At 47.4% G+C, this 144,179-nt stretch overlaps 1 protein-coding gene and 11 non-coding genes across 13 annotated transcripts; 10 read left to right on the plus strand and 2 right to left on the minus strand.

Moving 5' to 3' along the window:
• Nucleotides 1-13,673: 13,673 nt before the first annotated feature.
• LOC144128045 (phagosome assembly factor 1) lies at nucleotides 13,674-55,034 on the minus strand. Of its 2 annotated transcripts, none has more exons than XM_077661090.1 (13): nucleotides 54,707-55,034; nucleotides 51,898-51,980; nucleotides 50,590-50,673; nucleotides 50,440-50,483; nucleotides 47,931-48,010; nucleotides 45,168-45,241; nucleotides 43,630-43,742; nucleotides 40,239-40,351; nucleotides 35,697-35,773; nucleotides 34,824-34,964; nucleotides 31,786-31,989; nucleotides 27,582-27,713; nucleotides 13,674-20,388 (listed from the first exon to the last, which is right to left on the minus strand). In XM_077661090.1, exons 1-13 carry the CDS (start codon nucleotides 54,768-54,770, stop codon nucleotides 20,305-20,307), a joined length of 1,293 nt encoding a protein of 430 aa, XP_077517216.1. In that variant the 5' UTR covers nucleotides 54,771-55,034; the 3' UTR covers nucleotides 13,674-20,304. The 2 variants fall into 2 exon arrangements, with proteins under 2 accessions (XP_077517216.1, XP_077517215.1); XM_077661089.1 differs by lacking the exon at nucleotides 54,707-55,034 and adding an exon at nucleotides 53,535-54,081.
• Nucleotides 55,035-64,108: 9,074 nt separating this feature from the next.
• Nucleotides 64,109-64,179, plus strand: TRNAG-GCC (transfer RNA glycine (anticodon GCC)). The gene has a single exon. It is a non-coding gene; the product is annotated as a tRNA-Gly (tRNA).
• Nucleotides 64,180-76,154: 11,975 nt separating this feature from the next.
• Nucleotides 76,155-76,227, plus strand: TRNAK-CUU (transfer RNA lysine (anticodon CUU)). Its single transcript has one exon. It is a non-coding gene; the product is annotated as a tRNA-Lys (tRNA).
• Nucleotides 76,228-79,452: 3,225 nt separating this feature from the next.
• Nucleotides 79,453-79,523, plus strand: TRNAG-GCC (transfer RNA glycine (anticodon GCC)). Its single transcript has one exon. It is a non-coding gene; the product is annotated as a tRNA-Gly (tRNA).
• A 10,340-nt stretch (nucleotides 79,524-89,863) lies between these two features.
• Nucleotides 89,864-89,936, plus strand: TRNAK-CUU (transfer RNA lysine (anticodon CUU)). The gene has a single exon. It is a non-coding gene; the product is annotated as a tRNA-Lys (tRNA).
• Nucleotides 89,937-93,169: 3,233 nt separating this feature from the next.
• TRNAG-GCC (transfer RNA glycine (anticodon GCC)) lies at nucleotides 93,170-93,240 on the plus strand. Its single transcript has one exon. It is a non-coding gene; the product is annotated as a tRNA-Gly (tRNA).
• A 10,349-nt stretch (nucleotides 93,241-103,589) lies between these two features.
• Nucleotides 103,590-103,662, plus strand: TRNAK-CUU (transfer RNA lysine (anticodon CUU)). Its single transcript has one exon. It is a non-coding gene; the product is annotated as a tRNA-Lys (tRNA).
• A 3,227-nt stretch (nucleotides 103,663-106,889) lies between these two features.
• TRNAG-GCC (transfer RNA glycine (anticodon GCC)) lies at nucleotides 106,890-106,960 on the plus strand. Its single transcript has one exon. It is a non-coding gene; the product is annotated as a tRNA-Gly (tRNA).
• A 10,326-nt stretch (nucleotides 106,961-117,286) lies between these two features.
• Nucleotides 117,287-117,359, plus strand: TRNAK-CUU (transfer RNA lysine (anticodon CUU)). Its single transcript has one exon. It is a non-coding gene; the product is annotated as a tRNA-Lys (tRNA).
• Nucleotides 117,360-120,582: 3,223 nt separating this feature from the next.
• Nucleotides 120,583-120,653, plus strand: TRNAG-GCC (transfer RNA glycine (anticodon GCC)). Its single transcript has one exon. It is a non-coding gene; the product is annotated as a tRNA-Gly (tRNA).
• A 10,351-nt stretch (nucleotides 120,654-131,004) lies between these two features.
• TRNAK-CUU (transfer RNA lysine (anticodon CUU)) lies at nucleotides 131,005-131,077 on the plus strand. Its single transcript has one exon. It is a non-coding gene; the product is annotated as a tRNA-Lys (tRNA).
• An 11,058-nt stretch (nucleotides 131,078-142,135) lies between these two features.
• On the minus strand, nucleotides 142,136-142,206 carry TRNAG-GCC (transfer RNA glycine (anticodon GCC)). Its single transcript has one exon. It is a non-coding gene; the product is annotated as a tRNA-Gly (tRNA).
• Nucleotides 142,207-144,179: the final 1,973 nt, after the last annotated feature.

Here is a 144,179-nt window from a genome sequence, read left to right on the forward strand (position 1 = left end):
TTCTCGGCACACGTGTGTATACCTTCTTCGTGCTTGTCTCTTGTGTCACACTCACCGTCGAGATGTTGGAGAATTTCTTTATCCCGCCAAGACAACACGTAACGAATGGCATCAGGTTTTTTTTTCTTAATTATGACGTCATTGTTTAGTTCCGAACTCACCTGAAATTATATTTAGAACAGGTTTTATTTCAGTACTACGAATACCGCCACCTTCGAAGGTGGCGCTGGCTCGGCACCACAAGCCGCCGTGTTTTGAACGTACGGAAAGGGGGGCTAGCCTGCCTATTGTATGGTCTTCTATGGAAGCTGCGCTGCCGCACTACACCTACCATGGCAGTTCTGTCAAGGCCCTGTTGGTAGCGACGTCACCAGGAACGGAAGCATAGGATGAGCCGGTAGTCCGTGCAGTGCTGTATACCGTAGCCTATGGTTTTCTTATCGATATTACTGGCGTCCACTGCCATGTTCCCTGCAGGCCCGCTCAGGCGCCAAGGCATGTAAACTGCAACAGTTCGAAGGAGCGGTTGCTACAAATTTCCCCAAACAGCCCCAAACAGTCGTCTGGAGCGAGACAAAGGAAAGAGCTTTTAGCGCCCTAAAGAGCGCCCTAACAAGCCAGCCTGTGCTACGATCGCCAGACTACACAAAAGGGTTCGTTGTTCAGTGCGATGCTAGTGAGCGAGGCATGGGCGTTGTACTGTGCCAAAGGGACAATGGAGAAGTGGAACACCCCGTCCTGTATGCTAGTCGTAAGCTGACCTGTCGTGAGCAGGCGTACAGCGCCACCGAGAAAGAGTGTGCGTGTCTCGTGTGGGCCGTTCAGAAATTGTCATGCTACCTAGCCGGCTCGAGGTTTATCATTGAGACGGATCACTGCCCTCTCCAATGGCTGCAGACCATATCTCCCAAAAATGGCCGCCTCCTGCGCTGGAGCCTCGCTTTGCAACAATATTCCTTTGAGGTGCGTTACAAAAAGGGGAGTCTCAACGGTAACGCCGATGGCTTAAGTCGAAGCCCCTAACGTAGGAATCCGCCTCAATGTTGTTGGTTACTGATGTTTTCCTCCTGAGGCAGGATTTTTAACATATTGCTTTTGTTTAGTGTTTCTAAGTGATTATGTGCTTTCTAGTGCAATTTTCCAATTTGTGGACGCGTTCTGAGTGCTGCTTGACTACTGTAAGGAACTAGGCAGTAGTATAAAAGGGGAAAGAGCCTGGCAGAGCTTAGTGAGGGTTGTCTCGTGCTTGCTGACTGAGCGGTTGCGTTTCGGCGTAGTTCTAACGCTTGCTGGGAACGAGCACAAAAATGGCAACTCTCCCGAAGTGACTTTGCAGTGTCCTATGTGATCCTGAACCCGAGAACGAGGCCTTCTCTGTGCGCTGCGCTCAAGCAACGTCGAGGGACGATCGGTTTCGATTACGAGCATCATCGAGCGACATCCCTCTGGACAGCGGATGCAGTCCCCTGACCATCGGGATCTCCTTCTCCCGGCGGGGCGGTCTGTTACGTCTCGCCTACAACGCGCGGTATAGCCGGCGCGGATGCAACGGACGCCGCGGCTTCGTTCATCGCGGCCGCAACGCCTCCCGCCAAGCGCGTCCAGGCAGGTTTCAGTGCCACGTGTCGTCGTGCGTGCGTGTGTGTGTGTGTGCATGTTTTGCCCACGCTTGTCAAAGCGCGGCAGCCGGGGAGAGGAGCTCCCCAACTGGGAGGCGAGGAGGTCTGACCGGCGCCGGCCTGGCGGACGCGCCCGTCACGTCTGGACATGTCGAAGCGACGCCGTATCGGATGACTCTTCCCAAGCCGTTCCCTCTTGCCCTCGACTCCGTGGGTATAAAGGGGGCTGCCCCGGACGCCAACGGGAGACTTCGATTCCTTCCTTCGAGTAGCGTGGTCGCCCTGACCGGCTGCTCTTTTGCGATGCCAGAATAAAGAAGTTGTTCTGTTGCCAGTCGACTCATCCTTTGCCGGGACCTTCGGATGTTTCCAGCTTTGCCCCAGGCCGCCAGGCCAACGCTACCCTTGGGGCTTGCAACCCAAATGCAACACTGGATAATTTTACACCACCGCGAACGTCTCACCTTGTGCTGGCAAAAATGTTCGGCACGCCCATGAAGCTTCCAAACTGCTTGAAGCACGCATCCGGCGCGGCTATGTGCAAGCCGGAAGTAGACGAAAATTCGAATGCAGCAAGGACATTTGCATATGCTGCTGCCTGAACTTCCTCTCAGAAAACAGTTGCTAACTATACGAGGTAAGCTTGTATGGAACGTTGAGCGGCAGTTTTCGTGAGGGCATTTCCAGCACTGCCAATGAGCTCTATCGATAAGCCGTGCACCCTACTATTATTGTTATTTTGGTGGTGTTCTCTCGGGCGTTCTTTCTGTCCTCAATTACTATAAGAACATGCATATCGAGCGATTCCCGATGGCAGCGTAGCTGCTGACGAACTCGCCACCAGTGTTGGCGGTAACGCGTTACAGTAACGGCGTTACCTGTAACGCGTTACTTTTTTCGGTAACTTAGTAACGTACTCGTTACCATTTCGGAACAGTAACACTTAACGTACTTACGTTAACATTCTTCGGTAACGTACTTACGTTAACATTCTTCGGTAACGTGAGGTATCATGTCACTAGTTACTTTTTATTCGAATTGCCCCCCCCCCGCCCTTTTGTTTAGAAAAAAAAAAAGCGCAGAGCACCTGAAGTGAGGTTGCAGGTAAACAAAATGTACAGGTGCTCTCGATGACTCTTGTTGAGGCTCGCGTGCATGCCAGAGAACATCTGCCCTTGACGATGCATCCAACCAAAAGAAACAGACAGAATACCCATAAAACACGTGCACGAACACGCATTCACACACTTGCCTTCACCTATACCTCCCCTTCCAAAACCACTCACACACATAACTCTCCGAAGAGTGGTAGGATGCAGAGCATTTTGGAACATCACATTTTTGAGTAATACCTTAAATTTGTTGACATTTCAGCGATGTTTTCTTTGTGAAGTTAGAATTGATGACGAAATGTCATTTTGTGCTTAATGTCATATTCAGAAAATGGCTTCACCATGTGCCACAGAGTTAGGAGCCATCACATATAACTGTACAGGCAATTTTAGGCCACTATAACATTGCTAAGCTCCTGCACAGTTGTGCAAAGTATTTTCGTTAAATCACGATTTCGTGTAAAATCAGGTTCTGGGCTAGAAGATATATGTGATATATGAGCATTATAAAATTGTTATCATGAGTTCTTGCAGAGAAGACGCACTGATTAAAATTTATGGCCATGGAGTAACGGCAAAGTACCATGCGGCAGTTTTTTTCGGTAACGCGTTACCTTTTTTGTAGCTAACGTAGGGCGGTAACGCGTTCCTTTTTTTTAGCGTAACAAGTAACGTATTTAGTTACTTTTTTTTCGGTAACGCCTATACAGCACTTCTCGCCACACGTCCCCGCGCGCACACACACACGGAAACAAACTCGCGTGGGCAATCTTATCACCTTCCATGAGCATATCTGCTTTCTGGTGTGCCATGACATTCAACTTGGTTGCAGGAAGCCAATCTTCTTGTTCTTGTTCCGTGACCTTTTTCGCTTTGGAGCGAATTAGTTCCGTGTTACATGAGCATCGGCGCAAAGCTTCTTTGCTCTACCGAGGATAATAAAGCATCCACTGTTCCCTCGTCCAGCATTTTGATTGACTTGATCGTTATCAACATTTTTATGGTTGGCACAAGTCTAAAAATCCGGAAAAGGCTGAGAAAAGATCTTCCAAGATTAATACACTTCCATGAGGGAGAGGCGACACAACCATGCTCCAGTGTCTGCCCTTGATTGCTGGATTAAACTTGAACTTGAAAACGAAAGCTGAAAGGTATATTCTGAAAGTCCCGCACGGCAGTTCCAGTAACGGGCAGTCATAATTAGCCTAGTTGTGAAATACATACTCAAGATTTATTTGTATACTTTCAAGCAGAAAATCCTCCAACTTGGGCGCTTAATGAAGAAACACCCAGGAAGAACACAGTATAAATGTAGACTAACCAGGAGAAAAAGTTTCATGATGGCACGTTATGGAATATAGAAACCAACTCGCCCAACAACTTTCCTTGTCGAACTTCATTTCTTGTACAAGGGGCTCTTTTGCATGTGAGTTTGATCCACTTCAGTTTGTGCCAGTCAGTGCTGCGTTGTGTCCCTGCCTGTGTCCTCCTTCTACGTCCCGTTCGTTGCGCTGTAGTTATGGAATATAGAAACCAACTCGCCCAACAACTTTCCTTGTCGAACTTTATTCTTGCAATGTACAGAAGCCGAAGACAATATTTAAACATATTCGTGCCTTAAGATACCAGAACTCTCAGTTAAAATTAGGCATCGCGTGAAAAATGTTAGACGAAACCGCGCACTCCGTTTGCTTTGTCCGCACGTGCAGCTGTTCTATTACAGCCTAATTTCGTGCAGTTAACTCTATGCGCAATACTTCTGCCATGAACCACTTGAACTTACCTCGCACAAGCGTGTGATTGTTGTCGTCACGAACTTCTCCCGGTTGATCCTATTAAGGCAGGCAAGGCGCCTTTTCTGGATGTTTTTCCCCAGTGGGATGGAGAAAAAATTGGCAGTTGCTTAGCTCAGCAATGCCATGGGATGTACGTAGCGAGAGCTGTAGTTCTCCTCTGGTTACGCATGTTGTCGAGTTTGTTGTCACTAAAATGTTAAGCATTGGAGGAGTATTCGGTGAGACACATTGGTTATTTATTCAATTGTTTTGACAGACATAAACACTTTCCGATGATAGGTAAAAACTAACACGCAGTTGTCTCAATGCTGCCTACACAGTATTTAGACTGGTTTATTTCTCTCATATTTCCAAGGTCAATCATTCCGGTCCTGGATCCGGATTACCCAGGTTCGAACCCGACCGGGGCGGATGCGTTTCGGTGGGGGCGAAACGCTAAGGCGCCCGTGCGCTGCGCGATGTCAGTGCAGGTCGAATTCATTCCGGAGCCCTCCCCTACGGCACCTCTTTCTCCCTTTCTTCTTTCACTCCCTTCTTTATCCCTTTCCTTACGGCGCGGTTCAGGTGCCCGCCGATGCCGTGAATCAGATACTGTGCCATTTTCTTTCCCCCAAAACCAAATTTTCATAAAACGCCGGTGCACTTCGAAGCGTTCAGCGGAACAGTACGTGTGATCCATGCGACGCCTGCCGTGGAGACCGACACCGCGGACCGCGGCCGTAAGGTTAAATTGGTTTTGGGGGAAAGGAAATGGCGCAGTATCTGTCTCACATATCGGCGGACACCTGAATCGCGCCGTAAGGGAACGGATAAAGGAGGGACTCCGGAAGAAAGAGCGGCGACGAAGCGCGCGGCGCACCCACTCCTCCTTCCTGGTTGCCATGCGCACAACTTGCCTCTCGCGTGTACCGCGAAATGCTCGACTGGTAGCCTAGTGTAGCTCCCGCTACAATTCTTCCCCGACTCTGTACGGCTGCTCTACCCGAAAGCACAGCAGACTGGCATGTTTCCTCGAAACGCTTTTTTTCTTTCAAACCCGAGAGACAAGCTAGAAACGCAGCAATCCCCCCACTGGCATTACCGCAAGAGGCGTCCACGCTGCGTCTGCTTGGAAGCTTGTGACTTACCGCGGGCGGCGGAAAACCACGTGACCTAAGTTGGCCAATCGCTGACGCAGCGGCGCGGGGTAGTGCGGGGAAAAGGTTAGCGGTACTCTAAAATTATCCAGTGATTTACTCACCGGCAAAGCTTTTCCGCACCTCACGCTGGACGTCACACGGTGCCGCCATGTGCCTTTCTACGTCTGTGTCTGCCTTCAGCAAGAAGGATCTACCTCCGCATCTCCGCTGCAGCAAAGCTTTTCAAGGGCTTCGTCTTTGCCAGACGTATACTTACAAGAATGATCTGCCCGGGTGTTAGCACTACAACAGTGCCTGACTAGCGTTTTCTGTCCAATTGAGGAAGCTAGAAAACTTCGGTACCCGGGCTTCGTCGTGACGATGGAAGCAATACGGACAGTGCTGATGCAGTTCCGTCTCCGGGTGGTTAGTGGAAGCATTGTGCACCTCGCGGCAGGTCCCTCCGACAGTCGTGAACTACGGCGCCTCCTTCCGTACTGATTTTATTGTATTCGTTATTACTGTGTGCGTTTTCAGTAAACTTGAAACTTCCTTTAATTTGCCGAAACTGCGCCAGGTTTAGACTTGGCGCCTCCCCTGTGCACTGTTGACGGAACCTAATTCCGGTGAACCCCACTGCCACTCCCGAGGACATATGCTGCGCAAAATGCGCAATTAATATACTATATATGGTGAAGTCGTAAGTCCGTGCGAGCATAGTAATCTCCCAGGCAGTGTGCGATCTGCAAATTTCGAACAGCAAGCTGAATTAATAATAATAATAATAATAATTGGTTTTTGGAGAAAGAAAATGGCGCAGTATCTGTCTCATATATCGTTGGACACCCGAACCGCGCCGTAAGGGAAGGGATAAAGGAGGGAGTGAAAGAAGAAAGGAAGAATAGGTGCCGTAGTGGAGGGCACCGGAATAATTTCGACCACCTGGGGATCTTTAACGTGCACTGACATCGCACAGCACACGGGCGCCTTAGCGTTTTTCCTCCATAAAAACACAGCCGCCGAGGTCGGGTTCGAACCCGGGAACTCCGGATCAGTAGTCGAGCGCCCTAACCACTGAGCCACCGCGGCGGGGCACAAGCAAGCTGAATTCACGAATGCACTTTCACTACGATTGCCGGGCGCCGCTAATTCAGGATGCTATGAGTTATCTTCAGTTTCAATGCTGCATGTGTCTGCGCATTTGCATTGATACAGTTTGAAGATACAACAGGTTCGCTTGCGTTTTCAAAGCGATAACTTTAAGCGTCCCGGCGGCGTTCGTTGTGAGCGAAAAATCCGAATCTGTCGAAAAGGGAAAGCACGAAAAGGGGAAGCCCGGAGCCGTGGCTGATCACGTGGTTTGTCACGTGACCAGCAACGTGGTGCGGAGCATCTCCTGCAGCCGGCAGCGAGGCGCGTCAGCGAAACCGAGGGTTCGAACCCGACCGCGGCGGCTGCGTTTTTATGGAGGAAAAACGCTAAGGCGCCCGTGTGCTGTGCGATGTCAGTGCACGTTAAAGATCCCCAGGTGGTCGAAATTATCCCGGAGCCCTCCACTACGGCACCTCTCTCTTCCTTTCTTCTTTCACTCCCTCCTTTACCCTTCCCTTACGGCGCGGTTCAGGTGTCCAACGATATATGTGACAGATACTGCGCCATTTCCTTCCCCCCCCCCCCCCCCCAAAAAAAAACAATTATTATTATTATTAAACCGAGCTGCCACAGCTGTGCGCATGCGCCGTGTCAGTTGGGACGAAGATGAAGAAGGAACGAAACGGAGCGGCCTGAGGACATCATCATCATCATCAACAACGGAGCGGCGAAAGACTAACCTTGCAATTCAACTGAGCGAGTTTCACTCGGCTATAGCCGTAGCTATTGCGTCACTCCAGGTTTAACCAGAGCTAAACCACCGCCAATTTTTTTTCTTCGTTAACTTAGTTGTCTAATGCTCGAAACGCTGTGCAAATGAAAATATCATGTAGCCCATAGTAGTGTTTCTTAAAAGAATATAAAACCATTCCTAGCACCAGAAATTCTCTTTCAGTCTTCATGGTTGCTTTAAGACATGTGTATGTCGTCGGAGCCTTTCCTGCCGACTGCGGAAATGGCAGCCATCAGCCTTATTGGGGGCTACATAGCTCGTGTGGTTTCCGAGAAGGTCGAATGTGACAGCAGTGTGGCTTTGGCGCAAAAACCCAAAGGAAATGCTGCTGTAGCAAGTTTAACTGCCCAGCAAGACAGAGGTGGACTCTTACCCGACGTCAGCGCTCCGAAGAGTGTTACAGGGCCTCAAGAAGTTCGTCGATATCATGCTCAAAGACCGAACGCGTCTTCAAAGGCCACTGGACACATGCTTGCTCTACAGTATGAATAAAATCACGGGTTTGCCTGTCCTGACCTGCGACAACAAGGAAAGCGGCCACACAGGGAAGCACTACTGCATATTATATGCAAGAAGTTCATCAAACCATTGCTAACAAACCATGCACTTGACAAAACAGACAAGACCGCAGTTGCAGAGATGTACAACAAGAAACCTTTCCCGAAAATTCTTGAAACTGCAGTAAGAAACGATTTCCGCCGCCTTAATCTCACTGGCGCATGCCATCTTGCCTTGTAAGTGCGCATGTGTCTGTGCCTTCAAGCGCAGTTTTTTTTTTAACATTCACAAGTCGCTCGCCATGTCTGATACTCCCCTAGTTCCAGTTGTCATTTAATCAACGCAACCGTGCTTGTCATTTGGAGAAATCCGGTCAGTCAGGCGTGCTGTGTTACTCCCAAAATCACTGTGCGCGTGTGCGTCACGCAGGAACCTAGTGGGCTGTGTTTCTTGCGGAAATAAGACAAGAGGGACATCGGTTTGTTTGAAATTTGTCAACGTACGTTATTCAAGGAGGTACCGTTCGGCGAAAGCTCGTCAGAAATATTAGAAACAGCGCAGGTTGGGTCTTCGAAGACCTGCTTCACCCGATCGAAACATCTCCCGCAATGCTCCGCAGCAAGATTGTAACAGATGCGCGCTTCGCAAAGTTCTTACAACATTAGATATGAGGGATGTGCGCCCTGCGGTCCAACAACTCCCCAGGCAGGTTACCGCGACGTCTCCGGCTTCCTTCCATTGAGCGCCATGCAGTCCTCCTTTCCAACGGGTCACCAGGTTACAGTTGAGAGCTCAGGTAATTCCGGACTTCATCCTGTCCTTATTCTATTTCATGGATTATTTTCCCTTTTGCTTGTCCGAAGTAGTTATTGATTTTTTGCCATTGGCAACAGTACAATATATACAACCATTCATCATGCAGTGTAAACACTTATTTTGCGACATTCATAGCCACTTCAAGCACTTGTTGCTATATGGATGTTTCGAACATGTTCCTTTTGTTGAAAACTGTCCAAAAGTTACTGGTTATGCAGCAGACAAAAGGTCCTAACGGCATGATAGAACAGGGTGCACAGCACGCTTTTAGATTTCGAAATCGAAACTGATGATCCTCTTTCAGGAAGTCAGCTTTTTTAAGCATTTGCTGCACTCTGAGATATCCAAACACATGTGTTTTGTCGTTAAGGAACTATAAGTTGCTGCTCAAAGTCCGAAAAAAGAATGAAACAGCATGATCGGGAGCCACGCATCACAGTCTTCCAGCCATTGAAAACGAAATTGGATGGATGGATGGATGGATGGATGGATGGATGGATGGATGGATGGATGGATGGATGGATGGATGGATGGATGGATGGATGGATGGATGGACGGACGGACGGACGGACGGACGGACGGATGGACGGGTGGATGGATGGATGGATGGATGGATGGATGGATGGATGGATGGATGGATGGACGGACGGACGGACGGACGGACGGACGGAGATGGATGGATGGATGGATGGGTGGGTGGGTGGGTGGGTGGGTGGATGGATGAATGGATGGATGGGTGGGTGGGTGGGTGGATGGATGGATGGATGGGTGGGTGGGTGGGTGGGTGGGTGGATGAATGGATGGACGGACGGACGGACGGACGGTCGGATGGATGGATACGGCTGAACCCTTTAAATCGGGCGGTGGCTCAAGCCACCTAGCCATGACTTGTGAAATTTTACTCTTGTCTTGCTTTTAGCCACCAATCATATAACCTTCGCTTGGTTACTTCTACCCGCTTAAAATCTACTTTCCCTTCACTGTCCTTAATCCCCAAGCCTTGGGTAAATCAGCCCCGCTGCTTTCCACTGTAGTGCGGAGAGGAGGAGGAAACGGCTGAACGCTTGATACTTTTCGGGGCTGCTTTCCACTGTAGGGTGAAGCCCTTTACCGAAAGGTATCAAGCGTTCAGCCGTTTCCTCCTCCTCTCCGCACGCAACGCACAACGTGTCTATCTCGTGATACCTATATGTATATGTCTTAGTCCGCAAAACTCCCGTCCTGGCCTCAAACAACAAAGAGCTTCCCCTACAATTATCATAGATATTTTCTGTGGCAATTTCCTGCTTAAAGATCCTGTATGTTCCCAGTGCCGATTTCGTCAGCATCCCTGTTTTCCACAGAGCTGTTTTTTAACCCTTTTCTTAACCGATAATTGCTGATTTGCCCCCTTACTGCTGTCCAGGTATTTGCTTGCCAATTTTCTAATTCACTTTCTCCATTTCGTGTCAACATTCTTTATATAAGGTATCTGAAAACTTTCCTAGCCCACTGCTTTTCCCCCATTGAGGGTCATCTCTCAGCGCCGCCTCGCGGCCAGTCTGCGCAACATCATGGCGATCTCGGCGCCCATTGAAATCGAGCAGACGCTTCAGGCATCTTCTTCAGGGGGCATTGGTTTTGGGCTCCACAGAGTCGGACTCTGGCAAGCCCTGGGCTCCGCCCACTTGTATGTTCGGTGACATTGCACTGCAATTGGTTCAAATTTGGCGAGAGCTGGTTTAGTAACGCTCCGCCCAATAATCGAAGGGTCTAAAACCCGCTGCAAAGAGTTGGAGGTGCGCGCAGAGTCCTCGGCCGCTTTTAAACAGCCTGTTTTTAAACTGCCTTGTTCTCACCTGCTTTGTACTTCGATCCTGTTTTTAATAAATAAGTTTTGTTTTTAAGAAGTTGGAGTTGCTGGCAGCTTGCTGCCCCAGCCGGCAACGTGTCGCCAGACGGGCGGACGAAAACCCGAAGGCTCTTCCAGCTCTTCGTACTGCTAACCGCCGTGTAATCGATCACCGGCCAGCGCGCCATTGTCATTCATCGCTCGGGACGAGCAACCGACCAGCCAAATCCGGCCATCAGAGAAGGATTGTGAAGCGTTAACTGGTGCCGTGACCAGGATTGTGGGAAGCTTAACTATCACGTTACAGCTACAGGCTCTCCATCTTTGGCACAATGTGCACGGAAAGGCACATCGGGAAGAGCACTTCAGAAAAAAAGATTTTGTTCTCTAAGACGTGTCTTGGGCCGTCAAAGTAGCATCGCGTTCATGTGCAAGTGAGTTACGGTTTAAGGTCGGTAAAAAATCAACTTTACGTAAACGGTACTCTGGTGCAAACGTTTAAGGCAGCTGTTTTTCAAAGCGATCTAGTTTTTCACTTTGTTAAATTGGATAATTAAAATGTTAGCTAATTAGACTTAACTAATTAACTTTGAAGAACCAAACAATACTGCAGACTTGGTCACGCGACTCTAAACAACCCTCAGTTGGTTTCACGCGGCTAGGACATTGTGTTTAAAAGCTTCGTTACATTAGCTGAGACACCTTTTACCCCTTAAAGGAAAGAATTGTTTATCCCGTACGACGACGAAGCTGTGGGCCAGGCACCTTCCTCTTCCCAAAACAACGTTACCTTCTGCCCACAAGTGGATCGTCCACTCTTCAGGCTATCGGTTGTTCCTCCCTGTGTGTTGCAATGGATCACGTCTTTGTCTCGCAGACCGTAGAGCCAGCGAAGGCCTCAAATAAATTCGACAAGCAATTGCATGGCCGTGAGGCAGAACGAACCTAAAAATATTTCGGTATCCAATTTGCTCTATTTGCCAAAAAATAAGAGGTAGCATAATGTTTCTTATGTACTACTGACAGGTGCTCTGCAGGATGAAACGCTATTTGTGACCGGTGCGGGCACTGGCCCCCAGCGCTTCAGAGGCCGGTGAAGGATCGCAAGCGGCGCAAATGCTGGTGATCGAGGTGACACATTACAAGACCGTTTACTAAGTGCTAAGCGAAGGCATTGAGCAAATGCGTATATCTGCTGGCATACTGCATCGCATCGCCTGCCATTTCCGTTTGCATGCAACCTGCAGGGGGCTAGTGCCAGCGGTGCTTGCCACGCGCAAAGTGGGAAGACACCGGTCTGTCTCATTTGTTGGAGTGCAGAAATGTAAGAGAGGGCAAGCATCTCTTTGCAGCTCCTCGAAAGTTTTTATATGTAGCGTATATATATGTGATATTTGGCTGGAAGGAGCGCAGGGCATGCAGCATAACATGCATACTTCGGACGTTACTTTAGCTGTGGCATGTCGGACATAGCATCGAGAAAGTACGAGGACAAAAAGACAAGACATGCCTTTCCGTCCCAGAATTTTCGCTGTTTTTGAAAATGAGCGACTCGCACCCACTGGACAAGCAGAAATTCTGCTTGAGACGTTTGTTTCTATCACAGTTTTCAGTGCAGAAACTTCGATGTGCTGTCCTCACAGAAGAGAAAAAGCTATGCCCTCAGAAAAAACGACAGCCTGAGCTTGCACGAATGTTCGTAAGTTGCCCCATTTTCCGCCAACCCCACAACAAGGACATATTGTTCTGTGTTCTCAAAGCGATGCACTGTGAAATAGAGTTGGCATGTGTACACAAGTAACTGTCAGAAATTCTCAGGCGATGATCACTTCATGCAGCAGATTTCCGCGGTAGAAGCTAGTTTCTATGCTAATGACTGCGATATGTGCACTACCTTAATTATAATCGAAGAAAAATCAGTCTTTCATGAATCAATGTCGGTCACAAATGGTATATGCAATACCAAATGGTTTGCTGTTGAGTCAACACTAAAACGCAAGCGTATAGGGCACCATTATGAGCTCCTTACCTTAAATTGAAACCATGTGCTTCTTGAGCAAGAAACTCTGGGTCATGCCACTGTTTTCAATTTGCCTCGGTTTCCCTGGCAGGATCAGGGCCTTGTCTTTACTGTGTTTTGTTGAGATTCGATGGTGCACACTAGTGCACTTCGACGAACCCGGCGTGGTGCTTCAGTTTTTGATCATGCTCACGACGATTTTTGAGCACCGCTTGAACTCTATCGCTGGTGGTATACAAGGCCAGATTACATTTCTCTAAGTTTGCTTCACGACAGTAGTGTGGTTTTCTTCAATAAGCGGTAAGAACACGAGCTCCTTCCAAGTGCCGAGCGAGGCATTATTGTTTGCGTAGTCTTTTTTTTTATTATGTTACGCACCAGCAAACGAACGGCGAGGCACTTAGTTGAATAGCACGACTACAAGCCTCTTCCACATGCAAGACCAGAGAGTAATTTTTTTCTTAGTTATTTTCATTCGTCATCCCTGCGCTGCACACAGAGTGGACAACGCACGATGAGATGACTGGACACCTTGCATTAACAGCTACCTGCATAAAATGCGCTCGACATGTGATACAAGCTGGGGACCATCAGTTTGCAGTTCAGGAAGCAAGAGATGGTAGCAGTCCTAGTGGCCCCACCTGTGTTGCATAAAGTTAGCGGCTCCCTATAGGCCTTTTCAAAAAGAGGTTTTGGGCACCGCCATATTGGGGACTGGGCTGTGCTCGTAGAACAGGAAAGAGTTGAGGATTAAGCTTACACACATTCTCTGAACAGCTCAGAAAACTGGTTTTTCCGAGGATCGTGAAAAGGTCTATAGATTATATACAGTTTTGCTGAAGTTCGAATAGATTGCTGCATTGTTCGTTATGCCTATTTTATTTCATTTCCACAGACAAGTGCACATCATCAGAGCTTACCAGAGAGCTCATCGAGTGGGCAAGGAAAGCCGAGTGTGAGAGAGTACACCACACCAAAGTAATTGTCCTATTTGCATTTATTACAGACACCTTTTTTTTGTGTTTTCAGAGAAAGTGGCCACAGGCTATGCAGAGTACTAGTCACGTACAAAGACAGCGCACGACCACACAATACATCAAAATGCCCGGAGGTGCGGTTTCCGGGAACATGCCTGCTCCAAACACATTGTGGCACGCACATTAAATTTGTTCCTGACGTGCAGGCAAGAGGCATCGGCCAACAGGGGACCTCAGTGCGAACACCTCAGCCGCTTCAGCGCAATAATGTCTGCGCGAAAACGCTAACGTCATGTGTAACGTCGAAACACAGGAAAAACCCACATGTTTTCTGCTGGGGGGGCCCACCAAAGCCGCAGTTAAAATATATAATGCAACACATACACACACCCGCAAAGACAACTCACTTCACTTTCATATGTGGCAAAATGTCCTACGTGCACAGAAGTGCATACAACACTAAGCAGCTGTCACCACCATTAAAGCAATGTACATAGGAATTCAAAGAGCTATACATTACCGCACCCAACTAAACCGAAAATAAGAAAACAATAGCACAAGTCAGTCACACTCTAAAAGATGTTGGCATATAAGTTGTGAAATTGCGCATAAACCAACATAGGCGCAAGAAGCGATGTGGTGAAAAGCATGAGAAACCTTGTTTGATTTGGGGTTGTGGCATTAACCATTACCATCAGAGCTTGCAGTATGTAACACCAGTCATCCATATTTTCACTCATACTAAATGGGTTCTAGAAAAACACTCCCATGAGAGGGAAGTAACGGAGACAAAAGAGAGAAAAAATGTTACAGCACAACATTCAGACTAACTTAGCTAAACCAAGTTACAGCATCCAGACCATAAGGCATTGGTCAAAACATTTGAATGGCCTGCTGAGTAGTGCAATTTCGTTTTGACACCGAGAACAAGCACACTTAAATACTCATACGGATCTACAGTGACCCTACACACAAAAACATGTTAGCAAATATACTTTCGCACAAAAAAAAAAGGGGAAATTAACCAGCTGTTTTCAAAGAGAGCGCAGTATTTACTGTTTTTATCACACAACGCAACATTGGCACGTGTCATTTTTAAGCATTGAATGCCGTTAGCAGTATGAAACAAGCATCTCGGACTGACATGTGATCTGATGCAGGTCACTAGTACATAGTACTTCCAAGTCTATTTAGCGAGACCATTTGGAGTGCGTCACAAAGCAGGTATTGTAAACAATGATAGGCCGAACAAGGCCTCGAAATGTGACATCTGCTACAAGAATCACCGCCAAGAACATGCGGTGTTAAAATGTGAAGTATGACGGGTAAGGAACCAGCTATTCCTGCTGTTTAAACCAGTCCCAATGAGAGCATCATAAAAATACATTGATCATTTCTCCACGGCGACGTTCCTCAGTACAATAAGAGAAAAAAAAAAGGGGCACGTCACATAACAGTAAGGCTCTGCATTGGACCAAAGAGAAGTTAAAAAATGTCCACTTTGACCTTCGAAGCGCAGATTTTGGTGCGTCGCGCAGGTAAGGCATGAAGCAAAACGTTTTCACTGCTCCTGTTTCTCACGAACATTGCACATTTCTTCGGAATAAAAACACCACGCGTGAGATCTTCAGTCTTGGAAGGCATGCGCATGAAAGGTCCCATACAGCAAATTAAACTAAAAGCAATCCACACAAAGCAATCAACCTGCGCAAGCAAGATGGCTCTTTGCTTCCAAGTGTCACAGTCTATCACAAAAATATGTCCCAGCACAGATGTTGCAGTTGACTACAAAGAACTTGAAACAGCCCATCTTAGAAGCACATTGTGGACACTACATGAGTCTTCCCCAGTGAAAGGACAGAGAAAAGTATGATGCCAAATGCTACAAGCACACTGTAGATACAAGAGGTTTAACCGCACCATCCTCTTCACAATTTGGGCCCACTTCCTAAGCTCCACTGCTGCCTTAGGTTGTTTCGGCTGAGCACAAAATCCTGCACATGGCTCTTCTGTTCTAGCAGTCAAGCATAGTGATCCTAATAAAGTTGCCTTTCTAGCACCATCGCAAGGACTTATTGGATGCGCCTCCTGTAGATGAAAAAGTAGGTGTGGCATCCACCAGCAACCAGCATGGCTTTTGAAAGCAATTTGTTAGCAGGACCACAACAGGCGAGTGAAGAGTATTCAACGAAAAAAATGAAGCTAGGTTAGTTTACAGGAATAATGTCCGGCAAGTGCACAATGAAACCCCGGTGCAACTAAGTCATGCAACTCCATGCACAGTCGCACTTGGTATGACCCGTGCTGCATCAGCAATGACCACAGTGCGGTTTGCGCTTTGTAGCAAATGAATGCGCCATAGGATGCACTGCAGACAGCCTTAGATGCATAAGTACACCACTACTGGGCTCCCACTGCCTAATGATGGAAGCTCCGACTACTTCTTGCGTGTCACGGGTCATACCAAGCGTGACTACACATGTATCAGAACTCAAGATCCCTATATGAAATCTTTTCTGAAGTGAATGCTTTCCAGATTCAGCACACATCCTTATAAGAGAGGATTCAGCAGGGTCCCATCATATGTTTCTACTGGTCATGAAACTCTACCTAAAGTTTCATACAAGAAAAGAACTGGCCATTACAAGCGTAGGTGCCATTATCTTGAAGTGAGCAGCAGACCGCCGAAGTCAGCTGTCTCTGTAGCACCTTACACAAGAGGTAAGCTCGATCAGAATCTGCACACCAAATCCAAACAAAAAAAAAAAAAAATCCCAAACGCACCCTTAGCCTCCAACCCAGGCAAGCTGCTGGGTATAAGACATGGTATGTGCCATGTTCCAAACAATGTTTGAAAACACTACCCACATTCGTCTTCAGCTTGAATAGCGAACTGTTGCCTGGGTTATTAGGCCATGTCCAATGATGTGTGCTGGTATCCCTACCAGTCTCACCAAACTGTGCACAAATGGAAGGCTCTGCCCCCAAATCAATGTAGTGCATTAATGCACACACCAGGAGTGACATATCAAGCTCTCCTGCATAGTCATGCACATGTTTCATGACCAGTACAGAAATATCATGAGACGCTGGTGTTAGGATTCTGGGAAGAGTGCTTGAAGCCTCCTTCAGATACCACCACAGGTATTCTGTACATCAAGTTTAAAAAAACCCTTAGTTAACTGCGCATTATGCCCAACGGCAGATACCACAAACTCGCATGCTATATCTTTCCCCTTAACTCCTCATGCTAAAGAAACAAAATTGTGCACTTATGTACCCTTCACATTAAACACCAAAATATGGTCCGGATTTCATCCACACCAGTGACAAGTGGCACCTGCCACTTATTGAACTAAAAGCACAAGTCCTTTTCAACAAATTCCTTCAAAATCCATGAAATGAATTCAGCTGGAAAAGCTTTCAGGTAATACAGCTTTCTTTCAAAATTCACTCATCTGAAAACATATAAACCTCATGAACAGCATTCCGTCACATCGAAAGATTTCTGGTCACTGGTCTTTTCAACAGCTGTAGCTGAACTTGGCAATTATCGACCTGTAGCCCTTTTCATTTTTACCAATGCCTTCAGTAATGTAACTCAGACATTGTTTACTGGAAGCAGTATCTCAATGTCTCAATCAAAAGTCACTTGATAACCCATTATCATTCCATTAGTGACTCAATTTTTCCCCAAAAACCTCTATTTCTGCAATGGAGCCAATGAGGCAGCCTGCTACCTTATGAAAAACATTTTGCCTGTCTGTGAGTCTGGCACATCAGTATAATTGACAAGCCTGGTCCTGGCAAACTTTACTACATTTATTGATGATCAATTACTGCTGCCTCTTTTCAGGTGCTAAAACCAAATACATTTAATGACAATTCATTATTTTCCGCATACCTAACGAGAGGGCAGAGATCCCAGCCAGCCATTGCCAAAGTGCCAAGCAGAAATGTTTTAGGGTCGATTTATTTGTTTATGACGCAGTAGTTAAAAAGGGAACCAGGCTGGTATGATTCACTAATTCTACAACTGGTCCCATCCCGTTTTTGAATTTCCTGCCCTTGCCCACTGGCTTAATTAAGTGACGCCACGCCCCACATTCCCTCTACATAACTGGCTCAAGCCTAGCATATACCGGGGGCATGGCACCACTTCAGCCAATCACCTAGGGGGGGAAGAAAGGAAGAAATGCAAAAATGGGGTGGAATCTTTACATTACACTGGTCCTCATGTGGTGCAAGAAAAAAAGGAGGCCAACTTTGATCCAGAGCAGGCAGTGTGACAAAGAAATGCTGGGAATGTGAACCGCTCCCATGCAATGCCAATCTTTATGTTACTTTACTGATACCATAGGTAGTGTGAATCTTGCCACAGCACTTGCCCGGCTCTGGAACATTTCGTCAACTGGTTTTGCAGCCATGAACATGGTCATTAAAGGCTTGGTGAGGTGCACTATACACCCCTGCAAATCATTTAAGACCTCCAGAATAAACAATATAAAAGAAGCTCATTGCTTCCCTAACAACTCAAACTTACTTGCAACTGCTGCTCACAAAATTAAAAACTATTGCAGAGCCTTTACAAAACACACAAATTCTGTGCAGTGCAAGCATTGTGATGTGAAGAAAAGTCGTCGCTGGAGTCATGAAATCCCACCATAGCATTTGTACATTCTATTATCTCCAGCAGTATAGGACATTTCTCATGGCAAAACAATTGCACTAGCCTGTCTGAAGTTTTGAGGAAGAGCATCAGATGGACTGAATGATGAAAAGTTGCAGCCAGGCTTGTTGGTGCATGATGAAAAAAGAAATGAAAATATGGCGCAAAAGGCAAGGATGATTGAACCCCTCTGGGGTAAATGGTAGCCAATTTAGTCTCTTATTTGTTTGTTTTTTATTGTCTTTCTTGTGCCCCATTCTGGCATTCTTTTCAACTCAGCAACATTACTTCCAACCTCACATCAGTGGCCCCCATTAGCCGGTATATGCCTGTTCATGAAATGTTCTGCAATCTTTACAGTTGCTCGAATGAAGGCAACCTACTATGAGCCTTGAAGGCAGGTGCCACCATTGATAGTATATATGCATGTTTGCAGCGAAACGATAAGGGCCTTAGGAACTTTCCAAAGAACACTTATACGCTCGTGAGTGGACTCGTTTAAGGTGTACGACATTTTGTTGGAAGGCCTGTGAGTGATTAAATGAATTGTTTTAAGAAAAATCTCATCAAATGCACTTGCTGATGCGTGACACTGTCCTAGCTGGATGTTCAGTTGTGAATGACTAAAGTTGGTGGCTGCGCACCTCTTTGAACTGTGCTTGCACCTATTCGTACAAATATGTGGGAAGAAGTAATGCAAGCTGTGTCCGTATTTTTTTTTTTTTCCATTCCCAATTTCGCACCAAAAGCTGGCCATGCCCAATCATTTGCGAGACTGCTCGGGGAAGCAAAGGTATCCATTTGACATTCACCACTTTCCTTGGGTACAGCACTATCACGGAAAATGCTTGTCAGGCCCTCAGTGTACTGGTTTCTCCACAACAACTTGTTTCTGGGAGAAGCCTCGTGCATGTAGCCTGTGTTGCTTGTGTTGCACCTTCTAATGCAAGGGCAGGCAATTTCACCAGCTGTCAACTCCACTAGGTTCGAACCCTCAGTGGTCGCACACATTGCAAATAAAGCGAAGATGTGAGCAAACCTCAGCTCCGGAAATTGCAGGGACAACGCAAAAGCTTTCCTACACCCAGTTTGAAGTGTTCTGAACCATACTGCCTTTTCATGAAAGGCTCAATTCCAAACAAAACATCACTGACCTTGGGTGTGACAACACGGTTCGCCTTTTGTGGCTGCTACTGCAGCTGCTTCCAACAATAAAAATAGCCCTCCCAGCAAAACTTCTGAGAAGAGGCAGAGTAAAATACACTTCTTATGGGCCAAGGAAAATGGCTAAATTAGGAGACACGACAGTTGCGAAACTGTTGCAGTGGGCTCGGCATGCTTATACAATGTGAATGCCCTTAACGACAAACAAACGTGCTTACGCACCCTCACCACCAGCAGCATAGAATAAGGTGCTTGTCATTCATAAAAAAGGGAATTGCCACCCATGGCACCCTCGCTTAATGAAACCAAACCGCTCGTGCCACGCAAGCACACTGCCAGTCCCCCAAGAAGCACGGCCTCAGTGCTCGTTCTTGGGGCACCCTTCGCCAAAGTTTTGGGCAACAAAACCAACTCCAGACCGGGGCACTAAAACCCACAAATATGGACTGCTACCAAGATTAAGCGAAGCCCGGCAACAATTCACTTTTTGCTCTTCTCGCGAATCGTGAAGGAAAGCTCATGGGAGGCTTCATGCCTGCCTTGACCCGTGCCCTCTAAAACTGAACGGCACTCCGTTCCACATAACAACAATGTCGTGCGACAAAAACTTCGCAAGAGCTCAAAGTCCGGGAGGTGACCGACGCAGTGGAGGCTCACGTGACGACGATGTTGGCGGCGACGATGCCGGCCGTGGGGGCAGCAGGCAGAAGAAAAAGGGTCCGGCGGGCAGGGGCGCAGGAGGAGAAGCGGCGTTGTGGTGACTAGTGGGTATGTGCGTTGCCATGTCAGGGAGGAGGTGTCATGAAGCTGTGCCCTTGGTGCGGTGGAGTCGGCCATTGCGCTGGTACAGGGTCACTGATGCTATGTGCTTGTTGCGCATCACCTGCAGCAAAGACACAGGCAGAATGGCATTTCAGCAAGGCAAGATGCTGCAGTTCCAGGCTCGCGAAGTGCACAGAGCTGTCACCAGGGAAAAAGAGTGAGAGCTGATGTCTCATGAAGATTGTCCCTCTTCATAACCCTGTCAATATATTGTCAGCTACCGCAGAAATAAAGCCAACGTGCACTGCTCTTAACACGCAGGTCTGCCTTAACTGGTTTGCTAACAGCAAATCATTGCCCTAAGGCTGATTTCAATAAAATGGTCAAATAAAGGAATAGTTGAAAAAACAGCAGATTCAATTCCTGTTATTCAAATTCAACCACAGTGCTGAGTTCAACAGCTGGAGTATATGCACATATAATAATGCAAGCATGCATATAACACAAGAGCCTCCATGATAAATTAAAATGTTATTACAGTAAAAGCTCGTTCATTCGAACCTCGTTAATTCGGAAATCTGGATAACTTGAACAGGTGGCTCAGTCCTGGCCAATGCACATGTCATACCCCTGTCACAGGGGCAAGTTTAGTGACACTTTCACGAAGTGCACTACCCTTGAACGAATGACACTTTCGGTGCACGCTGTCACATGGCAAAAAGAAGTGCCATTTGAAAATAATGGCAGTCACGATGGATGTTGGAGCACCTTTGAGAAATTAGTTTGTTTTCGCATAAATACTCAGAAAATGCAATTTATTTGCAAATCTAATTACTCTGAGTTAATTTTCAGGTTTATTTCCACATCTTAATAAATGTTAACTTCAAAAAGCATCACAATCCGATACAAGTAATACAGTTGATGACTGAAAATTCGGGCATGCTTGATTATTCGGACTTTTTTCGCAGCACCGCGACATTGCCCATAAAGCCGATGTAAAAGAGCACCTGAAATTTCGGACGCACCGCAACTGACTGCTTGATTTTTCGAACCTCGTTCGCACTCGCTGCCAATACCCAAGCCGGCATATAATACGCACAGTGGAACCTCATTACTTCAAACTGCAGGATAGATCGAAAACTTGATTAAATAAAACGAAATTCAAGCTTAAACGGGGCCTCTCGCGATACTGAAATTCTGCGCGGGTCGGCACATTGCGCCCGCGTGGTTTCGAATTTGCAAGGTTTTTGAACGTCTTCCGCCGCACGAACCTTTTTAAAAGCAGTCAGAGTTCGCGGAACTCAACTATGCCTAGTCTTTCGCTTCGAATACAGAAAGAGGTAGCAGCAAAGCGCATGGGACGGCGAGCGCGGAGACGCTGAGCGCGGGAGGAAATGGTGGTGCATTTTAAAGAAAGGTCAGCGTATCCGTGGCGAAACACACCGCAACCCTGACTTTTCTATCGTAAAACCGTAAATAACTGGCATTTCGATGGCAGGCAAGATGCCCCTAATTATACGCAAGCCACCGCAGAGTGCATATCGCTGAATACGATGCCGATTTTGGCTCTAGTCGCTAGGCCTAATGACAGAGGCCAACGCCGACGGAGCACTTGTTTCGGCTGTTTCTCGGTTCTTATTGTTTCACCATCTTCGCGTTCTCGTTCTGGGCCCATCGTACTGCGGGCGCAATGCAGTTCCTGCAGTGGCGTGTTCGCTTTCCCGTTTAGACTTTGTCCCAATCCGTGCATTCATCGGGGACATGCTGAGGGCAGCACAGCCAGGCCGAGCTCGTGAAAGCAGTCGCTGCCCGTCGTCAGTGCACATGTCGCTTGGCGAAATTTAGTCATTAGAAGCTTTAGAATGTGTGCAACACAACTGACCTCTTCCTCCAGCATAAAAGCAATAAGTTCGTGATTTTTTTCGGTGAAATCCGGACTGCCTGATTTTTCAGTCATTTTTGCGGTCACTAGAGGGTCCGAAAAATCGGTCGTCGACTGTACCCCTGCTACATAGACGTTTCAAATGCCTTCCAACCGAATGTCATTCGACTCGACTTCTGCCTTGCGCTGCTAGAATTTATTACAGCCTTCAGCTCAGGAACATTCTAGTCAACGAAGCTCTGCAAAGACATTCAGGATTTTGGGATGCCTCCAAAACAGCCCGCACTACCCGCACCGCATCCTATCCCGCACTGACCAAAAGCCGTCGCCATCGCTTCGCCCCACCCACAGCAACACCAGACTGCTTCGGTTCCGTGGGTGTTGATTTTCATGTGTGTTGCTCAATTTTTCTGCTTCTTTTTTAGCAAATAATTTGTGTACGCACTAAATGAGTGCTTGAAGATCATAGTATACCACTGAACACTTACTGCATAAGTGCAAAATTTCCAGACTGCACTCCAGCAGTACCCTTCTTTACATTGCTGTGCACGAACTGCTAGTGCTCGCTTGCATGACATAAAATGCAAGCTGCGCAATAGCTGCCTTAAATAATGTCATTTTTGTACCAGTTGTACTACTATTGCTTGTTTACAAACTGCAACAACTCTGTAGGAAGCGCCGATGCAACCATGCGCCTAGGAAACACTTGATAGCCGGGTTACTGACATCCCTGCTAATCATCCCTGCTTTCTTCAATGAGACGGCTATGTACTTCATTTTGAATCAGCTTATCCAGAAGGAAGTTCGGTAACCATTCACATTCATTTAAACAGCCTTATTTCTTATCCACAAGGTTACAGCAACAACTGCTGCTGGCTGCCTAATGCACTGAGCAGCAGTCTGAGTCCCACCGGCACTTCCCGTTCAGTGCATGCACGTCGAGTAGTGTAAGCAACAGTCAATTTCAGGTCACTTTTGTCAGAGCTATACTCATCGGACGTTTGCCTTCGCTAAACGTTGTGAACTTGCTCTCCACAATAGTTGAAATTGCACACACAAACACTGCGGACTCATTAGGCCTATGGCTGAAGGGGGCCGTCGTCACTTGCAGAGCGAGAGCAGCTGTTCAAGTGTGCGCACTATTTTTAGTTGCTGATGATTTAAAACAAGTTCTCATTAAAAGGCGCAATCAAGAAAATAAAATGGAGACTTTAAGACCTTTTAATTCTCAAAACAAATTTTTTAATGTCGGAGCACTGCTGTTCAGAATACACACTTGCCTTGCCGGACCAAGTGAAGCGAGTTTGCCAAACTCACAATGAGGAAAGTGTATTCTGCAGCGAGTGTCATTAAAGCTCTTCGTGTGACACTGCACGAATGACACCTCAGGCGAATGTCGTCTATGATGTCGGACGCTCACTAATTCGGACGCTATCGGTCTAGCACCGGTTAACTCAAACGGGCTCCTGCAGGGAAGTAGAGTCCACGTGAGACTCGCACGGCAACAGATCTTCGAAAAAGCCTTACTCAAAACCTGACCTCCATGCTAGTCGCTCACGCGCCTCTGACGTGCGCAACAGGCGTGACGACAAACAAACAGCCCCCCCCCCCCCCCCCCGTCTCTGAGAACAGCAGACCACTTGGCTTCGGCTTCGCTTTTCTGAGATTCAAGCCAACCCACAGTGACAGTAATTCGACCGGCCAGCATCAGCCAGCTAACCTAACCCTGCTTAACACAGTTTCGGACGCTGACTGGCACGCCGCTGGTGTTTTCTTTCACCCAGTTTCTTTTTTTTCCCCAGCTTCGGCGCCATTTCCTTTGCTTGCATCTGCATGGCTGTGTTCTTCGACCAGTGCGTCGAAACTGTGCGCACGTCACATGCAGTTTGCTGTTTGTGCGGTGAAGCCTCCTCTCATGCTGCTTATGGGTATGACACAGCAGCAATGGAGCTCCACCACGTCGCACCATGAAGGATGTGGGAGGCTCTTACTATTCTGGAGAAGTTCTGCTTCGATGCTCCCAACAGTGCGCTCTAAATAAGGCATTAATGGAAATGTGAAAAGCAGTCGATGCTGCACTGTTCTTACCCCAATCAGGTAGCCATTGCCCAGTTTTTCCCCAAATAAATTTACCATGATGCAAGTAGTTCTTGTTTTTCCGGCATCATTCGATAAGTTGAACTTTTGGACAATTCAAACATTTTCCCTGGTCCCTTGGAGTGCAAATTCACGAGCTTTTACTGCACGATTATATCATGAGGTCAACATGTTCAGGCAAACCACAGCCGAGCCGAGGGCTATATGAGCACACTGTCATCTTAGATGCTGTCAACGTTATTTGAGCGGCAAAAGCATGCATGAAAAAGCTAAACACCACAAAACCTTCCAAACAATGCATGTTGCCTTTCCCAAAGCAGCAGCAATTGTGCAGCTGTTCCTCCACTTCTTGCTGGTGCTGTTTTGCATTTTGTGCTGCACAGTGCACAGTGATAGTTCGGCCCTTTACTGCACTAGCAGTATGGCCCTCGTTTCCTCAAAATCTGTTCCTGTGGGTGTCATAACCAGAGGGTTGGGTCAGTGGAACGCGGAGCGTGGAAATGTGAAAGGGAGAGGAGGTTGTGCTGCAATAGCACCCCTAACAGGAGCAAGTGGACCTACAGTTGGATACAATTCAAGAACAAAGCGGCTTTTCCCCGACAAAGGACCCCTTCCATACGATGGTGTTGGCCGATCCTTATGACCTTGCTAGAGTGATAATGCAGGGAGTGAAAGGGGATAGTCCCACCCCTGCATTGTCATGCTAGTAGGTTCATGAGAACCGGCAGACGCCATTGGCTAGAAGGGGGTCCTTTGGTAGGGAAAAGCCGCTTCGTTCCCGAGTTGTACCAGACTACAGCATTCACGTTGGAGCCGCCATCTCAGCGAGTGGAGGAGTGCGAGAGGGAGAAAGAAGAGGTGCACAGTAAAAGCACTCCCAGTGGGGCATCGAATCGGAAAGACGCAATTAAGAGACGGATACTAAAACAGATCTCAAAAAGGCAAAAATTAAAGCCTTGCTGCTGATGCAGAAATGTATGATATGATTACCTGAGATTTTTTTTTTTTTCTCCTACCCCACCCAGCTCTTTCACTGGATTTTTCTCTCTAAATGGCTCACACCACCTTCCATCCACATTTGTAGCCACTCTCTCTTTCTTGCCTGCGCATGCTGCGAAATTCTCGATGACCTAAGGTTGTCAAGAAGTTGACTTCTCGTAGCTCACAAGTCTGGTGTTTGGGCTCGCTGCAGCTATCTCAACCAGGAGCAAAACAAATTCGCACTAACGCCGAACCTTGTTATAATGGAACAGTTTATGACAAAATAATGAGTAATACATATGGCAAAGGAATACTAACCTCCTTTGAAGCTTCCTTAAAAGACTATGCATGTTGATTTTAGACAATAAAATCTGCCCCGTAGTGGCGGCCTTCTCATTTGAGCATCCGCCTCACATGTGGGAGACGCGTGGCTCGATCCCCAGCGCTGCTGGAGACACCTCCCTCGGTCTGCATGCCGCTGTTGCACCAGGAAACTGATTCTTTGCCTTGCATTGCTGACGTGCTCCTCCGTCCCCGCCCCTGACTATAGTGAGAGTTACCAGTGCCAGAATCCACGTGAGCAACCGCAAGGCGGCGATGGACGTCCGTTGCTCATGCAGTGTCTTTTCTCTATGTTCTATTGCTTTCCGCTGCTTTTGAACGTGAACTGTTGTAGTACCACATGGTATGACATTCCAAAGCGAAAGCAGAGGCGATACGCTAACGGCACTGGAGCACGGCGCGTTGTCAACTGTGGTCACGTCACTTTTCTGTCAAATTTTGTAACTCAGCACATGCTAATAGACATATATTAGTGTGGGCAGAGAAAAAGAAAGAAAAATGATAGGCAGTTGGCACAGCGAGTTCATTATATCAGTCAATCGTCGCAGTGCCTAGGTTACGTGGAAGTCTCAAACACACGCACCTCACTGGAGGCAGCGTTGGGGAATCGAGAAACTTCGTAATATCGAGAAATTTGTTACATGGAGGTTCGTTACATGCAGTTTTAACTGTATGTTTGGTTTGTGTACCCAAGTTCCGCTGACTGGAGGCACTCAGTCCAAATGTCTAGCGCTTCGTAGGAGAACTAATGTTGTAGAACACAGGAAAAGGCATCCTCCGAATTTTAACGCATCAGCATTAGAAAGCCCATGATCGCAAAGCGTCCGGTGTTGGCGTGTGGAGCCTCGGTTGGCAGGACACTAAGTGGAGAGAGGAAAATCCCCTTCTAAAGCTAACTAAAGCTAACGCATTATATCTGCTGCATTGATCGTCTGTGGATTTTTTTGCCCTGTATTGTAGGTGCCGAAGCCAATATGTGTCGTGGTAAAAGTGGACCGGCGGCAGTGATTCCATCGCAAACACCCATTTCGGAAGCACAGGCACACTGGCCACAGCGCTACCAGCCCAAATCGACGGCAGACTAGACGCCAGCTATGTTGTCCTCTGTCTGGACAATAGTGGGTAAGCCCACTGGCATGTGACAGTTGCAGGCTAGGCCTCCTATGGCTGTAGCGAAGCAATACTTCAAGTTCGTTACAACAAGGCTCAAGAGTACACTTGTACCTCCGTTTTTGAGTACTATAATATATGGGAAGCATTCAGAAGCCGGTGATTTCAGGGAGAAATTTCTAGCTATATATACGTGCAGATACGGCAATCATGCAAGCGAGGGCTTCAGAGATTCTTGACTGCTTAACCAATGAAAGACAAGCACATACATAGATGCAGTCAAACCTTGATATAACGAACCTCAGTTTAATGATATTTGTGCAGCAATTAATTTTTTTTCCTTTCCCAATCTCTGCCCTATTGAAGATCGTGTATTGTTTTCGTGGTTTAACGAAGTAATTTTATACTGAATTTCGATTTAATGAAGTGCTTGCGCATCACATGCAGGAATCAGGAGCCTCCTTGACAAGCATATGAAAATGAAAACTTCAGCTGAAAGACCACGATTTGCACGCACCCTTTTATGCACAAATGTAGCCAGCTGGATTCAGTCTCTGGAGCAGAACAGGAGCACAGCGCACCGCTGCAACATCTGTCAGGTGCACATGAAATCTGCGGTAGGCACGCTCCATCACCGGTCATCTGTGTAGTGCTGCGAAGCCTGCCACCTGGCTTTGGCAATCAGGAGAGCCTCTATGATCACCTTTTCGATTTCAATCCGAGCATGTGCTTTGATCCGCGTAAAGTGTACAGTGGCTCACACTTTTTTGCATGTCTCACAGTGGTCATCAAAATGGCCGCCGGCATTGTTTCATTAACTTAACGAAGTTTACGGCTGCACGTATGACATTGTTATATTGAGGTTTGACTGTAACTGCGAACTGCACTCATGGTTTCCTCACCTCAAAGATGATGTCCTGATATCCATAGCAGTAGGTAGATCCGAACGGGTTGGTGGTGTTGGTAGATGAGGTCCGGTTCAGAACCACTGGGCGCTCAGATGCTTTCACCAAACGCTCCTGAAGCTCATCCCACTGCCAAAGAAATGAAAACGCAATTAGGGCCAGTGCCGCACACACCACGGCAGCTACAGTCAAGACAGATTGCCCATTGTCACCTTCAGCAATGTCTGTGTCACAAAAATAGGCATGCATTTAAGAAGCCGATGCGGCGTAAAAAGAAATGCACTGATGTACGCCGTGGAAGGATCGAGAATGATCGGGAGAAATCTATTTGTGAAGCACAAGGAGTACGTAACCTTGTGCATGCTGAGTGATGCCTGCTCCAATTCACTCGGAAGTGGCATCGGGCTGGAAAGTAGCGACTAGAACCTTTTGGAGCCAGTCTCCACACCTGGCCAACGACGACATATGCATAGGTGGGACGGTGAGAGGCGTTTCATCAAATCAATCGACCTTCGAGGAGTGTGGATGTCTCCTGCCTCTCCTCTCGAGACGTGTTTGTTCCCTTCGACGACGACGTCTCGCCTCCGCCGCGCCCGGCGCACCCTCCTGCCCGCCCTTTGGACGATCGCAAGGAGCACCGAGCGCGCCCAGCGCCGTCCGGCGCACCTCCCAAGGAGCTACTAGGCCGCCCCGCCGACCCGTCGCCCGCGTAGGGGCCCGTCGCTCTACTCCTCGTAGGCCTACTTGCCCGGCGGCCGTTTCGGCGGCCGGGTAACCCTCGCCCGCCGGGAGAGCCTCTTCGGGCCGTCGTCGTCAGCTGCAGCGGCGACTGCCCATATTTCCTGTAAACCCCCCAGCAGCCGGCGCACCTGATGACCTTGGCAGCGGCTTGTTCGCCACCTTGACGCCTGCTGTGCTGCCCTGGATGTGAGCGCGGCTTCCCTGCTGCCCTCCGCCCTCCCCAGTGCGTGCGGAGCCCCGATGCGCCGTCTTCCATGGCGGTATCCAGCGTTTTCCCCCTGTTGCTGTCCTGCCGCAGCCCCCGGCGGTACGGCCAGGCGCGCACCCCGTGATCCTGGACACGGCCGCCGGTCCTTGTGCGCCAGCCCGCTGACGCCCCAGCTGTAACCACAGCTCCTGCGCGCCGCCGGAAACGGCGGTTTTCAGCGCACCCCGCCGCGCTGCTACCCTGTAGCAGTTTACCCCGCGATCCTCACCGGCCGCCACGTGGTGGCCTCCTGCAGCCAACCCCGGCTGAGCTGCAGTCCTCGTCCACCTCCGCCCAGCCTTTCGGCCGGTCCGGGGTCATGGGCTGCTTGCCTCCTGCAAGACCCCGACGTGCGCGCGCCACTCCCAGCGCGTGCCGTTCACCCTCCCCTCCCCAGTTGTGGCTGCTGCTGCTGCTGCGGGGGACCTGCCTTCCTAGACACCACGGACCACCAGCGCGCGATGCAAGCGGACATCCCCCTCCCCACATCCCCTTTCCCCATCCCCGCTCCAAGCTGTGCCCCGCAATATGGGTGGCAGAAATCGAGCACATTCCCCCCACGTAGCCACAAGAAGAAGAGGCGTTTGTACTATGAACGCTATGTGTGTGCACATGGTTGCCTTGGCACAAAGTGACTAACACACGCAGCTTCCCTATAAATGAAGGACGTTCAGCGTCGTTGGTTAGCCCAAACTCTAGTTTCAACTTTGAAGAAGCACGCATGACTCCCAGGTCAACATCACTTGCCCAGCCACGGACCTGTGAGAGAGCGGTCACCAGTCTTTGGGGCGGCATCATCATGATCCTCTGGTCATCGAACTGTCTCAGTGCCCAGTGGACAAACTGTGTTTCTATTGTTTGCCACTCTCATGTATTAGAGTACCAGTGTTATAAGGTCTCTTGTATTGTAAACTGTGTTACATATTGTGTGGCACTGTTTTGTCAATCACTTTGTATGTGTTCGTTTGAGTGATTAGAAATTCATATGTTGTCTCTTTGCTACATATATAAAACTTGTTTTTGTTTGTGAACCTTTGACTCCAACCCATTCTCTGGCTTGTGACTGGCGAAAGCTGGGCACCAAATGACCGCCCCCCTTTGTTACTTGGTGGCCTGTTTCCGGCTGAGCTGGTCAAGCTTGGTCAAGGACATCTCACCCCCACAAGTTCTAAGGGTGTCTGGGAGAGCACGCCACCAGTGCATACGCAACAGCAGGGCTGCCATTAAAGGGAGGCTAAAGACAATATCACTTCAGCATCCATGGGCTGTTTTCAGTGCATTCTGAGCAAGTTCTGGCACACTTTTTCTCCAAGAAAAAAATTGACCATTCACAGCATATTTCCTGTCCTCCTGGAAAAGTTGAAGTCCTCTGTGACTACCATATAATCACTTCACACCAAAAAGCAGAGCAAAAATTACTTTAGAAAAGTAATGTTCCAATTTGTTTTTGCACGATGGTCATGTCTAGAGTACCTTCTAACAGCACTTCTCGTGAGCATTAAAAGCACCAATCTGCAGTACAATTCATACTTAATGAGTATGAATTGAATGGCTTTGACCTATTTTCGTGCTCTCCATGAACATAGCCATGAGTGCAGTAGAAGTGTATTTTTATTTCATTTTGAATGTTTTCCTGTGAGCATCAAAGTTTCTTTCCTTTTTTTGCTTTGTTTACAATATTGTTTAAGTATGATTGTTCCCGTTTTAAATTTTCAATTGCGACTGACCTTATTGTATTGTAATGCTGTATTTTGAGTTATCTTTCCCATATGTGCACATGCGCTTGCAACAAACGCTGCCGCTGTGACAAACTGGGTGCTGAGGGACACAGGTCACATTAATTTTGATGGACGTCACTATGCACACACACACACACAAAGCCGGTGTGATACCTTCGAATTACGTGAGAAATGGCCAAAATTTGTTGAGCCAGAACACCAAGGGTAATCGCGTTTTCGAAATTCTAAAAGCAGATATGGCTGTTACTAATGGTTCGCTACACATCTCTAATAGAAAGTTAACTGTTCGAATTTAGTGAACAAGCTTATCAGTGAACATACTTAACCTGTTTTCTGATGTCCGCCTAACACTGGCATTAATTTACCTGAAAAGCTTACTTTTTACCTCAAAAACGTATTTTAAGAAAGCCTATTTTAAAAAATCAGTGGCGGGTAGCCTGAAACACGTGGTGTATTCCAGATTACGGCCTTTGTACTCTTTTAATTAGAGCCTTAAGGGACTGGAAAAAATGTCAGAATTATCCGAAGGTCGAATGGCTAAAAAAAACTTTCATAACACCGTTTTGCACTGCAGCAAATTTAATAGAAGAAAAAAAAGGCAATGGTCATCTGTTTTTAAGAAAAATGCACGGAAATGACAATTTTTCACAATTGCATCTTGCTGTACTGCATGTCCACTGCTGTCGGAAATATCAAAGCAAAGTTAATTGCTCCAAAATAGTGAAGGGCCTCCGAACTTCACAGGTGTGATGCGGTAGCGGTGGAACCTTCTCACAAGCAGTGGCTTCCATGTAAAAAGCCTTCACTACATATATAATGAGCAGCTCGTGATAAGTGCATGTGTTTTCGGCACACAGGACCACATGGATGGAAGTGAGGGGAATGCACATAAGCGCTGGAACGGCAAGACTCCTAATAAAAAGAAAAGACCAGCGATGTACCAACCAGTGTCTGAAAGGGAATGCAGCTGGGCTTGGCTCGCTGATGTGTGGCTCATAGCCACTATCGCCGCCAGCTGGTAGTGAAGCTTTAAAAACAAAACTATGCTGCGACGGGGTGCCTCTGATGACTTTCAATCGGACCTCGAAACGGCCTCATTTCAGACTGCATCCCAGTTAACTGATTGAAGAGGATGAATTTTAAACTCGCGTGGCTCCGGAAATCTTACATCCAACCTCTGCCGCCACTCTTACGCAAGCCGGGTGTGTTGGAGCAAGACAAGTCTGAAGTAAAAGAAACCACGCAACGAATTAAGCGGCTTTATAATGCACTGAAAATATGCACGGCCGACCAAAATTTTCAAGCTTCTTTCAATTAACCGAAAGTACAAATTTTCAGTATGAACCGGAGTGAGTCTACTGTAAATCAACATCAACAGCCTCTCGTATGCTCAAGCTCTGTGGCTCTTCAACACTGAGGTGTTCCAGTCTGCGGTGCAGTCACTGTGAGTGAGTGAGACGCAGGGGAGGCCCACCTTGGTGAAGGCGGTGACGACGTGCCCATCCTGGTCGTCGGCCACATCGACCAGGGTGGCCCGACGCTGCTCGGGTGTGGGGGGCAGGCGCAGGCGCAGTCGGAAAGGGCACCGGTAGTACTGCTGGAAGTTGAAGTGCCCCGGGTAGTTGCTCTGCAGCACCAACTTCTTCACCACATGCCGCTGGGCATCAAACAGCACGTCCTGCATGCACACACGACGAAAAACCACCTGTTGAGTAGCAGTGTCAATGCAGAGCCCATTTTGCACACCTGTATTACGCATTTATAGCTGGACACAACTAAAGAACGAAGCGGAAAATGCCCCTCAAAAGAGACCCTCTAGCCGATGGCGCCGACCGGTTTTCATGAAATTGCGGTTAATCCGATGAAGTCGTGGCTCATCTGCCACCTCCTGCGATTTCACACTAGCAGGTTCAAGGAGGTCAGTGAAGGCGGAATCAGTGAACGCCATTGGCTGGAGGTGCTCCTTTGAGGGGAATTTGCTACTTCATTCTTGAGTTGTACCCGACTATAGTAACAGGAAGTCACATCTGGCACATTCTGAGAAAAAAAAAAAAACAGCGCTCACAGACAATGGACGAGAACAAGGACAGCGCAGTTGTGTGTCTTTCTTGTTGTCGTTCATTGTCTGCAAGCACTGTTTTTTTTTTTTTCTCAGAATGCACCTCAACCAACTCGCCCAGCAACACACCTTGCACATCTGGCAGTTTAGCTTTGAAACCCCCTTCTGTACTGATTAATGCAACACTCATTCTGTGTTAGGAATTTCTCTGAATAAAAACCTGAAATTACCCCTTGGACAAGTAGGGCCACCAGCAACAGCTGCTTTCCACCGGACACTAGGTGGCAGCTGTGGTTGGACTCGGTTGGTTTCCAAACTCACACACTCCTCACAGTCTCCTTCTTTTCTCCTCATTTTCTTTCACATTTAGCCACACACAGGAACCAGAAATAAATCTATCCAGCCAGGCATACAGCCTACATGTCAAGACTTATAAACAAGGCTGCATTGCTAGCAAGCATCACAGCCTCCACGACAACTTTGTCAGTAAACAGTCACTGTTGCAGAATCAAGTCTGCTATCGTCTGAAAAGTCTCTGCACTGAACGTCAGACTAAGCTCCCAACTTTGATTTGTTTGCAAAACAAAGGAGTCGTGAGGTAACTAAACTGCTAGACGGGCAAGTTGGTAAAGATGCATGATGAAATACTGCACACCACAAAGAGGGGGACACACATGAGAATGATGCAGCAACACAAAAGTGCAACGCCAACAAGCGCCAACTTTTTGCAGCTTGTATCACAACAAGTGATAAGCAGAGGACACAAGAGCCATAAGCAGACCTTGTAACACACACTGTTGGTCCTTGTGCTCTGTGCTAGAACAATGTTTACTGCTTTTCCATACAGCACTGCTCAAATGGAATAGAGGAAGACAATATCTTACGACGACATCACTGGCACATTTTGACCCAACGCAAAGTGCACATAAATGAATGCAGGGGCAAACAACCACAGTGTCCTATCTTTTTTCATTAACGTATTTTTTTTCTGTCCATGCTACGCACTGTCTCATAACAGACCGACGCACCTGCCTGTACCTACACACGATGCAGCATGGCACCAAGGGATATAGCCTCGCTCAGTTTTTTATTTTTAACCTAGCATGCCAATGCCAACATCTTGCCCCAAGTGCATCTTTCCAAATGGTGGCGTGGCGCAAAGAGTTCCACAGCATGACAAGAGATGGCAGCACACTTAACAAGTGGCTTTCAGTAGTGACGGCACAGAGTAGCACCAAACTGAACACTGATAGCCAAGGTACATGCTTTTGTAACTGTATTCATGTGCAAATTAGTGATTCCAGCATCACCTGCCGAGTAAAGCAAAGAGTCGTCACCAGATTCTCTATAAAAGTGAACAAATTGAGAAGGACCTTCAAATTCATTATGCAGGCCCATGCTGAAGACACACTTGGTCACAACAGGAGCTCTTCATGTATTTTTTTAAAAACAATGAACTGTCTGTTTTACGGGGTTTAACGTCCCAAAGCAACTCAGGCTATGAGGGACGCCATAGTGAAGGGCTTTGGAAAATTTCGACCACCTGGGGTTCTTTTAACATGCCCTGACCTTTAGCACTTCGCCTCCATTGAAATGCGACCGCCACAGCCAGGATCAAATCCGCATCTTTCGGGTCGGCAGCCAAGCACTATAACCACTGTGCCACCATGGTGGCTCCTTTAACACTGAACTAGAAACAAACTCAGCCCACAATTTCCTAATGTTCTTATCATTGCAAAAACTTGCTTAGTACCGAGTCATTCTGAATATGAGAATTTTGTGTTTTTAGATTTTTAACAGAAGCAGATTTTCTTCAAAATATGTAAATCATGACCCAGTGCTTTGCCTGATGCACCTCAGCCACTTTCCCATTCCTGAGAAAAAGGCTGAGGTTTTTGTTTGAATTGGTTGAGAGCCTCCAGTTCCTTGCCCAGCCAAGGACGGCTGATGAGGTTATCCGACCTCCTTTGAAACTCTTAATGTTAGCCATTTATAAATCTTGTTTCTGCTCTCAATATCTCAATACTAGTTAGAAGGAAATAACTTTTTAAGCTTCCTACACCTTCATATTTTTTCACATATTTGTAAAAATCTGCAGTAAACAATTTCTTATACCTTGAGCTTGGCGCATGATAGCCTTATACTGCTTTGTCACAGAATGATATCGAGTGCTGTCCACATAGATGGGTATCCAGGGTGGACACTGAGCCACTTCAAGGGACCACCTGCCAAAGCACGTGCTATCCTTAGCTCATGCACTGCAGGCGAAATTCAGCATGATTGCACATGGCCATGCACCTCTCAACCACACAGCTTCACCCTCGAGTGAACACTGCCCCTCCCTTAGATACGGCTCAATTTGAAACACTCCAAGCCCCATTTCAATTGAGGCTCCTTTCCACACAAATCCTAACGCACTCTGTGGAGAGGAAAAGTGAGACTGGCTGACGCACCAGGCCCAGGGTGAAGTAGTTGTAGAAGTAGTCGGAGGCCCTGGCAGCCAGCAGGCGGTGGGAGTCCTGGGCATGGATCTTCATCTTGTCCTCCTCCTTGTAGAACACCTTGTTTGGGGAGCCCAGGGCCCACACCACGTCCTGGTCATTTTGGGAAAACAGCATGCACAGACGAGTCAGCAACCTCGAAGGCTTCCCCGCACCCAATCTGTGGTGCATGGCAAGGAGACAGAAACAATGCTGGAAGGTGACGTTAAGAAGTGGATGCGATATTTCTCAAGCTCACTCGACTCTCTCGAGCGCTCAGCCTAAGCAAGCACTTTCGCGCTCAATGTGAGTTGCAACGCACCTGAACCGAACCGACTGAGGTTTTCGTTTTGTATTAAATCAATTTGCTTTCCCAAAGAGCGCACAACTTGCATGGACAAATACCCAACGAATAACTGCGTCAAATTCCAGCACTACTGGGCTCTCATTGCTCCCACATTGCAGCTCCCATTGAGTACAACAGTTTGTCTCTGTCACCTTCCATGCTGTTCAATTCTTGCACCAAAGTGACACGCCTAGTGTACTGTGGTGTGTTCAAATGTCGCGCTTGCATGTGAACCCCGTTCAATGCAGCAGACCATTTGATAAGTCAAGCCAGTCATTAAACGGACACTCAGAACCAGTTTGTCCAATTCTAGGGCCAAAGTTCTTTATGGGAGCTTTCCACCCACTGAGCAACTGCACTGAAAGACTAAAACATCTGCGTTGAGACTTACACATGCACTCACTGCCTTTATGACAAAGTAGAGAACTGAAGTAAGCAGTCATGACCGCACTGAAAAGTTATCAAGCTCTCCTTCAACTGAGATGCGCTGGCCCTCTCACCTGAACGGAGTCGCCAAAGTACACGCATCGCGTCAGCTTCTTCTGGATGGGCCCAGACAGCCGAGACGCCTCATAAGCTGCACAAAAAACGGGCATGACAAAACTGAGGCCAACTGCTCGGTGCTTGGGTGTAAAATTATCACAGGCACCAATCAATGCTGTGGCCTTCAGTTCGTACACTATACGCAGTCTTCCAGCTTAGCTCTCAAATTCAGTACGCCATCATTAGCTCTTTTGCTACCGTGCCATAGGCGAATGGGCGCATATGATCGACGTTTCAAAAAAGGTGCTGAAAATTCATTTCACGCTAGCGGACACGCTGCGCCATCTAGGTTGTTTCTGTGGAACCAAGTTCATAATTGCAGCTTTTGTTTTCAGTTTAGAATGCGAGAGGGCGCTGTGAAAAATAAAAATTTGAACCGCCGCAGCAGCATCAGCCGGCGAACATGGCGTCCGCATCACCGCGCGCTCCTCGAAATCGAAATCCGACATTGAGCGCTTCGGCCAATATCAGTTCCGGTTTTTGCGATGAAAGCAGCGGTGATAAATCAGACAACACTGCACAAACGTCGGATTTCGGTTCCGACAGCGAGACTTCGTCTCAGGGGCCTAGAACATAAGCGTGTATTCGCACGCTAATTTTGTTTTCGTTCGCTCTGTGTTTTCTGCGGTGCATGCAGTTTGCAATTGATGAGAGTGGTTTATTTTTGGTCTCCAGGGCCTTCACAACATATGGCCAAGATAGTTTGGCAAATGCTCAAGGTCGCTTCGCGTTTTTCAATCGAGACGACAGCCAGGCGTCCATGTCGGCGCATCGCTACGGAGCGGCGCTCGGAGATTCGTTCGACCTCTCGACTTCTTGATGTTCTCCCCGGCGGAGGTGATGAAGATTCTGTACGAAAATACTAATAAGTATGCTTGGATGAAGATTTTGGACAGGCAAACATACGCTTGGCGTGATGGATCATGGGAAGAGGTGAATCCGTTGGAGATGCTGAAGTTCACTGGAATCATCATACACACGGGAATTGTTGACCTGCCGCGACTATATCTCTATTGGAAGACAGGAATCATCCATTCTGGCCTTCAGCCATCAAATAACATTTGCCGAAATCGGTTTTTCACTTTGCTTGTTTTTCTGCATGCAGCGGGCCCGGAGGATTCAGTGGCGGCTGCATCTATTGGCAAGACTTGGCCTGGCTTTTGAACCGCATCAATGAATGTTCATCAATCCTGATGTTCCAGAGCTTGCCCAAAATGCCATATTTGATCAGCTGGCTTTCAGGAAGCAGCTCATGCAACAAATTTTAGAGTATGGATGAGGTAGAAGTCCACGCCCCAATCCTCCCATAGAGCCCATTCATCAACAAAAAAAAAAAAAGGAATTGCAAGCTCTGCTATTAGCGAACAAAACATGAACAAAGATCAAACGTTATGTGCAGCACCTGTCAAGTCTACCTCTGAGTCACACCTTCACGTGATTGATTTTTACAGTGGCACCAAAGTCATGACCGCTGACTTGACCGGCCGTGGAAAGTGCAATAATTTTCCCTCAGAGCTGACACTTGGAGGAATGACAGCTATAAACATGTGAAACAGTTTGTATATTCCACTTTTTCTCTAATCAAGTTCTCGCATAGTGCAGCCGGTAATTTTTCTTTTTTCGGTATACTTTTTCTGTGTTTTTGCCACGTTTGACTAATGTTCAGGTACTTTTGCACACACGACTCTGCTGTTTGTTTCATTCAAAAGTGTAACTAATAAGCTACAATTTCATGTATTGCAATATACGCCGGGTTTGTTACTTCTTGTGAAAAAAAATTTTTTTCAGTACACTCCAAATCGTCCATATTTCTGCGGTAACGAAAGAGTTAAGAGCCTTAACTGTGGCACAAAATTTTAGGCACAAAATTTTAAATTCCGCAAATTTAGAACAAAGAATCATCGAAATTCCATGAGAGACATCGAATATGTTTCAAGATGCACCTCACTTTATATTCTGAACCAAGGTATGAATACTATAGTGTCAATTATTTCTTCTTTTTCCCAGCTTTTCACAGTAGCTAACACGACCTTTGCTACTGGGCTCTGAAAGCCATCTGGTGAAGCCAGCTTTTGTGCACACGTGCAAAGTAGAAGACGGTGTGGGTCGCTGAGAAATAGAAGGCACTGAAAAAGTTCAATGGACTAGGGAAAGCAATAAAGGGCAAACGGATGAAGGACTGGGCAGCTCGAAACACCAAGTAGCGGGCGCACGGCAGCTGCTACTCAGCAGGAGGCTCTGTGCATCGCAGTATTGAAGACTCTGGTTCTCACTATTGGGGTGCACGCATCTCAAGAATTCCCTTGTAAATAGCATCGACATATCTGCTGCCTCTGTATCTTGGCGTGTCATCTGCATTTCTTTGCAGGACCAACGGCCCATGGTTGGCATGAATATAGTTTCAGATTGCATTGTATCTGTAATAATATTTCTTTTAAAATTCACCCGAGTTCTTAAACTTCCGTCTTGCATTATATTCATATTGTGACGAAGAAGACAAGGCTGGAAGTGGCATGGGCCCGCTAGGCCAGCGGCCATTAAAATTATCTCATTGCTAATCAGTCTTCTCTTCTCATTCTTTGGCTGGCTGCCACGTAACATTCGGTGTGAGGTGCTGGGGAATCATTGGCAACCTGGTCCCGGAGCTTCAGAGTCCTGCGTCAGCCATGAACGCTGGCCATGAGTTCTTGGCCTGCGTCACCCGGCCGTGCCCCAGCCTTTCAGACCTGAACCGACCTCGCCGCTCACCCCAGCCTAGTGCCTCGCCCCGACCAGAAGACACAATGAAATGACGATGCTGCCGCAGCCAGTACCTATGATCCGACTGACCCGAGATGCTGCCCACACATGATGACACCGTTCCCCTGCCCAGGCCGTTCGGCTCCTGGCAACCTGCGGCCCGGAAGCTCCGTGGACCGGGACTCATGCTCTTATCATAGTATCTCTCTTCAGATATAAACAAGGTAAAATTTTCGTTTTTTATCATAATGCCGTTCTTACCAATGTCCCTAACAGCAGAGGCATAAAAAATGAGGATGTGACTGCTAACACACAATTCCACAAAAAATGCTTACATCCGCGATTTTTCGAGGAATCGTGGAAAACTGGGAGCTTTAATTAAGGCATCATCAATGGATGCAGCTCACAGGCATAACCTGGAATCTTGCCTTGAGGGTTAATTTTCAAGAGCAACAGTTGTCGGGCTTTCCAGCTTGACAGAAAAATTCAGTTTACAGCCTAGTGCTAGGGCAAAGCAAGCAATGCTGCAGCTGGTGGTGCAACAGCAGCAACACATTATCCTTGCATGTCAACTTTGCATCCATCAGTAACCATTCAAGCACTCATGCCAGCAGCATGCCATGCATGTGGCGCTTATGGGGTTGTTGGTTTTTTGGTTCAAAACAAATCGCAATTTTCTTCGAATAATCTTGAACTTGAGACTTGAAATAATTCTGGCACGCAAAAGAAGCTGAATTGCATAATATGCAATTTCAAAACAACGTGTATTTCTTACACACAAGAATATTACACAAGAAAAAAGTGCACTAAAGCTTTAAAACTCAACTTTCAAATTATAAAACAGACCACCCCAAATGAATAAAAATAATGTTTACCTGCCAGGCAGACAAATAATCTGAAATAAATAAATTACAAAAATACCAGCACAACAAAACAATATTGTTAAACAGAGTTCCCTGTTCTCGGGTCTCAACCCCCAAAACATGATATCGCAACAAAGGCACCAAGAGCAATTGTGAACAAAATGCTCCACCTCCAGGGAATTAAACAACGGAACTGCGGCCCAGCATGCTGAAGTCTAAATGTTTCAACTTTTCTTTTTTCCTTTTTGGCTGCAGTTAAGAGGGTCACCTTGAATGGGCAATATAAGGTATTCAAAACCACACGAAAGAAGTGTTCCGGAAATGTTACACGTTTCAGATGAAGTGAGATTTGTAACACCAAACATTAGGATCAAATTTCGATCGAACAGAATACAGTGTGCTGCAGTGCTTGACCTAATGTTCAAAGTTATATCACAAGCCTACAAGCATGGTGTTTCCATTTGCTCTTATGACCACACGAGGCTGTGATCAGATGAGACAAGGTTGCAAAAGCAGGATTAATGAGGCTTGCAACTATTGCACATATAGTAAAGAAAAAAGTTTTCCAAAGCAATAAATACAAGGTATAGCATGTGCTAAAGAAACTTCTCAATTCCTGTGTGTGGAGACAGGAGAAAAAAAAAAATGTTTTTTTGGGGAAAGGAAATAGCATCTCTCTCACATATCAGCAGACACCTGAACTGCCCCTAAGGAAAGGAATAAAAGAGGGAGTGAAAGAAGAAAGAGGTGTTGAAGTGGAGGGCTTGGGAAATTTACATCGCAGGAGATAATTGCTACACCATTACAACAGCTGTCGTTGAACTTGGGCAGTAAAGACACTGCAACTGATAGAAAAATATTTCAGGCATGCACAAAAGCATAAGCAAAGCGAGTCACCTTCAGTGAGCAGAGTCAGCCGGACACCCAGGGTGGTGTCCCCTTCCCTGAGCACTTCCAGGTTCTCAAGGAAGCTCTGGTTTCCAAAGCAGCACAGGGGCAGGGGCGGGGGCCTATGGGAGGCATATGTAACAGTCAACCACCGTGCATCGGCAGGTCATTCAGGACGAAAATTTAAAGAAAAGAACTGCCTTAAACGTCTAGAAATACAGCCAGCATTAAGGAGACACTGAAAAAAGTTGGCCGGTATACACTGATAGGTTATCGTGGTCATGTCACAATACGGAAACACAACAGAACACGCTGAGAAGCCACCCTGCCTAACCAACTTGTTCCCTAACAGCCTGTCCCATTGCACGAAAGGCAGGGAAACATGACCGGCAGTGTCGGTGAGACAGCTTTCAGCAATAAGAACAAGTGACACAGAGTGTTCGTCAATATGAGTCAATCTGTCCAGCACCCAGGCGAATTTCCTAGTGACAACAAACCGACCAAAGTGCACAATTTGCAGTGACTGATTGCTTTTGCGCCTTTCATGCTTGCAAAGTGTTTGCAAAACAGTTCCTTTCGTTGCATTGTTGTCTGACCAGGTGTGGCATCTTGCAGGCGGGTGGGCTGCCATCGACACAGGCGGATGGCAGTTGCAGCTACTGTGGAGAAGCACTTCCCCTTCGATTCCCACCACAACCGATTCTCAAAAGGAGCCGATCGAAACCTCGTCTCCAGAACATGGCTGCGGCCCTGCTATGTTCCTTCAGTCCCCGTGTGTTGCTTTTAACGGGGTGGGGTGCGCTGAGGACTGGAAACCTGGAGGAAGGTCGGATCTGGCATGGGCCAAGAATATATTTCTGCACTGAAAGTGGAAAGTGTTCACGTGGGCAGTCAGCCTGGCCGTTCACTTCGGGAGAAGAGATCTCGCATCAGTAACATGGACAAACAATGTCAGGCAGAAGCTCAAGCCAGGGACGCAGCGTGTAAGAGAGCCACCTGAGGCTGCAAGCATGCAGAGCCCACTGCGGCATTGGCGTCATCCATGTGTTCAGGGAAAGAGTGGCAGTGCTCCGAAGTCGCTCGTCTGAGGCAACAAGATCCAAGGGTGCATCAGTGAGAAGTACAAAAACAGCCAGCAAAGAATGCAAGACAGTGTACAGCAGCTACGCGTTGCTACCACCAGGATCCAGAGGGTCCGTGAGCATGAGGTGTATGCTGCTTCGCCATGACGCTCACCACTGCTCAAGAACAACTTGGACCTTGCAGAGAGACTTCACCAAACCCCCTCCACTGGCTTTGCGTGTGCAGTTTGTGATCGGTTGTAGTCTGAACAAGACCTTGTACATTAAAGGCAAGCAAGTGTGATCTGCCTATACCTGTGTTACCCAGCAGCGGCTTTAACATTGATCTGCATTGTCTCCATACATACCACTCAATCCTGTGCACTACCACTCATGTAATCACCGTTAATTTTGTTTATTTCTCAGAGTATCATCACAAATCTAGTAAAATATCTACAGCAAAAGCTCGCTGATTCAACCCCATTAATTCGGGAATCTGGAAATTGAACTGCCTGCTCGGTCCTGGCTAGCACCCATGTGAACTGTACGGCATTGCACGCTTGTTAATTTGTATGCTATGGGTCTTGCACTAGTTAATTCGAATGCATTCAGGTATGACACACGTCACAAGAGACCGTCGAAATAGCCCCACTCAAAACATGAATTCGAAGCTGCAGAGCAGTTTGCGCACCTCTGACATGCACACAACAGCAGGCACGATGAAGATGAAGAACGAGTGGCCCCGTCAGTTTCAGTTTCGCTTTACTGAGCTTTGCGCCCGCCCGCAGTGACGGCAGCTCAACCGGCCAGCATCTAAAGTTACTTGTGGCATTACTACATGGCATCTGAAGCTGGATCTCCAGTTGCCTGTGGGTACCAAATTCTTTTCTGTGTTGCAAACAATGATGTTGGGGCCAGTGTATGGAGTTTAAGAGCACAAAGGGGTAGTGTGAGAGCTACAGCTGGCGTTCATGAAAACTAAGTGTGTGTGAATATAAAATTTTCCAATGCGAACAAAATCTAACATTATGAAAGACAAATGGCTTTGAATATCAAATCAAATATCTCTCTAGTATGGAAAAAAATTTCATAGAAAAAAAGACAATGCTGTCCTTTTTTTTTTTTTCAATACAGTTTCCGGCCCTTGCAACCAAAATTAGACAAAGCTAGATTGACTTTGCACCACGTCAAAAAAAAATCAGAGCACAGCTGTACGCAACCTGAAATGTGATTGTGCAAAATGAGTGAGAACGTAAAATCCATGAACTGACATGGCAGTGGATATAAAATGTGATGGCTAGATAAGTCTAATCAATTCAGACTTCAAAGGGCCAAGAGAAATGCCCCCAATCCCCTCCCCAGAAAGAAAAAAAGAAAAATCAGTGAAAATGTGGAGAAGCCTTCCGAGTAGGCTTCATCGCCAAAACAGCAAAAAACCCGTGACAAGCACTCAGTTCTAGTGTGGTGGGAGAACAAAGCAGAAGCACAGGGGATGCACTTGAGCATCGGAACGGTGAGACTGCCGGCAAAGGATCAGTGATGCACCAATCGGAGTCCAAAAGTGGCACACAGTTGGGTTTGGTCACCTGGTGTATCTGCAGCAGAGAAGATGCCATCGCTGGTGCAGGCTGGGGATGAAGCTCAGAAAGTGAAACTACGCAGCTGGGCTATTTTTCTGGCATAGCGTCAGGGGCCCTCTTATCGTTGTAAGACCCGTTATTATGCACCGTACGTTAAGTGGGATATTTACAGGACTGAGCTGTCGGCCAGTGACAGGAGGCCCCGTGCAAGAGTCCACAAGTGGGCTTTCCTGTACAGCACATTTGACTGAAACGAGCTGACTGAGTCGAGATGAGACTGTGACAGGACGAGGGCCATGGGTGTGGACGTTAAGTGTCAAGCGTATTATGGATGACCGAACAAAGGCCATCTTGTTCTCATCAAGTGTGGTTTGTGCATAAGCCCACTTGTGAAAATTCGCACGAGAATCAATGGCATAATCTACAGAATTTGACTGGGGCATGCAATAAGCAACACAAAAGAAGGTGAAGAGGATTCTCTTGACCATTTCCCTGATACTTTGAGCTCGATATTTGGATAGCTTGCCCAGATGGTTACGCCATGGTAGGAATTACGAAAGTCGACAGTACTCGATCGCTGCCGAAAGTTTGGAAATTTTCAAAAATCCATTTCCCAAATCGAATATCAAGCGAGTAAGAAACATATTCGATTAATAACCAAAACTTTGAATATTTGCACACCCCTGGAAAACTAAAAACCCATTTTGCAGATTGCCCGAAGCAAGGAGTTAATTGACGGATGATGCACCCTGAACTGACCTGGTATCAACGAGGCTGTTGCCGTAGTAGATGGCCATGCGAGAAACCAGCGGCGAGCTCCCATTGGGTAGCTGACCCGTAGGGGAGGAGCCAAGGGCTGTGTCCAACTTGCACTGCCCAAGAAAAAGAAAACTGTGTGAGAAACTACACATGCTCATGCACCCAAAGGGGGCTGCAGGATACAGATCCAGTGCCGTCGAATGCAGTGGAAGCACCAGAGAGGACTGTCGAAATTGGTTCACTACAGTTATAATCGGAAGAAGAAAAAAACAGCACAAAGGATCTGGTTAGACATACCATTGCACTAACTGGCAACTTCAAATTAACACACTTTTTCAAGGCAACTGGGGAAGTGCATTGCGAAAGCAATAAGTCTAAGAAGAGAAATGAGCTGGTTTGAATGTTGCCTCGCTGATTCGAAACCACTAAAAGAACACTAGCAGCAAAAGGGGACTCAAGAAGGGAAGGAGGGACACAAGCATTTCCCCTGTCCGTCAAAACTCGCATCTGATTTGCGTCTCATTAGTCTGTTTTTTTGATGTCCACCTGTAACACTGATATATTACTATGTCGCAGAAAGCTTCTCGTTACCTTTAAAACCCTACTTTTAAAAATTAGTGACCAGCTTCCCCGAAACGCCTATACATTATGTTACCATGAAAACGGTGAATAAAATAGCTTTTCAGAGAGACGATAATTGCAAATGGAGCATTTCCTGCAATATATATAAGCTGCAGAATAAGAGCATGAAGCAAGTTCATGTTATCCTAATTGAAAATGCCACTGCTCTAGTTTTCTTTTTTCAATGTATCCAACAGCGACTGCTATTTGTGTCTGCATTTACTTTCCGATTTCTGCTTTCCATCCCGCCCCTAGTGCTTCTCATGCAGCAGAGCTGCTACTAACCGCATTATCAGGCACACCATGTGCCTTTCCATACGCCACAGGCAATTCGCATGGCGCCGATACTTGAGCATCTCTGTGCAGTGTGCTGCGAGGCCACATAAACTGAAAATGCGGTACAAAGTCAGCGACTGGGAGCACATTGTGGAAGGCAATGCACAGCATGTGAGACGCGCGTGATGGCGAAATGCGACCATGTCAGATCTCTCTGCACCAGTGCAGGCAGCGCAGTGTAGGGGTGGTGCCCTGCATTTTCTGCTCCAGTAAGAATGCTTTCCCACAAGAAAGCATGCTCCCGCGAGACGGTTTCCCCGCAGGTTTGCGCGAAGGCACATGTAAGCCATCTTGTGCAGGTGCGCTTTCTTGCCTGATGCATTTCATATATTTTTTATCCTCGACTGTGGTGCCAGTGAGGCGCTTCCTGAGCGCCATTGTGCACCGTGGTTGCTATGAAAGTTTGTCTTAACTGAAGGGCACACAAAGCAGTTCATCTTAAGCAGATTTTTTTACCTGCCTTGTTCATCATACCTCAGAATTTGTCTTAACAGGGCTAGTCTTAATAGGAGTCTACAGCGTTTCTCATTGTGGAGGCTTACTCTTGGGCTTCCCTAAACAAACGCAGCAGCCATGCGCACCTTGGGATCAGCCAGGAAGGAGAAGGACAGGCCCCGGAAGTGCAGCACAAACATCTGCTGGTTGGCATCATACTCTGCGAAATAGAACACGCATTGCCACATGAGAGAACAGGGTGAAAACAGGTCTACTTTAGCCTACAGCCTTGACACCAAGCCATTCGTAAGAGGTCCGGCTTCAGCCAAGCTCTTCTTGTAACTTGGGAACTACAGTCCTGGTTTTCTAACAAGCGTGAAACTGTCACAATTAGTGTCACAATAGGCAGCCCATTAAGAGCCATTCAAGTCAAAGTGAAATTCCGTTTCAGTTGGCCCATAAATAATAAGCCAATGCATGATGTTAGTCCACACCAGATTCTGGCTCTTGCATAACAATTTGCACAGAGTCAGACCCTCAGCAGCAGATTCTGAAAACACTGCCACAATGCCCCAAGCAAACTCCAAGAAACATGCGTGTTTGAAGAAGGCAACCCTCATTCCATCAAAGCATTTTGCAATATCTATACCGCTGCACTGAGAAGTCTACCAACAGCAAGAATAATTTACATATCCGCTTTTGCGCTTGTTATGCTGCAACCTGGACTGCTCCTAGCAGGGGACTAAAGAGGTATCTGTTAGGTTACCTTCACATACAAAGGATTGCACTTAGTCCTTTTGATGCACTCACTGGTAGCATGTTAATGATATACACACACACCTTGAAAGTGCTGGACAACACATACCCTTCAACCGATTACAATTAAGAACACGAGGGCAATTATTAAAGCTCATCATTTCTAAGAATACCTTTTCTGGCATACGTGATGCCCGTGTTTCCTGTGCTCCTGCAGCTTATGGTGGAGCAAACTCGCGAAAATATCAAATCTAAACACAGGCTCACTAAGCCCGTGCTTAATATTGAGCTTTCCGCAAGTTTGCTTCGTTGCAAAGTGCAGGAGAGCAGAAAAAGTGGCTGTCACACAAGCTAGCTAAAGATTTGGCCGGCTGTACAATCCAGCTTGCCTCAGCAAACAATCGTTTCCCCAATTCTATGCCCGATTTGACCCTTGCACCGAGCGCATTAGTGTCAGGTTACACTCGCGCTGCAAGAACTCGTGCTGCACTAGCACAGAACTTTTGAGAACTAGTGCAGGATGTGTAGCCAAATCGAGGAGACCTACTAATAAGAGTAACATCATCATCGGCACACCACCTATTCAGAAAACGAAAGAATCATGACATTAAAGGGACACTGAGGAGAAATTGAAGTTGGCTTGTATCCATAGAATACCAGCTCCTGATCACAAAAACGCCACTCTTCCTGAAAACAAAGCTCTTGTAATGTAGAAAATAGCAAGAACCAAAATACAGGTATCGCCGCCACAGGCCAATCTCGCAAGTACAAGCGTGATGACTTCCTAGGACAAGAGACGCCACCATGGGGGAATTTTCCTTACTTCATGGATGTCACGAATCTCTGAGGCTTGCAAAGGAAGGTTGCGCACCGCACCGCTAGCCTCCGGAAATCACGGAGTCTCCGTTCACGTCACGTTTCATGTCACTCCGTTCTGTGTCGTCATAAGAGTTCTCCATGTCGTCATAAGAGTTCTCGAGTTTGAATCAGAACGGCGGGAAAAATTTTCAACTTCGAAACCAAATTTCTTTTAAATAAATGCATCTTTCACTCCCGGACAAGCATCAACAAAGCCATGAAATGCCGAACTATCAGATATTCCTAACAAAAAAATTTTGATAAGGTTCTCCTCAGTGTCCCTTTAAATCGGTCGACATGGCCCGACATAAGCGAACCTCTTCAAAACTGTTGCAGTATCATGCCAAATTTTGAATCGTAGCAAAACAGAGGTGTCCAAGAAGACAGCCAGCTCAAGGCACGGCCTCCAGGCATAATAAAGGAATGAGACAGCCAACAGGGTAAGTTCTGGCTTCAACTGTGTTTGGTTCACAGAATCCAATAATCGATGTTGAAAGCCCTTCACAACAGAACTGAACATATACAAAAGTTAATGTGATCCTGCAAAAGTGGGTGCTACAGCAAATCGCCCATTTAGGGCAGGACCTGCAGTCTAAAAATGCTAGGAGCTGGAATTACATTTTTTTTAACCTCCACAGTTGAAATATCATTGCAATTTCAAGAAAGTAATAATGAGTTGCTTTGTACAGGATAATCAACTCTTCTCACTGCTTGTGTCAAAAATGCAAAAACAAAAATCGGACAGAAGTCGTAAAGGATAGTGTCAGGCAAAATCATAAGACAAATCACCAGCTGCCTCTGTGTTTTACTCGCTCAGAGTATAATTAATTACAACAGCAAGGCCCCTGACAAGTTACAAATGCACTACTCTGGTTCAAAGACAGTGAGAAAAAACCAGTGCCTCCCCAGTTTCAGTATCAGCCAAATGAGCTGGCATCAGCAAATCATGCCCTCTACCATTCCCTTTTCATACTCTCGCACATTAGTTGCCCTTCTTCCTGCCTGCTCCTCAAGAGAGGGAAAGAGAAGGGGTGCCTCATGAGTAGTGCCATACCATGCGAGACACACACACTCTTACTCTCAATTTTTCTTTGGAAGGCGGCCCTTCATAGGAGCATTTTCCAGGTATGCCATCCGCTGGCAGCATGACGCATGCCACAGCACCCCATAAGTCAGTTCACATCATGGCAATTAAATGAACTGAGCTGTTCAAAACAGCCCCAATGCAGAGCGAGTGATGAGATTGGCACTGAAAATAGGGGAGGCATTGCAAAAAACAATATGGCTGCCATTACCTCCTGGGTGGGTGGCGCCAAAGCAGTCATCGATCTGCTGCCTGGTGGGTAGCACCTCGGGTGAGCAGAAGGTGCTTCCGCTGCACGATAGACATATCAATGGCACATCACCACCACCTCCACACTTCAGCGACCAACTGCCGTTGTTTGCGCACACATTTCTCCCAAAGAAACCGCTGCGGTGGCTCAGTGGCTATGGTGCTTGGCTGCTGACCCGAAAGACGTCGGTTCGATCCCGGCCGCGGCGGTATCACTTCGATAGAGGCGAAATGCTAGAGACCTGTGTGCTGTGCAATGTCAGTGCACTTTAAAGAACCCCACGTGGTCGAAATTATCCGGAGTCCTCTACTACGGCATCCCTCATAGCCTGAGTCACTTTGGACATTAAACACCATACACCACCATGCCCCTTCTCCCAAAGCAAGAGCTCATGACTTGCATATTTGGGTCGGCATATACACCAAACTCTTCATAATTTTAGCTCGTAGGGGACTAAAACAATGTGTGAATTTTGGAGCGCTGGAATTAAGGGGACCTTTTTTCGATACACCTGATGTTGGTGGGGATAAACTAGTCACTTGAATTAAGAGAGTTCAAATTAAAGAAGTTCATTGCATATCTTGAACGCCCATACAGTTCACTGACCTCAGTGAGCACAGCTAACTTCAAGCTGTGTACAAGTGAGCACCTAAACATCACCAGTGGTTGCTAGCGTTCACAGATGCCGTGCCCATTTCTGCACTTACAGCTGTCTTAACCAAAGGCTAACAACTGTGGCAAACTAATGAATCCAATAAAGTAAATTTTTGGTTGAAGCACATGAAGACATGAAACCCTGGGCAATTGCAAAATTAAATTCTTTGCTCAGCATGGCCTATTTTCATGCATGCATCCAATTTTCAATTTTTGAAAACTACAAGTGATGCCTTCAGAAAAATTTGCAATTAATTCTAGCGCAGCCTCAATGACATAAATTCAAGCATTTTGTCTGCACAATTTCAAGTTGGACAATAACACCCTTTTTATGCTGCCATAATAAAGTCGGATAAAAAAGAAAAAGAACACACTGATCATCTCAGAGCACACCACAGGCATGAGAAGTGCCAAGGTAAACACACTCAATAATAACACCTCATGTTACAGTAGCACAGCCCTGTCTTGGAGCGAACGCAGCCAGGATGACGATGTGGATGACTATGATAACACTGGTGATGATAATTTAGGACTGTAACATGGTGCTGATGCCACAGAGTAGCTGTAACCAGCACACCACCCTCTGAACAGTGCGATACAGCAGCACTATCAGGCCCATTGTCATACAGCAATTCCACTCCATTTTGGTGTTTGTCACAATTCGTCAATGGCCGAAGCGACGACACATCCCTACTGCTGAGCTCGAGCCAAGAACGAAGAGCGACTGCGGGCTATGGTGCCGCCTGAGCCAATCACAACAGTCACAAAATAGAAAATGGAATAAAATTAGTCTCTGGATCATGTTATCCAGGCATGGTTCATAAACCTATAACATATGCTCATGTTTTTTGAGTCCAACCAGCAGTTGGTAAACTAAACGCAATCCCCACGACTAGATGCTGATGTACTCAAAATAAAAGCTAGCTGGTGCAAAGGTTGCTTCAATGCGATGCCTGACATAGCCAAGCATGTAGCCATGGTGATCTGTGGCTGTGTCAACACGTCAAGTGTTTGCGAAAGTTCACCTGGTCCTGATATTAATTTAGGGCATCCCTCTAGCCAGCTATCCTTGGGCACTGACACACCTTTATGAATATACTCAACAGGTATCCCAACTTATCCACACAATGGTCAAATTATCTTGCAAAAGCTTTTCTTTCCAAGCTTTCTAGGTAACAAAAATACTTATTTTCGCTACTAAGGTCACTCTAGAATAGGGGGTGCCGAGATTTAGCGAGTGGTTCAAGCATTCATATGTACAAAAAGATAAACTACTTACATTTCGTAGTACTAGACTATATTCCACTGAAAGACCTTCTTCAAAGTAGAAAACTAGCATTCCCATTCCAGCCAGGTATTTTAGCATTACGCATCATGTCTGCAAGAGTTCTGAATGGCTCAAGCCAATTTAATCAGTCAATCCTAAATTACCTTTTTCTGTGGGAAGGGAGAATGTTAGTAGCATAGCACGATGATGATTTTTAAATGGTTAGCCAAAAATAGGCTTCAGTAAGTTTACATGTGCTCACTGGGTAGCTAGCTTGCAACAAGTTTAGCTTACAAAGAATGACCCACCTCTTAATGCTTATAACTCGTGTAAAGTAGACCCTCTGTACATATTTCAAACGTGACTGAGATACTATAAAATTTCTTTGAATTGTGCTAAATTCTATTCAATTAATCCAATCTTCAAGTTAATGGAACAAAAGAAGCTCTTCAAATTAAGCAAGTTCCAATTGAAAACACTCCACTGCATGTGCAACATCCTACTGTCTTCACCAAATTATGCATATATAAAAAAAAAGACTGTGCTCACCAGTAGGTCAGCTTGACCTTGGACATGTCAGTGACCTCAATCACCTGTTGAAAGAAAAAGTAACTCAGACAGGCCAGCAAATCATCAAGGCACAAACGACAGGCATCAATAGGCGAAGCAGGCAAGTGGAACATGCTGTGCCTAACCCACCTTGAGTCTCTGTGAGCTTGAGTCAAAGCTGAGCCGAATGCCATCTTCAGAGAGCAGGATGACAAGGTCACTCTCCAGGGGACACTGCACCGAGCAGGGGTGAAAACCGCAGTCTAGCCACACTTTGTTGGCAACAGTAGACGAAGTCAGACAATGCCTAGTTTGCACTGATCTTGTGTGCATGCGTAAAGCTTCTCTCCTTCTGCTTTCACTGACTTCATCAGTCAAATAAAAATGCAGCACAGATGGCCACTATAAATGTCAGAAGCCTCATTCTACGAATCTGGTATTACAGCATATAAATTCAAGCACATCACAGCTAGGGACTGGGCAGATTGTCTGAACAGTATGTAACCTTAACAGCACACTTAGACCTCGTTAAATGGTCATTAAAATCCCTACTTTTTAAAATGTGCACTTGCACCACTGCGACTCAAATCGTGCACATACATCACTATTTGTAGCGCACAGAAATGTGTGCTAACAGCACCTTTCTTCCTCACTCTCAAGAACTGCACGCAACCAATGCCTTTTGAACTTGACCATATTGCTGCAAGGTACACAAGAAATGTCCGGCGAGATTTTCTTCATTGGCCACCCCACCACAACCACAGCCAATGTTCTGTTTCTTCCCTCATTTCAAACGTAATTAATTTGTTGCCACTGGCTGCCCGCCACTAAGGCAACTAAGAGAAACACAAGAGTCAGCTAAACAAATTTGAACCAATTTGCTCAACTTCATCATTCTCCACTTCGCGACGTACATTCAATTTTCCTCTCCACGTGTCGTGTCGTCAACTCTGAACACGAGCAAAAACCTCACTGTGCGAAATGCCACTGTTAAGCACTGGGCACAGATAACACACCGAGACTCAGGTATACAAAAAGAACAGGGTTTTCTTTTCATATTAGGAAATGAGCAAAATGTCAATGGGCTTACATAGGGTACCAGCAAGATCAAACGAAAGAGCAACATATAAGGGCACAGGCAACTTTTAATTCTCGCTGCAACTGAAACAAAAAAATGCACTATTCTGGCAAACGTGCCCATGGACAAATCACAGCAACCATGTTCGCAAGGATAGAAAATTGCATCACCAGAAATAATTCCTTGTCCTGCACCTGGTCTGCCTTTGTCAGCCTAAAGGTACTTACAGCACTGCCTATGCATAGGGCCACTACCTTGTGATGCACCAATGAATGGGTTTCTTGTTGCTGTCATTGTGCTTTATCTTGGCAGCCCTCCATAACATTCATTTTCAGAAGGTGCAGTGCCATTCCTCTTGAGATGAACAACACTGCACGCACCTGCTCATTGTAGATTATCTGGACACCCTTGATAACGCGGAACTGCTGTTGAAGAATGTGAACCACTTGACTGAATGCCATGCCTGCACCAGGAAACATGACCAACATCACAGTCAGGAAATGCCACAAAGCAGCGAGGCACAAAATGACAGTGGTTTGGGCTGGGTGGTTTTTCATGTTGGAACAGTGAAAGAGCAATGTAAGAACAAACATGCAAGAATAAAAAAAACTGACCAACATGACAAGAACGTAGAAAGGAACGCCTGCAATATGATCAATGTTGTTTCTCGTCATGTTTGTTCATTTTTGCACTGCTTTTACAACATTCAGACAAAGAGTTAACTCGCGTGGCATCAACTATGAGCTTTATGTATACAAAGCATGAAACAAAACACCAGAAAAGACTGAACAATACAAATGTTCCTCTGGTGTCTTCTTGCACTAGGATATGTTCCTAACACCATACTCATTCAACAAGTTCTCCATTCATTCTTAATGCAATCATACACCATGTTAAAGGCGATGGTGTGTGGCCTGTTGAAACACACCAAAGGGCTTTTGCACTTTTTAGCATCATGGTAAGCAGAGATGTCATGCAGACCAAGCATTCCATGGATGGCATACATGGACGCCACATAAGCAGGACACTGTGAGGATGCCAGTACACATTCACCCAGAGCAGAGAACAAGTCATCAGTTTTGCACAACAGGCAAACTTCTCAACTTAAGATTGCAGTCTAAAAAATCATGCTTTGTAAGAAATGCCATAAGAATTACAGGAAAAGTCTGCAGGTCACTGACCAGCGTCATTAATAAAAATTGATGTTTTGGGAGCACCGTGCCTGCCTTGTTCACAATCCTTCCTTCCTTTCTTCAACTATGCTTTCTGACCAGGCAGTATGCCGTGAAACAACTGACTACATCAGATTGTGCAACAAAAATTCTAATGCAATAGATTTTTTTTCCTGAGGCATCAATAGCGGTCTGCCATTAGAACTACGTGATCTATATAAGCTGAGCCCCTTGGCATTTTGAAATTGATAAGAAAAGTACACCAGGTAGCTGAAGTACACGGCTCCTCACGGAGAATCCAGAACTGTTATGCTGCCCATCTGGAGTCTCTACTGGTAAGCACTGCCTCCACTAGACAGACATGTCATTCAACAAAACACAAAGGAACATACACAAAACAACAGCAATGAGGAAGGAAGCGGGCGTTTGCTTTCCGTCAGTTATCCGCTAGAGACAATGAAGAGCTTTTCTGGTGTCAGCGGCAGTGCTGTAAGCACTGTACAAGCATAGAGGCCATTTAATGCCAGTAAACGGGGGAAAGAGAAACTTCCTAACATCAAAGGGGGGGGGGGGGGGGGGGGGGGACTCGATGGGAAGCGACAGGCATGTGCAAGTGAGGCAACGCTGAGCTAACATCATAATGAAGTGCGAGACAAGCATGGCATCAATAATTGCCGATTATGCAATGAATGGGACCCGACGGAATAAAGGTATTGCCATGGAAGCACACCTGTCAGCGCCAGGCGCTTCGCGCGAGCGCAGCCCGAAGCAGCAAAGATAAAAACAGAGGTCGGTGCACGTGACACTAGATAGCCGAAGCGAAAGTGCGACAATGACGGCAGCACCCATATGCAGCGTTCCGTGGGCCACTCCGGTCGCCCCGACGCGCAGCACTGGCAGAGACGCATCTTCGGCGACGACGCTGCGGAGCATGACGGCGACGACGGTGATCGCTCCTTGCAGCGGGGACGGAAACGGACGCGACAGTGGGCCGCGCACTCGACGTCCGTCTGCTTGCCGCCCCGAGAGACATGCGATCGCCGAGGGTCAACGGCAGCTGTTTCGCCCGCCTCTCTGCCTCTCCACGCGCGGTGACGTGTTTCGGAGCGCGCACGAACAGCTGTTTTCCCTGCCGCTCGCGACGACGTTTCCAGTGCCGAGGAAGGCTCGTCGCTATCGGCTGTGACGTAACCCCGCGCACACACGCTTCAGGCTGTTGCTCGCTCCTGCAGGCCCGCTCGTCGTCTACGGCGGGTCTCGGTTCTCCCCGCGCATCGCACGAGCGCGCCCGTAGGCGAACCGGGCTTCACCGCGCGCCGCCGCTTTCTTTCTCCTGCGGTCAGCTGGAGCTGCTGGCGATTGACTCACACACCGCGCCCAGGCCACTTCTTTCTGCGAGGGAAACGAAAACCTGGCCAGCGCTTCACGAAAAGCACGCAAGGTCGACCACTCGGCCGCCGACGGGCGCGATTTCTCCGGAGAAAATAAGGCCCCCTGGCCAGACAGCCAGCTGAGGGGGGGCGCAAAACAATAAGAAAAAAAAAACACGCACACGCAATACACCCTTGCATCCCTCACGCGTCGTCCGCGGACGATTCATCTGGGTGTGAACAGCGCGAGCCGTCTGCAAGCTAGCTGTTGCGATCGGCCGTTCACGGATGCGGAGACGGGCGCCGTGAAAACGCGTGCACCCTAGGCTGGGCGTGTTTACAATAACGCCACCAGCTTTTCTGATTCGCGCTGGTCAGTGGATGAGCATGGACGCACGGAGTCCGAGATAAACGTGCCCGCGTGTGCGGTGCTCACTACGCCGCAGACTTTTTCTCGCTTCGACGAGGGGTAGCCGCACGCACTCGGGGAAGGCACAGAGAAACGAACAGCAGACGACGGAGCGAAAGGCACTCCGAACTGAGTCGCACAAATCACACACACACGCACACATACGGGGGCTACCCAAGTCCTGTGGGACTGGGACGAAGGCGCACTCGCAAGGTCCCGCGACGGGCGTAGTACTCACCGAGCACCAGCTCCCAGCTTTCGTTGCCTAACGACTTCTCGGGTACGACGTCGAGCTCGAGCATAATGATGCCGTCTACTCCGACGCTGCTTTCCTGTGGTGCAAGTGCACGCGGTCCTCTAGCACTGCATCGGCTGATGCTGCACGACGGCAGGGATCGGAGGAAGGAGGTGAGAGAACCGAAAACAAAGCAGCGATTCCGGAGCCGTTCACTCTTTGTCCGCGCTATGCGTCGCCATGTTGGCTCGACTTTTGTTGCTGTCTTTCAGAGCTTGTCAGCTGGCTGGACCTGGCCGACCTGGCTCGCTCAGCTGCTGCGGCAGCGTCGGCGTCGCTGGTTTATTTCCGCTCCTTTGCTACCGCGTCGCCAGGGGGCAACAGTATTGCGTCACACTGTACGTCATAGCTGCATACGTCCATTCTGTTCAGCGGCGCGAGCTAGCACGCTATTCAAACTGATTCAAACGGTTCAAAAGTTAATAGAATTTGACGGGATATGCTGGACGTTTTTTTATCAAGTGTTCAACTGTCAGTCTACATTAACCTGCGCGTTTACTTGGCGCATGTGCAAAATTCTTCCTGTTCTGTGATTATTCACTCTTGACTATAGCATGGAAATTCACTTATAGGATTTCTACGTATACAGTATTGTGTGTTTTTACCGTGAAGGCTTTCAATGATTTCCCCGCCTCAACCGCTGGCTCATTTGCGGTAAAACCGCACACAGAGCTTGCGTGTTATGGTAACTTTTGTATCGTAGCAAGTCTGACAACGGTACTTACTTAGCGTGATGCGAAAACGTATTCGTCTACGTATAGATCGGTGAACCAAAACCCGCAGACGACGTTTTTTTCTCTGAAGAGCGGCTCTGGCGCCATCGGTTTTTGCAGTGGAAATTGTCACAAGGCCGCCGAGGCGAACATTGCGAGAAGCGCGGACCGTTTAACTATGCCGTTCCGGCCGTTTCGTCTGCTTGAACTGAAGCGCTTACAACATCTTCGGCTAATTGAGCGGCAGAAATGTATTAGAACGACTGATTTCACCTTTCAAAGAATATTGTTTGCAATGCTCACCTCGGTGGTCTTGTCGTGACGTTTTTTATTGCTACAACAGATGACGGCACTGCCGCTCTTCAGCGAAAAAAACGTCGTCTGCGGGCTTTGGTTCGCCGATCTCTACGTAGAAGATTACGTTTTCGCATCATTCACGGCTCAACTAAGTAATTATCGTTGTAAAACTTGCTACGATACAAAAGTTACCATAATACGCAAGCTCCGCGTGCAGTTTCACCGCAAATGAGCCAGCGGTTGAGGCGGGGAAATTTTTGAAAATCTTCACACCACGTATCACATGGCACTTGCCTGTTACATTGGGGTAAAAACTGGCCAACTGCCGTCATCGGTGAGCTCGGTCCTTGACAAAATTTAGCAGTTGTAAAGTTGTAAGCTACGGCCATGGTTACGGCTTTTAAACTGCAGCTGCCATCTGATGGGGAAAGATAGAATCCTTACAAACAATCATTCTGCACTCCCGGCAGATGGCCACATCTACCTTACCTCTGCTAGAGTCACTGGAGAAACTTATCCAGTGAGTGCGATCGATTATCGCTTATCACTGTTGGCCATGTTCAGACATCATCAGTGATTAAACTCAACTTCGTCCTTTATACTGAGCCAGCTGAGCACACTATTCCGTGGACATGGCTCGTCGACACCAAGAGTTACATTCATACTGAGCCGTACGAAGCAGGCCGCAAAATGCGATTTCCGCGCGAAATTTCAGCACGAACAAAGTAGACCCGGGGCTTCGGATACAGCCACTTTATGTGTCTTGTTGAAACACCCAGATGACGCGCATTTGAAGCAAAGGCTGCACCTTTTCGCAATCGAAATGGAGCAAGACGCGCGAATGAGAGGCGTTCACTCAAATATCTCTCAGGTGAAAATTTCTAACTGGTTTCCGACTGGTCCTAGTCCATCTGGTTTAAGGAACAGATTTCCAGTTGCAACTGGGACCAGTTTCATCTGAGACCAGTTGCATCTGGAACCAGTTGCAATCCCAGATGCAACTGGAACCCATTTCAATCCCAGATGCATCTGGGACCCGTTGCAATCCCAGATGCAGCGGGGGCCTAATGCAGACCATTCACAGACGTCTCCATGGGAGCGTCGGGACGTCCAAACACTCTAGCTAGCTCAAATACAATTGAGTAAGCGAGTGTACATGGTTGTCACAGGAGTTCAAAACACTGAAGATAAGTTTTGAGTGCGTCAATGTTTATTGCCCTTTGCACCTTCACTGAATCTTGAATCTTCTCGCTGAGCCCGTTCGTCATGTTTTAAGACAGCTGAGGTGGCATTAATACTCTTCTGTCGAGCCCAATAGGACAGGGTTGCTGCAAAACAAAACATAATAGTTCATTTTTATAGGTGACAGACAAGAGAATCGCACACAGCAAGTACAAATAAAATTTACGCTCTTTACCCCCGCAAGTCTATGAGGCGTCCAGGGGTGCTCTCTGCAGCATTAAGACGCAATCGTGCTGAGCGGAGTTCGCTTCCACATGCACTTCGGCACACGATCCGAGCGCATGCCCACTTCTCGTATAGTAGAGATCAGTTGCATACATCACCAGCCTTTGTTTCAATGAACAGCGAGTTTGGAAAAAACAACCAAACGAGTTAGCATAAAATATAATGTACCACTAAATGCGTTATACTTTTTTCATTACGAACGTAAAAATAGCATAAAATACACTTAAATGAGCGAACTGAGTACGCACCTGGAAAGGGCATGATTCCATCCGGTGAAAACGACTTGTAGTCCTAATTGGTATTGACGGGTCCACTTCGCCGAGTAGTCAAAGCAAACTGTCTTCCTTCAGCACCATCAAGGAAAGAACTGCTGAACAATCTTGCCAACAATAGTAGGCGAGAACTTAATTCTATGTCGAGGTTCTTCAAACACAACGTTCCCGCGGAACACGATGAAAAATTGCACATGCCATCCGAGCGACCATTGCCGCAATGGCTACCCTAGCACGGACGGCGTGTGCGAAACTGACGCTTGTTTCGGCAACTTTTTTTACTTACTACTCTGTTTTCACTAGCATAAAAAATAAGTTAATAATTTTTAAATTGTAATGAATTACTTTTCTCATAGCTGCAATTGTCATGCATAGTTTGTGCTATTATTGACAAAATACGTTACGAACGTCAACGCGATGGCGGCGTCGAGAATTACACCCGCACCCGGTCCGCTGATGGCTGAAGACACGGCATGTCGCGGAAGTCACGGTCTTGGAACTTCGTTTTGGGATGGTTCGGCAATTGTAAATAAATAAATAAATAAATAAATATAATGTTACCATGTCCGAAACGCCTATGTGACAACGGGTTGAGACAAAGAGAACAGACTTAATAAAACAAAAAATTAAGCAGTAATGCGTGAACACGATATTTTCGCAGCATATGCGTGTCGACACATGTTTTGAGGGAAGTGGTGTTATTCGCCAGGAGAGCGCCTACGGGCGTTTTCACATGCAGTGCACACAGTGCAATCGGAATGATGTTCGCCAATAAGCCAGTTTCAATCTAATTTCGCATTACGTTCACTTCTGCGCCTAATGACTGTGCAATGTGCTGAGCCGCAGCAGCATTTATTTCCTTCTCGACGTCCCTCCAAGCAGTAAAAAAACTTACCATTTGGTTTTAACCCACGACTAGTTCTTCCCAGTTGGCCCTCAATTGGGAATTTTCGCTTCCCACTTGAACCACAAATGGAACCACTTACATCCCAGTTGGTCCCCAGTTCCTACTGCTTGGCTCTCAACTGGGAATTGATGTTTCCCAGTTGGTGGCACACTTGACCAATTGCCTCCCACTTGGTCCCCAACTGGGACCAGTTGGGCTCCATCTGGGTTTCCAAGTGGAACCAGTTGGCTTCCAACTGGTACCAGTTGGTCTCCAACGGGTTTCCAACTGGTACCATGCAGTTGGTATCCAACTGGGACCTGTTACTCCCAGTTGAAACCAGTTACTCCCAATTGAATTTCCAGTTGAAGATTTTCACCTGGGCTCCCTAATCGGTACTATGGTCAGGCTGTGGTCGAATGAAGCAGGGAGCGATTACTTGGATTGAAAGTACCTGTGATAATTCGGATTATTTGCGCGCCTCCTCAGGAGAAGTGGAGACTGAATAACTTCATTCAGCCGAATCAACCAGCCTGGTACCCGCCCAAGGAATGGCTTCAACAACTGACTCGCACAGTCGAGCTAGTAAAAATGAATGTGCCGTCCATGCGTGCAGAACACATCACAACTCTTGCCCGCCATGTATTTTAAGCACGGATAGTGGCGAGTGAGGTTGTGAAAATTATTTATGGGCTGAAATGAGTTCCTTGTAAAGCTGTCCTTGAAAACCACGTATTATAACGGTGGATGACAGCAGGAGTTTTCGGAACGCGGAAGCCGCGAGTTAGAATGCTTAGAATGCTCACGCAGTCATGGACGGAATTAAGTATCTGTTGTCCACTTCCCCGCACCACCTCCACAGCGCACCCATGTCAGGCACGTTTCCAGGCACTGACAAAGTACGTGGCCGCGGCTTCCGTGTTCTGAAAACTTCGACCTGTACAAGCTTGTGGTTCCAACGCACATTGTCTCTGCCCTTAAGCGACCAAGTTCTAAAGAGATCGGAAAATAAGCTCCACTTTCTACATCACCTGAGTTACACATAATGCAGCCAGTACAATGAAAAAGCGTTAATAAATTTCTTAGCTTCGTTATAATTTAGAAATCTGTATGTTGCGAGTTTGCAACACTGCACGAGCATTTAGTCAGTTTTGTGTTACCGGCACGATTATAAAAAAAAGTACGAACAACTCGCGGAATTGGCTGCGATAGAAATGGTACAAACAATTTTTGGCGATGTGCTCGCTACATCCCAAATTTACATATTCGGCAAACACGGCAGAACTAATAATAGGCCCTAGCTAGCTATCCAACCATTATGACGGGCGGCAGCTATAGGAGGCTCCTGCGTGCCACCCCTGTACCTGTCCAGCCGCCACACCGTTTACAGCCCGCAGTTCTTCCGTTTGAGACCAGATGGCGCCACAGACGCGCTCGGAACACGGCGCCATTACGGACCTCGTAAGTCGCCGGAGTGTACGCCTCGATGCAGTAATGGAAATATCGCGGGTGGCTGCCGAAGTGTTTTTTCTGCGAAGATGGGGAAAGGCAGAGGAAATACGTGCTTTATTGTGGATTGCAAGAATTGCGACCGAGAGTTAAAGGTGCAGGATGCGATCGTTTGCGAGCCTCACGGAACCGAACTGCACAAGGAAGTACTGCCCCTGTTCGCGCCCGTTTGCCATGCATCATTTCCGAACGGGCGAACGCGACAAACACGTCCGCCAGTGCTAGATGGCCAATATAGAAAGAAAGGTTACGATCTTGGAAAATCTGCGAGGGTAAGTGCGCAACATTGCTTCATGATCAAAGTGTTCCGCCACCGAAACCGTCACTTCGTGCTTTCAGTTGCTGTGCAGTTGCGCCTACGTGTGTAGTGAGGCCCCATTGCTCGTAAGTCAAGGTGTTCGGCAATTGTAGTAACAGCAGCGCCGGAGGCCAGATCAGGTACGGAAAAGAAGGACGACTTATGCTCCTACATGCCGTTACTGTAGATCGTGCGCTGCACAGCCGTACGAACGGACAACGCTTACCGTCCGTGTATTGTATGCCGTCTTGGTGCTACTCTTGAACTTCGCTCCAAGTAGAGCGCTTTTCGTGGACCAGATTCGGAATACAGCATTTGCGTTACGGCTGCTGGGCTGGATGATTGCCACTTCCTCGCGGTCCATGCGAGACAGCCACTAAAAGTTACCCCGCAGGCCAGCGCTCAGAGAGAAGCTGATTACTTACCACCAACGAGACCTCGAGCATTTTCATGTCCGCATATCGAGAGTGGAGCGTACCGCAATTTCATATGTGAGACTGACATAATTATGAACTTCGTGTAGTGAATGCGTTGCTGTGCGCGTTATAACAATTATATCGCGGAATGCTTCGAAACGATTGCGTGCCAGATTGTGAAGGCTGCTTGATGAATGGTACTGCTATACATGGTAGTTAACATTTGTGTGTCTATTTATTTTTGTCACCTTTGTGTGCTTAACAAACCAATAGAAAATATTTTCGGTTTCCTAAGCACCGTTAACAGGCTGCAAACAAATGCGTACGATGTGCATGCGAGCGTTTTAGAGCGGTGTCTGCGTGCATGTACAGAATACTACAACGACCTGCGCTGCCGCAGAAGCATTAAACCTTGCCGTTTAAGATAATAACAATAAAAAAACATTCAGCAAAGCCTTCTGCGGACGCAAAGACAAGTATCAGGAAATCCATCAATCGGCTGGCTATGAAACCGGACACCGTTTTCAAGGCCACAAGAGATCAAATTAGAGTTCTCACGTGTCCCTCGAATCTTTGGCCAAACCATACTGTCTCCTTCCCACTATTTTACAACCGTATCAGCCGAAACACAGCCTGTTGGAACCGAACCATCAGACGCGGCAGCCGTCGCGACGAGGCGCGCTCGGAGCAGTCAGGAGGCGTGCAATGGCGGCGTGCTCACGTGACCAAAGATGGCAGCCCCCATGATACGGCGCTGTAAAGCGTCTATACAAGGATCGAACCTAAAATCTGCAACTGAGGTAGAAGTGAGGTGTGTTTGCAGGCCCAAATCGTTTTTTAGCTCCCAAATTATATCTTAACTCTGTTTACCTTGATATCGATCTAGTCGCCTCCTCAAATCAGTCGTTAACTGGGCATGCGCGTTTGACTCCTCGAGCAGGTAAATTAGATTCCACTTCTTTCATTTGCAAGTAGCTCTCGATCGTTCACTGTGTCCCACTCATGTCCTTGTTTCTTTTTCGCGCTAAGCTCCCTCCAAATCCTACACCCAAGCCACCTACAGAGGAATAGAATAAAATTAGTATAGAATCGGAATGGAATAAGAGTGGAATTGGATCATTATAGACCTCTGCAAGTTTGTAAACAAACGAGGTGGCGCTGCAGTCAATAGCGAGCTCGTGGTAGGCAAAAGCTCGGGGAGTGGCGTCGCGGATAGGTGTTGAGCGCGGGTTTTCAAGGCTTGTAGGCGCGTTTCCAGTTTCTGTGAATCATAGCAATGGTCGATGCTTCCAACTTAGTAATTTGTTGAAGTACACGAGCTCGCGTTGTCCACGTGCGGCCTATAAAGAGAAATAGTTTGCCACTGTGTATTGTATATATGGTTAGTAGTAAACATGTAGAAAGCTTTCCTGCCGTTTATTTATGCGCTAGGCATTGAATAAAACAAGTTTTGACACTCTGCACTAGCCGGAATGATTTTACTTCGGGACAATAGTGAGGGGAAGTGCTGGCCTTGTTTCGTCGGAGCAGACATGTGCTCATCGTCTGCTGACATACGTACGTGTCGCGCTGTGGGAAAAGTGGGGACAGCGTCGTGTCCCCGATCTCCTGTCTCGCTTAGCGCTGTTTTTAGCCGCATGACCACGCACCAGCCAGGCCGACTTGTCCTCTTGTTAAGCTGGTCGGTTTGGTGAAAATTTTTGATTTCTAGAATTATTTTCTTTCCTAGCCCTGAAGTCTAGTTTCGTGACGAAAAATTATTGCAAAATATTGAGTACAAATTTATAAATTACGCTTTTTAGAAGTGTGGTCGTCAAAAATTGTGAGATAATTTCATTGATTTCAGTGCCGCATTTCTTTGACCAAAGCGAAAGCGAAGATGCCATAAACGAGGGAATAAACTTTAAGGTTCGTTTTGTGACCTCTCACATTTTTGGCGACTGGATCACTCACCTTCGTAATTCGCATGAAAATCAAATGATTCCATTTGTCACAAACTATTCCGGAGACGTTGAGGAGCGTAATAAATCTCGATTTTTTTCCCTACACGTGCAGTACTGTGTTAGTTATTTCTTGTAAGAAACGTTTTCATGTAACTATGCATGCATAAGTACTGATCATATAGAAAAAGAACTAATCGCGTCATCGTACAGAACAGGGCTTTATGTACATGCTGGCATAAAAAAACTGCGCACTATCTGCTCAATTATTTGAGACCTTGGGGGGACTTGACGACGGTGTTAATTATAACCACCCAGAACTTCACCAGGCATAGCTATAAATAAAAGGAATTACTGAAACTAACGGAGGAATTTCATATTTGCACCAAGTTTAGTTACATATCGCATGCATGAATAACGAAAACACTTTTCATTGCCGCGTCCCCTCTCAATCTCGCCACGTGTCTGTTAGTAGCACGCCTGCGGCTGCTTCTTTCCAAACAAGCTTCGCGATCATGTACTACCTCATGAAACATGACACATGCATGATGCAATGAAAACGCATATGGCGTTTAGCACACTTAAGGTACGCTATTCTAAGCACACCAACGCGACCGCACAAGATTGACACAACTTACCAGACTTCTTTCTACTCGAATGAAATAATTACGTCGTCATATAAAGAAACAGTTTCCAGTAAATAGTAAATGTCATAAAACGCGCCATTAAAACATAGTGTGCTATTAACAAAAAAACGCATTCCTTGGGGGCGAGTGAACCTGTCGGCGCACCGTGCACTCCGGCTCAAGGTGATCAGTACGTGTGCAGCTGCATATGTCTTTTTTTTCCTTGAGCAATTATCAGCCTACTATCCTGAAGTTCAGGTGAATGAACGCAGTAACTTGCATGCTATTCAGTGCAAATTGAGTGGCAGTGCCTATCGACTCCCAGACTTCGTGCTTTACTACTGTGGCCCAATGCCTGTTAGCCAGTTTCCGAATGCGGCATTTATGCGCGAGAAACCTATCGAGGCTAATTTAATATTTTTTATGCTACTACGCGGATCCAGCAGTGACGCAGCTGGTCAATACATGCTGCTTCTGCAGTGCACAGGCTTGAAGCAGCCGCCGGTACCTGCGGCAGCAGCGGTAGGCACGGGCAAGCGGAACCTGTTTCGCCTACCATGCAAAAGTCGTTGCTAACATCAGCGCCACCGCATCTTCGTGACGTCGCGGGGTGAAGGAGGTCCATACATAGAATGTGAATGTTTTCCCATTTAATTGTCGCACGTAAGTTGCTTGAGTACCGACGGTAATTTTTTTTATTAATACGTCCCACACAAGTTCAGTGACCGATCTACCGCATAGTGTCATAAGATGGCCTAATCTGGTGGCCTGTATTGGTGGCGTGGTTCGCTCACTGCGCGCTTTGTGACGGCAGTTCCTCCCAGCAGAGGAGACGCCAGCCAGTCAAGTGACCTACATAAAGGGAAACTTACGCAACGATGTGCGCTATGAATAGACGGGCAGCACGCCAACTAAACATGGGCTTCGGTGGTTCAGTGGTAGAATACTCGCCTGCCACGCGGGTGGCCCGGGTTCGATTCCCGGCCGACGCAAGTTCTGCTTTTGCGCCACTAATTTTTACAAGGAGATAAAGAGGGATTCAACCATTTATAATAATTTTTTCTCATCTGATGGCGGCGCAGCTTGTGCCACAGGAATAGATGTACTATCGAGAACAAAAGCTTGCGGGCCGAGAGTTCTTAGAAAAACTTTTATTGCTGCTCAAGGAAGATTACCCTACTGATGGCCTAATCTAATGGCCTGCACTTAGGCGCGGTTCGCTCACTACGCGGTTTGTAACGACCGTTCCTCCCCAGCAGAGGAGACGCCAGCCGGTCCAGTGACCTACATAAAGGGAAACTTACGCAACGAACTTCGCTATGAATAGATGGGCAGCACGCCAACTGAACATCGGCGTCGAGAACAAAAGCTTGCGGGCCGAGAGTTCTTGGAAAAACTTTTATTGCTGCTCAACCCCGCTACCCCGTCTCCTGACATTGTTAGCAGAGGAAGGGGCAGTTAGTCCTTTAATACCTTGATACAATATCAGGCGACTTTATTGATAGGTGGAGCTACAGCAACCGTTTATCAAGAATAACGAAAGAATAGACAAACTGACCGCCACGGTCAACGAAACCACCCGGCGCATACGACGAATAGCCAATAAGAGACGACGTATGAGTGAGAACGACCTCTGCCGACTGATCCAGGCATTCGTTCTCAGTAGGTTCGTGTACATTCTACCGTACCTGCATCTCTATCAAGCCACGACCGGCTTTGAAGCGATAAAGCCGGTCGTGATCAAGCGGAGAATTAATATCAAGATAGAATGCCTCATCCGTCATGCTTACAAGCCTTAGGCACAACACGCCTACCGACAGATTGCTAGCCCTTTTGGCGTACACAACACACTACCCGAACTGTGCGAGGCACACCTCATCTCCAAATACGCCTGTCTCACGCGATTCAAGGCAGGTAGGGCCATCCTGCACCATATAAAGATCAACGCCGAACCCCGCCTAACCGAAGTCTCGGAACAACTGCTCCCGAAGTACGCAGAATGCTCACTGTCCAAACCCTACCCAAGAACGTGCACCCTACGCACCACGTGGGAAGGCGCTAGACGAGAGCCCGCGCCGTATACACGCCAAGTACAAGGACTACCATGCGCCCGCTTACGTGGACGCGGCGGAATATCTAGCACTGCACAAAGCGTACGTGGTAGGCGCAGTGACCGGGGCCGGTTCGCCCCGCCCACCTCCTCCTCCGAAGCGGCAGTTGCATTAGCCATAGCCCACACCTCAGCTGACATTATCTGCAGCGATTCAAAAGCAGCCATGCGCAACTTTGCGGGGGGCCGCGTCTCCCCCATCTCCATCCAAAACCTCAGAAGCACCCACCACACCCCCGCAAGGGAGATCGAGCTGTTTTGGGTTCCGGCCCACTCGAACAACAATGGGGACGAGGCAGCCCACGATTGCGCCCGAGGTTTCATCGGCCAGTGCGCAGTGGGCTCCTGTGACCCGTGTTTCTCGAAGGACGGCCTGATCTTGTTTCACGACATTCCACACCACTTTCGCCTCGAAAGACGCACCATCCATACGGCGCATAAATCGATCACAAATCAACCAGATACTGTTTCAGTCCTGCCTCGCCCATCAGAGTATTTTTTATTTCCACTTAATTAATACTAGGCTTAATTATCCAATTTTTTAATATTTGCTTTACGGGCCCCGTGCGTTTCATTAAGTTGTGCGTTAAGAAAGAACCAGTGCGGATTTCTTTGTAGCAAAGCAAATCCTACATGGTCCTTCTTTCTGGCATTTAAATCTAGCCTGCGAAATAAAAAAAACACATGACTGCCTCTCATGAGCGACCCCATTCCAGCGCTCCCAACCGTGTTTTGAATGAACGATACGTGCGCGCTGACTGTGCCTAAGTGAGCGGCCGCTCCTCAGTTCGACGGGCTGCAAAATGATAAAAATAACACATCGAGCCTGCCTTGAAATGCGCAACTTCACTGTTTACCCTTCCTTTTTTTGTGTAATTAAGCGATGGCTGATTAGAAGATCCGCATGAATTGGCTGTCGATTGCGCGCGCGCACGCACACGCACACACACATGCATACGTATACATACATACCTACATACATACCTACCTACCTACTGTTACGTTTGGAGACGCCAACATGCCAAGAATATTCAAGCCACTGAGAAGCATCAATCGACAGAGGCTTCAAAGGGCCGTCGACGTGGTTGCAGCGCCACGAGTGCAGGTGGATTCACTCTTTCGAACTATGTAAAAATGTAAATAAACCCTTTCAGTCTCTTCTTCACCTCGAAGACCCTCTCATCTCTTCGTCACCCCCACAACAGCAGTCTCCCGATCCGGAACCCGGGGACACCGACCTTGGCGAGAGATGGCACAGGCGAGCCAGGGGCCCGTATCTAACAACTGGTGGCAGCGGTGGGATCGAAGCGCAATCCCCCAACACCGGTGGCCTGCTATGGGGTTGGAGCCCCACTACTAACACTACCCACCTCAATACATATTGCATAAATGCCTGCACACACACACACACACACACACACACACACACACACACACACACACACACACACACACACACACACACACACACACACACACACACACACACACACACACACACACACACACACACACACACACACACACACACACACACACACACACACACACACACACACACACACACACACACACACACACACACACACACACACACACACACACACACACACACACACACACACACACACACACACACACACACACACACACACACACACACACACACACACACACACACACACACACACACACACACACACACACACACACACACACACACACACACACACACACACACACACACACACACACACACACACACACACACACACACACACACACACACACACACACACACACACACACACACACACACACACACACACACACACACACACACACACACACACACACACACACACACACACACACACACACACACACACACACACACACACACACACACACACACACACACACACACACACACACACACACACACACACACACACACACACACACACACACACACACACACACACACACACACACACACACACACACACACACACACACACACACACACACACACACACACACACACACACACACACACACACACACACACACACACACACACACACACACACACACACACACACACACACACATATTGTAGTAGCTATAGTAGTATGTGACTTTTATTCGCGCACACAAGATGCATACTACATATGCTATTGCGGTGGCGGGATACAAAATCAGTTCCTCGACTTAGCCTGGACGACGCTCTTCTGCTGCAACCACTTAGCCCGTGTGGACATGATATAGCGTCCCTGCGAGCTGCAACGTCGCGTAAATGCCCACTCTAAAGGAGTGTGATTCCTTTGCTCATACTTGGTCATACGACGCACACTAGCGGAAAATCACGCGCACAGACCTCAGCCGGGTTTGCACTGGCAGCGTGAAACTGCAGCCAGCGGCCCGCCTATCGTGCCAACGGCTGCCGTTAGGAGGCTTTGAGCACCATCTCACTGTTGAGTCACTGGATATCACACTGCATAGAAATGCTTTGAAAATGCACATGCTTATATTTGCAATAAATGCTGCGGCATCTGCCGTCAACTAACTCTTTTTCGCCTTATTTCGGTGTCCGAAAGAGTGATTCAAGGTTTTCCGACGTCGCGCCCGCTCTTCACACTGTTCCTGGAACGACTGTGTCGCGTTGTCATTTCTCGTTTCCCCTCGCTCCTGCCTCTTTTCTCGGGCCGACCTGACTACGTGATCGACTACCTGGCTTCACGAGGGCAAGGTCAGGCTTAGCCAGGCATAGTCTAGCGGCCGCCACTTGTTTTGAGTTGACTTTACGGGCGTGTATATCTTCGTATGTGCTGACAATGCACAAGAAGTACGCGAAACGACGACGAAGTGATGCGCTGAGTAAAAAAAAAAGAGGTCGCGACAAGCACCTTCGGTTAGCACCGTGTTTGATTACACGCGAAAAAAATAAAAAGATGTGCTCTAGGTGCGGGGTATTGATCTCCGTACCTCTCCCATGCTAAGCGAGCGGTCTACCATCTGAGCTATACACCCCCCTTTTTTTTATTGCCTGTTTCGACAGTTTACAACAGATCACAAACATGTTCTGCGCTACATTCTCAAACACCAAGAGTGGACACGCGATTCACTCAGGGGAGAAAATTAAAACTGTTTCAAAGAAAAAACTCTCCCATCAACTCGATAACTTCATCTCCAAAACATAGCTCCTTGTAGGCTTCACGCAGCTTAAATATGTTTTCTTTGAAGTAATCTCGGACAGACCGCACATCTTCATCGCAGTGTCGTACAGCCATCGTGCTTCGCCAAATGCTGTGCAGGCCAAGAAGGAAAATCACATCGTATTTGTAAAGATCCGGCTGAACGTCCAGCAATCGTATCCCATACGGCGTCACGAGTAAATCTTTATAGTACGCTGGAGCACGTCCCAAAAGAGCGGCGCAACCCAGCGATCAATAAAGACGTGTTCTATTGAATCTAATTTGCGACGTAGCAAGCAGTCAGCACCCAATCTTAAAGACAATCCCTTCTCCTCCATCCATGTTTTCACCTGCAACGTACCAGTGTGCAACCTGAAGAAAAACGTCTTCAAACCCGCTGGCACCGAACGGTTCTCCCGAGGCTTACAGCCGATGGCACAGTCCGGCTCCTTAAAGGGTGAATTGGCTCCTTCGCTGCAGTAGCGACATCGCAGCGAGTTTTACAATACGGGGACCATATCGATTAAGGGCATGGGGGAATTGCGGGGCTCCACTGCGCATGCGCAGAACAATAACCCGACGCGAGGGGGGCAAATCTCGATGAAACGCTGTGAAAGTTTTCATACCAGATTAATATATGCGTGAATTTTATTGAAGTGAAAAGCGCACTGGTGAAGTAATTTCATCTGCGTGCAGAGGACAGCATCGCGGAGCACAGCAACGCTGCTCTCGATTCGGAGGCAGAATACACGTTTTAGGCCCAACGCTAGCCAAGCCAAGTAAGAAACCTCGTCTTCCCGTCCGCGTTGGATGAAGTGCTCGGATAGACGGTGGGCCAGCTTTCCCTCTAGGTAAATTGAGAAACTCTATTTAGTCTATGGTCGGACAGGGGGCTGTCATGTTGCACTGGTTTGTCATTGTCGCGGTGGCCAGGTTTGCGCCGAGAGACGAGAACTTTTTCCTGCGACACGCAATCGCGGGCGCTTCCTGGCATCAGGCTCTTAGATCATACCAGTTGGGGAAATCCGCTTTAAAAAGCGGCTATAGTAGGATACAATTTTTAAAAAAATTGCTGTGGTTTAGGTTTGGTTAAACCTGGTGAGAATTAAGCGAAAGAAACTCCGATTTTGCGTCGCGTTAGGTACCGCCTGAAGAACTTTCTGCTGTTTCTTCGCAGTAGAACTCTTCCGTCCTTTCTCGGCGCGTGCCGCACGTTCTTCTTCTGTCTCTTCGGCACGGCGTTTGTTCCTATTCTCATTGAAACGTTGAAGCTTCGCGTTGCGGCGCGCTACCACGGCAGGATGTTCTTCCTCCTCCATCGCAAAACCGGTTTCTACTCCCACAGGCTCGCCGTTGGTACACAGCTCTCTACTGACGTTGTCAAGCCTAATATCTATCTCCATGATTAATGGGCTTGTTTACTGAAATTCCTTCTGCATGCCGACACCGTCATACAGCATCGCAAGTTGTCCCAGCTCTTCAGAGAGAGAGAAAGACAAACGGAAAGGCGGGGAGGTTAACTAGGCAGCGCCCGGTATGCTACCCTGCACGGAGGGAGAGATGGAATGGGGAGAGAACAAAGGGAGATGATCACTTTTCCACATGTCCGTTGGCCATAACTTGCAGCGTACACAGGCCGCACACTGATAGTTCCCAACCTTGCACTCAGTCCTGAGTCCTTCAAGAACTTGAAAAGTGTCTTCAAAGCTGTCCTCTACGATGAAGGCTTACTCCAAGGACCAAGAATCTTGGCTTCAGTAAGAGGCCGAGGATCTAAACGGCGGAGTGTTGCAGCCAGGAGTGCACGCGCACGCTGAAACCCAGGGCAGTTAAAAAGAAGGTGTTCTATAGTTTCGTCGCACCCACATGTATCACACGCAGGAGAGTCTGCCATTGCGATTAAGTGGGAGTAAGCATTTGTGAACGCCACTCCCAGCCACAAGCGACGCAACAGCGTAGCATCGCAGCAGGGGAGGCCGGACGGAGGAGCGAGTTGAAGTAAGGGGTCTAGGCGGTGCAGACGGCATGTGGAGTTGCCAGGGGAAGACCATGACGCTAAAATCACTTTTCAGCCAAGCATTCGCAGATGTCTTGCTCTTCAACCTTTGACTTTGACTTTGACTTTCGAGAGATTTGGGGGAGGGGGGGTCCACCATCTTGGTTTGGCATATACGCGCCACCGTGGCCTACGTGACTATGCTCCACGGTTTGGCCTCTAAAGCTTTTCAAGGTGATAAATGGAACTACAATACCGTCTTGAAAACCTGGCGTAGTGAATCTTCGGCTTCAAAAACAACAACATTCGGGTAACAACGAACGATGTCCGCGTCGCCCTGTATTACCTCGCTCTCCAAATCAGAACAGTGAACGAAATCAACTTTTCTTATTGTTTGACTATATCGAACAAGCCAGAGGGGTCAAAATTTTTTACCTAATAATTTTTTCTTGTGATTAGCTTCTTATTTAAGTATCAGGAAAATTTTGGCTACGGACTACTTCTTGTCGAGGGGGGATTCAGGGCGGCGGTCCTGAATAAGGGTGGAGCTGCAGTGTTCTAGAAGGCTTTAGTGGAGCGTCACTGCAGACTTGCAGAGGCTTGTGGATGGCGGCTCCGTCTGAAAGCGACCAGCAAAAGCTGTCAATATTCTTATTTGCTCAGAAACGTCTTATTTTCAGCTTTTTTTTTTACGTCTGAGCTCATCTTTTGAACTGTTATGCCCGTGAAGTTTCGTTACTGCATCTGTTTCACAGATTTTCTTGAATAGCAAAGAAGGGTTTATCAATAATTTCGAAGTTAGTAATTTGGAGACAGTTTACGCTAATGATACGGTAGTCGCTGCAAACTGTAAACTGCTTCATTTTGGCCCACTCAGACTGCCGGTTTTCTTTTTAATACATGGACCCTATGGAAAGTCTCGCGACTGTTAAGATGAAGGAGCTCTGGTTATTGCAGTGCAATGTTGTGCCGCTCCTTGCATTTCGCATGCCAGGTAGTGCTTTTGCTCGCCGGATGAGTGGAACTGGGCGCAAAACGGTTCTTAAATAACCTTGCTAAAACCAACTTTTTCGGCGCCATAAAATTTCGTCGCTAATGCGGAACGCATACGATCCGCAAATAAACACCTGAACATTCATAGGATTGGTTTTACTCTGCAGAACAAGAAGAACAAAAACTTAAGATGCCCTTTTAACCAGATTCTCAAGCCTGTTTCACATGCAAGCGATAACGCTCGCGATTCCTCCCACCGCGGCGAAAAACTTGTTTCCCGCCTTCGCGGTGGCTCGAGAGGTTAGAGCGACGAGGTTCCGACAAGTTGTAAATTTTCGCTGCGACGCGCTGCCCAATCGCTCAATTCGCTCAGTCGCTTGCATGCGAACCAGCCCTTAAAGAAAATGTGATTCGCAAGGGGGCCCACCCACGATAATGGCAAAGGACCCCCATAATTTTAGAAGCAGGCCCACCCCAGTAAATGGATTAAAGTCGATTATTTGGCATTAGCAGGTGGATTAGTGGGAATGAATGGGTGGGTTAAGCTGGTTCAGGAAAAGTAATGGGTAGAATAAAGTTGGTTAATGGGCGAATTAAGATGCATTATTACATCAGGTTAGTATAATTCCGTATGATAATCCTATGGAACCTACTCGAACATTCTAGTCCACAGATTTTCATATTTGGGGGCTGATGACGTCTCGAGCCCCTAGACCAAACAAACCGAGAAACCTTGCGTTTTTCGTAAAACGACCACATAAACGCGATCGCATTGAAACTAAACCAACAACATAAATACTCTAGTTATGCATCGCGGAGTAGATTGTTAGATGGAGATTTCAGTAAAGAAAGTTAAATTGACATAAAAGCTGTTTCTACGATGGCCACAGGCCACAAACTCGTAACGGCTACCAGCGCTTCAATGGTGATCGCTGATCAATGGTCACCAATGGTCCATCGACAGTTACTGCGCTCTTTCCTTTCCTCAGATCAAATTCTCTCCCATTTTTCCGCTGGCGAATCCTTTCTATTCGCTTGTTTTACATGTTATGTACTGTTGAGCGCACCGAAAGACAGTTAGTTGCGTCGCCTCGAAGCTTCGTTGGCTCTTCCCGCATTCTCCCTACAATCTCCGCGGGCCCTCCTTTTTTACGTGCAAGCGTGAAGGCCCCGTTACTCAGAAAGGCCGGTGCCATCGTCGTTGCCATTGGCGTGACGGAAAAGTTACGTGGGGCTCCCATAGATAGCGCCAGCTACACCAGCGGCGCGTCAGCGGCGCGAGGAACTGGGAAAGGAAGTATTTGATGGTGTTTTTTTCCGGAACAAGGTTTAACACTGAGTATCATCGAAAGATGCCACAGGGTGGGTAAAAAAATAATAAGGCGCGACCAGTCGTTTTGAAACTCCTCGACTTTTTGAAAAAAATTCCCTATTGAGATCATGCTATTAACGCAAAAAGACCAATATCAGCTCAAAATCGAAACAAAATAGCTCAAAATTATTAGCTGAGGACGTTTCTGAACGAATTAAGGAAATATAGAAACAGCAGTGGAAGTGCTGTGAAGAAGAGGGGAAAGAGGGCGCCAAGCTTTAAAGCTAATCAATGATAAGCTAAGCGTTAATAGCGTACTGTATGGTTCGGATGAAACAAGAGTTCCTCGCTTTAAGCTTAGAAAGAAATCAAACTGGCTCTGGACTAAGAGACTTCAGACCCCTAAAATACTAAATGTTAATTGCAAAAGTGCCATAAACAAGACAAATGAGTTGGAGGCCCTTCTGCTTTCGCACGACCCTGAAATAGCGGTTTTGACAGAAACTTGGCTTAACAATACATTGTTTGACAGTGAGCTCATTAACACTGGCTACAGTTCGTACCGAAAGAATCGTGATGGTAGAGGTGAAGATGCCAGCATTCGGTTTAAATCATCCCTGTGAATTTCGCCAATGCCGGATGTACCCAATGTAGAGTGCATTTTTTGCACAACGTACTATGGAAACGTTAGATATATTATTGGAGCAATGTACAGGCCCACCAACTCTACCGTTGTATTATAGGAGCTTAAACGATATTTGTGCACGCATGTGAAACCTGATAATCGTATTTTACTATCAGTAATAATAATTGGTGTTTGGGGAAAGGAAATGGCGCGGTATCTGTCTCATATATCGTTGGACACCTGAACCGCGCCGTAAAGGAAGGGATAAGGGAGGGAGTGAAAGAAGAAAGGAAGAGAGAGAGAAGCGCCATAGTGGAGGGCTCCGGAATAATTTCGACTACCTGGGGATCTTTAACGTGCACTGACATCGCACAGCACACGGGCGCCTTAGCGTTTTTCCTCCATAAAAACGCAGCCGCCGCGGTCGGGTTCGAACCCGGGAACTCCGGATCAGTAGCCGAGCGCCCTAACCACTGAGCCACCATGGCGGATCCCATTTTTACTATCAGTCTACTTCAGGCAAATTAAAATATCATGATATTTTACTATCAGGATATTTTAATTTGCGTGAAGTATACTGGTCAAGGTATTCAGTTAAAAAGCGTGACCCCCAGGTGAAGCTATGTGGGCATTGCTTTTGGCTTCGACTTATTGCAGAATGTAGAAGAAAATACCATATTTCAGGGCAATTCTCAATCAATGCTCGACCTCTTTTTTGTTAGCGGATCAATTACTGCCAAAACAAATAGCCAGAGAGTAGACAGAATATCGGACCACAAAGCTGTGCAGTTCACTACTGAAGACGCCGCTTTAGATAAGAAATCTAAACCTTCATCCTATCGAAACTTTTCTCGAGATACATTATAAGTATCTCGGACTTTTGACCGCGAATGACTTCACTTATACTAAGCACATTAACTACATATTGGTTAAAGTTAAGCGCAAGTTTTCCTTTCTGAGGATAGCTTAGCGACTTCCTACTCCTTTTGTCCGACTGCTCGCATACAAAAACATTCTGCCGATACTGGACTATGCCTGCGTTATTTGGGACACTTTTACTAAAACTTACACTAATCAAGGTAGAAATGGTCCCAAAAATAGCAGCTCGCTTCACTTAACACAGATTTGGACGTACATAAGTGCCAGATCCAAGAGGGGATCAGCCGGGCCAGTTGGTGCATGACAAGAAAAAGCGCTGGCGTGTGTCTCCTTCTCATTTGTCCCGTCCTCAGCGCTGTGAATTTTTCTTTTGACAGAACTGTTAACCAAAGCGGGCTTGCCGCCATTAACGCAAATAAACCATGCGTCACGACTAAAATTTGTCTTTCAATTTATTAACGGCCGGTATAAGACAGATTTCACGAGAATAATTTCTTTTTCATCTGGTTACGCCACTGGGCAAAGACATAGCCGCACAGTAACGCCATTTGCCAAGCGCAATAATCGTTTTAAGAATCCTTTCTTTCCACGAACAGTAATTTAAGGGAATCTCTTAACCAACTGCCACGTTTTGAAATTGTCTATGTCGACATTTCTTTCCAGTATTGTTTAAAAATCTTTTATGTATGCTTATTTACCAAAATTTTCAAACTACCTTATTCTACTTTGTTTTTGTGTTCATTGCCTGTGTTGTTACGTTGTGTTTACTTGTCTATCCCACCCTGCTAAAATCCTCAGTGGGGATTGCAGTATAAGCTAAATAAATATAGATAACAATGAAATGTTACAACTGCAGGGCATATGTATGCATGCAGTGCGTGCCAGTATTAAAGCCAGAGTGATATTTTAGGGCCCAACTCGTAACTGGATCGGTTTTGTCTCGCGTATTAGCTGAAACAGCTCACACACAGACACCCGCACACACACAACAGAATAAGCATCTAGCCTCTCGTTCAAGAGAGCCTTGAGGGCTTGTCTTGCATGTTTATTACTCAATGATATCGCCAGAAGTAGCGGACTAGAAAATATAACTAGAATTTTAAAGTGTCTTTTAGTGAGAGTGAGGGAGGGCTGACGATGTGAGGATGAGGGCGAGGGAGGGCCAGCAAAATTTTTGAAGTGAGGGTGAGGGCGAGACAGGGCCGCAAAACTTTTCAGAATGAGGGTGAGGGGGAGGGAGGGCCATGGATGCAAAAGTGAGGGTGAGGGAGGAAAATTAAAAAAGAGGGCATTTGCCCACCTCTGCCCCTGACCATCGGGCCCTCGCGTTGCGAGTCACACTACCGCTACACCACGCCGGCATGCTCGTACGGCTTGGTTAAAGCGGGGCATTGAATTTATACCGTGTGTTCTTTCATGTAATCACTGGGATTGTGAAAGAGGAAAGAGTGTCGGTGTATGCGTGGTAGGAGCCCCTCTCACATCACACCCTTAAAGGAGGAGCTTAATTGTCCCCCAGTTATTTTTTCGTCTTCTGCAGCATTTGATCGCCATGTTTGCAGCGAGATATCGAGCGCAGCATTCGGCTCATAGAATTATATGGTGAGAGAGCGTGAGAGATCAGAAAAAAAGGTGGTGAAAACCAACGCTTCACTCCGCTTAGCACCTTCTAAGGATGGCGGAAATGCCAGGCCAGATTCCAAAGCGCTGCCTACCTTCTACTGTTCCTCCTCCTGCTCCTCCTCCTCCTACTCCACCTCCAAACCAACTGCTATCACTCTGTCAACCCACTCTCGCAACGTTCACTTATTGTTCTCATTGGTTGCCTACTTATTTTGGGAGACTTGAACGTGTCGCCCGGCTAGCTCAGTCGGTAGAGCATAAGACTCTTAATCTCAGGGTCGTGGGTTCGAGCCCCACGTTGGGCGCTTTTTTTTATTCGCACATTTTGGACGATCTTTGATTTTTTTAGTGGTGCGTTGTTCTCGACCCCCGAAATATGAACTCGATGCTCTCGTGGTCTCGCAATTCGATGTTTTTGCGCGGAATTCGCTGTGGCAGCAGATGGAGTCGCCTTCATCTTAATGCGTCAAATAAAATAACCCTGCATTTGTCTCCAGTGGGCAGATCCTGAACTGACGGATGGAAAATGGACGGATGGCCGGACGGACGGAACATTTCCTAAATGGGTGTGGTAGAAATTGCCATCATGCTTGTTTTTTTTATATATATGTCTTTAACGGTGTCAGTGCTATGCACAATAAATCAGACTATGAATTCTCCATTATCTTTAAGTACGATTTCGAATCGTTCGCTTCTAAGCTTATGCTAGCATTCTGCTTTTGAGCCGCCAATATTCCAATCGCTTTTTCTGCAGCTGATTCATTCACTTTACCTCTGTTATCGCTGAATCCCAAGGCCTCAAGGAGAATGGGTGAGTCTGCATCGACATCCCAGTGAATATTGCCGCATTCTAGAATTGGGTGTTCAACTATTTCTACAGATTTACCACGCACTGCGCATGTGTCATCTTCTTGGTTAAATTTCCTTCTCGAGCTTCGCGTTCCAAGGCACCCTGATCTAGCTTCAGAGAATAGGGCGCCGCATCTTGAGTTAACATAGAAGGATCTTCCTGATTAGCCTCTTCCCATTTCTGTATTGTTCTACAGTCTACTTCTTTCCCATTGAACTAATCCACTTCTTACCTTGTGTTGTTACCTGTATTTTAAAGCACTTTATTTTTCTGTCATTGTTTCATCATGCCTAATGCTTAGTATCCTAGTCTTCCGCCAGAGGCGTAAATCGCGGAGGGGGGTGGGGACCGGGAGGCACCCTGACCCCTCCTTTGCTTAGGGATCAAGAATACGGGCGTCCATCCCCCCCCCCCCCCCCCCCCGCCCCTCCTCTGAGATTCGTACCGGGACTGCTCGTTCGGCATCGAATGATACGAGCAGCATACGCAAAACGGTTAAGCCGCGGGAGAGAGGAGACCTCTTCCCTTTCACGGAATGGCTCAGGAGGACCAGACGTTCAAAAAAAAAGTGCTGTCATAATCACAATGGGCCAAAAATCAAAGGAATTTTGATGACTGTGTGAATGTGTTTAATTTAAAATTAATGCTTCTGATTTTCACCCGCCACGGTGGCTCAGTGGTTAGGGCGCTCGACTACTCATCCGGAGTTCCCGGGTTCGAACCCGACCGCGGCGGATGCGGTTTTATGGAGGAAAAACGCTAAGGCGCCCGTGTGCTAGGCGATGTCAGTGCACGTTAAAGATCCCCAGGTGGTCGAAATTATTTCGGAGCCCTCCACTACGGCAGCACTTTCTTCTTTCACTCCCTCCTTTATCCCTTCCATTACGACGCGGGTCAAGTGTCCAACGGTATACGAGACAGATACTGCGCCATTTCCTCCCCCCCCCCCAAAAAAAAAACCCAAACAACCAACACCTCTGATTTTCTGGCATCCAGTCAGTCCGTGCTTAAGGCAGAGATGTTAAAGCTTAGTCCTGCCCGTTAGATGCTCTGCTGCGCAGTAACCCTCGAAGCTTTCTTCGTGGTCTTTCTTTTGTTCGCACTTAGCGAACGTTTTAACAGTGCTCGAAACAGGCGCTGATAGATGCGATTCTCGCCATTGCGATAACTACTTCATAGCAGCTGGTTATCTTTGTTTAAAAAAATAAATATGTAAAACATATTGACCATTGTCTATCGGCGTCACATTCAATTTCTTAAAACTGCCGGTCCGATTAAAAATTGCGAATGTTCCTCAAATATATCGACGGAGGAGCTTCAGTTTGCTAGACGAGAGATGGTCTACGCGGGATGTGTACACCGCGGCCAGACTCGTTTATGCATGCGTTCCTGCACATTATTGGCGGTGCGGTACAGTGTTGCCAGAATTTTCTGTAGCTTTGTACAGCGTTCCTGGCATTTATGCAGCCTATTTTATAGTCAGTGCTGTAGCCGGATATAACTTCAGAAGCTCTGTCCACATAAGGACCCCGCACAGATTTTGTCCACCACAAAAAGTAGTCCATTGTAAAACTTCTAAACATAAGAAAAAATAATGATCTCTAGATTTTTCATACCTGGATTGGAATAAAGTGAAACAATGAAAAGCTGATGCTATTTACTGTTATGATTGCCTAGCGCCGTAACACAGGATGTCGCAGACCGCGGGCCAGAGTGGCTGAGCCATAGGTATGTGGGTCCTCCATTAGGGGGAGCAAAGTTTCACTAGAGCGCCCCCTCCCTCCCCGCCCCCAACTTGTAGCTGCCACAGCTAAGAACCTGCATGCCTAAGCATTGGCTAGACTGCCATTGTCATCAACTTTTCGGAAAAACGGAAGTTGTTGGCCGCTCTAAAGGGCAGCTAGCAGGGGAGCTTCTTTAGGGTTCGTTCATTCGTAAGTTGGGAAGCGATGAGTGCGTCACTGAGACGTCGGTTGTTTTGCAACGGAGAGAACCTGTTGCTATAAGCTGAATAACCTGTTCGTTGTTGATGTTCGAAGGTGAGGGAGGAGCGTCCTGTTTATTTGCTTTCCATGCTCCTTTGATCCTTTATGAGCCCCTGAATCATCTTAGATCAGATTACCTTGATATTTAGCCGCATCATCAAATCAGTGGATATAACTGGGCATGCGCGGCTGACTCCTCGAGCATGTACATTTGATTGCACTTCTATTTGTTGCAAGTCAGCGCTCCTTCTCTGTGTCCCTCTCACGTCCTTTTCCTCGCGCTAATTATCCTCCCAATCAATACCAACAGCTGTTCTTTCTCATTTGTGTCCTACTATAGTATCTGCCGCTGCGCCACCTGCAGAGGAATAGAATAAAGTTAGCGTAGAATTGGAATGGAATTAGAGTGGAATTTGACTGATTATAAATCGAATTTTAATGTCTTGCCATTTGTCGCACCTAAGTTGCTTTAGTGCCGCCGGTAATTTTTATTATTAATACATCCCACAGAAGTTCAGTGACTGATCTATCGCATAGTGGCCTGTACTATTGGCACGGTTCGCTCGCCACGCGCTTTGTGACGACATTTACTCCCCAGCAGAGGAGACGCCAGCCGGTCCAATGACCTACATAAAGGGAAACTTACGCAACGATCTACGCTATGAATAGACGGGCAGCACGCCAACTGAACGTCGGCGTCGGTGGTTCAGTGGTAGAATACTCGCCTGCCACGCGGGTGGCCCGGGTTCGATTCCCGGCCGACGCATGTTTTGCTTTTGCTCCACATTGTTTTTACAATGGCGATTGCAAGGCATCTAGCGTGTTAGCATCGCCGAGGATTTCCCCACTCGAACACGTTCTGCCCGAAAACACATGCTACAGTTTGCCAAATCCAAGATTATCAATTATAAACTCTGGCATGATACTCTAAAAGTTGGGGAGAAAATTGATAACTTTGATTACGAAGCCGAGAGGTTGATACAACTTGAGCCATAGCACCTCACTTCAGCTCGTCCTCAAAACTGCAGTCAAATATCATTCTCTCTACCAACATTAGAAGCCATCTGCCAAAGGGCGGCGCATTAAGAGGCCTTATCAACACATCCGACGCGTAGCTTATAGTACTTACCGTTAAGTTCAATCTTACTTACCTCATTTCGACATATTCAGGCGCGATCGCTTCACCAGGCGAGGAGGCGGCGTTTTCTTAGGTTCTCATACTTCTTTGCCCTGCACTCACGTCCCAATGAATTCCCTCTATAAATCATATTGGTCGGAAGTAATGCCGCTCACCCACATTTAATCCTCGGAGTTCGTTACCGGCCCCCACACGCTAACAATACCTTTGTTACTGAGTTTCATGAAGCCCTGCAAGCTGTAACTTAACCCAAGATCCAAACACCCTCATCCTTATGTTTGGCGACTTCAATTTTCCGTCCATCACGTGGTCTGACATTACTTCTAAATCGTCAAAGCAAATCATCGAAACCCATTTTGTTCACACGGGACCAACATTTGGATTATCACACATAGTGAATTCGCCAACCAGACCAACTGCTTCTATTGAGTTGAGTTGAGGTGCTGAATGCTACAGATGGGGTTAGCCTTGCTTTATCTGCCGGCAATTGCTCCACCGCAGCGTCCCTTCAATATTAACAATGTCCTAAAGCTTGTCGCATCTACCCCGCTATGCGCACAGCCTCTTATAATAGCACATATTCTCTCCCGCAGTCACCATCAAAGCACACAATCAATCCACACAGTACACACCACAGTCCACTCCAGAAGTCAACATCTATGTACATATTCAGTCACAGTACAACACAGGTCAATATAGTGCCACAATCCAAACACACATTCACTCACAGCATAACGTATAGTCCACTCCGGAAGACACCATCTACGCACACATTCAATCACAGTAGGCCATAGTCCGTTCCTGCTGTCACCATTTAGAGACAAGATCCGTGTCCTGCAGAAATGTTAAAAGAAGGCGTGCAGCCTCCCTTCTTGTAGTCTGGGCAGTACATAATAAAATGTTCGATATCCGCGCACACACCACATAAAGAGCAGAGCGGAGACGATGCTATACCAGTCATGCATTCATGCAGGAGTGCGAGCAGAGGCCGTGCGAATTCGATATAGAAGGGTCGCCTGAGATCTTCTCAGTCCCTTGGTCACACATGGCTTGTGGGACGCACTCCACAGGGTACTGAAGTGATCGAGCACAGTTTTCCTGCAGAGACTTTTCCCATCTTGAGGTACTTTTTTGATGGAATCCTTGATAGAGCTTTATGGGCGAGATTGTCTGCCACCTCATTACCGTTGACTCCTATGTGAGAGGGCACCCATTGGAAATGTATAGTAAAGCCTCTGCTGTGCAGATTCTGCACCAAGCGCAGAGAGCTTATAGACAAGGCGTCAGTAGGGAATCCGTGCTCTAACCTCTGAAGGGTAGATTTTGAATCGGTTAGGATGACAACAGGTTGAGCCGGACAAGACCCTAACTTCCGTAAAGCCGCCTCAATAGCAACACTTTCAGCCGCTTTAGAGAATACGACAGCAGTACTCCCTCGCCGCGCACCCGCCCCGCCACATGGAGCTCATGTGGGAGTCTGCACACTCCGAGAATCCCGGAAACGAGGCTGCCAACGCTTTAGCCCGAGGTTCTCTCAACCAGGCACCGGCGGCCTCCGATCTGGGATTCTCACGGGAGCGCATGCATTCCTTCAGTGAACTGACGCAGGCCTGCAAAGCCGAGCGTCGGCTGTACCGCCCCCCCCCCCATCCCTCCTTCGACAATTACCATCAGACACTTTGGAGGCGGCTCCAAACACGCACCTTACCCTCCCCTTATATACGCTCGCGCTATCATCAAGTCCACACAAACCCCTCCTGTACCCTCTGCCATCACACCAAAGCCCCTCTCGATCATATCCTTTTCCTCTGCCCGGAGGATCCTCCCCCGCGGGGCCTGGAGCACCTTACCACTTGGGAGGCTTGGGAGACAATACTGCGCTCCGAGGACCCGACCAAGCAAGCCCTCGCCACAGGCCGGGCTGCCAGAGTTATGAGCCTCCGGGACATGAACGTCTGAGTGCTGTGGTGCCGTGCGGGGGCCCAAGCACCTGCGCGTCCTAAACTCCCTTGTATGTAATAAAGTTTCCACCACCACCACCGTGAAAATTTGAAGATGGCAGGCATACTCTGTTTCCAAGTGTTCAAGTACAAGCGAACGCATTTCTGCCAAAGGAGAGCTGCGCTTTGCGCTCACGTGGGGAATTGTGACCTTACAGTTGAGGGTCGGAAAAGACCAGGGGGGTTTCAATGGATTCCTTTGCTTTCGAATATTAATGCCTAAAGGAATAAGAGTACTGAGTGCCAAGTAAGCCTTCGACTCATATCTCTTGCAGAGCCGCTGGAGAAGGGATCGCCCAGCTACCGTCTCTCCTAGGCGCCCAAGATGCATTAGTAGTCCCTGAGAAGCGATAAGGCTAATAGGTTTCGATGGGGACTCATGAAGTACTGCCTTATTCGCAGCCGCCTGGGGAATTCCAATGGCTCTTCTTAGGCCCTTTCTGTGGACAACTTCGAGACGTTCAAGTTGTGATGCCGAGGGGGAATTTAAAGGTAATTGATACACTATGCGACTGACCACCAGCGCTTCATGAAGTCTGACCATTGAAGAAGGAAGGTAGGTGCAATTCTACGGATCACATTGAGACGAGAAGATAGAGATGAAACAATCGCGTCTACAGCTTTTCGCCACTGTAGACGAGAGTCAATAATGACGCCCAGGAAACGCGTGTGGTTGAATTGACGGATGCAAGAGAGACCGAGGTCTATCTTCAACCGTGCTTTACGTCTTCTTACACCTGGAAACAGAACAAAGCCGGATTTTTCCACTGACAGAGACAACGCCACACCTTAAAGGTAAGCTTGTGCCGAAAGTGGAGCCTGTCGAGTTATCAAGGCTAATGGCTTGTGTTGGTAGCCAGTAATCCAAATACAGATGTCGTCAGCATAAAGTGACATACGCACTTGCCTGCAACTTTTTTTCAACGAATCTTGAAGGCCAGCCATTACGACGTTAAGGATCGTGGGGCACACCTCGTGAAAGAACCCTTTGGGTGCTTAAGGTGCTCCCTAACCGTACACGAACCGCGCGATCACTTACGAACTTGTAAATGAATCTTAACGTATGGCCCTGTATGCCTATGCCTTTCAAACTGTTTAGGACTGAGCTCTGAAGCACGCTGTCGTAAGCTTTCGCAACGTCAAGAAAAATGGCTAAGGTGGAAAGGCCGAAAGCTCTCTGGTGTTCAATGTGACTGACCAAATCTAAGACACTATCTTGGGCACTAAGACCTCGGCGGAATCCAGTCATACGTGTTGGCAGTGCCTTGCTGTCATCAAGCCACCACGATAAGCATTCATATACCAGCTTCTTCATCAACTTATCTACAAAGGAGGTCAATGACACAGGGCGATACGAGGCAAGGTCTGTCATGTCTTTGCCAGGCATCAGTACTGGAACTACATGTGCCACCTTCCATGACGGAGGAACATCGCCAGTCTCCCAAACTCGATTGATGAAGTTGAGGAGCTCCTTTCTGAGTTACAAGGGCAGAATATTCAGCATTTTATTGGTGATGCCGTCGGGACCTGGTGCGCACCGGCGCCGCAGGCAACTGAGCGCAGTCTGAAGCTCACGAAGCGTGAACGGGACGTCCATGATTGACCTGGAAGAAACAGGTGGTGTATATATATCTACTCCAGAATTAGCGCGTACGAGCGCGTCTGCAAATTCCTCTGCCAAGCACGCAATAGGTTTTTCCAGGCTTCGAAGGGCGAGATTCTTCAACAAGGCTGCCAATAACTTGCCATATTCTCGTCATCGGTAAGAACGCAGTCCAACTAGCACAGAATGAGGCCCATTGCGACCTTTACAGTTTGTTCGTGTGCCGTCTAATGGCAGAATTCAGCCTATTGAAGGTCGTTTTCTGTTGCCTGTCGTCCTACTTCCGCACGAGCGCGCTCCGCCCTTCTCGCTGCGGAAAGGTTCCTGAGTTTTAAATCCGGGGCCGGAAAATGATCACGTAACTTGACTGCCGTAGTTGCTGCTAGCTTACTAGATATGTTGTCAACATCATCACCAGAAACACGTTCTAGGTGCTCTCTGTACTTGTCCCAGTTGACCACATTGCTAATTTTAGGACCATGCATACGAAAGTCGGCAGCAAACTCAAATATCGTATAGTGATCACTTCCCATGCGGTCAGGCGCTGTTGACCAACGCGTCACGCGGACGTCAGGTGATTGCAGCGTCAGGTCTATAGCTGTCGCTGAGGCTGGAGGCCGGAAGAAAGTGGGGCGTCCGTCATTGGCAACACACAGGTCCAATCTGCGTCCACGGGAATCCGTGTTCCTGTCACCCCAAACGGCATGATGGGCGTTGAAATCACCGCAGATGATTCTAGGAGCTGGCCAACGGTCGCAGAGCTGCTGTAGAAACAAATCCAATGCTACCTTCTTCCGCGGAGACACGTACACGGATGCAATAGAAAGGGTTCGAGAGCCGAGCTGTATTCCCACAGCCGCTACCTCAATGTCATCCGTGCAAAGATCGGCAACGCTTAGAGAAACATGTGGTATTTCCCTTCTTATGTAAAGCGCAGCACTTCCGGCAGGAAATGACTTTATGCTGCAGTTTTTATGGGCGACATATCCAGTCAAACATCTCCCGCTTTTCAGGCACGCTTCTGCCAGGGCCAATACTGGAACACAACTCTCTATCAAGAATAGTTTTAGTTCAGCTAACCGACTTAAAATCTTAGCGCAATTCCACTGCAATATAAACGGCACTTTTCGGTGCATATGAGATCCACGAGGTTTAACCCCATCCATTTTAGTTCGCAAGGAAGTTTGCTGTGAAGGTGGTAATTAGGGACTCACAAGAAAGCACCAGCTGTAGGGAAGTTCTTCAGGTTGCCAGGCGCCATCGCTAGAACATGTGAACGCAGGGACCCGAACAAAACATGAAGAAGGTCAGACATACGTTGATTTTCGAGCTCCTTATTTTGCGCAACGCACTAACTTACATCGACAAATGATGCCGACGGGGACACACTCTAGGCCGCAGTAGCTGGTTTTTGTCACTTGTCCATATGAGGCTCCTCCTTGCCGTGGAGTCTGGCTGTGATCCGGGCGCTCAGGAACATGGACACTCTTTGCTGGAGGTGGAACAGCCGACTCGCGCGCACTGGGCCTTGGCGTCTTGCTGGACTCAGGTCTCTTAGGGACATTCTTGGGCAACGCAACAACATCAGACTCCAACACTGGGAACTCGTCTAATCATGGGACAGGCGTCTCAGTCGGTGGGGTTTTTGGACCAGCAATAAAGGATATCCGACAGTGCAGAGCGCTCACACGAAGGAAGGGGCAGCCTCCGAAACTCGCTGGATGATCACTACCGCAATTGGCGCAAGCCAAATCTGCCTTGCAGGTTTTAAAGTCGTGGTCGCCTCCGCACAGCTTACAGCGTCGATCCTTTGTGCAAACTTTGGCCACGTGCCCAAAGCGTTGACATCTAAAACACCGTGGAGGAGCTTCAGTGAAATCTGCAACTGCGTGTTTTGTGAATCCCAGATCAATTTTTTCGGGGCGCTCTGAGTTGGGAGCGAATGTCAACATGATAGAGTTGGGAGATTTCGCAGCCTATTCTTTTCCTGGAGACTCTACACGACGCACAAGTCGTTTCACGTGCAGTACACCTTGTGGTTTCAGATAATCAAGTAGGTCGCGTTCTGAATACCACTTTGGTACACCCTTAATAACACAGGTGTTCTTCATGAAGGAATGGGGCAACCGCACGTTAACTTTGATGCCAAAAATCTGAGAGCTCTGCAGGACCTTGTCAACCTGCTCTTCCGTCGAGACATCCAGCTGAAGAGCATCGTGCATGGTGAACCGACTTCGAATCGGAGCTGATACCAGCAGTGATTGAATGGCCGCGAAAAATAAGATGGGATTCTTCTCTCTTATATCAACCCCCTTTTCTGTGGGCTCAATCACTTTCGGGATCCCTACCGTTCGTTGCTTGCGATGACTCACCAACTTGAAGCCCTCGTTGTCCACGTCAGCCATATCGGCCACTTACTCGTCACTGTCCACAATCCTTGACTCATCCCCACTGAACAATGAGGTCTCGCTGGACGGGTGGTCGTTTCCATGTTCTGGTCACTCCACAGCCTGGGAAGCCATGGCCACCTCTTCCGAGCCAGACTCCTTTGAATGGCGTGGTCCCGGCGCCGGAGCAGCCGTACTCTTCCCATAGGGACAATACCGACTTTGAAGATGCTGCCGTCCTCGAATATTCAAATAAAAGTAGATAAATTATGGAAAATGAGGTAAATAAACAGAGCTGAGTCGACAGTCGATCGAACAACGTCTTTGTCTTCCTCTTTCTTTCAACCACTTCTGTTCGCTTGTTCTACACATTATGTATTGTTGTTCGAACCGAAAGTTGCGTCGCCTCGAAGCTTCGTTTGCTTTTGCCACATTCTGCCTACTCTCTCCGCGGGCCCTCCTTTTTTACGTGCAAGCGTGAAGGCCCCGTTACTCAGAAAGGCCGGTGCCATCGTCGTTGCCATTGGCGTGACGGAAAAGTTACGTGGGGCTCCTATAGATAGCGCCAGCTACACCAGCGGCGCGAGGAACTGGGAAAGGAAGTATTTGATGGTGTTTTTTTCCGGAACAAGGTTTAACACTGAGTATCATCGAAAGATGCCACAGGGTGGGTAAAAAAATAATAAGGCGCGACCAGTCGTTTTGAAACTCCTCGACTTTTTGAAAAAAATTCCCTATTGAGATCATGCTATTAACGCAAAAAGACCAATATCTGCTCAAAATCGAAACAAAATAGCTCAAAATTATTAGCTGAGGACTTTTCTAAACGAATTAAGGAAATATAGAAACAGCAGTGGAAGTGCTGGGAAGAAGAGGGGAAAGAGGGCGCCAAGCTTTAAAGCTAATCAATGATAAGCTAAACGTTAATAGCGTACTGTATGGTTCGGATGAAACAAGAGTTCCTCGCTTTATGCTTAGAAAGAAATCAAACTGGCTCTGGACTAAGAGACTTCAGACCCCTAAAATATAAATGTTAATTGCAAAAGTGCCATAAACAAGACAAATGAGTTGGAGGCCCTTCTGCTTTTGCACGACCCTGAAATAGCGGTTTTGACAGAAACTTGGCTTAACAATACATTGTTTGACAGTGAGCTCATTAACACTGGCTACAGTTCGTACCGAAAGAATCGTGATGGTAGAAGTGAAGATGCCAGCATTCGGTTTAAATCATCCCTGTGAATTTCGCCAATGCCGGATGTACCCAATGTAGAGTGCATTTTTTGCACAACGTACTATGGAAACGTTAGATATATTATTGGAGCAATGTACTGGCCCACCAACTCTACCGTTGTCGTATTATAGGAGCTTAAACGATATTTGTGCACGCATGTGAAACCTGACAATCGTATTTTACTATCAGTAATAATAATTGGTTTTTGGGGAAAGGAAATGGCGCGGTATCTGTCTCATATATCGTTGGACACCTGAACCGCGCCGTAAGGGAAGGGATAAGGGAGGGAGTGAAAGAAGAAAGGAAGAGAGAGAGAAGCGCCGTAGTGGAGGGCTCCGGAATAATTTCGACTACCTGGGGATCTTTAACGTGCACTGACATCGCACAGCACACGGGCGCCTTAGCGTTTTTCCTCCATAAAAACGCAGCCGCCGCGGTCGGGTTCGAACCCGGGAACTCCGGATCAGTAGCCGAGCGCCCTAACCACTGAGCCACCATGGCGGATCCCATTTTTACTATCAGTCTACTTCAGGCAAATTAAAATATCATGATATTTTACTATCAGGATATTTTAATTTGCCTGAAGTATACTGGTCAAGGTATTCAGTTAAAAAGCATGACCCCCAGGTGAAGCTATGTGGGCATTGCTTTTGGCTTCGACTTATTGCAGAATGTAGAAGAAAATACCATATTTCAGGGCAATTCTCAATCAATGCTCGACCTCTTTTTTGTTAGCGGATCAATTACTGCCAAAACAAATAGCCAGAGAGTAGACAGAATATCGGACCACAAAGCTGTGCAGTTCACTACTGAAGACGCCGCTTTAGATAAGAAATCTAAACCTTCATCCTATCGAAACTTTTCTCGAGATACATTATAAGTATCTCGGACTTTTGACCGCGAATGACTTCACTTATACTAAGCACATTAACTACATATTGGTTAATGTAAAGCGCAAGTTTTCCTTTCTGAGGATAGCTTAGCGACTTCCTTCTCCTTTTGTCCGACTGCTCGCATACAAAAACATTCTGCCGATACTGGACTATGCCTGCGTTATTTGGGACACTTTTACTAAAACTTACACTAATTAAGGTAGAAATGGTCCCGATAATAGCTGCTCGCTTCACTTCACACAGATTTGGACGTATATAAGTGCCAGATCCAAGAGGGGATCAGCCGGGCCAGTTGGTGCATGACAAGAAAAAGCGCTGGCGTGTGTCTTTTTCTCATTTGTCCCGTCCTCAGCGCTGTGAATTTTTCTTTTGACAGAACTGTTAACCAAAGCGGGCTTGCCGCCATTAACGCAAATAAACCATGCGTCACGACTAAAATTTGTCTTTCAATTTATTAACTGCCGGTATAAGACAGATTTCACGAGAATAATTTCTTTTTCATCTGGTTACGCCACTGGGCAAAGACATAGCCGCACAGTAACGCCATTTGCCAAGCGCAATAATCGTTTTAAGTATCCTTTCTTTCCACGAACAGTAATTTAAGGGAATCTCTTAACCAATTGCCACGTTTTGAAATTGTCTATGTCGACATTTCTTTCCAGTATTGTTTAAAAATCTTTTATGTATGCTTATTTACCAAAATTTTCAAACTACCTTATTCTACTTTGTTTTTGTGTTCATTGCCTGTGTTGTTACGTTGTGTTTACTTGTCTATCCCACCCTGCTAAAATCCTCAGTGGGGATTGCAGTATAAGCTAAATAAATAAAGATAACAATGAAATGTTACAAGTGCAGGGCATATGTATGCATGCAGTGCGTGCCAGTATTAAAGCCAGAGTGATATTTTAGGGCCCAACTCGTAACTGGATCGGTTTTGTCTCGCGTATTAGCTGAAACAGCTCACACACAGACACCCGCACACACACAACAGAATAAGCATCTAGCCTCTCGTTCAAGAGAGCCTTGAGGGCTTGTCTTGCATGTTTATTACTCAATGATATCGCCAGAAGTAGCGGACTAGAAAATATAACTAGAATTTTAAAGTGTCTTTTAGTGAGGGTGAGGGAGGGCTGACGATGTGAGGATGAGGGCGAGGGAGGGCCAGCAAATTTTTCGAAGTGAGGGTGAGGGCGAGACAGGGCCGCAAAACTTTTCAGAATGAGGGCGAGGGGGAGGGAGGGCCATGGATGCAAAAGTGAGGGTGAGGGAGGAAAATTAAAAAAGAGGGCATTTGCCCACCTCTGCCCCTGACCATCGGGCCCTCGCGTTGCGAGTCACACTACCGCTACACCACGCCGGCATGCTCGTACGGCTTGGTTAAAGCGGGGCATTGAATTTATACAGTGTGTTGTTTCATGTAATCACTGGGATTGTGAAAGAGGAAACATTGTCGGTGTATGCGTGGTAGGAACCCCTCTCACATCACACCCTTAAAGGAGGAGCTTAATTGTCCCCCAGTTATTTTTTCGTCTTCTGCAGCATTTGATCGCCATGTTTGCAGCGAGATATCGAGCGCAGCATTCGGCTCATAGAATTATATGGTAAGAGAGCGTGAGAGATCAGAAAAAAAGGTGGTGAAAACCAACGCTTCACTCCGCTTAGCACCTTCTAAGGATGGCGGAAATGCCAGGCCAGATTCCAAAGCGCTGCCTACCTTCTACTGTTCCTCCTCCTGCTCCTCCTCCTCCTACTCCTCCTCCAAACCAACTGCTATCACTCTGTCAACCCACTCTCGCAACGTTCACTTATTGTTCTCATTCGTTGCCTACTTATTTTGGGAGACTTGTACGTGTCGCCCGGCTAGCTCAGTCGGTAGAGCATGAGACTCTTAATCTCAGGGTCGTGGGTTCGAGCCCCACGTTGGGCGCTTTGTTTTTTTATTCGCTCATTTTGGACGATCTTTGATTTTTTTAGTGGTGCGTTGTTCTCGACCCCCGAAATATGAACTCGATGCTCTCGTGGTCTCGCAATTCGATGTTTTTGCGCGGAATTCGCTGTGGCAGCAGATGGAGTCGCCTTCATCTTAATGCGTCAAATAAAATAACCCTGCATTTGTCTCCAGTGGGCAGATCCTGAACTGACGGATGGAAAATGGACGGATGGCCGGACGGACGGAACATTTCCTAAATGGGTGTGGTAGAAATTGCCATCATGCTTGGTTTTTTATATATATGTCTTTAACGGTGTCAGTGCTATGCACAATAAATCAGACTATGAATTCTCCGTTATCTTTAAGTACGATTTCGAATCGTTCGCTTCTAAGCTTATGCTAGCATTCTGCTTTTGAGCCGCCAATCTTCCAATCGCTTTTTCTGCAGCTGATTCATTCACTTTACCTCTGTTATCGCTGAATCCCAAGGCCTCAAGGAGAATGGGTGAGTCTGCATCGACATCCCAGTGAATATTGCCGCATTTTAGAATTGGGTGTTCAACTATTTCTACAGATTTACCACGCACTGCGCATGTGTCATCTTCTTGGTTAAATTTCCTTCTCGAGCTTCGCGTTCCAAGGCACCCTGATCTAGCTTCAGAGAATAGGGCGCCGCATCTTGAGTTAACATAGAACGATCTTCCTGATTAGCCTCTTCCCATTTCTGTATTGTTCTACAGTCTACTTCTTTCCCATTGAACTAATCCACTTCTTACCTTGTGTTGTTACCTGTATTTTAAAGCACTTTATTTTTCTGTCATTGTTTCATCATGCCTAATGCTTAGTATCCTAGTCTTCCGCCAGAGGCGTAAATCGCGGAGGGGGGTGGGGACCGGGAGGCACCCTGACCCCTCCTTTGCTTAGGGATCAAGAATACGAGCGTCCATCCCCTCCCCCCCCCCCCCCCGCCCCTCCTCTGAGATTCGTACCGGGACTGCTCGTTCGGCATCGAATGATACGAGCAGCATACGCAAAACGGTTAAGCCGCGGGAGAGAGGAGACCTCTTCCCTTTCATGGAATGGCTCAGGAGGACCATATGTTCAAAAAAAAGTGCTGTCATAATCACAATGGGCCAAAAATCAAAGGACTTTTGATGACTATGTGTGAATGTGTTTAATTTAAACTTAATGCTTCTGATTTTCACCCGCCACGGTGGCTCAGTGGTTAGGGCGCTCGACTACTCATCCGGAGTTCCCGGGTTCGAACCCGACCGCGGTGGATGCGGTTTTATGGAGGAAAAACGCTAAGGCGCCCGTGTGCTAGGCGATGTCAGTGCACGTTAAAGATCCCCAGGTGGTCGAAATTATTTCGGAGCCCTCCACTACGGCAGCACTTTCTTCTTTCACTCCCTCCTTTATCCCTTCCATTACGACGCGGGTCAAGTGTCCAACGGTATACGAGACAGATACTGCGCCATTTCCTCCCCCCCCCCCCCCCCAAAAAAAAAACCCAAACAACCAACACCTCTGATTTTCTGGCATCCAGTCAGTCCGTGCTTAAGGCAGAGATGTTAAAGCTTAGTCCTGCCCGTTAGATGCTCTGCTGCGCAGTAACCCTCGAAGCTTTCTTCGTGGTCTTTCTTTTGTTCGCACTTAGCGAACGTTTTAACAGTGCTCGAAACAGGCGCTGATAGATGCGATTCTTGCCATTGCGATAACTACTTCATAGCAGCTGGTTATCTTTGTTTAAAAAAATAAATATGTAAAACATATTGACCATTGTCTATCGGCGTCACATTCAATTTCTTAAAACTGCCGGTCCGATTAAAAATTGCGAATGTTCCTCAAATATATCGACGGAGGAGCTTCAGTTTGCTAGACGAGAGATGGTCTACGCGGGATGTGTACACCGCGGCCAGACTCGTTTATGCATGCGTTCCTGCACATTATTGGCGGTGCGGTACAGTGTTGCCAGAATTCTCTGTAGCTTTGTACAGCGTTCCTGGCATTTATGCAGCCTATTTTATAGTCAGTGCTGTAGCCGGATATAACTTCAGAAGCTCTGTCCACATAAGGACCCCGCACAGATTTTGTCCACCACAAAAAGTAGTCCATTGTAAAACTTCTAAACATAAGAAAAAATAATGATCTCTAGATTTTTCATACCTGGATTGGAATAAAGTGAAACATTGAAAAGCTGATGCTATTTACTGTTATGATTGCCTAGCGCCGTAACACAGGATGTCGCAGACCGCGGGCCAGAGTGGCTGAGCCATAGGTATGTGGGTCCTCCATTAGGGGGAGCAAAGTTTCACTAGAGCGCCCCCTCCCTCCCCGCCCCCAACTTGTAGCTGCCACAGCTAAGAACCTGCATGCCTAAGCATTGGCTAGACTGCCATTGTCATCAACTTTTCGGAAAAACGGAAGTTGTTGGCCGCTCTAAAGGGTAGCTAGCAGGGGAGCTTCTTTAGGGTTCGTTCATTCGTAAGTTGGGAAGCGATGAGTGCGTCACTGAGACGTCGGTTGTTTTGCAACGGAGAGAATCTGTTGCTATAAGCTGAATAACCTGTTCGTTGTTGATGTTCGAAGGTGAGGGAGGAGCGTCCTGTTTATTTGCTTTCCATGCTCCTTTGATCCTTTATGAGCCCCTGAATCATCTTAGATCAGATTACCTTGATATTTAGCCGCATCATCAAATCAGTGGATATAACTGGGCATGCGCGGCTGACTCCTCGAGCATGTACATTTGATTGCACTTCTATTTGTTGCAAGTCAGCGCTCCTTCTCTGTGTCCCTCTCACGTCCTTTTCCTCGCGCTAATTATCCTCCCAATCAATACCAACAGCTGTTCTTTCTCATTTGTGTCCTACTATAGTATCTGCCGCTGCGCCACCTGCAGAGGAATAGAATAAAGTTAGCGTAGAATTGGAATGGAATTAGAGTGGAATTTGACTGATTATAAATCGAATTTTAATGTCTTGCCATTTGTCGCACCTAAGTTGCTTTAGTGCCGCCGGTAATTTTTATTATTAATACATCCCACAGAAGTTCAGTGACTGATCTATCGCATAGTGGCCTGTACTATTGGGACGGTTCGCTCGCCACGCGCTTTGTGACGACATTTACTCCCCAGCAGAGGAGACGCCAGCCGGTCCAATGACCTACATAAAGGGAAACTTACGCAACGATCTACGCTATGAATAGACGGGCAGCACGCGAACTGAACGTCGGCGTCGGTGGTTCAGTGGTAGAATACTCGCCTGCCACGCGGGTGGCCCGGGTTCGATTCCCGGCCGACGCATGTTTTGCTCCACATTGTTTTTACAATGGCGATTGCAAGGCATCTAGCGTGTTAGCATCGCCGAGGATTTCCCCACTCGAACACGTTTTTCCCGAAAACACATGCTACAGTTTGCCAAATCCAAGATTATCAATTATAAACTCTGGCATGATACTCTAAAAGTTGGTGAGAAAATTGATAACTTTGATTACGAAGCCGAGAGGTTGATACAACATGAGCCATAGCACCTCACTTCAGCTCGTCCTCAAAACTGCAGTCAAATATCATTCTCTCTACCAACATTAGAAGCCATCTGCCAAAGGGCGACGCATTAAGAGGCCTTATCAACACATCCGACGCGTAGCTTATGGTACTTACCGTTAAGTTCAATCTTACTTACCTCATTTCGACATATTCAGGCGCGATCGCTTCACCAGGCGAGGAGGCGGCGTTTTCTTAGGTTCTCATACCTCTTTGCCCTGCACTCACGTTCCAATGAATTCCCTCTATAAATCATATTTGTCGGATGCAATGCCGCTCACCCACATTTAATCCTCGGAGTTCGTTACCGGCCCCCACACGCTAACAATACCTTTGTTACTGAGTTTCATGAAGCCCTGCAAGCTGTAACTTAACCCAAAATCCAAACACCCTCATCCTTATGTTTGGCGACTTCAATTTTCCGTCCATCACGTGGTCTGACATTACTTCTAAATCGTCAAAGCAAATCATCGAAACCAATTTTGTTCACACGGGACCAACATTTGGATTATCACAAATAGTGAATTCGCCAACCAGACCAACTGCTTCTATTGAGTTGAGTTGAGGTGCTGAATGCTACAGATGGGGTTAGCCTTGCTTTATCTGCCGGCAATTGCTCCACCGCAGCGTCCCTTCTATATTAACAATGTCCTAAAGCTTGTCGCATCTACCCCGCTATGCGCACAGCCTCTTATATTAGCACATATTCTCTCCCGCAGTCACCATCAAAGCACACAATCAATCCACACAGTACACACCACAGTCCACTCCAGAAGTCAACATCTATGTACATATTCAGTCACAGTAGAACACAGGTCAATATAGTGCCACAATCCAAACACACATTCACTCACAAATCATAACGTAGTCCACTCCGGAAGACACCATCTACGCACACATTCAATCACAGTAGGCCATAGTCCGTTCCTGCTGTCACCATTTAGAGACAAGATCCGTGTCCTGCAGAAATGTTAAAAGAAGGCGTGCAGCCTCCCTTCTTGTAGTCTGGGCAGTACATAATAAAATGTTCGATATCCGCGCACACACCACATAAAGAGCAGAGCGGAGACGATGCTATACCAGTCATGCATTCATGCAGGAGTGCGAGCAGAGGCCGTGCGAATTCGATATAGAAGGGTCGCCTGAGATATTCTCAGTCCCTTGGTCACACATGGCTTGTGGGACGCACTCCACAGGGTACTGAAGTGATCGAGCACAGTTTTCCTGCAGAGACTTTTCCCATCTTGAGGTACTTTTTTGATGGAATCCTTGATAGAGCTTTATGGGCGAGATTGTCTGCCACCTCATTACCGTTGACTCCTATGTGAGAGGGCAACCATTGGAAATGTATAGTAAAGCCTCTGCTGTGCAGATTCTGCACCAAGCGCAGAGAGCTTATAGACAAGGCGTCAGTAGGGAATCCGTGCTCTAACCTCTGAAGGGTAGATTTTGAATCGGTTAGGATGACAACAGGTTGAGCCGGACAAGACCCTAACTTCCGTAAAGCCGCCTCAATAGCAACACTTTCAGCCGCTTTAGAGAATACGACAGCAGTACTCCCTCGCCGCGCACCCGCCCCGCCACATGGAGCTCATGTGGGTGTCTGCACACTCTGAGAATCCCGGAAACGAGGCTGCCAACGCTTTAGCCCGAGGTTCTCTCAACCGGGCACCGGCGGCCTCCGAACTGGGATTCTCACGGGAGCGCATGCATTCCTTCAGTGAACTGACGCAGGCCTGCAAAGCCGAGCGTCGGCTGTACCGCCCCCCCCCCCCCATCCCTCCTTCGACAATTACCATCAGACACTTTGGAGGCGGCTCCAAACACGCACCTTACCCTCCCCTTATATACGCTCGCGCTATCATCAAGTCCACACAAACCCCTCCTGTACCCTCTGCCATCACACCAAAGCCCCTCTCGATCATATCCTTTTTCTCTGCTAGGAGGATCCTCCCCCGCGGGGCCTGGAGCACCTTACCACTTGGGAAGCTTGGGAGACCCTACTGCGCTCCGAGGACCCGACCAAGCAAGCCCTCGCCACAGGCCGGGCTGCCAGAGTTATGAGCCTCCGGGACATGAACGTTTGAGTGCTGTGGTGCCGTGCGGGGGCCCAAGGACCTGCGCGTCCTAAACTCCCCTGTATGTAATAATGTTTCCACCACCACCACCGTGAAAATTTGAAGATGGCAGGCATACTCTGTTTCCAAGTGTTCAAGTACAAGTGAACGCATTTCTGCCAAAGGAGAGCTGCGCTTTGCGCTCACGTGGGGAATTGTGACCTTACAGTTGAGGGTCGGAAAAGACCAGGGGGGTTTCAACGGATTCCTTTGCCTTCGGACATTAATGCCTAAAGGACTAAGAGTACTGAGTGCCAAGTAAGCCTTCGACTCATATCTCTTGCAGAGCCGCTGGAGAAGGGATTGCCCAGCTACCGTCTCTCCTAGGCGGCCAAGATGCATTAGTAGTCCCTGAGAAGCGATAAGGCTAATAGGTTTCGATGGGGACTCATGAAGTACTGCCTTATTCGCAGCCGCCTGGGGAATTCCAATGGCTCTTCTTAGGCCCTTTCTGTGGACAACTTCGAGACGTTCAAGTTGTGATGCCGAGGGGGAATTAAAAGGTAATTGATACAATATGCGACTGATCACCAGCGCTTCATGAAGTCTGACCATTGAAGAAGGAAGGTAGGTGCAATTCTACGGATCACATTGAGACGAGAAGATATAGATGAAACAATCGCGTCTACAGCTTTTCGCCACTGTAGACGAGAGTCAATATTGACGCCCAGGAAACGCGTGTGGTTGAATTGACGGATGCAAGAGAGACCGAGGTCTATCTTCAACCGTGCTTTACGTCTTCTTACACCTGGAAACAGAACAAAGCCGGATTTTACCACTGACAGAGACAACGCCACACCTTAAAGGTAAGCTTGTGCCGAAAGTGGAGCCTGTCGAGTTATCAGGGCTAATGGCTTGTGTTGGTAGCCAGTAATCCAAATACAGATGTCGTCAGCATAAAGTGACATACGCACTTGCCTGCAACTTTTTTTCAATGAATCTTGAAGGCCAGCCATTACGACGTTAAGGATCGTGGGGCACACCTCGTGAATGAACCCTTTGGGTGCTTAAGGTGCTCCCTAACCGTACACGAACCGCGCGATCACTTACGAACTTTTAAATGAATCTTAACGTATGGCTCTGTATGCCTATGCCTTTCAAACTGTTTAGGATTGAGCTCTGAAGCACGCTGTCGTAAGCTTTCGCAACGTCAAGAAAAATGGCTAAGGTGGAAAGGCCGAAAGCTCTCTGGTGTTCAATGTGACTGACCAAATCTAAGACACTATCTTGGGCACTAAGACCTCGGCGGAATCCAGTCATACGTGTTGGCAGTGCCTTGCTGTCCTCAAGCCACCACGATAAGCATTCATATACCAGCTTCTTCATCAACTTATCTACAAAGGAGGTCAATGACACAGGGCGATACTGGCAAGGTCTGTCATGTCTTTGCCAGGCATCAGTACTGGAACTACATGTGCCACCTTCCATGACGGAGGAACATCGCCAGTCTCCCAAACTCGATTGATGAAGTTGAGGAGCTCCTTTCTGAGTTACAAGGGCAGAATATTCAGCATTTTATTGGTGATGCCGTCGGGACCTGGTGCGCACCGGCGCCGCAGGCAACTGAGCGCAGTCTGAAGCTCACGAAGCGTGAACGGGACGTCAATGATTGACCTGGAAGAAACAGGTGGTGTATATATATCTACTCCAGAATTAGCGCGTACGAGCGCGTCTGCAAATTCCTCTGCCAAGCACGCAATAGGTTTTTCCAGGCTTCGAAGGGCGAGATTCTTCAACAAGGCTGCCAATAACTTGCCATATTCTCGTCATCGGTAAGAACGCAGTCCAACTAGCACAGAATGAGGCCCATTGCGACCTTTACAGTTTGTTCGTGTGCCGTCTAATGGCAGAATTCAGCCTATTGAAGGTCGTTTTCTGTTGCCTGTCGTCCTTCTTCCGCACGAGTTGGCGCTCCGCCCTTCTCGCTGTGGAAAGGTTCCTGAGTTTTAAATCCGGGGCCGGAAAATGATCACGTAACTTGACTGCCGTAGTTGCTGCTAGCTTACTAGATATGTTGTCAACATCATCACCAGAAACACGTTCTAGGTGCTCTCTGTACTTGTCCCAGTTGACCACATTGCTAATTTTAGGACCATGCATACGAAAGTCGGCAGCAAACTCAAATATCGTATAGTGATCACTTCCCATGCGGTCAGGCGCTGTTGACCAACGCGTCACGCGGACGTCAGGTGATTGCAGCGTCAGGTCTATAGCTGTCGCAGAGGCTGGAGGCCGGAAGAAAGTGGGGCGTCCGTCATTGGCAACACACAGGTCCAATCTGCGTCCACGGGAATCCGTGTTCCTGTCACCCAAAACGGCATGATGGGCGTTGAAATCACCGCAGATGATTCTAGGAGCTGGCCAACGGTCTCAGAGCTGCTGTAGAAACAAATCCAATGCTACCTTCTTCCGCGGAGACACGTACACGGATGCAATAGAAAGGGTTCGAGAGCCGAGCTGTATTCCCACAGCCGCTACCTCAATGTCATCCGTGCAAAGATCGGCAACGCTTAGAGAAACATGTGGAATTTCCCTTCTTATGTAAAGCGCAGCACTTCCGGCAGGAAATGACTTTATGCTGCAGTTTTTATGGGCGACATATCCAGTCAAACATCTCCCGCTTGGCAGGCATGCTTCTGCCAGGGCCAATACTGGAACACAACTCTCTATCAAGAATAGTTTTAGTTCAGCTAACCGACTTAAAATCCCAGCGCAATTCCACTGCAATATAAACGGCACTTTTCGGTGCATATGAGATCCACGAGGTTTAACCCCATCCATTTTAGTTCGCAAGGAAGTTTGCTGTGAAGGTGGTAATTAGGGACTCACAAGAAAGCACCAGCTGTAGGGAAGTTCTTGAGGTTGCCAGGCGCCATCGCTAGAACATGTGAACGCAGGGACCCGAACAAAACATGAAGAAGGTCAGACATAGGTTGATTTTCGAGCTCCTTATTTTGCGCAACGCACTAACTTACATCGACAAATGATGCCGACGGGGACACACTCTAGGCCGCAGTAGCTGGTTTTTGTCACTTGTCCATATGAGGCTCCCCCTTGCCGTGGAGTCTGGCTGTGATCCGGGCGCTCAGGAACATGGACACTCTTTGCTGGAGGTGGAACAGCCGACTCGCGCGCACTGGGCCTTGGCGTCTTGCTGGACTCAGGTCTCTTAGGGACATTCTTGGGCAACGCAACAACATCAGACTCCAACACTGGGAACTCGTCTAATCATGGGACAGGCGTCTCAGTCGGTGGGGTTTTTGGACCAGCAATAAAGGATATCCGACAGTGCAGAGCGCTCACACGGAGGAAGGGGCAGCCTCCGAAACTCGCTGGATGATCACTACCGCAATTGGCGCAAGCCAAATCTGCCTTGCAGGTTTTAAAGTCGTGGTAGCCTCCGCACAGCGTACAGCGTCGATCCTTTGTGCAAACTTTGGCCACGTGCCCAAAGCGTTGACATCTAAAACACCGTGGAGGAGCTTCAGTGAAATCTGCAACTGCATGTTTTGTGAATCCCAGATCAATTTTTTCGGGGCGCTCTGAGTTGGGAGCGAATGTCAACATGATAGAGTTGGGAGATTTCGCAGCCTATTCTTTTCCTGGAGACTCTACACGACGCACAAGTCGTTTCACGTGCAGTACACCTTGTGGTTTCAGATAATCAAGTAGGTCGCGTTCTGAATACCACTTTGGTACACCCTTAATAACACAGGTGTTCTTCATGTAGGAATGGGGCAACCGCACGTTAACTTTGATGCCAAAAATCTGAGAGCTCTGCAGGAGCTTGTCAACCTGCTCTTCCGTCGAGACATCCAGCTGAAGAGCCCCGTGCATGGTGAACCGACTTCGAATCGGTGCTGATACCAGCAGTGATTGAATGGCCGCGAAAAATAAGATGGGATTCTTCTCTCTTATATCAACCCCCTTTTCTGTGGGCTCAATCACTTTCGGGATCCCTACCGTTCGTTGCTTGCGATGACTCACCAACTTGAAGCCCTCGTTGTCCACGTCAGCCATATCGGTCACTGACTCGTCACTGTCCACAATCCTTGACTCATCCCCACTGAACGATGAGGTCTCGCTGGACGGGTGGTCGTTTCCATGTTCTGGTCACTCCACAGCCTGGGAAGCCATGGCCACCTCTTCCGAGCCAGACTCCTTTGAATGGCGTGGTCCCGGCGCCGGAGCAGCCGTACTATTCCCATAGGGACAATACCGACTTTGAAGATGCTGCCGTCCTCGAATATTCAAATAAAAGTAGATAAATTATGGAAAATGAGGTAAATAAACAGAGCTCAGTCGACAGTCGATCGAACAACGTCTTCGTCTTCCTGTTTCTTTCAACCACTTCTGTTCGCTTGTTCTACACGTTATGTATCGTTGTTCGAACCGAAAGTTGCGTCGCCTCGAAGCTTCGTTTGCTTTTGCCGCATTCTGCCTACTCTCTCCGCGGGCCCTCCTTTTTTACGTGCAAGCGTGAAGGCCCCGTTACTCAGAAAGGCCGGTGCCATCGTCGTTGCCATTGGCATGACGGAAAAGTTACGTGGGGCTCCCATAGATAGCGCCAGCTACTCCAGCGGCGCGTCAGCGGCGCGAGGAACTGGGAAAGGAAGTATTTGATGGTGTTTTTTTCCGGAACAAGGTTTAACACTGAGTATCATCGAAAGATGCCACAGGGTGGGTAAAAAAATAATAAGGCGCGACCAGTCGTTTTGAAACTCCTCGACTTTTTGAAAAAAATTCCCTATTGAGATCATGCTATTAACGCAAAAAGACCAATATCAGCTCAAAATCGAAACAAAATAGCTCAAAATTATTAGCTGAGGACTTTTCTAAACGAATTAAGGAAATATAGAAACAGCAGTGGAAGTGCTGTGAAGAAGAGGGGAAAGAGGGCGCCAAGCTTTAAAGCTAATCAATGATAAGCTAAACGTTAATAGCGTACTGTATGGTTCGGATGAAACAAGAGTTCCTCGCTTTAAGCTTAGAAAGAAATCAAACTGGCTCTGGACTAAGAGACTTCAGACCCCTAAAATACTAAATGTTAATTGCAAAAGTGCCATAAACAAGACAAATGAGTTGGAGGCCCTTCTGCTTTTGCACGACCCTGAAATAGCGGTTTTGACAGAAACTTGGCTTAACAATACATTGTTTGACAGTGAGCTCATTAACACTGGCTACAGTTCGTACCGAAAGAATCGTGATGGTAGAGGTGAAGATGCCAGCATTCGGTTTAAATCATCCCTGTGAATTTCGCCAATGCCGGATGTACCCAATGTAGAGTGCATTTTTTGCACAACGTACTATGGAAACGTTAGATATATTATTGGAGCAATGTACTGGCCCACCAACTCTACCGTTGTCTTATTATAGGAGCTTAAGCGATATTTGTGCACGCATGTGAAACCTGATAATCGTATTTTACTATCAGTAATAATAATTGGTTTTTGGGGAAAGGAAATGGCGCGGTATCTGTCTCATATATCGTTGGACACCTGAACCGCGCCGTAAGGGAAGGGATAAGGGAGGGAGTGAAAGAAGAAAGGAAGAGAGAGAGAAGCGCCGTAGTGGAGGGCTCCGGAATAATTTCGACTACCTGGGGATCTTTAACGTGCACTGACATCGCACAGCACACGGGCGCCTTAGCGTTTTTCCTCCATAAAAACGCAGCCGCCGCGGTCGGGTTCGAACCCGGGAACTCCGGATCAGTAGCCGAGCGCCCTAACCACTGAGCCACCATGGCGGATCCCATTTTTACTATCAGTCTACTTCAGGCAAATTAAAATATCATGATATTTTACTATCAGGATATTTTAATTTGCGTGAAGTATACTGGTCAAGGTATTCAGTTAAAAAGCATGACTCCCAGGTGAAGCTATGTGGGCATTGCTTTTGGCTTCGACTTATTGCAGAATGTAGAAGAAAATACCATATTTCAGGGTAATTCTCAATCAATGCTCGACCTCTTTTTTGTTAGCGGATCAATTACTGCCAAAACAAATAGCCAGAGAGTAGACAGAATATCGGACCACAAAGCTGTGCAGTTCACTACTGAAGACGCCGCTTTAGATAAGAAATCTAAATCTTCATCCTATCGAAACTTTTCTCGAGATACATTATAAGTATCTCGGACTTTTGACCGCGAATGACTTCACTTATACTAAGCACATTAACTACATATTGGTTAATGTAAAGCGCAAGTTTTCCTTTCTGAGGATAGCTTAGAGACTTCCTACTCCTTTTCTCCGACTGCTCGCATACAAAAACATTCTGCCGATACTCGACTATGCCTGCGTTATTTGGGACACTTTTACTAAAACTTACACTAATTAAGGTAGAAATGGTCCCAATAATAGCAGCTCGCTTCACTTAACACAGATTTGGACGTACATAAGTGCCAGATCCAAGAGGGGATCAGTCGGGCCAGTTGGTGCATGACAAGAAAAAGCGCTGGCGTGTGTCTTTTTCTCATTTGTCCCGTCCTCAGCGCTGTGAATTTTTCTTTTGACAGAACTGTTAACCAAAGCGGGCTTGCCGCCATTAACGCAAATAAACCATGCGTCACGACTAAAATTTGTCTTTCAATTTATTAACGGCCGGTATAAGACAGATTTCACGAGAATAATTTCTTTTTCATCTGGTTACGCCACTGGGCAAAGACATAGCCGCACAGTAACGCCATTTGCCAAGCGCAATAATCGTTTTAAGTATCCTTTCTTTCCACGAACAGTAATTTAAGGGAATCTCTTAACCAATTGCCACGTTTTGAAATTGTCTATGTCGACATTTCTTTCCAGTATTGTTTAAAAATCTTTTATGTATGCTTATTTACCAAAATTTTCAAACTACCTTATTCTACTTTGTTTTTGTGTTCATTGCCTGTGTTGTTACGTTGTGTTTACTTGTCTATCCCACCCTGCTAAAATCCTCAGTGGGGATTGCAGTATAAGCTAAATAAATAAAGATAACAATGAAATGTTACAAGTGCAGGGCATATGTATGCATGCAGTGCGTGCCAGTATTAAAGCCAGAGTGATATTTTAGGGCCCAACTCGTAACTGGATCGGTTTTGTCTCGCGTATTAGCTGAAACAGCTCACACACAGACACCCGCACACACACAACAGAATAAGCATCTAGCCTCTCGTTCAAGAGAGCCTTGAGGGCTTGTCTTGCATGTTTATTACTCAATGATATCGCCAGAAGTAGCGGACTAGAAAATATAACTAGAATTTTAAAGTGTCTTTTAGTGAGGGTGAGGGAGGGCTGACGATGTGAGGATGAGGGCGAGGGAGGGCCAGCAAATTTTTCGAAGTGAGGGTGAGGGCGAGACAGGGCCGCAAAACTTTTCAGAATGAGGGCGAGGGGGAGGGAGGGCCATGGATGCAAAAGTGAGGGTGAGGGAGGAAAATTAAAAAAGAGGGCATTTGCCCACCTCTGCCCCTGACCATCGGGCCCTCGCGTTGCGAGTCACACTACCGCTACACCACGCCGGCACGCTCGTACGGCTTGGTTAAAGCGGGGCATTGAATTTATACAGTGTGTTGTTTTATGTAATCACTGGGATTGTGAAAGAGGAAAGATTGTCGGTGTATGCGTGGTAGGAACCCCTCTCACATCACACCGTTAAAGGAGGAGCTTAATTGTCCCCCAGTTATTTTTTCGTCTTCTGCAGCATTTGATCGCCATGTTTGCAGCGAGATATCGAGCGCAGCATTCGGCTCATTGAATTATATGGTACGAGAGCGTGAGAGATCAGAAAAAAAGGTGGTGAAAACCAACGCTTCACTCCGCTTAGCACCTTCTAAGGATGGCGGAAATGCCAGGCCAGATTCCAAAGCGCTGCCTACCTTCTACTGTTCCTCCTCCTGCTCCTCCTCCTCCTACTCCTCCTCCAAACCAACTGCTATCACTCTGTCAACCCACTCTCGCAACGTTCACTTATTGTTCTCATTCGTTGCCTACTTATTTTGGGAGATTTGTACGTGTCGCCCGGCTAGCTCAGTCGGTAGAGCATGAGACTCTTAATCTCAGGGTCGTGGGTTCGAGCCCCACGTTGGGCGCTTTGTTTTTTTATTCGCACATTTTGGACGATCTTTGATTTTTTTAGTGGTGCGTTGTTCTCGACCCCCGAAATATGAACTCGATGCTCTCGTGGTCTCGCAATTCGATGTTTTTGCGCGGAATTCGCTGTGGCAGCAGATGGAGTCGCCTTCATCTTAATGCGTCAAATAAAATAACCCTGCATTTGTCTCCAGTGGGCAGATCCTGAACTGACGGATGGAAAATGGACGGATGGCCGGACGGACGGAACATTTCCTAAATGGGTGTGGTAGAAATTGCCATCATGCTTGGTTTTTTTATATATATGTCTTTAACGGTGTCAGTGCTATGCACAATAAATCAGACTAGGAATTCTCCGTTATCTTTAAGTACGATTTCGAATCGTTCGCTTCTAAGCTTATGCTAGCATTCTGCTTTTGAGCCGCCAATCTTCCAATCGCTTTTTCTGCAGCTGATTCATTCACTTTACCTCTGTTATCGCTGAATCCCAAGGCCTCAAGGAGAATGGGTGAGTCTGCATCGACATCCCAGTGAATATTGCCGCATTTTAGAATTGGGTGTTCAACTATTTCTACAGATTTACCAGGCACTGCGCATGTGTCATCTTCTTGGTTAAATTTCCTTCTCGAGCTTCGCGTTCCAAGGCACCCTGATCTAGCTTCAGAGAATAGGGCGCCGCATCTTGAGTTAACATAGAACGATCTTCCTGATTAGCCTCTTCCCATTTCTGTATTGTTCTACTGTCTACTTCTTTCCCATTGAACTAATCCACTTCTTACCTTGTGTTGTTACCTGTATTTTAAAGCACTTTATTTTTCTGTCATTGTTTCATCATGCCTAATGCTTAGTATCCTAGTCTTCCGCTAGAGGCGTAAATCGCGGAGGGGGGTGGGGACCGGGAGGCACCCTGACCCCTCCTTTGCTTAGGGATCAAGAATACGGGCGTCCATCCCCTCACCCCCCGCCCCTCCTCTGAGATTCGCACCGGGACTGCTCGTTCGGCATCGAATGATACGAGCAGCATACGCAAAACGGTTAAGCCGCGGGAGAGAGGAGACCTCTTCCCTTTCACGGAATGGCTCAGGAGGACCAGACGTTCAAAAAAAAAAGTGCTGTCATAATCACAATGGGCCAAAAATCAAAAGACTATTGATGACTATGTGTGAATGTGTTTAATTTAAACTTAATGCTTCTGATTTTCACCCGCCACGGTGGCTCAGTGGTTAGGGCGCTCGACTACTCATCCGGAGTTCCCGGGTTCGAACCCGACCGCGGCGGATGCGGTTTTATGGAGGAAAAACGCTAAGGCGCCCGTGTGCTAGGCGATGTCAGTGCACGTTAAAGATCCCCAGGTGGTCGAAATTATTTCGGAGCCCTCCACTACGGCAGCACTTTCTTCTTTCACTCCCTCCTTTATCCCTTCCATTACGACGTGGGTCAAGTGTCCAACGGTATACGAGACAGATACTGCGCCATTTCCTCCCCCCCCCCCAAAAAAAAAAAAAAACCAAACAACCAACACCTCTGATTTTCTGGCATCCAGTCAGTCCGTGCTTAAGGCAGAGATGTTAAAGCTTAGTCCTGCCCGTTAGATGCTCTGCTGCGCAGTAACCCTCGAAGCTTTCTTCGTGGTCTTTCTTTTGTTCGCACTTAGCGAACGTTTTAACAGTGCTCGAAACAGGCGCTGATAGATGCGATTCTCGCCATTGCGATAACTACTTCATAGCAGCTGGTTATCTTTGTTTAAAAAAATAAATATGTAAAACATATTGACCATTGTCTATCGGCGTCACATTCAATTTCTTAAAACTGCCGGTCCGATTAAAAATTGCGAATGTTCCTCAAATATATCGACGGAGGAGCTTCAGTTTGCTAGACGAGAGATGGTCTACGCGGGATGTGTACACCGCGGCCAGACTCGTTTATGCATGCGTTCCTGCACATTATTGGCGGTGCGGTACAGTGTTGCCAGAATTCTCTGTAGCTTTGTACAGCGTTCCTGGCATTTATGCAGCCTATTTTATAGTCAGTGCTGTAGCCGGATATAACTTCCGAAGCTCTGTCCACATAAGGACCCCGCACAGATTTTGTCCACCACAAAAAGTAGTCCATTGTAAAACTTCTAAACATAAGAAAAAATAATGATCTCTAGATTTTTCATACCTGGATTGGAATAAAGTGAAACATTGAAAAGCTGATGCTATTTACTGTTATGATTGCCTAGCGCCGTAACACAGGATGTCGCAGACCGCGGGCCAGAGTGGCTCAGCCATAGGTATGTGGGTCCTCCATTAGGGGGAGCAAAGTTTCACTAGAGCGCCCCCTCCCTCCCCGCCCCCAACTTGTAGCTGCCACAGCTAAGAACCTGCATGCCTAAGCATTGGCTAGACTGCCATTGTCATCAACTTTTCGGAAAAACGGAAGTTGATGGCCGCTCTAAAGGGCAGCTAGCAGGGGAGCTTCTTTAGGGTTCGTTCATTCGTAAGTTGGGAAGCGATGAGTGCGTCACTGAGACGTCGGTTGTTTTGCAACGGAGAGAATCTGTTGCTATAAGCTGAATAACCTGTTCGTTGTTGATGTTCGAAGGTGAGGGAGGAGCGTCCTGTTTATTTGCTTTCCATGCTCCTTTGATCCTTTATGAGCCCCTGAATCATCTTAGATCAGATTACCTTGATATTTAGCCACATCATAAATCAGTGGACATAACTGGGCATGCGCGGCTGACTCCTCGAGCATGTACATTTGATTGCACTTCTATTTGTTGCAAGTCAGCGCTCCTTCTCTGTGTCCCTCTAACGTCCTTTTCCTCGCGCTAATTATCCTCCCAATCAATACCAACAGCTGTTCTTTCTCATTTGTGTTCTACTATAGTATCTGCCGCTGCGCCACCTGCAGAGGAATAGAATAAAGTTAGCGTAGAATTGGAATGGAATTAGAGTGGAATTTGACTGATTATATATCGAATTTTAATGTCTTGCCATTTGTCGCACCTAAGTTGCTTTAGTGCCGCCGGTAATTTTTATTATTAATACATCCCACAGAAGTTCAGTGACTGATCTATCGCATAGTGGCCTGTACTATTGGCACGGTTCGCTCGCCACGCGCTTTGTGACGACAGTTACTCCCCAGCAGAGGAGACGCCAGCCGGTCCAGTGACCTACATAAAGGGAAACTTACGCAACGATCTACGCTATGAATAGACGGGCAGCACGCCAACTGAACGTCGGCGTCGGTGGTTCAGAGGTAGAATACTCGCCTGCCACGCGGGTGGCCCGGGTTCGATTCCCGGCCGACGCATGTTTTGCTCCACATGTTTTTACAATGGCGATTGCAAGGAATCTAGCGTGTTAGCATCGCCGAGGATTTCCCCACTCGAACACGTTTTTCCCGAAAACACATGCTACAGTTTGCCAAATCCAAGATTATCAATTATAAACTCTGGCATGATACTCTAAAAGTTGGTGAGAAAATTGATAACTTTGATTACGAAGCCGAGAGGTTGATACAACATGAGCCATAGCACCTCACTTCAGCTCGTCCTCAAAACTGCAGTCAAATATCATTCTCTCTACCAACATTAGAAGCCATCTGCCAAAGGGCGACGCATTAAGAGGCCTTATCAACACATCCGACGCGTAGCTTATAGTACTTACCGTTAAGTTCAATCTTACTTACCTCATTTCGACATATTCAGGCGCGATCGCTTCACCAGGCGAGGAGGCGGCGTTTTCTTAGGTTCTCATACCTCTTTGCCCTGCACTCACGTCCCAATGAATTCCCTCTATAAATCATATTTGTCGGATGCAATGCCGCTCACCCACATTTAATCCTCGGAGTTCGTTACCGGCCCCCACACGCTAACAATACCTTTGTTACTGAGTTTCATGAAGCGCTGCAAGCTGTAACTTAACCCAAAATCCAAACACCCTCATCCTTATGTTTGGCGACTTCAATTTTCCGTCCATCACGTGGTCTGACATTACTTCTAAATCGTCAAAGCAAATCATCGAAACCCATTTTGTTCACACGGGACCAACATTTGGATTATCACAAATAGTGAATTCGCCAACCAGACCAACTGCTTCTATTGAGTTGAGTTGAGGTGCTGAATGCTACAGATGGGGTTAGCCTTGCTTTATCTGCCGGCAATTGCTCCACCGCAGCGTCCCTTCTATATTAACAATGTCCTAAAGCTTGTCGCATCTACCCCGCTATGCGCACAGCCTCTTATATTAGCACATATTCTCTCCCGCAGTCACCATCAAAGCACACAATCAATCCACACAGTACACACCACAGTCCACTCCAGAAGTCAACATCTATGTACATATTTAGTCACAGTAGAACACAGGTCAATATAGTGCCACAATCCAAACACACATTCACTCACAGCATAACGTAGTCCACTCCGGAAGACACCATCTACGCACACATTCAATCACAGTAGGCCATAGTCCGTTCCTGCTGTCACCATTTAGAGACAAGATCCGTGTCCTGCAGAAATGTTAATAGAAGGCGTGCAGCCTCCCTTCTTGTAGTCTGGGCAGTACATAATAAAATGTTCGATATCCGCGCACACACCACATAAAGAGCAGAGCGGAGACGATGCTATACCAGTCATGCATTCATGCAGGAGTGCGAGCAGAGGCCGTGCGAATTCGATATAGAAGGGTCGCCTGAGATCTTCTCAGTCCCTTGGTCACACATGGCTTGTGGGACGCACTCCACAGGGTACTGAAGTGATCGAGCACAGTTTTCCTGCAGAGACTTTTCCCATCTTGAGGTACTTTTTTGATGGAATTTATGGGCGAGATTGTCTGCCACCTCATTACCGTTGACTCCTATGTGAGAGGGCACCCATTGGAAATGTATAGTAAAGCCTCTGCTGTGCAGATTCTGCACCAAGCGCAGAGAGCTTATAGACAAGGCGTCAGTAGGGAATCCGTGCTATAACCTCTGAAGGGTAGATTTTGAATCGGTTAGGATGACAACAGGTTGAGCCGGACAAGACCCTAACTTCCGTAAAGCCACCTCAATAGCAACACTTTCAGCCGCTTTAGAGAATACGACAGCAGTACTCCCTCGCCCCGCACCCGCCCCGCCACATGGAGCTCATGTGGGTGTCTGCACACTCCGAGAATCCCGGAAACGAGGCTGCCAACGCTTTAGCCCGAGGTTCTCTCAACCGGGCACCGGCGGCCTCCGATCTGCAATTCTCACGGGAGCGCATGCATTCCTTCAGTGAACTGACGCAGGCCTGCAAAGCCGAGCGTCGGCTGTACCGCCCCCCTCCCCCCCCATCCCTCCTTCGACAATTACCATCAGACACTTTGGAGGCGGCTCCAAACACGCACCTTACCCTCCCCTTATATACGCTCGCGCTATCATCAAGTCCACACAAACCCCTCCTGTACCCTCTGCCATCACACCAAAGCCCCTCTCGATCATATCCTTTTTCTCTGCTAGGAGGATCCTCCCCCGCGGGGCCTGGAGCACCTTACCACTTGGGAGGCTTGGGAGACCCTACTGCGCTTCGAGGACCCGACCAAGCAAGCCCTCGCCACAGGCCGGGCTGCTAGAGTTATGAGCCTCCGGGACATGAACGTTTGAGTGCTGTGGTGCCGTGCGGGGGCCCAAGGACCTGCGCGTCCTAAACTCCCCTGTATGTAATAAAGTTTCCACCACCACCACCGTGAAAATTTGAAGATGGCAGGCATACTCTGTTTCCAAGTGTTCAAGTACAAGCGAACGCATTTCTGCCAAAGGAGAGCTGCGCTTTGCGCTCACGTGGGGAATTGTGACTTTACAGTTGAGGGTCGGAAAAGACCAGGGGGGTTTCAACGGATTCCTTTGCCTTCGGACATTAATGCCTAAAGGACTAAGAGTACTGAGTGCCAAGTAAGCCTTCGACTCATATCTCTTGCAGAGCCGCTGGAGAAGGGATCGCCCAGCTACCGTCTCTCCTAGGCGGCCAAGATGCATTAGTAGTCCCTGAGAAGCGATAAGGCTAATAGGTTTCGATGGGGACTCATGAAGTACTGCCTTATTCGCAGCCGCCTGGGGAATTCCAATGGCTCTTCCTAGGCCCTTTCTGTGGACAACTTCGAGACGTTCAAGTTGTGATGCCGAGGGGGAATTTAAAGGTAATTGATACACTATGCGACTGACCACCAGCGCTTCATGAAGTCTGACCATTGAAGAAGGAAGGTAGGTGCAATTCTACGGATCACATTGAGACGAGAAGATATAGATGAAACAATCGCGTCTACAGCTTTTCGCCACTGTAGACGAGAGTCAATAATGACGCCCAGGAAACGCGTGTGGTTGAATTGACGGATGCAAGAGAGACCGAGGTCTATCTTCAACCGTGCTTTACGTCTTCTTACACATGGAAACAGAACAAAGCCGGATTTTTCCACTGACAGAGACAACGCCACACCTTAAAGGTAAGCTTGTGCCGAAAGTGGAGCCTGTCGAGTTATCAGGGCTAATGGCTTGTGTTGGTAGCCAGTAATCCAAATACAGATGTCGTCAGCATAAAGTGACATACGCACTTTCCTGCAACTTTTTTTCAACGAATCTTGAAGGCCAGCCCTTACGACGCTAAGGATCGTGGGGCACACCTCGTGAAAGAACCCTTTGGGTGCTTAAGGTGCTCCCTAACCGTACACGAACCGCGCGATCACTTACGAACTTGTAAATGAATCTTAACGTCTGGCCCTGTATGCCTATGCCTTTCAAACTGTTTAGGATTGAGCTCTGAAGCACGCTGTCGTAAGCTTTCGCAACGTCAAGAAAAATGGCTAAGGTGGAAAGGCCGAAAGCTCTCTGGTGTTCAATGTGACTGACCAAATCTAAGACACTATCTTGGGCACTAAGACCTCGGCGGAATCCAGTCATACGTGTTGGCAGTGCCTTGCTGTCCTCAAGCCACCACGATAAGCATTCATATACCAGCTTCTTCATCAACTTATCTACAAAGGAGGTCAATGACACAGGGCGATACGAGGCAAGGTCTGTCATGTCTTTGCCAGGCATCAGTACTGGAACTACATGTGCCACCTTCCATGACGGAGGAACATCGCCAGTCTCCCAAACTCGATTGATGAAGTTGAGGAGCTCCTTTCTGAGTTACAAGGGCAGAATATTCAGCATTTTATTGGTGATGCCGTCGGGACCTGGTGCGCACCGGCGCCGCAGGCAACTGAGCGCAGTCTGAAGCTCACGAAGCGTGAACGGGACGTCCATGATAGACCTGGAAGAAACAGGTGGTGTATATATATCTACTCCAGAATTAGCGCGTACGAGCGCGTCTGCGAATTCCTCTGCCAAGCACGCAATAGGTTTTTCTAGGCTTCGAAGGGCGAGATTCTTCAACAAGGCTGCCAATAACTTGCCATATTCTCGTCATCGGTAAGAACGCAGTCCAACTAGCACAGAATGAGGCCCATTGCGACCTTTACAGTTTGTTCGTGTGCCGTCTAATGGCAGAATTCAGCCTATTGAAGGTCGTTTTCTGTTGCCTGTCGTCCTTCTTCCGCACGCGTTGGCGCTCCGCCCTTCTCGCTGCGGAATGGTTCCTGAGTTTTAAATCCGGGGCCGGAAAATGATCACGTAACTTGACTGCCGTAGTTGCTGCTAGCTTACTAGATATGTTGTCAACATCATCACCAGAAACACGTTCTAGGTGCTCTCTGTACTTGTCCCAGTTGACCACATTGCTAATTTTAGGACCATGCATACGAAAGTCGGCAGCAAACTCAAATATCGTATAGTGATCACTTCCCATGCGGTCAGGCGCTGTTGACCAACGCGTCACGCGGACGTCAGGTGATTGCAGCGTCAGGTCTATAGCTGTCGCTGAGGCTGGAGGCCGGAAGAAAGTGGGGCGTCCGTCATTGGCAACACACAGGTCCAATCTGCGTCCACGGGAATCCGTGTTCCTGTCACCCCAAACGGCATGATGGGCGTTGAAATCACCGCAGATGATTCTAGGAGCTGGGCAACGGTCGCAGAGCTGCTGTAGAAACAAATCCAATGCTACCTTCTTCCGCGGAGACACGTACACGGATGCAATAGAAAGGGTTCGAGAGCCGAGCTGTATTCCCACAGCCGCTACCTCAATGTCATCCGTGCAAAGATCGGCAACGCTTAGAGAAACATGTGGAATTTCCCTTCTTATGTAAAGCGCAGCACTTCCGGCAGGAAATGACTTTATGCTGCAGTTTTTATGGGCGACATATCCAGTCAAACATCTCCCGCTTGGCAGGCACGCTTCTTCCAGGTCCAATACTGGAACACAACTCTCTATCAAGAATAGTTTTAGTTCAGCTAACCGACTTAAAATCCCAGCGCAATTCCACTGCAATATAAACGGCACTTTTCGGTGCATATGAGATCCACGAGGTTTAACCCCATCCATTTTAGTTCGCAAGGAAGTTTGCTGTGAAGGTGGTAATTAGGGACTCACAAGAAAGCACCAGCTGTAGGGAAGTTCTTCAGGTTGCCAGGCGCCATCGCTAGAAAATGTGAACGCAGGGACCCGAACAAAACATGAAGAAGGTCAGACATACGTTGATTTTCGAGCTCCTTATTTTGCGCAACGCACTAACTTACATCGACAAATGATGCCGACGGGGACACACTCTAGGCCGCAGTAGCTGGTTTTTGTCACTTGTCCATATGAGGCTCCCCCTTGCCGTGGAGTCTGGCTGTGATCTGGGCGCTCAGGAACATGGACACTCTTTGCTGGAGGTGGAACAGCCGACTCGCGCGCACTGGGCCTTGGCGTCTTGCTGGACTCAGGTCTCTTAGGGACATTCTTGGGCAACGCAACAACATCAGACTCCAACACTGGGAACTCGTCTAATCATGGGACAGGCGTCTCAGTCGGTGGGGTTTTTGGACCAGCAATAAAGGATATCCGACAGTGCAGAGCGCTCACACGGAGGAAGGGGCAGCCTCCGAAACTCGCTGGATGATCACTACCGCAATTGGCGCAAGCCAAATCTGCCTTGCAGGTTTTATAGTCGTGGTCGCCTCCGCACAGCTTACAGCGTCGATCCTTTGTGCAAACTTTGGCCACGTGCCCAAAGCGTTGACATCTAAAACACCGTGGAGGAGCTTCAGTGAAATCTGCAACTGCGTGTTTTGTGAATCCCAGATCATTTTTTTCGGGGCGCTCTGAGTTGGGAGCGAATGTCAACATGATAGAGTTGGGAGATTTCGCAGCCTATTCTTTTCCTTGAGACTCTACACGACGCACAAGTCGTTTCACGTGCAGTACACCTTGTGGTTTCAGATAATCAAGTAGGTCGCGTTCTGAATACCACTTTGGTACACCCTTAATAACACAGGTGTTCTTCATGTAGGAATGGGGCAACCGCACGTTAACTTTGATGCCAAAAATCTGAGAGCTCTGCAGGAGCTTGTCAACCTGCTCTTCCGTCGAGACATCCAGCTGAAGAGCCCCGTGCATGGTGAACCGACATCGATTCGGAGCTGATACCAGCAGTGATTGAATGGCCGCGAAAAATAAGATGGGATTCTTCTCTCTTATATCAACCCCTTTTCTGTGGGCTCAATCACTTTCGGGATCCCTACCGTTCGTTGCTTGCGATGACTCACCAACTTGAAGCCCTCGTTGTCCACGTCAGCCATATCGGCCACTGACTCGTCACTGTCCACAATCCTTGACTCATCCACACTGAACGATGAGGTCTCGCTGGACGGGTGGTCGTTTCCATGTTCTGGTCACTCCACAGCCTGGGAAGCCATGGCCACCTCTTCCTAGCCAGACTCCTTTGAATGGCGTGGTCCCGGCGCCGGAGCAGCCGTACTCTTCCCATAGGGACAATACCGACTTTGAAGATGCTGCCGTCCTCGAATATTCAAATAAAAGTAGATAAATTATGGAAAATGAGGTAAATAAACAGAGCTGAATCGACAGTCGATCGAACAACGTCTTCGTCTTCCTCTTTCTTTCAACCACTTCTGTTCGCTTGTTCTACACGTTATGTATTGTTGTTCGAACCGAAAGTTGCGTCGCCTCGAAGCTTCGTTTGCTTTTGCCGCATTCTGCCTACTCTCTCCGCGGGCCCTCCTTTTTTACGTGCAAGCGTGAAGGCCCCGTTACTCAGAAAGGCCGGTGCCATCGTCGTTGCCATTGGCGTGACGGAAAAGTTACGTGGGGCTCCCATAGATAGCGCCAGCTACACCAGCGGCGCGTCAGCGGCGCGAGGAACTGGGAAAGGAAGTATTTGATGGTGTTCTTTTCCGGAACAAGGTTCAACACTGAGTATCATCGAAAGATGCCACAGGGTGGGTAAAAAAATAATAAGGCGCGACCAGTCGTTTTGAAACTCCTCGACTTTTTGAAAAAAATTCCCTATTGAGATCATGCTATTAACGCAAAAAGACCAATATCAGCTCAAAATCGAAACAAAATAGCTCAAAATTATTAGCTGAGGACTTTTCTAAACGAATTAAGGAAATATAGAAACAGCAGTGGAAGTGCTGTGAAGAAGAGGGGAAAGAGGGCGCCAAGCTTTAAAGCTAATCAATGATAAGCTAAGAGTTAATAGCGGGCTGTATGGTTCGGATGAAACAAGAGTTCCTCGCTTTAAGCTTAGAAAGAAATCAAACTGGCTCTGGACTAAGAGACTTGAGACCCCTAAAATACTAAATGTTAATTGCAAAAGTGCCATAAACAAGGCGAATGAGTTGGAGACCCTTCTGCTTTTGCACGATCCTGAAATAGCGGTTTTGACAGAAACTTGGCTTAACAATACATTGTTTGACAGTGAGCTCATTAACACTGGCTACAGTTCGTACCGAAAGAATCGTGATGGTAGAGGTGAAGATGCCAGCATTCGGTTTAAATCATCCCTGTGAATTTCGCCAATGCCGGATGTACCCAATGTAGAGTGCATTTTTTGCACAACGTACTATGGAAACGTTAGATATATTATTGGAGCAATGTACTGGCCCACCAACTCTACCGTTGTCGTATTATAGGAGCTTAAACGATATTTGTGCACGCATGTGAAACCTGATAATCGTATTTTACTATCAGTAATAATGATTGGTTTTTGGGGAAAGGAAATGGCGCGGTATCTGTCTCATATATCGTTGGACACCTGAACCGCGCCGTAAGGGAAGGGATAAGGGAGGGAGTGAAAGAAGAAAGGAAGAGAGAGAGAAGCGCCGTAGTGGAGGGCTCCGGAATAATTTCGACTACCTGGGGATCTTTAACGTGCACTGACATCGCACAGCACACGCGCGCCTTAGCGTTTTTCCTCCATAAAAACGCAGCCGCCGCGGTCGGGTTCGAACCCGGGAACTCCGGATCAGTAGCCGAGCGCCCTAACCACTGAGCCACTATGGCGGATCCCATTTTTACTATCAGTCTACTTCAGGCAAATTAAAATATCATGATATTTTACTATCAGGATATTTTAATTTGCGTGAAGTATACTGGTCAAGGTATTCAGTTAAAAAGCATGACCCCCAGGTGAAGCTATGTGGGCATTGCTTTTGGCTTCGACTTATTGCAGAATGTAGAAGAAAATACCATATTTCAGGGCAATTCTCAATCAATGCTCGACCTCTTTTTTGTTAGCGGATCAATTACTGCCAAAACAAATAGCCAGAGAGTAGACAGAATATCGGACCACAAAGCTGTGCAGTTCACTACTGAAGACGCCGCTTTAGATAAGAAATCTAAACCTTCATCCTATCGAAACTTTTCCCGAGATACATTATAAGTATCTCGGACTTTTGACCGCGAATGACTTCACTTGGACTAAGCACATTAACTACATATTGGTTAATGTAAAGCGCAAGTTTTCCTTTCTGAGGATAGCTTAGAGACTTCCTACTCCTTTTGTCCGACTGCTCGCATACAAAAACATTCTGCCGATACTGGACTATGCCTGCGTTTTTTGGGACACTTTTACTAAAACTTACACTAATTAAGGTAGAAATGGTCCCAATAATAGCTGCTCGCTTCACTTAACACAGATTTGGACGTACATAAGTGCCAGATCCAAGAGGGGATCAGCCGGGCCAGTTGGTGCATGACAAGAAAAAGCGCTGGCGTGTGTCTTTTTCTCATTTGTCCCGTCCTCAGCGCTGTGAATTTTTCTTTTGACAGAACTGTTAACCAAAGCGGGCTTGCCGCCATTAACGCAAATAAACCATGCGTCACGACTAAAATTTGTCTTTCAATTTATTAACGGCCGGTATAAGACAGATTTCACGAGAATAATTTCTTTTTCATCTGGTTACGCCACTGGGCAAAGACATAGCCGCACAGTAACGCCATTTGCCAAGCGCAATAATCGTTTTAAGTATCCTTTCTTTCCACGAACAGTAATTTAAGGGAATCTCTTAACCAATTGCCACGTTTTGAAATTGTCTATGTCGACATTTCTTACCAGTATTGTTTAAAAATCTTTTATGTATGCTTATTTACCAAAATTTTCAAACTACCTTACTCTACTTTGTTTTTGTGTTCATTGCCTGTGTTGTTACGTTGTGTTTACTTGTCTATCCCACCCTGCTAAAATCCTCAGTGGGGATTGCAGTATAAGCTAAATAAATATAGATAACAATGAAATGTTACAACTGCAGGGCATATGTATGCATGCAGTGCGTGCCAGTATTAAAGCCAGAGTGATATTTTAGGGCCCAACTCGTAACTGGATCGGTTTTGTCTCGCGTATTAGCTGAAACAGCTCACACACAGACACCCGCACACACACAACAGAATAAGCATCTAGCCTCTCGTTCAAGAGAGCTTGTCTTGCATGTTTATTACTCAATGATATCGCCAGAAGTAGCGGACTAGAAAATATAACTAGAATTTTAAAGTGTCTTTTAGTGAGGGTGAGGGAGGGCTGACGATGTGAGGATGAGGGCGAGGGAGGGCCAGCAAATTTTTCGAAGTGAGGGTGAGGGCGAGACAGGGCCGCAAAACTTTTCAGAATGAGGGCGAGGGGGAGGGAGGGCCATGGATGCAAAAGTGAGGGTGAGGGAGGAAAATTAAAAAAGAGGGCATTTGCCCACCTCTGCCCCTGACCATCGGGCAATCGCGTTGCGAGTCACACTACCGCTACACCACGCCGGCACGCTCGTACGGCTTGGTTAAAGCGGGGCATTGAATTTATACAGTGTGTTGTTTCATGTAATCACTGGGATTGTGAAAGAGGAAAGATTGTCGGTGTATGCGTGGTAGGAACCCCTCTCACATCACACCCTTAAAGGAGGAGCTTAATTGTCCCCCAGTTATTTTTTCGTCTTCTGCAGCATTTGATCGCCATGTTTGCAGCGAGATATCGAGCGCAGCATTCGGCTCATAGAATTATATGGTAAGAGAGCGTGAGAGATCAGAAAAAAAGGTGGTGAAAACCAACGCTTCACTCCGCTTAGCACCTTCTAAGGATGGCGGAAATGCCAGGCCCGATTCCAAAGCGCTGCCTACCTTCTACTGTTCCTCCTGCTGCTCCTCCTCCTCCTACTCCTCCTCCAAACCAACTGCTATCACTCTCTCAACCCACTCTCGCAACGTTCACTTATTGTTCTCATTCGTTGCCTACTTATTTTGGGAGACTTGTACGTGTCGCCCGGCTAGCTCAGTCGGTAGAGCATGAGACTCTTAATCTCAGGGTCGTGGGTTCGAGCCCCACGTTGGGCGCTTTTTTTTATTCACACATTTTGGACGATATTTGATTTTTTTAGTGGTGCGTTGTTCTCGACCCCCGAAATATGAACTCGATGCTCTCGTGGTCTCGCAATTCGATGTTTTTGCGCGGAATTCACTGTGGCAGCAGATGGAGTCGCCTTCATCTTAATGCGTCAAATAAAATAACCCTGCATTTGTCTCCAGTGGGCAGATCCTGAACTGACGGATGGAAAATGGACGGATGGCCGGACGGACGGAACATTTCCTAAATGGGTGTGGTAGAAATTGCCATCATGCTTGGTTTTTTTATATATATGTCTTTAACGGTGTCAGTGCTATGCACAATAAATCAGACTATGAATTCTCCGTTATCTTTAAGTACGATTTCGAATCGTTCGCTTCTGAGCTTATGCTAGCATTCTGCTTTTGAGCCGCCAATCTTCCAATCGCTTTTTCTGCAGCTGATTCATTCACTTTACCTCTGTTATCGCTGAATCCCAAGGCCTCACGGAGAATGGGTGAGTCTGCATCGACATCCCAGTGAATATTGCCGCATTTTAGAATTGGGTGTTCAACTATTTCTACAGATTTACCACGCACTGCGCATGTGTCATCTTCTTGGTTAAATTTCCTTCTCGAGCTTCGCGTTCCAAGGCACCCTGATCTAGCTTCAGAGAATAGGGCGGCGCATCTTGAGTTAACATAGAACGATCTTCCTGATTAGCCTCTTCCCATTTCTGTATTGTTCTACAGTCTACTTCTTTCCCATTGAACTAATCCACTTCTTACCTTGTGTTGTTACCTGTATTTTAAAGCACTTTATTTTTCTGTCATTGTTTCATCATGCCTAATGCTTAGTATCCTAGTCTTCCGCTAGAGGCGTAAATCGCGGAGGGGGGTGGGGACCGGGAGGCACCCTGACCCCTCCTTTGCTTAGGGATCAAGAATACGGGCGTCTATCCCCTCACCCCCCCGCCCCTCCTCTGAGATTCGTACCGGGACTGCTCGTTCGGCACCGAATGATACGAGCAGCATACGCAAAACGGTTAAGCCGCGGGAGAGAGGAGACCTCTTCCCTTTCACGCAATGGCTCAGGAGGACCAGATGTTCAAAAAAAAGTGCTGTCATAATCACAATGGGCCAAAAATCAAAGGAATTTTGATGACTGTGTGAATGTGTTTAATTTAAACTTAATGCTTCTGATTTTCACCCGCCACGGTGGCTCAGTGGTTAGGGCGCTCGACTACTCATCCGGAGTTCCCGGGTTCGAACCCGACCGCGGCGGATGCGGTTTTATGGAGGAAAAACGCTAAGGCACCCGTGTGCTTGGCGATGTCAGTGCACGTTAAAGATCCCCAGGTGGTCGAAATTATTTCGGAGCCCTCCACTACGGCAGCACTTTCTTCTTTCACTCCCTCCTTTATCCCTTCCATTACGACGCGGGTCAAGTGTCCAACGGTGTACGAGACAGATACTGCGCCATTTCCTCACCCCCCCCCCCCCCAAAAAAAAAACCCAAACAACCAACACCTCTGATTTTCTGGCATCCAGTCAGTCCGTGCTTAAGGCTGAGATGTTAAAGCTTTGTCCTGCCCGTTAGATGCTCTGCTGCGCAGTAACCCTCGAAGATTTCTTCGTGGTCTTTCTTTTGTTCGCACTTAGCGAACGTTTTAACAGTGCTCGAAACAGGCGCTGATAGATGCGATTCTCGCCATTGCGATAACTACTTCATAGCAGCTGGTTATCTTTGTTTAAAAAAATAAATATGTAAAACATATTGACCAATCTCTATCGGCGTCACATTCAATTTCTTAAAACTGCCGGTCCGATTAAAAATTGCGAATGTTCCTCAAATATATCGACGGAGGAGCTTCAGTTTGCTAGACGAGAGATGGTCCACGCGGGATGTGTACACCGCGGCCAGACTCGTTTATGCATGCGTTCCTGCACATTATTGGCGGTGCGGTACAGTGTTGCCAGAATTCTCTGTAGCTTTGTACAGCGTTCATGGCATTTATGCAGCCTATTTTATAGTCAGTGCTGTAGCCGGATATAACTTCAGAAGCTCTGTCCACATAAGGACCCCGCATAGATTTTGTCCACGACAAAAAGTAGTCCATTGTAAAACTTCTAAACATAAGAAAAAATAATGATCTCTAGATTTTTCATACCTGGATTGGAATAAAGTGAAACATTGAAAAGCTGATGCTATTTACTGTTATGATTGCCTAGCGCCGTAACACAGGATGTCGCAGACCGCGGGCCATAGTGGCTCAGCCATAGGTATGTGGGTCCTCCATTAGGGGGAGCAAAGTTTCACTAGAGCGCCCCCTCCCTCCCCACCCCCAACTTGTAGCTGCCACAGCTAAGAACCTGCATGCCTAAGCATTGGCTAGACTGCCATTGTCATCAACTTTTCGGAAAAACGGAAGTTGTTGGCCGCTCTAAAGGGCAGCTAGCAGGGGAACTTCTTTAGGATTCGTTCATTCGTAAGTTGGGAAGCGATGAGTGCGTCACTGAGACGTCGGTTGTTTTGCAACGGAATGAATCTGTTGCTATAAGCTGAATAACCTGTTCGTTGTTGATGTTCGAAGGTGAGGGAGGAGCGTCCTGTTTATTTGCTTTCCATGCTCCTTTGATCCTTTATGAGCCCCTGAATCATCTTAGATCAGATTACCTTGATATTTAGCCGCATCATCAAATCAGTGGACATAACTGGGCATGCGCGGCTGACTCCTCGAGCATGTACATTTGATTGCACTTCTATTTGTTGCAAGTCAGCGCTCCTTCTCTGTGTCCCTCTCACGTCCTTTTCCTCGCGCTAATTATCCTCCCAATCAATACCAACAGCTGTTCTTTCTCATTTGTGTCCTACTATAGTATCTGCCGCTGCGCCACCTGCAGAGGAATAGAATAAAGTTAGCGTAGAATTGGAATGGAATTAGAGTGGAATTTGACTGATTATAAATAGAATTTTAAGGTCTTGCCATTTGTCACACCTAAGTTGCTTTAGTGCCGCCGGTAATTTTTATTATTAATACATCCCACAGAAGTTCAGTGACTGATCTATCGCATAGTGGCCTGTACTATTGGCACGGTTCGCTCGCCACGCGCTTTGAGACGACAGTTACTCCCCAGCAGAGGAGACGCCAGCCGGTCCAGTGACCTACATAAAGGAAAACTTACGCAACGATCTACGCTATGAATAGACGGGCAGCACGCCAACTGAACGTCGGCGTCGGTGGTTCAGTGGTAGAATACTCGCCTGCCACGCGGGTGGCCCGGGTTCGATTCCCGGCCGACGCATGTTTTGCTCCACATTGTTTTTACAATGGCGATTGCAAGGCATCTAGCGTGTTAGCATCGCCGAGGATTTCCCCACTCGAACACGTTCTGCCCGAAAACACATGCTACAGTTTGCCAAATCCAAGATAATCAATTATAAACTCTGGCATGATACTCTAAAAGTTGGTGAGAAAATTGATAACTTTGATTACGAAGCCGAGAGGTTGATACAACATGAGCCATAGCACCTCACTTCAGCTCGTCCTCAAAACTGCAGTCAAATATCATTCTCTCTACCAACATTAGAAGCCATCTGCCAAAGGGCGACGCATTAAGAGGCCTTATCAACACATCCGACGCGTTGCTTATAGTACTTACCGTTAAGTTCAATCTTACTTACCTCATTTCGACATATTCAGGCGCGATCGCTTCACCAGGCGAGGAGGCGGCGTTTTCTTAGGTTCTCATACCTCTTTGCCCTGCACTCACGTCCCAATGAAGTCCCTCTATAAATCATATTTGTCGGATGCAATGCCGCTCACCCACATTTAATCCTCGGAGTTCGTTACCGGCCCCCACACGCTAACAATACCTTTGTTACTGAGTTTCATGAAGCCCTGCAAGCTGTAACTTAACCCAAGATCCAAACACCCTCATCCTTATGTTTGGCGACTTCAATTTTCCGTCCATCACGTGGTCTGACATTACTTCTAAATCGTCAAAGCAAATCATCGAAACCCATTTTGTTCACACGGGACCAACATTTGGATTATCACAAATAGTGAATTCGCCAACCAGACCAACTGCTTGTATTGAGTTGAGTTGAGGTGCTGAATGCTACAGATGGGGTTAGCCTTGCTTTATCTGCCGGCAATTGCTCCACCGCAGTGTCCCTTCTATATTAACAATGTCCTAAAGCTTGTCGCATCTACCCCGCTATGCGCACAGCCTCTTATAATAGCACATATTCTCTCCCGCAGTCACCATCAAAGCACACAATCAATCCACACAGTACACACCACAGTCCACTCCAGAAGTCAACATCTATCTACATATTCAGTCACAGTAGAACACAGGTCAATATAGTGCCACAATCCAAACACACATTCACTCACAGTATAACGTAGTCCACTCCGGAAGACACCATCTACGCACACATTCAATCACAGTAGGCCATAGTCCGTTCCTGCTGTCACCATTTAGAGACAAGATCCGTGTCCTGCAGAAATGTTAAAAGAAGGCGTGCAGCCTCCCTTCTTGTAGTCTGGGCAGTACATAATAAAATGTTCGATATCCGCGCACACACCACATAAAGAGCAGAGCGGAGACGATGCTATACCAGTCATGCATTCATGCAGGAGTGCGAGCAGAGGCCGTGCGAATTCGATATAGAAGGGTCGCCTGAGATCTTCTCAGTCCCTTGGTCACACATGGCTTGTGGGACGCACTCCACAGGATACTGAAGTGATCGAGCACAGTTTTCCTGCAGAGACTTTTGCCATATTGAGGTACTTTTTTGATGGAATCCTTGATAGAGCTTTATGGGCGAGATTGTCTGCCACCTCATTACCGTTGACTCCTATGTGAGAGGGCACCCATTGGAAATGTATAGTAAAGCCTCTGCTGTGCAGATTCTGCACCAAGCGCAGAGAGCTTATAGACAAGGCGTCAGTAGGGAATCCGTGCTCTAACCTCTGAAGGGTAGATTTTGAATCGGTTAGGATGACAATAGGTTGAGCCGGACAAGACCCTAACTTCCGTAAAGCCGCCTTAATAGCAACATTTTAAGCCGCTTTAGGGAATACGACAGCAGTACTCCCTCGCCGTGCACCCGCCCCGCCACATGGAGCTCATGTGGGTGTCTGCACACTCTGAGAATCCCGGAAACGAGGCTGCCAACGCTTTAGCCCGAGGTTCTCTCAACCAGGCACCGGCGGCCTCCGATCTGGGATTCTCACGGGAGCGCATGCATTACTTCAGTGAACTGACGCAGGCCTGCAAAGCCGAGCGTCGGCTGTACCGCCCCCCCCCCCCCCCATCCCTCCTTCGACAATTACCATCAGACACTTTGGAGGCGGCTCCAAACACGCACCTTACCCTCCCCTTATATACGCTCGCGCTATCATCAAGTCCACACAAACCCCTCCTGTACCCTCTGCCATCACACCAAAGCCCCTCTCGATCATATCCTTTTCCTCTGCCCGGAGGATCCTCCCCCGCGGTGCCTGGAGCACCTTACCACTTGGGAGGCTTGGGAGACCCTACTGCGCTCCGAGGACCCGACCAAGCAAGCCCTCGCCACAGGCCGGGCTGCCAGAGTTATGAGCCTCCGGGACATGAACGTTTGAGTGCTGTGGTGCCGTGCGGGGGCCCAAGGACCTGCGCGTCCTAAACTCCCCTGTATGTAATAAAGTTTCCACCACCACCACCGTGAAAATTTGAAGATGGCAGGCATACTCTGTTTCCAAGTGTTCAAGTACAAGCGAACGCATTTCTGCCAAAGGAGAGCTGCGCTTTGCGCTCACGTGGGGAATTGTGACCTTACAGTTGAGGGTCGGAAAAGACCAGGGGGGTTTCAACGGATTCCTTTGCCTTCGGACATTAATGCCTAAAGGACTAAGAGTACTGAGTGCCAAGTAAGCCTTCGACTCATATCTCTTGCAGAGCCGCTGGAGAAGGGATCGCCCAGCCACCGTCTCTCCTAGGCGGCCAAGATGCATTAGTAGTCCCTGAGAAGCGATAAGGCTAATAGGTTTCGATGGGGACTCATGAAGTACTGCCTTCTTCGCAGCCGCCTGGGGAATTCCAATGGCTCTTCTTAGGCCCTTTCTGTGGACAACTTCGAGACGTTCAAGTTGTGATGCCGAGGGGGAATTTAAAGGTAATTGATACATTATGCGACTTACCACCAGCGCTTCATGAAGTCTGACCATTGAAGAAGGAAGGTAGGTGCAATTCTACGGATCACATTGAGACGAGAAGATATAGATGAAACAATCGCGTCTACAGCTTTTCGCCACTGTAGACGAGAGTCAATAATGACGCCCAGGAAACGCGTGTGGTTGAATTGACGGATGCAAGAGAGACCGAGGTCTATCTTCAACCGTGCTTTACGTCTTCTTACACCTGGAAACAGAACAAAGCCGGATTTTTCCACTGACAGAGACAACGCCACACCTTAAAGGTAAGCTTGTGCCGAAAGTGGAGCCTGTCGAGTTATCAGGGCTAATCGCTTGTGTTGGTAGCCAGTAATCCAAATACAGATGTCGTCAGCATAAAGTGACATACGCACTTGCCTGCAACTTTTTTTCAACGAATCTTGAAGGCCAGCCATTACGACGTTAAGGATCGTGGGGCACACCTCGTGAAAGAACCCTTTGGGTGCTTAAGGTGCTCCCTAACAGTACACGAACCGCACGATCACTTACGAACTTGTAAATGAATCTTAACGTATGGCCCTGTATGCCTATGCCTTTCAAACTGTTTAGGATTGAGCTCTGAAGCACTCTGTCGTAAGCTTTCGCAACGTCAAGAAAAATGGCTAAGGTGGAAAGGCCGAAAGCTCTCTGGTGTTCAATGTGACTGACCAAATCTAAGACACTATCTTGGGCACTAAGACCTCGGCGGAATCCAGTCATACGTGTTGGAAGTGCCTTGCTGTCCTCAAGCCACCACGATAATCATTCATATACCAGCTTCTTCATCAACTTATCTACAAAGGAGGTCAATGACACAGGGCGATACGAGGCAAGGTCTGTCATGTCTTTGCCAGGGCATCAGTACTGGAACTACATGTGCCACCTTCCATGACGGAGGAACATCGCCAGTCTCCCAAACTCGATTGATGAAGTTGAGGAGCTCCTTTCTGAGTTACAAGGGCAGAATATTCAGCATTTTATTGGTGATGCCGTCGGGACCTGGTGCGCACCGGCGCCGCAGGCAACTGAGCGCAGTCTGAAGCTCACGAAGCGTGAACGGGACGTCCATGATTGACCTGGAAGAAGCAGGTGGTGTATATATATCTACTCCAGAATTAGCGCGTACGAGCGCGTCTGCAAATTCCTCTGCCAAGCACGCAATAGGTTTTTCCAGGCTTCGAGGGGCGAGATTCTTCAACAAGGCTGCCAATAACTTGCCATATTCTCGTCATCGGTAAGAACGCAGTCCAACTAGCACAGAATGAGGCCCATTGCGACCTTTACAGTTTGTTCGTGTGCCGTCTAATGGCAGAATTCAGCCTATTGAAGGTCGTTTTCTGTTGCCTGTCGTCCTTCTTCCGCACGAGTTGGCGCTCCGCCCTTCTCGCTGCGGAAAGGTTCCTGAGTTTTAAATCCGGGGCCGGAAAATGATCACGTAACTTGACTGCCGTAGTTGCTGCTAGCTTACTAGATATGTTGTCAACATCATCACCAGAAACACGTTCTAGGTGCTCTCTGTACTTGTCCCAGTTGACAACATTGCTAATTTTAGGACCATGCATACGAAAGTCGGCAGCAAACTCAAATATCGTATAGTGATCACTTCCCATGCGGTCAGGCGCTGTTGACCAACGCGTCACGCGGACGTCAGGTGATTGCAGCGTCAGGTCTATAGCTGTCGCTGAGGCTGGAGGCCGGAAGAAAGTGGAGCGTCCGTCATTGGCAACACACAGGTCCAATCTGCGTCCACGGGAATCCGTGTTCCTGTCACCCCAAACAGCATGATGGGCGTTGAAATCACCGCAGATGATTCTAGGAGCTGGGCAACGGTCGCAGAGCTGCTGTAGAAACAAATCCAATGCTACCTTCTTCCGCGGAGACACGTACACGGATGCAATAGAAAGGGTTCGAGAGCCGAGCTGTATTCCCACAGCCGCTACCTCAATGTCATCCGTGCAAAGATCGGCAACGCTTAGAGAAACATGTGGAATTTCCTTTCTTATGTAAAGCGCAGCACTTCCGGCAGGAAATGACTTTATGCTGAAGTTTTTATGGGCGACATATCCAGTCAAACATCTCCCGCTTGGCAGGCACGCTTCTGCCAGGGCCAATACTGGAACACAACTCTCTATCAAGAATAGTTTTAGTTCAGCTAACCGACTTAAAATCCCAGCGCAATTCCACTGCAATATAAACGGCACTTTTCGGTGCATATGAGATCCACGAGGTTTAACCCCATCCATTTTAGTTCGCAAGGAAGTTTGATGTGAAGGTGGTAATTAGGGACTCACAAGAAAGCACCAGCTGTAGGGAAGTTCTTCAGGTTGCCAGGCGCCATCGCTAGAACATGTGAACGCAGGGACCCGAACAAAACATGAAGAAGGTCAGACATACGTTGATTTTCGAGCTCCTTATTTTGCGCAACGCACTAACTTACATCGACAAATGATGCCGACGGGGACACACTCTAGGCCGCAGTAGCTGGTTTTTGTCACTTGTCCATATGAGGCTCCCCCTTGCCGTGGAGTCTGGCTGTGATCCGGGCGCTCAGGAACATGGACACTCTTTGCTGGAGGTGGAACAGCCGACTCGCGCGCACTGGGCCTTGGCGTCTTGCTGGACTCAGGCCTCTTAGGGACATTCTTGGGCAACGCAACAACATCAGACTCCAACACTGGGAACTCGTCTAATCATGGGACAGGCGTCTCAGTCGGTGGGGTTTTTGGACCAGCAATAAAGGATATCCGACAGTGCAGAGCGCTCACACGGAGGAAGGGGCAGCCTCCGAAACTCGCTGGATGATCACTACCGCAATTGGCGCAAGCCAAATCTGCCTTGCAGGTTTTAAAGTCGTGGTCGCCTCCGCACAGCGTACAGCGTCGATCCTTTGTGCAAACTTTGGCCACGTGCCCAAAGCGTTGACATCTAAAACACCGTGGAGGAGCTTCAGTGAAATCTGCAACTGCGTGTTTTGTGAATCCCAGATCAATTTTTTCGGGGCGCTCTGAGTTGGGAGCGAATGTCAACATGATAGAGTTGGGAGATTTCGCAGCCTATTCTTTTCCTGGAGACTCTACACGACGCACAAGTCGTTTCACGTGCAGTACACCTTGTGGTTTCAGATAATCAAGTAGGTCGCGTTCTGAATACCACTTTGGTACACCCTTAATAACACAGGTGTTCTTCATGTAGGAATGGGGCAACCGCACGTTAACTTTGATGCCAAAAATCTGAGAGCTCTGCAGGAGCTTGTCAACCTGCTCTTCCGTCGAGACATCCAGCTGAAGAGCCCCGTGCATGGTGAACCGACTTCGAATCGGAGCTGATACCAGCAGTGATTGAAGGGCCGCGAAAAATAAGATGGGATTCTTCTCTCTTATATCAACCCCCTTTTCTGTGGGCTCAATCACTTTCGGGATCCCTACCGTTCGTTGCTTGCGATGACTCACCAACTTGAAGCCCTCGTTGTCCACGTCAGCCATATCGGCCACTGACTCGTCACTGTCCACAATCCTTGACTCATCCCCACTGAACGATGAGGTCTCGCTGGACGGGTGGTCGTTTCCATGTTCTGGTCACTCCACAGCCTGGGAAGCCATGGCCACCTCTTCCGAGCCAGACTCCTTTGAATGGCGTGGTCCCGGCGCCGGAGCAGCCGTACTCTTCCCATAGGGACAATACCGACTTTGAAGATGCTGCCGTCCTCGAATATTCAAATAAAAGTAGATAAATTATGGAAAATGAGGTAAATAAACAGAGCTGAGTCGACAGTCGATCGAACAACGTCTTCGTCTTCCTCTTTCTTTCAACCACTTCTGTTCGCTTGTTCTACACGTTATGTATTGTTGTTCGAACCGAAAGTTGCGTCGCCTCGAAGCTTCGTTTGCTTTTGCCGCATTCTGCCTACTCTCTCCGCGGGCCCTCCTTTTTTACGTGCAAGCGTGAAGGCCCCGTTACTCAGAAAGGCCGGTGCCATCGTCGTTGCCATTGGCGTGACGGAAAAGTTACGTGGGGCTCCCATAGATAGCGCCAGCTACACCAGCGGCGCGTCAGCGGCGCGAGGAACTGGGAAAGGAAGTATTTGATGGTGTTTTTTTCCGGAACAAGGTTCAACACTGAGTATCATCGAAAGATGCCACAGGGTGGGTAAAAAAATAATAAGGCGCGACCAGTCGTTTTGAAACTCCTCGACTTTTTGAAAAAAATTCCCTATTGAGATCATGCTATTAACGCAAAAAGACCAATATCAGCTCAAAATCGAAACAAAATAGCTGAAAATTATTAGCTGAGGACTTTTCTAAACGAATTAAGGAAATATAGAAACAGCAGTGGAAGTGCTGTGAAGAAGAGGGGAAAGAGGGCGCCAAGCTTTAAAGCTAATCAATGATAAGCTAAGCGTTAATAGCGTACTGTATGGTTCGGATGAAACAAGAGTTCCTCGCTTTAAGCTTAGAAAGAAATCAAACTGGCTCTGGACTAAGAGACTTCAGACCCCTAAAATACTAAATGTTAATTGCAAAAGTGCCATAAACAAGACAAATGAGTTGGAGGCCCTTCTGCTTTTGCACGACCCTGAAATAGCGGTTTTGACAGAAACTTGGCTTAACAATACATTGTTTGACAGTGAGCTCATTAACACTGGCTACAGTTCGTACCGAAAGAATCGTGATGGTAGAGGTGAAGATGCCAGCATTCGGTTTAAATCATCCCTGTGAATTTCGCCAATGCCGGATGTACCCAATGTAGAGTGCATTTTTTGCACAACGTACTATGGAAACGTTAGATATATTATTGGAGCAATGTACAGGCCCACCAACTCTACCGTTGTCGTATTATAGGAGCTTAAACGATATTTGTGCACGCATGTGAAACCTGATAATCGTATTTTACTATCAGTAATAATAATTGGTTTTTGGGGAAAGGAAATGGCGCGGTATCTGTCTCATATATCGTTGGACACCTGAACCGCGCCGTAAGGGAAGGGATAAGGGAGGGAGTGAAAGAAGAAAGGAAGAGAGAGAGAAGCGCCGTAGTGGAGGGCTCCGGAATAATTTCGACTACCTGGGGATCTTTAACGTGCACTGACATCGCACAGCACACGGGCGCCTTAGCGTTTTTCCTCCATAAAAACGCAGCCGCCGCGGTCGGGTCCGAACCCGGGAACTCCGGATCAGTAGCCGAGCGCCCTAACCACTGAGCCACCATGGCGGATCCCATTTTTACTATCAGTCTACTTCAGGCAAATTAAAATATCATGATATTTTACTATCAGGATATTTTAATTTGCGTGAAGTATACTGGTCAAGGTATTCAGTTAAAAAGCATGACCCCCAGGTGAAGCTATGTGGGCATTGCTTTTGGCTTCGACTTATTGCAGAATGTAGAAGAAAATACCATATTTCAGGGCAATTCTCAATCAATGCTCGACCTCTTTTTTGTTAGCGGATCAATTACTGCCAAAACAAATAGCCAGAGAGTAGACAGAATATCGGACCACAAAGCTGTGCAGTTCACTACTGAAGACGCCGCTTTGGATAAGAAATCTAAACCTTCATCCCATCGAAACTTTTCTCGAGATACATTATAAGTATCTCGGACTTTTGACCGCGAATGACTTCACTTATACTAAGCACATTAACTACATATTGGTTAATGTAAAGCGCAAGTTTTCCTTTCTGAGGATAGCTTAGAGACTTCCTACTCCTTTTGTCCGACTGCTCGCATACAAAAACATTCTGCCGATACTGGACTATGCCTGCGTTTTTTGGGACACTTTTACTAAAACTTACACTAATTAAGGTAGAAATGGTCCCAATAATAGCAGCTCGCTTCACTTAACACAGATTTGGACGTACATAAGTGCCAGATCCAAGAGGGGATCAGCCGGGCCAGTTGGTGCATGACAAGAAAAAGCGCTGGCGTGTGTCTTTTTCTCATTTGTCCCGTCCTCAGCGCTGTGAATTTTTCTTTTGACAGAACTGTTAACCAAAGCGGGCTTGCCGCCATTAACGCAAATAAACCATGCGTCACGACTAAAATTGGTCTTTCAATTTATTAACGGCCGGTATAAGACAGATTTCACGAGAATAATTTCTTTTTCATCTGGTTACGCCACTGGGCAAAGACATAGCCGCACAGTAACGCCATTTGCCAAGCGCAATAATCGTTTTAAGTATCCTTTCTTTCCACGAACAGTAATTTAAGGGAATCCCTTAACCAATTGCCACGTTTTGAAATTGTCCATGTCGACATTTCTTTCCAGTATTGTTTAAAAATCTTTTATGTATGCTTATTTACCAAAATTTTCAAACTACCTTATTCTACTTTGTTTTTGTGTTCATTGCCTGTGTTGTTACGTTGTGTTTACTTGTCTATCCCACCCTGCTAAAACCCTCAGTGGGGATTGCAGTATAAGCTAAATAAATATAGATAACAATGAAATGTTACAAGTGCAGGGCATATGTATGCATGCAGTGCGTGCCAGTATTAAAGCCAGAGTGATATTTTAGGGCCCAACTCGTAACTGGATCGGTTTTGTCTCGCGTATTAGCTGAAACAGCTCACACACAGACACCCGCACACACACAACAGAATAAGCATCTAGCCTCTCGTTCAAGAGAGCCTTGAGGGCTTGTCTTGCATGTTTATTACTCAATGATATCGCCAGAAGTAGCGGACTAGAAAATATAACTAGAATTTTAAAGTGTCTTTTAGTGAGGGTGAGGGAGGGCTGACGATGTGAGGATGAGGGCGAGGGAGGGCCAGCAAATTTTTCGAAGTGAGGGTGAGGGCGAGACAGGGCCGCAAAACTTTTCAGAATGAGGGCGAGGGGGAGGGAGGGCCATGGATGCAAAAGTGAGGGTGAGGGAGGAAAATTAAAAAAGAGGGCATTTGCCCACCTCTGCCCCTTACCATCGGGCCCTCGCGTTGCGAGTCACACTACCGCTACACCACGCCGGCACGCTCGTACGGCTTGGTTAAAGCGGGGCATTGAATTTATACCGTTTGTTCTTTCATGTAATCACTGGGATTGTGAAAGAGGAAAGAGTGTCGGTGTATGCGTGGTAGGAACCCCTCTCATATCACACCCTTAAAGGAGGAGCTTAATTGTCCCCCAGTTATTTTTTCGTCTTCTGCAGCATTTGATCGCCATGTTTGCAGCGAGATATCGAGCGCAGCATTCGGCTCATAGAATTATATGGTGAGAGAGCGTGAGAGATCAGAAAAAAAGGTGGTGAAAACCATCGCTTCACTCCGCTTAGCACCTTCTAAGGATGGCGGAAATGCCAGGCCAGATTCCAAAGCGCTGCCTACCTTCTACTGTTCCTCCTCCTGCTCCTCCTCCTCCTACTCCTCCTCCAAACCAACTGCTATCACTCTGTCAACCCACTCTCGCAACGTTCACTTAATGTTCTCATTCTTTGCCTACTTATTTTGGGAGACTTGTACGTGTCGCCCGGCTAGCTCAGTCGGTAGAGCATGAGACTCTTAATCTCAGGGTCGTGGGTTCGAGCCCCACGTTGGGCGCTTTATTTTTTATTCGCACATTTTGGACGATCTTTGATTTTTTTAGTGGTGCGTTGTTCTCGACCCCCGAAATATGAACTCGATGCTCTCGTGGTCTCGCAATTCGATGTTTTTGCGCGGAATTCGCTGTGGCAGCAGATGGAGTCGCCTTCATCCTAATGCGTCAAATAAAATAACCCTGCATTTGTCTCCAGTGGGCAGATCCTGAACTGACGGATGGAAAATGGACGGATGGCCGGACGGACGGAACATTTCCTAAATGGGTGTGGTAGAAATTGCCATCATGCTTGGTTTTTTTATATATATGTCTTTAACGGTGTCAGTGCTATGCACAATAAATCAGACTATGAATTCTCCGTTATCTTTAAGTACGATTTCGAATCGTTCGCTTCTAAGCTTATGCTAGCATTCTGCTTTTGAGCCGCCAATCTTCCAATCGCTTTTTCTGCAGCTGATTCATTCACTTTACCTCTGTTATCGCTGAATCCCAAGGCCTCAAGGAGAATGGGTGAGTCTGCATCGACATCCCAGTGAATATTGCCGCATTCTAGAATTGGGTGTTCAACTATTTCTACAGATTTACCACACCATGCGCATGTGTCATCTTCTTGGTTAAGTTTCCTTCTCGAGCTTCGCGTTCCAAGGCACCCTGATCTAGCTTCAGAGAATAGGGCGCCGCATCTTGAGTTAACATAGAACGATCTTCCTGATTAGCCTCTTCCCATTTCTGTATTGTTCTACAGTCTACTTCTTTCCCATTGAACTAATCCACTTCTTACCTTGTGTTGTTACCTGTATTTTAAAGCACTTTATTTTTCTGTCATTGTTTCATCATGCCTAATGCTTAGTATCCTGGTCTTCCGCCAGAGGCGTAAATCGCGGAGTGGGGTGGGGACCGGGAGGCACCCTGACCCCTCCTTTGCTTAGGGATCAAGAATACGGGCGTCCCTCCCCTCACCCCCCCGCCCCTCCTCTGAGATTCGTACCGGGACTGCTCGTTCGGCATCGAATGATACGAGCAGCATACGCAAAACGGTTAAGCCGCGGGAGAGAGGAGACCTCTTCTCTTTCACGGAATGGCTCAAGAGGATCAGATGTTCAAAAAAAAAGTGCTGTCATAATCACAATGGGCCAAAAATCAAAGGACTTTTGATGACTATGTGTGAATGTGTTTAATTTGTAACATTTGTGCCGGCGAGCGTGCCGGCGTGGTGTAGCGGTAGTGTGACTCGCAACGCGAGGGCCCGATGGTCAGGGGCAGAGGTGGGCAAATGCCCTCTTTTTTAATTTTCCTCCCTCACCCTCACTTTTGCATCCATGGCCCTCTCTCCCCCTCGCCCTCATTCTGAAAAGTTTTGCGGCCCTGTCTCGCCCTCACCCTCACTTCGAAAAATTTGCTGGCCCTCCCTCGCCCTCATCCTCACATCGTCAGCCCTCCCTCACCCTCACTAAAAGACACTTTAAAATTCTAGTTATATTTTCTGGTCCGCTACTTCTGGCGATATCATTGAGTAATAAACATGCAAGACAAGCCCTCAAGGCTCTCTTGAACGAGAGGCTAGATGCTTATTCTGTTGTGTGTGTGCGGGTGTCTGTGTGTGAGCTGTTTCAGCTAATACGCGAGACAAAACCGATCCAGTTACGAGTTGGGCCCTAAAATATCACTCTGGCTTTAATACTGGCACGCACTGCATGCATACATATGCCCTGCACTTGTAACATTTCATTGTTATCTATATTTATTTAGCTTATACTGCAATCCCCACTGAGGATTTTAGCAGGGTGGGATAGACAAGTAAACACAACGTAACAACACAGGCAATGAACACAAAAACAAAGTAGAATAAGGTAGTTTGAAAATTTTGGTAAATAAGCATACATAAAAGATTTTTAAACAATACTGGAAAGAAATGTCGACATAGACAATTTCAAAACGTGGCAATTGGTTAAGAGATTCCCTTAAATTACTGTTCGTGAAAAGAAAGGATACTTAAAACGATTATTGCGCTTGGCAAATGGCGTTACTGTGCGGCTATGTCTTTGCCCAGTGGCGTAACCAGATGAAAAAGAAATTATTCTCGTGAAATCTGTCTTATACCGGCCGTTAATAAATTGAAAGACAAATTTTAGTCGTGACGCATGGTTTATTTGCGTTAATGGCGGCAAGCCCGCTTTGGTTAACAGTTCTGTCAAAAGAAAAATTCACAGCGCTGAGGACGGGACAAATGAGAAGGAGACACACGCCAGCGCTTTTTCTTGTCATGCACCAACTGGCCCGACTGATCCCCTCTTGGATCTGGAACTTATGTACATCCAAATCTGTGTTAAGTGAAGCGAGCTGCTATTATTGGGACCATTTCTACCTTAATTAGTGTAAGTTTTAGTAAAAGTGTCCCAAATAACGCAGGCTTAGTCCAGTATCGGCAGAATGTTTTTGTATGCGAGCAGTCGGACAAAAGGAGTAGGAAGTCTCTAAGCTATCCTCAGAAAGGAAAACTTGCGCTTAGCATTAACCAATATGTAGTTAATGTGCTTAGTATAAGTGAAGTCATTCGCGGTCAAAAGTCCGAGATACTTATAATGTATCTCGAGAAAAGTTTCGATGGGATGAAGGTTTAGATTTCTTATCCAAAGCGGCGTCTTCAGTAGTGAACTGCACAGCTTTGTGGTCCGATATTCTGTCTACTCTCTGGCTATTTGTTTTGGCAGTAATTGATCCGCTAACAAAAAAGAGGTCGAGCATTGATTGAGAATTGCCCTGAAATATGGTATTTTCTTCTACATTCTGCAATAAGTCGAAGCCAAAAGCAATGCCCACATAGCTTCACCTGGGGGTCATGCTTTTTAACTGAATACCTTGACCAGTATACTTCACGCAAATTAAAATATCCTGATAGTAAAATATCATGATATTTTAATTTGCCTGAAGTAGACTGATAGTAAAAATGGGATCCGCCATGGTGGCTCAGTGGTTAGGGCTCTCGGCTACTGATCCGGAGTTCCCGGGTTCGAACCCGACCGCGGTGGCTGCGTTTTTATGAAGGAAAAACGCTAAGGCGCCCGTGTGCTGTGCGATGTCAGTGAACGTTAAAGATCCTCAGGTAGTCGAAATTATTCCGGAGCCCTCCACTACGGCGCTTCTCTCTCTCTTCCTTTCTTCTTTCACTCCCTCCCTTATCCCTTCTCTTACGGCGCGGTTCAGGTGTCCAACGATATATGAGACAGATACCGCGCCATTTCCTTTCCCCCAAAACCAATTATTATTACTGATAGTAAAATACGATTATCAGGTTTCACATGCGTGCACAAATATCGTTTAAGCTCCTATAATACGACAACGGTAGAGTTGGTGGGCCAGTACATTGCTCCAATAATATATCTAACGTTTCCATAGTACGTTGTGCAAAAAATGCACTCTACATTGGGTACATCCGGCATTGGCGAAATTCACAGGGATTATTTAAACCGAATGCTGGCATCTTCACCTCTACCATCACGATTCTTTCGGTACGAACTGTAGCCAGTGTTAATGAGCTCACTGTCAAACAATGTATTGTTAAGCCAAGTTTCTGTCAAAACCGCTTTTTCAGGGTCGTGCAAAAGCAGAAGGGCCTCCAACTCATTTCTCTTGTTTATGGCACTTTTGCAATTAACATTTAGTATTTTAGCGGTCTGAAGTCTCTTAGTCCAGAGCCAGATTGATTTCTTTCTAAGCTTAAAGCGAGGAACTCTTGTTTCATCCGAACCATACAGTACGCTATTAACGCTTAGCTTATCATTGATTAGCATTAAAGCTTGGCGCCCTCTTTCCCCCCTTCTTCACAGCACTTCCACTGCTGTTTCTATATTTCCTTTATTCGTTTAGAAAAGTCCTCAGCTAATAATCTTGAGCTATTTTGTTTCGATTTTGAGCTTATATTGGTCTTTTTGCGTTAATAGCATGGTCTCAATAGGGAATTTTTTTCAAAATGTCGAGGAGTTTCAAAACGACTGGTCGCGCCTTATTATTTTTTTACCCACCCTGTGGCATCTTTCGATGATACTCAGTGTTAAACCTTGTTCCGGAAAAAAACACCATCAAATACTTCCTTTCCCAGTTCCTCGCGCCGCTGACGCGCCGCTGGTGTAGCTGGCGCTATCTATGGGAGCCCCACGTAACTTTTCCGTCACGCCAATGGCAACGACGATGGCACCGGCCTTTCTGAGTAACGGGGCCTTCACGCTTGCACGTAAAAAAGGAGGGCCCGCGGAGAGAGTAGGCAGAATGCGGCAAAAGCAAACGAAGCTTCGAGGCGACGCAACTTTCGGTTCGAACAACAATACATAACGTGTAGAACAAGCGAACAGAAGTGGTTGAAAGAAAGAGGAAGACGAAGACGTTGTTCGATCGACTGTCGACTCAGCTCTGTTTATTTACCTCATTTTCCATAATTTATCTACTTTTATTTGAATATTCGTGGACGGCAGCATCTTCAAAGTCGGTATTGTCCCTATGGGAAGAGTACGGCTGCTCCGGCGCCGGGACCACGCCATTCAAAGGAGTCTGGCTCGGAAGAGGGGGCCATGGCTTCCCAGGCTGTGGAGTGACCAGAACATGGAAACGACCACCCGTCCAGCGAGACCTCATCGTTCAGTGGGGATGAGTCAAGGATTGTGGACGGTGACGAGTCAGTGGCCGATATGGCTGACGTGGACAACGAGGGCTTCAAGTTGGTGAGTCATCGCAAGCAACGAACGATAGGGATCCCGAAAGTGATTGAGCCCACAGAAAAGGGGGTTGATATAAGAGAGAAGAATCCCATCTTATTTTTCGCGGCCATTCAATCACTGCTGGTATCAGCTCCGATTCGAAGTCGGTTCACCATGCACGGGGCTCTTCAGCTGGATGTCTCGACGGAAGAGCAGGTTGACAAGCTCCTGCAGAGCTCTCAGATTTTTGGCATCAAATTTAACGTGCGGTTGCCCCATTCCTACATGAAGAACACCTGTGTTATTAAGGGTGTACCAAAGTGGTATTCAGAACGCGACCTACTTGATTATCTGAAACCACAAGGTGTACTGCACGTGAAACGACTTGTGCGTCGTGTAGAGTCTCCAGGAAAAGAATAGGCTGCGAAATCTCCCAACTCTATCATGTTGACATTCGCTCCCAACTCAGAGCGCCCCGAAAAAATTGATCTGGGATTCACAAAACACGCAGTTGCAGATTTCACTGAAGCTTCTCCACGGTGTTTTAGATGCCAACGCTTTGGGCACGTGGCCAAAGTTTGCACAAAGGATCGACGCTGTAAGCTGTGCGGAGGCGACCACGACTTTAAAACCTGCAAGGCAGATTTGGCTTGCGCCAATTGCGGTAGTGATCATCCAGCGAGTTTCGGAGGCTGCCCCTTCCTCCGTGTGAGCGCTCTGCACTGTCGGATATCCTTGATTGCTGGTCCAAAAACCCCACCGACTGAGACGCCTGTCCCATGATTAGGCGAGTTCCCAGTGTTGGAGTCTGATGTTGTTGCGTTGCCCAAGAATGTCCCTAAGAGACCTGAGTCCAGCAAGACGCCAAGGCCCAGTGCGCGCGAGTCGGCTGTTCCACCTCCAGCAAAGAGTGTCCATGTTCCTGAGCGCCCGGATCACAGCCAGACTCCACGGCAAGGGGGAGCCTCATATGGACAAGTGACAAAAACCAGCTACTGCGGCCTAGAGTGTGTCCCCGTCGGCATCATTTGTCGATGTAAGTTAGTGCGTTGCGCAAAATAAGGAGCTCGAAAATCAACGTATGTCTGACCTTCTTCATGTTTTGTTCGGGTCCCTGCGTTCACATGTTCTAGCGATGGCGCCTGGCAACCTGAAGAACTTCCCTACAGCTGGTGCTTTCTTGTGAGTCCCTAATTACCACCTTCACAGCAAACTTCCTTGCGAACTAAAATGGATGGGGTTAAACCTCGTGGATCTCACATGCACCGAAAAGTGCCGTTTATATTGCAGTGGAATTGCGCTGGGATTTTAAGTCGGTTAGCTGAACTAAAACTATTCTTGATAGAGAGTTGTGTTCCAGTATTGGCCCTGGCAGAAGCGTGCCTACCAAGCGGGAGATGTTTGACTGGATATGTCGCCCATAAAAACTGCAGCATAAAGTCATTTCCTGCCGGAAGTGCTGCGCTTTACATAAGAAGAAAAATTCCACATGTTTCTCTAAGCGTTGCCGATCTTTGCACGGATGACATTGAGGTAGCGGCTGTGGGAATACAGCTCGGCTCTCGAACCCTTTCTATTGCATCCGTGTACGTGTCTCCGCGGAAGAAGGTAGCATTGGATTTGTTTCTACAGCAGCTCTGCGACCGTTGCCCAGCTCCTAGAATCATCTGCGGTGATTTCAACGCCCATCATGCTGTTTGGGGTGACAGGAACACGGATTCCCGTGGACGCAGATTGGACCTGTGTGTTGCCAATGACGGACGCTCCACTTTCTTCCGGCCTCCAGCCTCAGCGACAGCTATAGACCTGACGCTGCAATCACCTGACGTCCGCGTGACGCGTTGGTCAACAGCGCCTGACCGCATGGGAAGTGATCACTATACGATATTTGAGTTTGCTGCCGACTTTCGTATGCATGGTCCTAAAATTAGCAATGTTGTCAACTGGGACAAGTACAGAGAGAACCTAGAACGTGTTTCTGGTGATGATGTTGACAACATATCTAGTAAGCTAGCAGCAACTACGGCAGTCAAGTTACGTGATCATTTTCCGGCCCCGGATTTAAAACTCAGGAACCTTTCCGCAGCGAGAAGGGCGGAGCGCCAACTTGTGCGGAAGAAGGACGACAGGCAACAGAAAACGACCTTCAATAGGCTGAATTCTGCCATTAGACGGCACACGAACAAACTGTAAAGGTCGCAATGGGCCTCATTCTGTGCTAGTTGGACTGCGTTCTTACCGATGACGAGAGTATGGCAAGTTATTGGCAGCCTTGTTGAAGAATCTCGCCCTTCGAAGCCTGGAAAAACCTATTGCGTGCTTGGCAGAGGAATTTGCAGACGCGCTCGTACGCGCTAATTCTGGAGTAGATATATATACACCACCTGCTTCTTCCAGGTCAATCATGGACGTCCCGTTCACGCTTCGTGAGCTTCAGACTGCGCTCAGTTGCCTGCGGCGCCGGTGCGCACCAGGTCCCGACGGCATCACCAATAAAATGCTGAATATTCTGCCCTTGTAACTCAGAAAGGAGCTCCTCAACTTCATCAATCGAGTTTGGGAGACTGGCGATGTTCCTCCGTCATGGAAGGTGGCACATGTAGTTCCAGTACTGATGCCCTGGCAAAGACATGACAGACCTTGCCTCGTATCGCCCTGTGTCATTGACCTCCTTTGTAGATAAGTTGATGAAGAAGCTGGTATATGAATGCTTATCGTGGTGGCTTGAGGACAGCAAGGCACTTCCAACACGTATGACTGGATTCCGCCGAGGTCTTAGTGCCCAAGATAGTGTCTTAGATTTGGTCAGTCACATTGAACACCAGAGAGCTTTCGGCCTTTCCACCTTAGCCATTTTTCTTGACGTTGCGAAAGCTTACGACAGAGTGCTTCAGAGCTCAATCCTAAACAGTTTGAAAGGCATAGGCATACAGGGCCATACGTTAAGATTCATTTACAAGTTCGTAAGTGATCGCGCGGTTCGTGTACGGTTAGGGAGCACCTTAAGCACCCAAAGGGTTCTTTCACGAGGTGTGCCCCACGATCCTTAACGTCGTAATGGCTGGCCTTCAAGATTCGTTGAAAAAAAGTTGCAGGCAAGTGCGTATGTCACTTTATGCTGACGACATCTGTATTTGGATTACTGGCTACCAACACAAGCGATTAGCCCTGATAACTCGACAGGCTCCACTTTCGGCACAAGCTTACCTTTAAGGTGTGGCGTTGTCTCTGTCAGTGGAAAAATCCGGCTTTGTTCTGTTTCCAGGTGTAAGAAGACGTAAAGCACGGTTGAAGATAGACCTCGGTCTCTCTTGCATCCGTCAATTCAACCACACGCGTTTCCTGGGCGTCATTATTGACTCTCGTCTACAGTGGCGAAAAGCTGTAGACGCGATTGTTTCATCTATATCTTCTCGTCTCAATGTGATCCTTAGAATTGCACCTACCTTCCTTCTTCAATGGTCAGACTTCATGAAGCGCTGGTGGTAAGTCGCATAATGTATCAATTACCTTTAAATTCCCCCTCGGCATCACAACTTGAACGTCTCGAAGTTGTCCACAGAAAGGGCCTAAGAAGAGCCATTGGAATTCCCCAGGCGGCTGCGAATAAGGCAGTACTTCATGAGTCCCCATCGAAACCTATTAGCCTTATCGCTTCTCAGGGACTACTAATGCATCTTGGCCGCCTAGGAGAGACGGTGGCTGGGCGATCCCTTCTCCAGCGGCTCTGCAAGAGATATGAGTCGAAGGCTTACTTGGCACTCAGTACTCTTAGTCCTTTAGGCATTAATGTCCGAAGGCAAAGGAATCCGTTGAAACCCCCCTGGTCTTTTCCGACCCTCAACTGTAAGGTCACAATTCCCCACGTGAGCGCAAAGCGCAGCTCTCCTTTGGCAGAAATGCGTTCGCTTGTACTTGAACACTTGGAAACAGAGTATGCCTGCCATCTTCAAATTTTCACGGTGGTGGTGGTGGAAACTTTATTACATACAGGGGAGTTTAGGACGCGCAGGTCCTTGGGCCCCCGCACGGCACCACAGCACTCAAACGTTCATGTCCCGGAGGCTCATAACTCTGGCAGCCCGGCCTGTGGCGAGGGCTTGCTTGGTCGGGTCCTCGGAGCGCAGTAGGGTCTCCCAAGCCTCCCAAGTGGTAAGGTGCTCCAGGCACCGCGGGGGAGGATCCTCCGGGCAGAGGAAAAGGATATGATCGAGAGGGGCTTTGGTGTGATGGCAGAGGGTACAGGAGGGGTTTGTGTGGACTTGATGATAGCGCGAGCGTATATAAGGGGAGGGTAAGGTGCGTGTTTGGAGCCGCCTCCAAAGTGTCTGATGGTAATTGTCGAAGGAGGGATGGGGGGGGGGGGGGCGGTACAGCCGACGCTCGGCTTTGCAGGCCTGCGTCAGTTCACTGAAGTAATGCATGCGCTCCCGTGAGAATCCCAGATCGGAGGCCGCCGGTGCCTGGTTGAGAGAACCTCGGGCTAAAGCGTTGGCAGCCTCGTTTCCGGGATTCTCAGAGTGTGCAGACACCCACATGAGCTCCATGTGGCGGGGCGGGTGCGCGGCGAGGGAGTACTGCTGTCGTATTCCCTAAAGCGGCTTAAAATGTTGCTATTGAGGCGGCTTTACGGAAGTTAGGGTCTTGTCCGGCTCAACCTGTTGTCATCCTAACCGATTCAAAATCTACCCTTCAGAGGTTAGAGCACGGATTCCCTACTGACGCCTTGTCTATAAGCTCTCTGCGCTTGGTGCAGAATCTGCACAGCAGAGGCTTTACTATACATTTCCAATGGGTGCCCTCTCACATAGGAGTCAACGGTAATGAGGTGGCAGACAATCTCGCCCATAAAGCTCTATCAAGGATTCCATCAAAAAAGTACCTCAATATGGGAAAAGTCTCTGCAGGAAAACTGTGCTCGATCACTTCAGTATCCTGTGGAGTGCGTCCCACAAGCCATGTGTGACCAAGGGACTGAGAAGATCTCAGGCGACCCTTCTATATCGAATTCGCACGGCCTCTGCTCGCACTCCTGCATGAATGCATGACTGGTATAGCATCGTCTCCGCTCTGCTCTTTATGTGGTGTGTGCGCGGATATCGAACATTTTATTATGTACTGCCCAGACTACAAGAAGGGAGGCTGCACGCCTTCTTTTAACATTTCTGCAGGACACGGATCTTGTCTCTAAATGGTGACAGCAGGAACGGACTATGGCCTACTGTGATTGAATGTGTGCGTAGATGGTGTCTTCCGGAGTGGACTACGTTATACTGTGAGTGAATGTGTGTTTGGATTGTGGCACTATATTGACCTGTGTTCTACTGTGACTGAATATGTACATAGATGTTTACTTCTGGAGTGGACTGTGGTGTGTACTGTGTGGATTGATTGTGTGCTTTGATGGTGACTGCGGGAGAGAATATGTGCTATTATAAGAGGCTGTGCGCATAGCGGAGTAGATGCGACAAGCTTTAGGACATTGTTAATATAGAAGGGACGCTGCGGTGGAGCAATTGCCGGCAGATAAAGCAAGGCTAACCCCATCTGTAGCATTCAGCACCTCAACTCAACTCAATAGAAGCAGTTGGTCTGGTTGGCGAATTCACTATTTGTGATAATCCAAATGTTGGTCCCGTGTGAACAAAATGGGTTTCGATGATTTGCTTTGACGATTTAGAAGTAATGTCAGACCACGTGATGGACGGAAAATTGAAGCCGCCAAACATAAGGATGAGGGTGTTTGGATTTTGGGTTAAGTTACAGCTTGCAGGGCTTCATGAAACTCAGTAACAAAGGTATTGTTAGCGTGTGGGGGCCGGTAACGAACTCCGAGGATTAAATGTGGGTGAGCGGCATTGCATCCGACAAATATGATTTATAGAGGGACTTCATTGGGACGTGAGTGCAGGGCAAAGAGGTATGAGAACCTAAGAAAACGCCGCCTCCTCGCCTGGTGAAGCGATCGCGCCTGAATATGTCGAAATGAGGTAAGTAAGATTGAACTTAACGGTAAGTACTATAAGCAACGCGTCGGATGTGTTGATAAGGCCTCTTAATGCGTCGCCCTTTGGCAGATGGCTTCTAATGTTGGTAGAGAGAATGATATTTGACTGCAGTTTTGAGGACGAGCTGAAGTGAGGTGCTATGGCTGATGTTGTATCAACCTCTCGGCTTCGTAATCAAAGTTATCAATTTTCTCACCAACTTTTAGAGTATCATGCCAGAGTTTATAATTGATTATCTTGGATTTGGCAAACTGTAGCATGTGTTTTCGGGCAGAACGTGTTCGAGTGGGGAAATCTTCGGCGATGCTAACACGCTAGATGCCTTGCAATCGCCATTGTAAAAACAATGTGGAGCAAAACATGCGTCGGCCGGGAATCGAGCCCGGGCCACCCGCGTGGCAGGCGAGTATTCTACCACTGAACCACCGACGCCGACGTTCAGTTGGCGTGCTGCCCGTCTATTCATAGCGTAGATCGTTGCGTAAGTTTCCCTTTATGTAGGTCACTGGACCGGCTGGCGTCTCCTCTGCTGGGGAGTAACTGTCGTCTCAAAGCGCGTGGCGAGCGAACCGTGCCAATAGTACAGGCCACTATGCGATAGATCAGTCACTGAACTTCTGTGGGATGTATTAATAATAAAAATTACCGGCGGCACTAAAGCAACTTAGGTGTGACAAATGGCAAGACATTAAAATTCTATTTATAATCAGTCAAATTCCACTCTAATTCCATTCCAATTCTACGCTAACTTTATTCTATTCCTCTGCAGGTGGCGCAGCGGCAGATACTATAGTAGGACACAAATGAGAAAGAACAGCTGTTGGTATTGATTGGGAGGATAATTAGCGCGAGGAAAAGGACGTGAGAGGGACACAGAGAAGGAGCGCTGACTTGCAACAAATAGAAGTGCAATCAAATGTACATGCTCGAGGAGTCAGCCGCGCATGCCCAGTTATGTCCACTGATTTGATGATGCGGCTAAATATCAAGGTAATCTGATCTAAGATGATTCAGGGGCTCATAAAGGATCAAAGGAGCATGGAAAGCAAATAAACAGGACGCTCCTCCCTCACCTTCGAACATCAACAACGAACAGGTTATTCAGCTTATAGCAACAGATTCTCTCCGTTGCAAAACAACCGACGTCTCAGTGACGCACTCATCGCTTCCCAACTTACGAATGAACGAATCCTAAAGAAGCTCCCCTGCTAGCTGCCCTTTAGAGCGGCCAACAACTTCCGTTTTTCCGAAAAGTTGATGACAATGGCAGTCTAGCCAATGCTTAGGCATGCAGGTTCTTAGCTGTGGCAGCTACAAGTTGGGGGTGGGGAGGGAGGGGGCGCTCTAGTGAAACTTTGCTCCCCCTAATGGAGGACCCACATACCTATGGCTGAGCCACTATGGCCCGCGGTCTGCGACATCCTGTGTTACGGCGCTAGGCAATCATAACAGTAAATAGCATCAGCTTTTCAATGTTTCACCTTATTCCAATCCAGGTATGAAAAATCTAGAGATCATTATTTTTTCTTATGTTTAGAAGTTTTACAATGGACTACTTTTTGTGGTGGACAAAATCTTTGCGGGGTCCTTATGTGGACAGAGCTTCTGAAGTTATATCCGGCTACAGCACTGACTATAAAATAGGCTGCATAAATGCCAGGAACGCTGTACAAAGCTACAGAGAATTCTGGCAACACTGTACCGCACCGCCAATAATGTGCAGGAACGCATGCATAAACGAGTCTGGCCGCGGTGTACACATCCCGCGTGGACCATCTCTCGTCTAGCAAACTGAAGCTCCTCCGTCGATATATTTGAGGAACATTCGCAATTTTTAATCGGACCGGCAGTTTTAAGAAATTGAATGTGACGCCGATAGAGATTGGTCAATATGTTTTACATATTTATTTTTTTAAACAAAGATAACCAGCTGCTATGAAGTAGTTATCGCAATGGCGAGAATCGCATCTATCAGCGCCTGTTTCGAGCACTGTTAAAACGTTCGCTAAGTGCGAACAAAAGAAAGACCACGAAGAAATCTTCGAGGGTTACTGCGCAGCAGAGCATCTAACGGGCAGGACAAAGCTTTAACATCTCAGCCTTAAGCACGGACTGACTGGATGCCAGAAAATCAGAGGTGTTGGTTGTTTGGGTTTTTTTTTGGGGGGGTGAGGAAATGGCGCAGTATCTGTCTCGTACACCGTTGGACACTTGACCCGCGTCGTAATGGAAGGGATAAGGGAGGGAGTGAAAGAAGAAAGTGCTGCCGTAGTGGAGGGCTCCGAAATAATTTCGACCACCTGGGGATCTTTAACGTGCACTGACATCGCCAAGCACACGGGTGCCTTAGCGTTTTTCCTCCATAAAACCGCATCCGCCGCGGTCGGGTTCGAACCCGGGAACTC

This window comes from Amblyomma americanum, chromosome 4 (genome assembly GCF_052857255.1).
Source record: "Amblyomma americanum isolate KBUSLIRL-KWMA chromosome 4, ASM5285725v1, whole genome shotgun sequence".
NCBI lineage: Eukaryota > Metazoa > Arthropoda > Arachnida > Ixodida > Ixodidae > Amblyomma > Amblyomma americanum.

What these genes read in the sequence shown, in the direction of transcription:
- LOC144128045 (XM_077661089.1), bottom strand. Translation starts at nt 53,622, where the DNA reads ATGCTCCGCAGCGTCGTCGCCGAAGATGCGTCTCTGCCAGTGCTGCGC. An exon ending in TGGCGCCACCCACCCAGGAG is followed by an intron (nt 45,242 to 47,930) that starts GTAATGGCAGCC and finishes TCTATTTCGCAG; the next exon opens with AGTATGATGCCAACCAGCAG. An exon ending in CCTTCCTGGCTGATCCCAAG is followed by an intron (nt 43,743 to 45,167) that starts GTGCGCATGGCT and finishes TTTCTTGGGCAG; the next exon opens with TGCAAGTTGGACACAGCCCT.